This window comes from Hesperophylax consimilis, chromosome 27, assembly GCF_061612785.1.
Source record: "Hesperophylax consimilis isolate HC1 chromosome 27, BYU_Hcon_1.0, whole genome shotgun sequence".
NCBI lineage: Eukaryota > Metazoa > Arthropoda > Insecta > Trichoptera > Limnephilidae > Hesperophylax > Hesperophylax consimilis.
This window is the reverse complement of record NC_142862.1, coordinates 2,280,783-2,395,775: the sequence shown is the minus strand read 5'-3', so window position 1 is coordinate 2,395,775 and position 114,993 is coordinate 2,280,783. Positions and strand designations below refer to the sequence as shown.

Below are 114,993 nucleotides of genomic sequence, written 5' to 3'. Positions count from 1 at the left end.
CCTAATTTAAAATGTAATAAGCAGCAATCGCATTCCCGCAAATGCGCAACTATTAGTCAAAATATGAAACAAGATAAGCCAGGTATTTCAGTACTATTTTGTAAATAGATAATAGCGGCAGCTAGCTTATCTTGTCAGGGATTCCGCCAGAGAGAAACATGACGAACGTAAATATCAATCACTGCGATTAAACAATACCTAAAAACGCCAAACCGCGTACAAACACGCACTGTGGCTGGCGTTTTTACTTAATTCTATTATTTTAATAAAACATAAACACCAATCGTTTGTAATTTGTAATGCTTTTTTATCAATTAAATTTTTAAATTTAAGGCCCCGTTGTAAACGTTTAAAGATGGTTTGAAAAGGAAATATGTAAATACGAAATTTAGCGCGCTAATATTAAAAAAAAACGATAATAAAAATCACGACTCGGGTAAAAAATCTCTCCACAAATGCTTTAGTTACATTCTCAACTGTAAAAACGTGTTTTTAATAATTTTCGGAGCTTACTTTGCGATTTTTTCTATCGAGGGAATTTCATATAATTAACGTTTCGGCATAAGAAATGTATAGATATTATCTTCAATAATAACATATATTTTTTGGAACTTAAAAACTTAAAGAGTTAACGAGAAACTTGTTATAAATCGGTAGAAATTGGGTATGCGGGGGCAAGTTTTATAGTACACGAGGCTATCGTTCCTCTTACGAGGACAACTTTAGTTTGAGTTCAGCTGTAAATCTGTAAAGCTGAACATAAAAGTTATAGAACAACTCTAAATACTATATAACATAATTATTAATCATCGGTTTGTACATCTTCAGATCATTAGGTATAATACGTCAAATTTAATTCAGAAAATAAACACTAACCAGAAATGCATCACAGGTGTTTGTAATTTGCTTATTTCGCAGAAGTTATTATAATTTTATTTTAAAGTTTTTTTAGTTAAACACTAGATGGCGCTCATTAATTTTTTTCATCCATGAATAATAACAATTTCCATTAAGAATCCAATGAGGTTTTGTATCGAATTAATTGGAAGTTTATTTCAGTTTTATATCAATAGATGGCAGTAACGTTCGTTACTTTCTTTAGACAGGGTTTTAACTTCACTTGTTATGCGATATGAGGTGTCAAAGTTTGCAATTTACGTTTTCTAATAATCATAATAATAATTAATACATGTTGAACTAAAACACTTTACACAAGATTGAACCACAAATCGGAAAATGTTAAATAAATTATGAGAAATCGTCTTTACACACTTTGACACCTCTAAGTTAGAACCCTATATAAATTAGGTGACGAACTACACTGCCGCGCCTCGTAAAAAAACGATCAACTGTCAGATACAAACGAAATAGCATTTTCAAAGGGTTCAAAGTGATGTTAGAATCTTGTATAATAAATTAAAGCTTTAAAATCTTGATATAAGAACTTTGTCATATATATATAAGTATCTACGGAAATACAAAACAGATGACTCTGAAAGTTATTTTTGTTTTAGATAAGAGCAAAAGAAATCGAAGGACATTTTGGAAAAATGTTAGAACCTTGTGCAACTAAGGTAACGATGTTTCATCCATAACTACAACTACTTGCAATATTAATTTAATATAACCTTAGATGGATACCTCACATCAAACAACTCACAAATAAATTTCTCAAAACAATACACTTTTTCCTAAACATAAGAAACATATATAAAATAAAACAATTGAAAACAATATATTTTGCATTTTGCCAATCAATAATAGAATATGGAATTATTGCTTGCATAAATTCAAGCTTTGGACAAAGACACTACCAATACCATGCTATAAAAGCTTTCAACAGTGTAAAACTTGAAATTAAAATTGATGAAAATAAAAATAAATTCACACACAAAATTACAAAATGGCTTAAAGAACAAAAAAGACAATATTACCAAAGTGTCATAGCATAAAATAAAAATAATACCTACACGTAACACACAAAACCAATATAAACACACATCACTCACAAACACACAAGATTATTTATTTATTTATTTATTTTATTTATTTAGTACAGGTGATGATACAATGACACATGTAGATAAAAAATACTTTGACTGCCCAACTAGGAGGAATTCCCGTTTTAGGACAGTCAAGTTATATTTTAAATGTTTTTTTTTCTCTTTAAATGTATTATGTAGATTAGATTTTCATATTATAAAATGAAGGTCTCAGCACGGGCAAGCCATCCAGTGAGGCCAACATTACTGGAACACTTTGAAATCTAAAAAATAATGTACCAAATAAAAAAATCTCATCTATAGGTTTTGTAAAGAATTAATTCGAATTTTATTTCAATTTCGTAGACATAGAACATTGAAAGATTTTCACTTTTGAAACTTTTCAAAAAATGAAAGTCTTTCAATGCCTACTGTAAACTTTTATATAACTGAAGAACTTGGCTTTTTTTAATGTGTACTGCGATGAACCATTGAACTGATGTACGTATGCCGGAAGCCGGTAATCTAATTTTAACTTTTGGTGAAATGGATTTTTGACGACTTTTCATAACTGACAACTTCAACTTATTTACAATTTGGGAGGCGGGTTTGGGTACTTCCCCCTCGGGAACCATTTATTGGATAACTAACACCTCTGCCGTAGGTCGCCAAGTGATTCGCTACATTTAGTAACTTAGCAGGGGTGCCCGGGTTCATCGGGTGAGGTGTGTTCAGGATGCACCTACCCACCAGCTACAAATCGCTTGACCCAAGCCTCGTGCTACAGCGGGAAGGATAGATCATACGTCTGTCACTCCTGGACACACTGATCCTTAGATTCCTACCCATCCCTCATACCTTTTTCCTTCCCAGAACTTCCTCTCATTATTTTCCTTATAAAAACCCTCCACACAGCATCCCTAAAGATGACGCAGGCCCTGGAGGGAAATTATTTTCCTATATTAGCCTCCTGTGGGAGCTCAATGTAAAAAAAATATTTACCTCAATCTTACGTATGTACGCGTCTGTCTATGCGCTTAGTTCTTCTAAACAACGCAACGGATTTTTATAGGATTATCACTATCATTTAGAGAATTTCTTCCGGAAGGTTTGGAAACCTTATCACAAAATTTGTGGCGTAGTTTAGAAGAACTAAGCGCACAAACAGACAGACGCGGATAGCGACTTTATTTTGGTTCCATGATAACTCTACACAGTGACTATTCAACACACCTTTAAAAAGTGATATAAAGTCATTAAAAACGATGAAATTTTTTTTAACCTAACCTAGCCTACTTAACCCAGTTAATAAAGCTTTTGTTTTATCACTTTCCATAACTTCATATGACTTTTTAAAGATGTGATGAATTATCATTTTGATGATTTATCCGGTCACTCTTTATTTTATACTATTTAGAGACAAGCTGAAGACCCCAGTCTCGGGATTAAGGGTATACATAACGTTTGTTATAAACTACGGGTTCATAATATGGCGTTAATTAAATTATTGTATAAAAATACACTCTCTGCAAGTTTGAAATATTAAGATGGATTATTTGCTTGCGCCCCTACAAAAGCAATAGCAATATGAATAAATAGTTTTGTCCGTATAAAAACTCAATTCTTTTAAGAGAGGCATCCAAATACAATATTGAATCGGTGATTCAATCCAATATTAAAATTAACTATTTTAAAGCTTAACTTGTAAAAAGTGTATTTTATCAAAATAATGAAATAAACGCCATCTATGATCTCGTAGATTATTAACGTACGTTACGTTTAACCTTATCACAAGTATTTCTCGAAAATATGTACAGTAATTTTCCCCTTATTTTAAACGTCAAGTGTGCAAAATTTCACAAAGAAGAATCAAAATTCTGCCTTTAGGGGTGGGAAATGGGAAGTGTGAAAATTTTTATTAATCTCTGAATAAAACCGTAGATGTATAAAATGTCACGCCGCACACCCAACCGCCCGTGTGTCCGCCCGCCACAGACACTTCTATTTATACAAATAGAACATAGAATGAATAAAGATAATCATTATTATTTTTTTGGTAAACTAATGTTTAAGACAAGATTTTTTATGCATAGCACAAAGGGTAACAATTATTTTACAAGCAATAATTATTCGCCTGAAACACTCATCCACATTGAAAAATCTCCTGATAAAAGATACATGACGCCAACGGGACTCGAACCCGTGTCAAAATGTAACAAGCAGTTTTTCTTTAAAATGTTTTTGTTTTTGTTTTATTTATATAATTGTAAAAATGTGACTGAAAAGTCACTATAATAAGATTTATAATGTAAATAACCCGTTAGACAAACTGCTAAAAACAGTTTATCGTGACTTTTTTGTCTTATATTTGTAAAGTGTGTAAAATATAATAAAAAAATAAAAATAACAATAACGAACACATTTTCGTAAGACTGAGTAAATCTGGCTTCAAAGAAACAAGGCAGGGGGGCAGCTTAATTTTGTTATAGAGCTTACAGGGAAGGAACAAAGAAGTAGTCAGAACAAACAATACATATAGATATATATATTATACACAAAAAAAAATTATATCTATATGGGACGTGTGGGATTGCAGTAACCTCCCCACATTCTGGAATAAAAATATTATTATTATTTCCGATTTTATGTCCGGGTTAAATCTTCCCTATAGAAAAAACTAAACCTTTCAACACACTTTTCCACAAATGATCATCTATTCAATCCACATTATGCAACTGCATTAAATAAGCATAATAAATACAAAATAATACAAGAACAACACGTCAGATCACCAGAGATCAAATGGGAAAATAATTCACCGACTACAGATATTTTCATATCAGAGGGTTCGACTCGGTAGAACTTCTAATTGGACCTATAAATCCTACTGATCCCTCAATATAAATATTTTTTAAATCTTTCGTAACATGTATTTAAAATGACTGATTTGATCATTTTTATATATAAGACCTCTGACAGATCTAATACGCCTAAGTTTTGAATGAGAGAGTTAGGTATAATGCCAGTAGCCGAAATAATAAATAGTAATATTTTCATAGTCTGAGAATGCCAAATTCTTTTCATCTCATTCAAATTGAATATTATATTATTATATTTACAAACAAGCTTACGTGTATTCGGCGTTGCCCGGGGTTACGGAACAGGGCCGTTTTTAGCCGTGAAGAGTCCAGTATATTATTTTTTTGGAAAGGTAAAATGTTTTTTTTGTGTGTAGATTTACTCACATTAGTCTCAATTGCTCAACGATCGCGAAACACCTTGGATATATGACATCACCAACTGGAGTAATGGACGAGAGCAAAGGAAGTGGTAAATTACTTATTTTTACCATGGTATCGAAGACGAATTTAGTGGAATATGAATTATCATATTCATAAACACACGGAAATTTTCTATGGTATTCTCATTAGAAGTGGTGTGGGTGAAGGCAATAGAATATGAATTATAACATTCACAAAGATACAGGAAAAGCGCCGCAGGTGAACATTTTTGTAGATCGAAGCGCAGACCAATAAATGTTCTCGATTTTAATTTTTCGCAGAACCAGTAAGTACCCCAACCATATTTATATGCAAATTCTTTAGTATTTTCTTAAGCGTAAATATTTTAGTATTGCTTAAAACAAAACCTTTAAAACAAATTAACCGGTTAGTAGCCGAGTGAACAAACGCACGGAATTCCTACCCAAACGTGCTGCCAAAAGTCCTCCATCATTGCGTAAGCAACATTTTCTACTTACACTGTAATATGATTTTTTTTCCGACTTTTGTCCTCAATGTGTATCACTTTGGAACCTAGCCGGGGCCCCTCCGACGTTGGGGTCTAATTTGATATTTTATTTTCCGAATCCTGTGTCCTCAATCATTTTCACAACTTCGAGACGACGAAGACCGAGACGAAGCGTTATGTCTGTATCTGGCACTAAACTTGTCACATTTATTTTAAAAAATAACAGATTTTTAGGTTTGGCGCCATTTACAAATAGTTCCTTACTTTTTTTTTTCACCAATCCATCTAGGGGTTGGGGGCAGATGCGCCCACCTGCCAGCCCCATGCTCAAGTACGCCCAACAATCCATTGTTAACAGCCAATTTCCATCTCTAATGCACAGACGCAATGTGGACATGCTGTGTGTGTTCTACAGGCATTTTAATGGAGGCTGCTCTAAGAAGCTAGCAGCATTGATCCCCGTTGCAACGGTACACGTACGTGAAACTCGACGTACACGAGCGGAACACTCATCCACAGTTCATGTTCAATATTCGAAATAAATAACCAAAACGAATATATTAAACAAATTTCGTTTCTTAAAATAATAAAATAGCATTCAAAACTAACATAGTAACATTTACGCAGTATTCCTTCAAAATAGATTGCGCATTGCATATTTTCCACTACCGTTTATTTTATTTTCTAATATAATAACATAGGCATGTTATAATATTTATACAAATAGAGGCCTCACCGCTGTAAACCACCCAGTGAGGCCCACATTATAAAATAATATTTATAACGAAGTTATTATTTTAAATAAAAAATGAAAAGAGAACGGACGGTTCCAGACAGTCTCCAGACGGTCTACAGACGGTCTCCAGACGGTCTACAGACGGTCTACAGACAGTCTACAGACGGTCCACACCCGTCGCCATAATTACCGAGAATTTCTGTATTTTATAAAAAAGGCACCGTAATTGCTGCCCATTCACAAAAATAATGACTAAAGAACGGAAAAAATCAAAAATATGCGCATTTAAGTCCTCCAGAACTTAAAATAAAAGAAAAGTGCAAGAAATGTGCAAGTTATCAGTAACTCAATTGCTGAAGTATATTTTGACGCATGCCATAAAATAGTAAAACTGTCCCCATGACCTTTTTATACTTACAAAATAATAAAACTGTCCCCATGACCTTTTTATACTTACAAAATAATAAAACTGTCCCCATGACCTTTTTGTACTTAAAAAATAATAAAACTGTCCCCTTGACCTTTTTATACTTACAAAATTATAAAATGTGCCCATGACCTTTTTATGCTTACAAAATAATAAAATTGTCCCCATGACCTTTTTATACTTACAAAAAAATAAAAAATGTGCCAATGACCTTTTTATGCTTACAAAATAATAAAACTGTCCCCATGACCTTTTTATACTTACAAAATAATAAAACTCTCCCCATGACCTTTTTATACTTACAAAATAATAAAACTGTCCCCATGACCTTTTTATACTTACATGTATCTCAAATATACAGGGTGTATCGGCAAGTACCCGACAAACTTTAACCAGCTATTCCTCGGCACATTTGGAGTAAAAAATGTTATGGGCGCTTTGCAGTCCGGTAACATTTTTTTTCCATTAAAAACAAAAAATAAATAAAAAATCCACACTACGTCACTGTCATTTGCATTGTTTCTCGTGTTCAACAGCTGTTATTAGCAAGTGTGTCAAAAAGTGTCCTCGCTCTTTCGTACACACTAAATAATAATAGTTAAAAATGAGACGAATGGTGCCGTGCCATTTCGTTGTGATTGTAAAAGCGCGCCAACGTAGATACGTAGGTACGTACGTACATTATTTAACGAAACTCGAAAAAAATATTGCCAGACGGGTTTTCAAACTTTGACAAAGGATAAAACATTGGTGACATGTGGTGAAAATATGAATAATAAATTTTTTATTAAAAAAAAATGTTACCGGACAGCAAAGTGCCCATAAAATTTTTTACTCCAAATGTGCTAAGGAATAGCTGGTTAAAGTTTGTCGGGTACGTGCCGATACACCCTGTATAATTCTCTATGATATATTGGGGTAAAACCGTATTATTATTGAAAAATAAATATATAAACTAACTAACCATCACGCCGTTTCCCCGCAGAGGTAAGCAGAGAGGACGCACCGCCAAACAACTCGGTCTTGGCACACACTCCTTGCCTCATTCACATTCATACATCGTCTCATACATACTCTTCTATTTTCTGACTCTTGACATGGCCCAACTCGAGTATCTGATTCACTTGATCGTGCCATGTCTTCCTCGGGAGTCCCCGACTTCTGCTACAATACTTATTTATACAGTCAATAAGGTCATTTACGATGGGAAACTGCGGTTTTATTGCGGAAAAATGCAAATTTTACACTAATCATGTAAAAAATACGAAAAAAGCGCTTTACATTTTTTCAGGTCTTTTTTGACTTGTTTTTAATGATAAACTGATGTTTATAAGACAAGGCTTTTTAAGCACAGAACAAAGGATAACAAATTATTTAGAGAAATAATTATTCGCCTAAAAACCAAATAAAGTTGTTTGTTTACAGGTGAAAAAAATGTAATAAGCAATAATTGTTGAATGAAATACTAGTTCCTATTGAATTATTTGGCGACTTTGGAATAAGCTGACGTAGCTTAGTGTTTAAAGCAGCTGACCGGCAGTCAGAAGGCTGGGGTTTCAATTCCTATCTGCGGCAATTATTTTTACTCGGGAGATGTTTCATTTGTATGCATATTTAAGGCGAATAATTGTTGCTTATAATAATTTGTTAACTAATTATTACTCTTGCGCGGTATCAAATAAAATAAGTTAGGAGAAATCGCATGTCAGTCATCTCATATGACAAACTTTTGAAATGAATTGTATGCGATAATAATCATCATATTTGTATGATTTGTATAACGCCGTTTTTGTGCAAAATCACCTGAAAGTCGCTGTACAAATATATAATATATTTCTACGACGATCTATGTTATAACTAACTATAGACTAGTCAAACTATTATTAATGTATGTCTAACAGATTGCATTGAATTGTCGATCACTAATACAAAGTTATACGTACAATGCATTTGATTGATGAACGTGATGCTAGAATATAAATATGTTATTATTCTTATTTATTTAATTTTGTAATATTGAGTACCATACTTATCTGGTAGGTCCATAAGGAGTCCAACAGAATTCAGGTCTAAAGTAATACCCTTAAAATTAAATTTACCTGCCTGAGAGTAGCATGATTGTATTGCCTATAATACATACTAATCACACTTTTCTTATTGGATTTACATTATTCGAAGTCTGTCTTATAGCGAGGGATGAATCGCATTTAGGAGAGTGAATTCTGATCAAAATCTTGTACTGTAGCACCGCCCAGCATAAAATTTGCCTTTCTTTTCCTAAACACGCCAATTAAAGAACATAAATATATATTATTAAAATAAATACCGGAAAGTCCAATTATGTCCAATTTTCCAATGATAACCTATGCGTGCAAACCGTATCTAAGTTTCTCTAATAAGCTACAAACAGTTTTAACCTCAAGTGACAGTGATGATGTGGTATAAATTGAACTATTTTAATTATATTTATTGGTAATGCACCTATAACGGTTTATGAATTTTATTTAAGTATTTGTAAAGACAGGGAATGTGACATGTCATTACAAAAATTTCATTCAACTTCTACCGCGACTTCAAATTGTTCTTTAATAGCTCTGTCCAGGCATTGAGTTATATATACATGGAGTTTACACTTCTTGCAATATCAGTGTTGCAATATGAGTAGGAAGGTGAGGGGGGGGGGGATTGGCAGCTGTCGATGTCGCCCGAATCCTTTCGACCGCGAACAAACCGGCGACAAGTCACTTTACACGACTACTGACTGTGGTAAAACCCTACTTACAGATGAAAGGTTATACCATTGTTTTCCGTAAATTTGCAAGTACGACTTGTACAATATGAGTGCCCGGCGAGCACTTGTAACCTACTGATGCCTGTGATATGTCACATCGGACAATGATCCGATGTGCGTGCCACATACTTGGAACGCCAAAGCTGGCTCTATCAAAATACCTCTATGTGTCCAGGGCATTTTAGAGTCATTAGTATAAAGCAACGGCGCAAACCCTTGCGTGTGAATCAACCAGCTATAAAAAGAAGAACCCAAAAATACGTGCTGTCCGTTTAACCTCGGGGCCTCAATTATTCAGTCTAACTTAAATGTTCATTGATGAAAAAGTATCAGTTCGTTCAACCTCGTGTCTATTTTTCGTTTCTTTATACAGATTTTTTACCTGATTTTTTGGACAAAACATGAACTCACGTATCTTGGGTTAAATTAAAATGATTGAGATGAAAACTGAATTAGAGTAAAGCGTTTCATTTTTCAATGCCGTTTAGCGCATCGGTGCATACAACCTTGTTTACAAAATTACTACACCATCTCATTGTCATATTATATCGTCGTTATTCAATCACTGGTACTCTACCTTGCTATGTTTTGGAAAGTCATTCAATGATAAATATTTACGAAAACTAGGGACATTCTAAAGCTGCCAGTTCACGTTGGCGCCAATACCCTTTAGACCCTAGTACACGTTGGGCCAACGCATTGGGCCAACGTTGGCACCAACCCGCCATGTTGTGACCGCTGTTGGCGGGTTGGCGCCAAGATTCTTTGATGTTTGTAGGAAAAACTGATCGTTGGCTGGACAATGCATAAAAATGCAATAAAATTATGGAAATTACCTTGGTTAAAACTCAGAATTTCATAATGAAATTATTCCTAACACAAAAATCAATAAAAAAATAACATGAATCTTAATTAATTTGCAAATACATATACTTAATTGTTATTTTTTTAAAATACTTTTTCCTTTGTACTTTTTTCTTCAAATTTTAGTGCATTTAAATGCGCATATTTTTGCATTACTATTACATTATTTTTGTAAGGGTTAATGTGTGTGTCGCGTGTGTGCGTTCGAGTGCCACTACAGTAGATTCAATGCATTGCCATCGACAACGAGTCTTTTCATCGAGTTTCAGCTCGATTGGATGTCGGGAAGTGTGTTAATTTCCAATTCCAGGATTCCACTTAACTCATTCAATCACAAAAACAATAGTGAACATTCAAATAAATAATATTAATAACTAGCTGTACCCCGCAACGCGATGCTGTGGAACTGCATAAACAATTGCGCGTGTTAAGTCCAACAGATGGCGCTCTTTTTCATGCATGTTTGTCCAACAGATGGCAGTGTTTTTAAAAAATCAAGCTGTCACAGAAGACATGTACATAATATAGGTAGAACTTTCGGAGATTTAAGATTTCGAACAAATGAACATTAAATTTTTTATTAATATAAAATTATATGTATATAAAAGATTGAAATAATTACTAAACTCGCACCATCCAGTATTCTGCGATGATGTGTGAAAAGAATCATTGTAAATTTAGATAATATTAATATTAAATTAAGTTTCTTTCTGCTGAATTTAGATTCACAAGTATTGTGAAAGTTTGACGTGGTCAAGAATTTCCAGCCAGGGGGTAAAACCGTCAAGATTCTCAAAATTCCGAAGCGTCCATTACCATTACCAAATCAGGTGATTTGAGCATATAATTGTAACGGAAACGACACAACGATGAAAACGGAATTTATTTTATTCTGTAATTGGTTAAAATTATTATTTTATTTTATTTAAAATTTTGGCACTGTTATCTTTTCTTAAATTCGAGAAAAAATAAGTATTGCTGATTCATTAAAATCATGTTAAAAACGGGATTGCAGACCCTTTCCTAGTATTTTTTCTTTGGCAGTGATGTCTTTTCTTCAATTCGAGAAAGATGAGTATTGCTGATTTATTAAAATCATGTTAAAAACGGGATTGCAGACCCTTTCATAATAAACTTTTATTAGCACATTCTGACACATCGGAACACGAACAATGACGAAATGCGTAAATATTAGAATTTTTATGAACACGTGTTTCGACGTCGTGAAAACACATTCGTGTTTTACTGAAAGTTTATTTAGAAACCTGTCAATTCGTTCTTTAAAGGCCTGTAATCCCGTTTGTAACCGTATTACGAATAATTTGAAGAGATTCTTAATAAATTAACAATATTTTATAACAATATTTTTTTCCGTGTATATATATATTATGTTACGCATTTATAAAACTAAAGTACATCATGAAGAAACGCTAATTTCGTACAGAAATAACCATTTTAAATAGATCTATTTGAATTAGCTTAATTCCCGATCGAGCTGGATCTCGGCAAAAGACTCGTTGTCCATGACAATGCATTCTATCTTTTGATGGTAATCACGCACACACACGCGGAAATATAAGCATTTCCATGCAATTGGATGTAATTACAGCAGTTAATATACGATGTAAATTATATGTCAGTCCTACCCAATTGAGATTTGGCCCAGTTGTTAGCGCGGTCGACTCCAGTCCCCGAGGAAGGTGATTCAATCCTCAATCAAACCATGTTTTTCTTTCTTTTAGTTTTAAAAGACATTTTAAAAGTTTACACCAGTTAAGAGCCAATCCCTGGGGAAGAAGGTTCGATCCTCAGTCAAACAAAAAAATAATACGAATGTACTATAGCAAAAACAAATTGCATGGCATGGGACAGTTTTACAATATTTGTATTTACAGCGAGAAAAGCCATTGGTCGTAAAAGTGAAATAAAACAATAACTTTGTTTATCAACTCCAAATTCGTTTAATTTATTTATTGAAGTTAATAAAAAATATGTTGTGTGTGCTTATATAATGCATATTAGTAAGACAAAATATAAAAAAAGAAGATAATATCAGTCAAATGAAAATCATTAATTTAAAACATATCATATTAACATAGAGAAAAGCATTATGTATACGAGATGTATATATAATGCTTTATTAATGTGAAAATCCTGTTTCCGATGGTATCCATATTTACTGTCTTTATTATTATTATGTAATTTACCCATTTATTGTTATTAACTGATTATTTGAATTATTTACTTTATGTATTTATTATTATCTACTTAATTAATCTATTATCACATGCTTAATGTGTTTATTATTATCATCTTAATTTATCTATTATTATCTACTTAGTATATTTATAATCATCTAATTCATTTATCAATTATTTACTTCTTAATTTATCTATTATTATCAACATAATTTATCTATTATTATCTACTTATTTTATCTATTATTATATACTTAATATACTTATTATTTTCTACCTAATTCACCCATTATTAACTTCGTAATTTAATTATTATTATATACATAATGTATCTATTATTATATACTTAATTTTTGTAGATATTTATTTACTTATAATTATGAAGTTGATTTGTTGATATATAGTCACCCTACTATTATGGCTTTTGAGCATTGATGTCTAATATTAGTCTTTGCTTTTAAGCCAACACGGGTACTTTGTAATACTTATTTATAGTATAATGTTGTTGTGACCATCTATAAACGTACTGCTCAGCTGATATTTTAGATTGAATTACTGTAGTATTTTGATTTTTTTTTATGTTTTTTAGTTTTTATATATTTTATTAAGTTCTCGTGTATTTTTTATTTACTATAATTGTGTTGATGCACTTCTCGTCACAGAAATTCCCTAGTGAGATGAGCGACTTATGATTTGATTGTAATATATAGTTGTACTGAAAAAATAAATATTATTATGTCAAAGCGTCAACTTAACGTGATTAAGAGGAGGCTACAAGCCAATAATATGTATATTCTTGGTATCCCTTATATTGCAGGTAATAGGCATTAAAATCGCTTGACAAACGTAGTCTGGGAACGTTCGATTTCAAGCACAAAACTGGTTTTTATTTATTTTGTAAATAATTTTATAAGAAAGCAAAAAAGTTTATCAAGTGAAATTGTAACAGATAATCTTACCTACAATACTGTATTTTTTAAAAGTTGTTTCCTTTACGCGTCCATACATTTCTAACTAAAAAAATTTTTAATAGTTTATATTTATATTTTTATTTAGTAATTTATTTTTTTATTGTATTCTACACAAGCGAAACGATAGGAAAACCTTCAATTTATCTAAAGCATATTTTTCGATATTCATAATGTACACCAATTCGTTATAAAGATTAGTCAAAATAGTGATTTAGCATTAAGCTTCGCCTTAAGAGATAATGGGGAAATTTACGAGTATTTAAGAATATGACTTTTTGTTGCAATGACTTTCTTTATATCGTGTGTTTCTAAATAAATTATTCTATAGGGTAGGTAATATCTTACGTGGAACACATTCTCTTATGTTATTTAATAATAAATTCTTGATAATTGTCCAAACGGCAGTGGCGGGCGGTGCGTTTCTCGGAAGTTTATAATGACTGCGAATCCAGATCGCAAAAACCTCTTCATTGTCATTATTTCGTTGGGCCCCACAGCAAGTGTAGAAAGGCACGTGGTATCGGCGAATTTGTCGAATTAAGATGGCCGAATAATGCTGTTATACTAGATGATAATTTCTTCCCTTGTAAAATGATTTAACCAAGATGAATGACCAAATGATAGTCATCATATACCTACGTTTATATTCCGAAATTCGAACTATTGTAGACTGATGTGGGTCTTGGGTATATAGCACAATGGAACGATAAAAGATGTATCGATAATGTGTATTCTGAAATTCGAACTATTGTCGAATGACGTAAGTCTTGCATATACAATAGCTAGATAAAACGATAAAAGATATATTGTTCGAAGAACGAACAGGGGTTGGAATAGCCGACTCAAGGGCTATTCCACACAGATAACAAATAAATTAATTATATGGTTTTTGACAGGCGAATGCGGAAACACAATGCGTAACGTTACTTCACAAGCAACTTACCGGTGAAATGATGGTGAAATCTGCATCAGCCTCATCTGTCAGCACTGGAACGGAATTGTGTTTCTTTAGCACTTGTTGTTTTAAAGTAAATTGCGATAAAAATACGTCTTAGGATTATTCCGATTAGACAACCGGCGATCGAGATTTGACGGGACGAACGGTGTTTTTTTTATTTATTTATATGTAGGTACTGAGCTAAATTAACAAATTCTTTAACTTTGCAAGTTGTTTTTCTATCAACGCTTATTATACAAACTATCAAAAGCAATCGGCGTTACGGAACATGTATCGATAATGAATATTCTGAAATTCGAACTATTGTTGAATGATGTGGGTCTTAGATATATAGCACGATGGAACGATAAAAGATGCATCGATAATGTCGACAACTTGTCATCGTTTCCAAGCACGACTGTAGAATGCAGATTGCTAACATAAAACACGTTCACGTCGAATAAATTAAGAAAACATTTCGTCGTTTTGAACAGTTGTGTGTTCGTTGACGATCTGCAGTCAAGCTCGGGAACGATGACAGGCAACCTAAATTATCGATCCACCGTGCTAAATACCCTGGGCCCGATGGAGGTTTTATCGACAAGATATGCTTAATTTAGTCGACATGAACTATTGTTTGTTCGTTAGCGATATGCTGTTGTTCTCAAGACATTTTTTTACATTAACCCCACACCAGAAAAATTATTTTCCTCAGGGCTTATGTCATCTTTTGGGATGCTGTGTCAACGGGATGAGTGTGTCGAGGAGTGACGGACATACGAATATATCCCTCCCACTGTGGCGCAAGATGATGGGTCGAGAGACTAGTTGGATAGGTCAAAGGGTCTCCCGATCAGGCACCCTACGCAGCTGGTGGGAAGTCACATCTGAGCACACCTCACCCGATGAACATGTGCACCTCTGCTAAGTCACCAAACGTAGTGAACCACTCGAGGTGACCTATGGCAGAGGTGTTTGTTATCCAATAGATGGTTCCCGGGGCTGCGGTACCCGAACCCGCCTTCCAAATTATTTAAGTTGATCGGATGATGAAAAAAATTAATCTTCCATCACTTTGTAGGTTTTACGTTTGTTCAATATAAGTATGTGGAATATTCACAGTTGCCGTATGAAAAAAAAGATATGTGCATACATTTCTTCCTCTTTTGGTGCTCTCTCTTATCGGAGGTTGGCTATCATCAGGTATTCTTTACTCTGCTGGCTGCGGCCCGGAACCAAATATCTTCAAAGAATTACATGAATACCTGTAATAATAAAAACAATGTATTATTTTAATTAGCGATTGTGTTATTTATGATTAGCCTTCTTTTTTCCGGTCTGTATAGTCCGGAAAACCATGCGGAACTGCAGTCGTACCAGTCACGCAGGTTCCGAAGCCTACAAACTACACAGTTTTCCTCTTTTATTACATCCATGAATCTTCCACGGACATTTAATAGAATCTTGTATTAATTTTTAGGTCCTTATTAATGTCTCTGAAACAACTTTTTTGAAGGTGATTCCCATCGAAGTTATTGCCAGTCCACTAGTATTTATAATTATTTATTAATATGTAAATGAAATCCTCGTCACGGGAAAACACAGTGAGGATATCATTATCTCCATTTGTTAAAAAAAATGAATATAGTAAAAACATTACATTCCTAGTTTCGTTTCAGGAGACACATGCTTTACCACAGATTAATTTGAAAACAAATTAACCACTTGCAATATATTCAAGTTATTATCGTAATAATTATAGACACCAGGTAGATAAATCATCATTTGTTTCACACACATACAAACATAATTATACCAATAATAGCTAAGTACTCTAACAATGAAATTTTACAATCCGTCTGTAGGTACTAGAATCACCTTTCAATCAAAAATAATGTCAGTTAGTTAGGTGTGGTGTCGACAGGTGGACGCGTGTCGTAATAAAATATGTTTTCATTCTTATAAACAATATTACCGTAGATAATAGGTGATTTGAATTCTTGTGAATTGATTAGGATCATCGTTGAATCATTTATCAGTTTATATAATTAATTATCTAGTGATAAAAATGTTAAAATCAGCAACAAAAACAGTTTTCGCGGAGTTCCTTACAAATGTTTAGATAATTTTTAGCCATTTAATTTTAAATCAGTGATCAGTGAGTTCTATTTAAATTTTCGAAAATTGTTCTACTATTTTGTAGTTTTTTTAGTGTGGCTAGAAAAAAACATTTGTAATAGACTTTGATTTGTTCTATTTAAGTGTTTTTCTGTGCTATTTTGGATTTATTATCAATTTATCGTAAGTTATTTCAAACAATTTTATTTTTTAAATTAATAAATGTAAACGTTTAACTATTTTGAATGGTGAAAGCGGTTTATTAATTTTAAATTTCGCAAGTAAGAACTAATTTGAATAAAAATGATTGACATTTCAATGACTAGTTACTAGCATGACTAGGTAGGTAGGTACTTACCTAATCTGTTTGAGTTTTTTCATAGTTTTTTTATGCTATGCTACTTTGTAGTGTAATTCGAAAGTAATCATGTCTACGTGTTCATGCAGAAATTGCAGTGATCATTAAAAAACAGTACCTACCTTATAAGTATGTGATTAAAACTTATCTAAGTTGATTTTCCTCTTTTTACCTTTGTTGTTTAAATAACGTTTTTTTGTGTACGCCATACGAGAGTCCATATCATGGAAGGCAAATGTTTCTATTACACTCTACTACCTTGTTGAGGATTGGGGTAAGGGAAGGAATAAGAGATAAAAAACGAATGTTAAGATATTTTTATGTAAGTAACTATCATATTTAAGGTTAAACGCAACGCTCGTTGTATTCTACGTGTTCACAGATGGCGTTAATTAATTAATTTTGTTTAAATACGCTTTTGCAAGGTATTGCTTTACAATAGTAAGACAAATCATTTGTTTGCGCCCGTATATACGCAATATGAATATGAATCAATAGTTTTGTTCGTTAAAAGACTTAATTCTTTCGAGAAAGGCACACAAATACAATATTTTACCGATGATTCAATCCAATATTGTATTTGTATGCCTTTCTCGATAGAATTGAGTTTTCATATGGACAAAACTATTTATTCATATTCATATTGCGTATATGAGGGCGCAAACAAATAATTTGTCTTAATACTGTAAAGCAATACCTTGCAAAAGCGTATTTAAACAAAATTAATTAATTAACGCCATCTGTGAACACGTAGAATACAACGAGCGTTGCGTTTAACCTTAAAAGATAACCTACCTAATGGATTATAAATATTTTTCAAGACGATGCAACAAGTCGTGTAATATTTGGAATCGAGCCGCAAACAATAACGCTCCTTATGTATATGGCGATAAGGTTTAAATTCCCACTTAACGCCAGCCGCCTGTTTTGATTTCCGCAAGAAAAAAACATCGCCAAAAAGTGTTTCATTTTATTGTGCGAAATTCAGGCACAAACTATTTAAATATTTTACGATGTCTTTGTAAAGAAATTAATTTCCAACAACATTATACAATAAAACCATTAGGTACTGAAGATGGGTTCATATTTTACGTTGAAGCAATTTTTATAACACTTTATTTTTCAATTGTTTCAAAGGTCAAGATGTGTTCTACTCGCAGTATTTAATTAAATAAAATTGACCGGATAAAGTTGACATCGCGTTTGGGTCCCACCCAGGCGTAGTGTGTTCAATTCCTCGGCTGGCCAAGTCCTCCATCACAACACAAGCAACATTTTCAGCTTACTGTTGTCGTAGTAGGAGATTTTCAAATATTGTCAGGTTATTCGTAACCCGGGAATGTTTGTCTTTCTTTAAAAAAAAATAAGTTCCAAGTGACATAAATTTTCGTATCAAAAACACACGACGGCGCTTCGCCTTAACAAATTCCCTATAATACTAATAATACGTCCAACTCCAGCAAAATATTGGCAATATCAACAACTCTGGTCGCTAGAGACGCTAGTATGGCATATTTACGTTGAAATTCCTTTAAATGGCGGCAAATTGAATTCATTTAGTACTTGGTGGCGTGTTTTGTGCTTCCTAATTTGTATTTTGATCGATATTTGTAAAAATATAAAATGTGACAAAAGTAGGTTTTGTGTGTTACGGTTTACGAATGTAATAATTACGAATAACAAAAACACTCAAAGTTGTTTTTAAGGATACCAAAAAAAGGTAACAGGTTAGTTATTATTGTGGGAATTGAATTTAATTAAAAATAAATAATAAATACCCAATAATATAAATAAGTCTTCATTAAAGCTTTTACATAAATAGAATGAATGAAAATAATTATAATATTTATTTATAAAATATTGTAACATTTTTCTAAACCTTCAAAGACTTTAAGAAGAATTAATAGCAGCTTTAATATTATGTGTGCAATTTGATTATTTTCGTGTTTTGCCAGAAAACTCGATATACGCGAACCTGACGCATTTGAAGCACGGTCGCGCTGTTGATAGCTAGACCGATATTGATAATGTAATAAATTATAAATCAGGTATTTTAAATGAATTGGCATTCCTCTACATCAGACGGCTATGTATAAGAAAAATTATGAGTAAATTGACGATGTCGAACTGAAATAATAACTTTAATATGCATTGGCAGTCCGCATGTACCTTTGGACACTAACATGAGAGTTAATTAGTTGATAAAGTCTTTAGTAATAACACTCTTAACTAACAACGTTTGTTTCTCAAAGTCGGAAAGGAATTGATTGCGTCTCAGATGAATTAATTAAGACTATGGATCTTGTATACAATTTCTTTCAATTCTAAGAGCTCTGTTGGTTCATTTTCGTCAATTAATAAGCCAGTTAATTTGTTTTATGAACGACATTATCCAAAAAGTTGTGCATATTGACAGCTCATCTGATACCTACCGACCGTTGGAATCATTTCCAAACCGTGCTAGCAAATATCAATGACCGGCGATCGATGATGGATTTTGCCAATATTGTATTTATTTATTTTATATATATAAATTACAAACAATACAAAACAAAATGAACCTATGTCTGTCCAACTGGGAAGGATTCCCGTTTCAGGACAGCCAAATTGTGTATTTAGTACACAATATTCTTAGAATGGAATAGCGATGCTGTCAAAACAAATTTTGAGAACATTGTTGATTGTATTCGAAGTGACAGAATAGTTTCTTTATCCTTGAAAGAATCGCAAAGGTGTAATTTATTACCAGGGTCAATTTGGATAACATTAGTAATTGCATTCAGAACAGATGAATGGTTTCTTTCGGGACATCACAAGTCTGAGATTCTTTCCAGAGCATTTTGGAGAACATTTACAATTGTATTGTTAGAATTTCCACATTAATAATAATAATAATGTTTATTTCAGCTGGACAGAGCGGTGTGTGCAATGCTCTGCCTGCCATAAAAGTTTACATTTAAGTTAATACATAAAAAGAAAATGAATAAAAATAAATAAAAATAATAAATAAAAAATGAATACATTGATGAGCACATTAGGACTTTATGGTGGCTTGAGTGAAATTCTCCATGTCTGGTGTAGAGGCGCTCCCTGCCTTTGGGCAACGGCCTGGACAAGAGTGTTGTCCGATCTCGGGTAGCGCTGACTCGTCCCGGCTATTCTGTGGCGCATCAAAGCTATATAAGCATCATCGCATCATAAATCAGTATAAGACATAATATGAATCCTACAGTACTTTATTTTTTAGAATTGATTAATTAATTGATTAATTTGATATGGGTTTTTATCGATCTACCGTTCTAGATATATAGCCAGGTCGCTGTGGGTGTTGAAGCGGAGTTCTCGCATTGGTTAAACCGTGTATTATTTCAAAGGGCGACAAATATCAAACAGTTCAGAGCGTCAATTCTGTTCAGGGTCGGAACTGGTTTTAGCTGCTTAAAATCTGGGCCATTATACGTAGGTTTCTGAGTACTTGGCGCATGTGCAGAATTGTTAAATTTTCTGTTCATGGTCAACTACTGCCATTCATTACAACATATCTGAAAGGTTTGCAGTGCAGACGGACAGAAGAGGAACAAAGCAAAGGACTAACTATTTTTTTTAATGTAATATTATGAGTATGATAGTGATGATAATAATAATAATTTGATGATTTGTGTTGCACCGTTTTTTGTGAAAATGTAGGAAGAAACAGCGCAGCAAATCTGTTGAAATCAAGAACCAATCGTAGAAGCGACCAGTTATCATGTGACAATTGTCAACCGTGTACATTTGTTGGGCGCACGTTTGGCGTGTTTCCAACTATGCACAGTTGCCGAAGGGATCAATGATGCTACTTCATTTATTTATTTATACTGGGTTTTTACAGACGATCTCACTTACGTGAGAACAATCCAGTTATAAGAACTCAGTTAACATATAAATAGGTACAAAAATTACCAAAATCTACTCAGCCATAGGACACATTAATTTTCATATACCTAAATAAAGATTAATATATAAAACCAATTAAAATTAAAATAATAAGTGAAATACAAATATTAAAGAAAAGTAAGAAACGCAAGTAATACATAATATAATCAGTGCAACATATTATTTAACAATAGCAGATTTTTTTTTGTGAATCCATATTAATTATCGACAAAAATATCTACATCAGCACACTCAATCTTATTATACAGTCGACACATTTGGATCAGAGGGCTAAAATAGACGATATTATTTTTGAAAATATTCAGGTGTAAAATGCTATGGTGTCTTAAACAATGAGAATTGGGGACATTTATTTCAATATTGCTAAGACGTAATGGGGTTTCAAGATGGCCGTGCATAATTTTATGAAAACATATTAGGTCAGTCAATTGCCTTCTTATTTTAAGTGTATTAATCTTAAAGTATTCACGACGTGCGTCGTATGATCTAAGATGGTCATGTAGTCCACATTTGAAAGATAATAGTCTAAGCATTTTTTTTAACCGGTTCTATAATTTATTTATTTATTTCACGCCTATTAAAGCTTTTACATACATATATACAAAAAATATTTAAAACAATTGCAGAAAAATAAATATAAAGTCAAAATATCACTGAACTTGATCTACACAGCATGCAGGCACAAAACACAAAAAATCCAAAATATTTTCTGTTTCAGTTGACAAAATTATTATGTGTTAGTCAAATCAAATTAAATACCTTTATTAAAATATTCCACTACTTGATGAAAAAAACTTCAATAGGTTATGCTTATATATTGAAATTGATAATGTTTTCATACTTGCAATAATGTGGATTCCATTCATGTGAGCATCTTCATTTGCAATACCAGTAGAAAATGGACAGTATACCTACCTGACGTCTGTGCTCCGACGATTGCAAGAAAAGTTGAGAGAAATTCTCGAAAACTCGAAAGAAAAATACAATAGGATTAAAAACATTTAACAGTCCAGTATTTTCTAGTTAGTTAGTAACCTACCAAAATGTATATTTAAAAACATCAGCCGATGTTTGATAAAAAATAAACATAATCTCAATGTTATATTCCCAAAGTCAATATCTATCAAATACCCGGATTAGATCCCACCTCCACACGATAGCATAAAATGAAAAATATTGTTTATCGGTATCATAATATTATCAGTACATTTTTAATCAATCAGTCATGCATCAGACATGACATATCAGAAATATGGAACACCGAGGTCAGTGGTGCAGAACCCATGGCTTGCGAGTTGCGTCGTATTGCTCATTGCAGATTTTTAACATAATAATCAATGTTTTATTATATTAATTTTTTGTGTCAAATTGAGATAGTGACATCCTCACTAGGATCTCCCGTGCTGAAGATTTCGTTAACATATTATAGAAATTTTGTAGCATGGATAACATGAAGTAATCTTCTATCTATATAAATAAATATGTAAATGTTCGTTTGTTCAAAATCTTATTTTCTCCGAAAGTTCTTCGCCGATTGCTTTGAAATTTTGACACAACTTTGCATTCCAACACATGTGTGTTTTTATTCTATATTTATGTCACTCGCGACAGGTAAAAACATGGTTTTTTTAACAACAGCGCCATCTGTTGGACATAAAAGCAACCGCGCTATTATTCCTCTATCTGCAGAGGCAGACAGAGCCACATCAATGCGTGGCGGGGCACAGCTATTTATAAATACATATTGTAGTTTTTATAGTTGTAAATATATTAAATGGTGTTTTTTAGTGCAGTTTAGTGGCTTCGGTTTCAGTCTGTATTTTGTGTCAGTTTATTTTCTATTTCTGATCTCCCTTTGTTTTGTATCTTGCTTTTTACTTAAGATTTAAATGTTAAAACATCGTTGTGGGTTTTGAATGAGAGTGGGATTTTGTTGTAGAGTTTAGTACCAAAGTATATGAAGCTTTTTTTGTCCAATAGTAATAATATTGCATTTGTAGTTACTTGTTGGATATGTTTTTGACCCTGAGATGTAGTGTTTCTAAGGTACGTGTTGGATGTTATTTCCTGTGTTTTGTATTTATTAATGTAAAGGAGTATTGTTTTTTAATAGAGTTGTTCAATTGACCCAATTGTAAGTTTGTTGAATTAATCAATTTAAATGTTAGCACATGTTTATTATAGAAAATTTTCTGGGCATATTATGCTATTTTGTAAATTTAAAACTAGTCACAACTGCCAAATTATCCAAAAGTGTTATATGGCATGCACTAGTTTGACGTCACAGTAAAAATCGATGTAAATGAAATCCCCAGTACGGGAGATCCCAGTGAGGTTATAATTATCTCTATTTGTTACTAAAAACTAAGATGATCAAACACGTATTATTATGTAATACTTGGATTCTTTGCGGAAAAAATGAACAATGCATCTGTACGATGACGCGTTAGGTAGCGTCACGTACGTGGTAAGATAAAATGATTTTATAATCTCTCTGCCTAATGAAACTTCTTATCCCGATAGGATCGTGCTGCCCAGAACCGCTCACAGAGTAAAGCACACAAGATTCATCAGCTGGTTTGATTATCGACCCGACTTCCATCCACCTGATGTATGTATATGGAAGTCGGGCCCAAACTTCAATAATGTTAGATAAGTGGATCACAAGTCACTAATAAGAGTTAAAACATTGATCATGTTAACAATAATCACGGCACAAGCACGGCGATCATCACTTGCAATGATTACAGTATTTACGGCGTTTCATATCAGTAGTTACTTATACGTAACTTTCGATATGTAAAATGGTGCACTTTACACTTTACAGGTGATACCTCGTCAAATTCTCGCGTGGTGAGAAAGCTGAAGCCATTATTGGCAGAGTCAGGTGATTCTTCGTACATTAATGCGTGGAACAAAAGGTACTAGTTTGAATCCTGGCTCTGTAATTAGCCGGAAGCAGAACGAACCAAATAATTGACTGTTAAAAACGTTGCTCATTGCTGACTATTTACGCAAAAAGTATTTCAGTTAAGCAGATCTGAATTGTTATTTCGCTATTACGACATCATAAATATTATTTATCGAAAATGTTACAGCGTATGAATATTGTTGATCCCGTGAGCACTCATACTTTATAATGTCCCATTGTATCACCTCGCATGCTTCACCTCATTCCTATATAGTAACTCAGTCCACTTAGAATTGTTAATACAATTGTTTGCTGTTTATTCAAACTTTTAAAATTAATAATTTTTTCCGTAATTGGTTACATTTCAATTATAAGTCATAGGAAATGAACACTTCAATAAAAGATATCAGTGATTTTGGTAAAGCCTCTAATATTACCTTAATTGATATAACTAATTAATTATGAGATTAATTCGAGTGGGCGTGTTCAAATCGAATAATGGAACAATTAGGTATTAAGCTCAATAATTTCGACGATGGACAACAGTGTCTTTACCTTTGGAAAAAAATCATTCACGCGTGAATTCTTATACATCTATTTGAATAAAAAAATTTCTTTTCTGATTGAATGAACGCAAATCTTGGAAGTAGAAATTATCCCCCTTCCCGAAATCCGATCCAGCTGAAACTCAACAGATATACTTGTTGTCAATGACAGTGAATTCTATCAAATTTAAAAAAAAACTATTCTCTTCGGTCATATCTAACCTCATCATACTTCGACTAAGAACTACCAACATTATCTTCATTTTCTTAACGCATATGATTGCAATATTCTTCCCGAACTAAATGATAGAAAGTGTCTTCGATAAATATATCAATTTTTATTTAATGTGCAACATCTATTGACTCTTTCTGCAAGTCTAGAATATACATTTTATTTTTGGAATAGACTTCTACTATAAAATATTGCAAATTGATGTTTTACTCATTGAGTTATTAAGGTTAACATTTAGAAACATAGAGCTATAATTAGAGGCGCTGCTGTTTACTTATATCTCGTCAAATCTTTTTTTTTTTTTTTTGGTTTTAGGCATTTCACCCTGAAAAGAGTGCTTTGTGCCATCGTCAAATCTTGTTCCACTATTAGAACGTTTTGCGCGTAGACTGGATTGAAGGTAGAGCGTTGGAGGTCAAAAAGCGGAATCTATGTTTTCGCTTTATGTCTCATCTAAATATAACACATCAGTGTTTAGAAATGACATTTTCCTTGAAAACAAAGTAAATAAAAAAAAACTTAAACCACAATTATTTTCCAAGCGACGCAATGGATAAGTAGTATTTTTATATCAATTAATATGTTTTTAAACCACTATTAATGATACATTGAATTGCGTACATATTTTTTTTACCTAGCAATTAATAATATTGATAGTTGAATCTAATTTCGCAATCAGAATGCGAATTACTTTCAAAAGAAGAATCAGATTGATTGAAAGAATGTTTGATTGTCTTTGAATTTTGGACATTGATGATAACATTTAATCAAAGTTTATTAATGACTAGCTGATATTGAATTACCCGGCGATGCCCGGGGACTTCTATATGGTTTGAGGTAAAGTTTTGAGGTTGTGTTTCTAGTACCTGATAATTGAGTGCGTTTTAATGTATTGAAGTATATATTTGTTTCACTTTATCAAGTGACCCTGAGAAAATCCTGAGCACACCTACCAAGTCACCAAATATGGCGAGCCAAATAGCAGAGGTGTTGAGTTTTCAATAAATGGTCCCAGTGTCATAAGAATTAATTTTGAGAGACGTATTCATAACTCTTGAATCACTACTCATCAATTCATTACATAAAGAGAATCAATGTTGTGACTTGAGATAGCTTTAGTCATGCTTGGTGACTAGATCTGAAGAGCCATGTACTTCCCCACCTTCATTATTCCCATCTCTTTCCCTTCCCCACTCCCTCCAGCTTCACAACAAATCCCAATTTGGGATGCCGCAATCCGACTGTTTCCCCAGTGAGTTGGGGGAATCTTTCGCAGTATTCACTTAAAAAGTGAAATTATACCTTTAAGGCCCGGTAGTAAGCGTTTAGAGACGATTTGAGAGGGAGATATGTAAATACAAATGATAGAGGGAGCGCGCTTATATTAAAAAAACGACAATAAATAAGCGAAAATTGTGAAAATATTTAATAATAAACGACTCGTTTGAAATAGAGCAAAAATCTCTCGAAAAATTCTTTAGTTGCATTTAAAGATACACTGTGAATTTTTTCATGCCTATAACATATTAAATAACAGAACAAAACGTGTTTTTGATAATTTTCGGAGCTTACTTTGCGATTTTTTTCTATCGATGGAATTTCATATAATTGACGTTTCTGCATAACAAATGTATGGATATTATCTTAAAAAATGACATATATATATTTTTTGGAACATAAAAACTTAAAGAGTTAAAAAGTAACTTGTTATAAATCAGTAGAAATTGGGTATGCGGGGACAAGACTTTAAATTATTAAAAAAGCTCGAAGAAATTATCAAAATCAAATCTCTGCGAACGAATGCATTGCCATTGGGTTCCTACCAAGGAGTTGCGGTTGAATCCTCTGCTATTTGAATTTGCTTTTAAAATGCCACAAGTACTATTTACGTACAATATAGTTGTTGACCTTCATAGTACAATGTAGAAAGAAGACAGAAAAGAAAAATTATAAGTTAACTTGACAAAGGAAAAAAATAATACACATTAGTAAAAAGTTAGTGGAAGAAATGAAGAAGAAACAAAAGCGAATTATGTAGTGACCTCGTTAAAAAATACACTTCAAAATGTTAAATAGTATCGCTTCATTCTTCAATTGAGGCATATTGAAAACATCAGCTAACATAGCATAAGAGTTACCAATGGCGTGTAATTTATTTATAGTAGAATTGTAGCCTGAGACCGTAGTACTTATAACTGTCACAATAATGCGTACTTGGAAACATTGATCTAATGATTGAAACATTGCTATTGTGAAATAAATAAAATCTGATATAAGTAAGTCCCCAAAAAATGTAAAAATAATCAGTTTTCAATATTCTCAATTTTAATTCAGCAGCTCTGATGTATTATTTTGATAAAAAAATTCGCTCTGATCCTTAAGATAACTATTCCATATTATTGATAAAACATTAATTGAATACGAATAAAATTATACCCAGTTAATTCGAAGATAACTCTGGGTACATCAGTTTTTAAAATTATAAATAAACACTTGAGTTGGACAATAAAGGTATTTATGATTCGTTAAGTACTAGGTATATTAAAACTTATCTTGATTTCGATGATTAAAAAAAATTAAAAAAATTTTGATTTAAAACTTATCTCCTAATAAAATAATAAAATAAAGTATTAGCAAAATTGATTTCACCGAGTGAAAAAAATATAATTTCCTATATTTTGCAATAAATAGATTACAAATAGATAATTTCTAGGTGGGTATTAACTTTTTTGAAAGGGCAGGTCAATGGCCGTAACAATATTGAATTTTACTATGATACCTGACCTACTACATAATTTGTAAAGCAGATTTTAATGTGAATTATTTATATTAAAAAAGGATAGATAAGATAGAACTAAAACATTAAAAGCCGTAAAATGGCATAACTTTGATCAATTTCAATTTGGGAGGCGGGCCAAAACAACGCCCCTGCCATGGGTCACCCTAAGTGGTTTTCAACGTTTGGTGACTTAGCAGGGGTGCCCGCGTTCATGGTGGCGGGGTTTGTCTAGGTCTTGGCGGCGGATGCGTCTGCCGTTGGTCAGGGGAGTCCTTTTGACCTCTCCAGAATGGATTCATACGTCCGTCACTCCTGGACAATTTGACCCTCAGATTCCCCCCTCTTATCATTTTCCTTTCCAGAACTTCGTCTCCTTTCTTTCCCTAAAAAGACCCTCGACACAGCATTCCCAAAGATGACTTAGGTCCTGAGGGATTTTTCTTCACGGCTTCCTGATCTTTTTTTTATTTAAGATCAATTGATAAATTACGATCAATTGGTAATTTAGATCAAATGGTAATTTACGATCAAATGGTAATTTACGATCAAATTTTAATTTACGATCAAATGGTAATTTACGATCAAATGGTAATTTACGATCAAATGGTAATTTACGATCGAATGTTAATATAGATCAAATGGTAATTTACGATCAAATGGTAATTTACGATCAAATGTTAATTTTCGATTAAATGGTAATTTACGATCAAATGGTAATTTTCGATCAAATGGTAATTTACGATCAAATGGTAATTTACGATCAAATGGTAATTTACGATCGAATGTTAATATAGATCAAATGGTAATTTACGATCAAATGGTAATTTACGATCAAATGTTAATTTTCGATTAAATGGTAATCGCTTACGACCAAATGATAATTACGATATTTTTGCTTACGATCATTTGAATAAGATCAAAACGTCCGTTACTAAAATAAAACTGTTCTATCTACTTATATTATTTTTAATAACCATATTAAACAAATCTTTGTTGAATATTTGTGAAAAAGAAAAACCTATTTATATACCCATTCAATTCACTAATTCGAGTTGTTCGCCGATGGTGACGTATTTGGTGATATCATTTCTAAAATGTTCTGGGGAAAGTTTTCTCCCTGAAGTTCTGAAGCCACCTGAGATATAATATCTAGTACCTATAAATATTTGACAAACTACCATTTGACAAATGGCTCTACCGTGTGTGTCAATATTATTATTTTACGCAATAATTATTAGTCCAAACAACTATAAAAATTAAAAAATCTTGAGATTGCCGGTCAGGTGCTCTAACATTACGCTGTGGGTTCAATTCCCGTGTTCGCAAGATTTTTTCAATTCATATTGGCTTCTCAGGCTAATAATTATTGCTTAAATAGAAAAGATTCTTAATAAATTATCAATATATTTAAGTAAGTTTTTTCCGTGCAGGTAGGTGGGCAGACGCATTCGTCGTTAAGACTTGGATAAACCTCACCCCATGAACCCGGGCACTCCTGCTTAGTCCTTAAACGTAGTGTACCACTAGGGGTGACCTATGGAAGAGGTATTGGTTATCCAATAAAACTATTTATTGAATGTTAATTATCCAATAAATGGTTTATCAGGGCGGCAATACGCATAGACGGCACACGCCTCCCAAATTGTATACATCATTTCATTATATAGGATATTTCTATAGGATTCATATGTCTTATACTGATTTATAAAAGTAGAAATTCTAACTATACAATTTTAAATATTCTTCAAAATGCCCTGGAAAGAATCTCAGACTTGTGATGTCCCGAAAGAAACCATTCATCTGTTCTGAATGCAATTACTAATGTTATCCAAATTGACCTTGGTAATAAATTACATCTTTGCGATTCTTTCAAGGATAAAGAAACCATCTTGTCACTTCGAATGCAATCAACAATGTTCTCAAAATTTGTTTTGACAGCATCGCCATTCCATTGTAAGAATATTATGTAGTAATTACACAATTTGGCTGTCCTGAAACGCGAATCCTTCCCAGTTGGAGAGACAAAGGTTCGTTTTGTTTTGTATTGTTTGTAATTTATATATAAATAAAATAAAATTGAAATTCTTGTTAAATAACACAAATTAAATGAATTTAATTTAAAGAACTCGCTATTTCTCTTGGTAAAAGTCTGTTGGGCACAAAAACGGTTCTTAAAAATGACCCGTTCGTGTAATTTCCGAGTTCACCACTGTCCTTAAACTTTTGGTAATAATTAGTGCTGTCAAAATAAAACGTTTATAAGACCGTCAAACTGGTAATTGCTGAATAATAAATGTGATGTTTACTAAGAGATAAACGGGCTTAGCGGAAATTATGTTGACATAATTCTAATCTTTAGCTTTATTTATACAAATGAATGACTTTAATGTTTATAACGTACAAAACAGAGCAGGGTATTCCGAATAATACCGAACTGTTTGTCACCATCATTAGGAAATTCAAATGGATGGCGATATACGGCGTCAGACAAGTGTAAGAGAGACAAAGCGGTAGCGGGCTATTTGTTTTTTTTTTTTTTATTTGATACACAAACAGGACATTAAAGTACATTCTTGTAAAATATAAAATAAATTTATATACAAATATAAATGTCCCTAGACTAATGTGCCTGCAGCAATCACATTTGCACATTCACTATCAAAACAATATCATTATTTTTTTTATACAAAGCTTACAAATTACAGAAATTACAAGACATAATAATTTTGAAAATTAGGTAAAAAATAGAAAATATCAAACCAACAAAAATCAACAAACAATATTTGTTTTTTATTTTTTTTTATGTACAGAAATTATGTACAGTTTTTTTTATGTACAGTTTGTTGTCAAATATGATTCCTAAATCTTTGATCGATTCAACCACATATGCTATATGAAAATAGGGTTTTGTTGGTGTTCTTAGTTATAGGTATTACGTCAGTGGCGATATTGGTTTCCATTCAAATCTACTTGGGAGGCATTTCTAATGTTTATTACCTATTTAGTGGAATGCGGTTTTTGTGTCCCAATTGCTCAAAACGGTCTGGAGCCAGTGAGACTCTGGCATCCCCAATATTGGAGTATATTGTGAAGCTGACGGAAGTGGGGAGGGGAAGTGTTCACCCCTTTATTTTTACATACGGTAAAATATTTATATTTAGCTTTTATTTTCATTAATTAATGCAAATTAAACCAAATACGATCGAGCCGAAATTCGGCAGATCGACTCGTCGTCGATGACAATGTATTCTATCAACTTTTGGTGGCAATCACGTGCACACAACACGCGGACATATGCTCATTTCTCTGAAATTGGACGAGAATACAGCTGTTATACTGTAATTATATGGTTCATATAACTATTAGAGTTCTCTTATTCATATAAATGATACTGCGAGAGAGATTACTCCGTAAATTGTTTTTTAATATTAATGACGATTAAGGACACCCTTGTAGCAGTCTTGCTTGTTAGTTCCAACCGTAGCGACTGACAGCATTCTCAAGTTGCCGTCTTGATTTGCGAACTAGTCTGAAGGGCGCTGTGCAGCATTTGGAATTTGTTCCGTCAGTTGTGGCTGGATACTCGTGTGACAAGGGACGATGTTGAAGACTTGCCGACCTTGGCGGACTTAGAATATACGTAAGATGCCCTCTAAATTGAGATTGATATTTTATACTTTAGTTTCTTAGAGATTACTCTGATAATATATAAATTTGTTCAGAATTATGTAATTCTGAGCTGGCGCCCATTTAATTTATTATAGCATCATTTTATCTATTCGTATTTTCAACTGTCATGACTTGCATTTATCAACTATCGAGAATATCTATCTCGACACGCCTTGAGATTTAAACCTTTTATATTGAGTCTCTAGCTTTATTTATTAACTTCCTAGTGCAATATGTTTATTAACAGAATTTTATATAATAAAATGTTAAAGTTGTTATAAGAGTTTTATTACTGGTGCACGCAATTATTCTACCCACATGTAACATCGAGTTCCCTTTTAGGGAAGTATTAATATTGGTAAAGATATTTGCTACACCCTGAGGAAAATCATTTCCCTCATTGCCTATGTACCTTTGAGGATGCTGTGTGGAGGGAAAAAAGGAGAGGAAGTTCTGGGAAAGAAAAACGTATGAGGGTTGGGTAGGAATCTAGGGATCAGTGTTCCCAGTATTGACGGGCGAATGATCTATCCCTACTTTTTATTTTATTTTTTATTTTTTATTTATTTTTTTTTATTTTTATTGAATAAATAGTTAATACATAATATCAAAAAACAAGTCCTGCTAAGCCGATTGAATTGGCTTGTCAACAGGTGCTTAAAGTTAGTTTCAAATACATTTTTTAAAGTTATAATTTACATCTTATATCTACAGAATTAACAATTTTTTCATACAATATTTCATACATATTAAAATAAATATTTTTTTTCCGATAGCCAATTTTTCACCATATATTTAACCTTATTCATAGATTTACATTGCTTTATAGTGTCAGGTAATAAATTAAATATCTTCGGTATGTTGTATTCAAACGTTCTCTGTCCGTATTTATTATTAAATTTCGGAACTATTAACCCGTCATTGCGCGTGAATCTAGTACTGTATTTATGTTCTAATTTTTCTTTATGCTGCGGGGTAAATATATACTGAATTATGATTTTTTGCCATAGTATAGCCTTAACAGGTAAAATTTTGGCACTCTGAAACAGCAACGGTGTATTATGTCTCTGTTTAAAAATATTAGGGACGACTAGTAATTTTACAATTGCGTTTTGTACAACTTGCACTTGTTTCAGATTGGTTGTACTAGTATTTCCCCATATGGTTAATCCATATCTTATAATAGATTCTGCCATTGACATATAAATTATTTTAAGTGTTTCAATTGATAGGAAAAAATTTAATGTGTACATTCTGCCAGCAATTGATCTGAGTCTTTTACAGGTTTTTTTAATATGTTTGTCCCATTTGAAAAAGCAATCTACTGTAACACCAAGATAGACATATTCTGTAATTAATTCTAAGCTTTCACATTTACAATTAGTCGGGATATTTTTATGGATGCAATTAAAACTATGAGAAATAATATTAGGATTAAATTGAAATCTGGCATTAGGTGATCTTATATGCATAACTTTGGTTTTTTTAGCATTTATTAATAGTCCTGCATCATGTGACCATTTACAAAGTTGATTAAAGTCAATTTGCATGAGTTCAATTGCAATTTTTAGATCTTTATGTGATATGACCAATGCCGTATCATCTGCAAATACAAAATGTTTAACAAAAGAGAAAAGTTTTTTCATTATAGTTACATAAATTATATATAGTGTAGGTCCCAATATGGAACCTTGTGGAACTCCTGCAGATATATTCTTTGTTTTACTAAAAGTATTATTTATTTTGGTACATATTTTTCTATTTCTAAGATAATCTTTAAATAAATTTAACACATTTCCTCTTATTCCAATTTTTTCTAAGGTTTCTAGCAGTTTTTTAGAGTTAATTGTGTCAAAAGCTTTAGAGTTATCGATAAATAACACAATAACATGTAATTTATTATTTAATTGATTATTTATGTAATTGGAAAAATCTTGCAGTAATTTTTCAGTATTTTTTTTTCTTTGAAAGCCATATTGATTGGGATCTATGTTAGCGAATTTTTCAATGTAATTATTTAATTTATTTGATAAAAAATTTTCGAGAATTTTTTCTAACGCAGGTAGTATACTAATAGGCCTATAATTTCCCAGTTCAATGTGTTTTCCACCTTTAAATATTGGTCTAGTAATGCTACATTTAAATTCTTGTGGAATTTTTGCTTGCTTTATTATCGTATTGATTAAATGAGTAATTATTGGCCCAAGAGTTTTTATATTTCTTTTTAAATCAAACATTCTTATATTGTCAATACCTGTGCTTTTAGAGTTTTTCATTTTTTTAACAATGTTTTCAATATCAGTTATAGTAGCTCTTGGTATAAATAAACTGTGAGGCAGTTCTTCCAGTACAATATTAGTAGCTTTGTGATTGCATTTATGTAACATGTTGCTGATGCTATCCGAGAAGTAATTCACAAAATCATTTGACACAGAATCCTCAGTTCTATCTTTTAACATATATCGTGTTATTGTTTCATCACAATCGTTTTTGGGTTTACGTCCTAAAATATTATTTATCACATCCCAGGTTTTTTTTGTATCATTAAAACAGTTTTTAAATTTATTATTATAGTAGTTAGTTTTATCTTTATTTATAATTTTATTGACAAGGTTTCGTGATTTTTTGTATTCTGTTTCATATGTTTTGTTTGTTGGTGTACTTTTCCATTTTTTATATTGTTTATCCCTTTTATTTATTTGACATAATAATTCACTGCTTACCCATTCATTTATTGCATAAGGTCGTGTTTTCGGGTTTTGCACTATCGTTTTAGAACTACTCTTGTAAAATTTATTAAATAAAGATTTTATTTTTTCATATAATGAAATACAATCCTTATCCTCTATAAGTTTACTCCAGTTATAATCTCTGATATGTCTATCAATATCCTTTTGTGAGATGATTTGAATATACTTATTTGCAAAGTCTACCTGACGTTTATGACATTTTATATTAATAGCAGTGATAAAATGATCGGCAATATTATTTTCACAGACGCAAACTGTTATTTTCTTGCCTCTAAATTTGACAAATATATGGTCAATACACGTGCGAGTAATTTGTCCATTTGATACAGCTTCTCTGGTTACTACATTGATGCATTTAGTTAAATAATGGTTAGTAAGTAAGTTTTCATACGAAGTTACAATATTATCTTGTTCATCAAGCAAATTAAGATTTATATCTCCAAGTAAGATAATATTTTCCTTACTATTAATTGTCTCAAGATATGATGATAATTCCGTCAGAAATGAAGATTTACTGAAATTAGGAGGTCTATAGATAGCTATTATATTGACTTTAGTTTTGTCCTGGAGTATGAGCTGTCCTGATATATTTTCAAAATGTATTGATTTTAATGTTTTTAGTCTAAATTCAAATTTGTTTCTTATATACAATATAATACCTCCTCCTGACTTATCAGTCCTGCAGTAGTTATATGCATTATATCCAGGAATATTGTAAATACACATACTTTCATTTTGTACAGATGTTTCACATAGCATCAGAATGTCAATATGCTTCAAACAATTAATTAAATATATATGCAATACATCCCAATATTTTTGTATAGATCTAATATTTAATTGAATACAAACAAGATTATCAGACGAATTTATGTTTTGTTTTTTTATCCAATCTTCTAAATTATTTACTGTACTACTTTCTATTTCATTATCATTATCTATATAAGAAAAATTATTCTGCGCCATTTAATTCGTGATGGTAATTAATTGTTTTCTTGTTTTGTTTAACAGACATATTTTGAGTATAAATTGAAGAATTTAATGTTAAATATTTAACAAAATAAAAGTGATTGTATTTGAAGCTAATTGGTACAAGTAATTTTTGATAAAGGCTTAATAAATATAAAATAAACTGTATGTTCACATCTAGTGTTATTTCAGAATATTTTTCATATTTAAAAAAAAATTTAAAAGCTGTTTTTATAATTATGAATGTGAAATATAGTACACAGTGAAAAAATGCATGTTTAAGTAAACAAAAAAATGTTTTTGAAGGTGACGTTATGATATTACTATTAAAAAAATAATGTAATATAATAATGTTATTTTTGTTAGTTAATTTGTGATTTTTTATAATTTTTATAACGATATTTATGTAATAAAATGTAATAACACTAAATCTATTTTGAGACAGGTTTAATCTTATTTCTAGTTAATATTCTATTTTTTCTTTTGCTAAAAAGCTCATTTTTTTATACACAATACATTTCGTTTTATCGTTTGCAGAATGCCTGATGTCAATATTCCAGTTCATTTTTTTATTTTTTTTATCACAATTTTTACATTTAGGTTCTTTATCTTTGTTAGCACAATCTTTGTAGGAATGATCACCAGCACAGTGTGTACACAATGGTTTGTCCTTTTCTTTATGAAGACACCTGACAGAAGTATGTCCAAAGCCCAGGCAGTGATAGCATTGCACTAGAGGATGGGCATCCTCTACTTGTATTCTCTGGTATCCCACATAGATTTTACCGGTATATACTAGCCTTCTTCTTATTTCAGTACTAACTTCTATTATGTAATTAGATGTGTTATTATATTTGTTTTTCAAGATCTTTTTTAACGTCATCTCAATTTCTGGTTTATCTATCATCACATCCTTGATATCTTCATTCTGTTCGATTATATCTTGTATTATATCATCCTTATTATAGTCATTAGCAATGCCCTTGTGATGTTTTGGACATCCACAAAAATAAACGATAAATAATAAAATAACGTGCTCTAAAAATTTTTTGTTTAAACAACGACGGAAGATTTATTGACAGACAGGCCTTGAGTAAACAGATTCCCACGGGAAAGGAGACCGGAGCGACAGTCAGGTTTGGAACTTGAGTGCGTTGACAGCTCCATGAAATCTATACAAATGAGAAGTGTTGTGTGAAATTGCAGTGAATTAGTGGATTCAGATGGTGTTAATAGTATTGTGGAATTTTGAACTAAAGTGAAATATTATTGAACCGGTTTTGTGCGAAGTGAAAGTGGTTGGACTCAGTGAGAAAACAATTAATAATAATGACAATAATAATAATTGGATAATTTGTAGAGCGCCGTTTTGTAAAAACCCACCTCAGGGGCGCCAGGTGTTGTGCAATCGCGATTGTGTTATAAAGTTGTGTTGATTTAAACGTGATTTCGTATACAGTTCGAACTAGATTGCTTGTCTTAAAAACATGAAAATAATAAAAATAATGATCGCGTTTTCAAAACAAAGTGAACATATAAAGGCAGGAAGTGTTTAATCGGGCTAAGTTATTGATTTGGCGAGATGGCATTCTATCCACGGAGACCGAAACCCAGAGAATCAAATAGATTATTAACTGTGGGTTCGAATCCTAACAGATTAGGGAGGTACAATTTTATTTACAGGAATATTTAATTACCCTTTTATAAGCGTAGGGAGGAGGTCGAAAATTAAAGTGATTTAGCTATATAGTGTAACCAGGTAAGCTTCACGCTGAGAATGAGAGGTGCCTAACTGGGTGAGTTTTTTATATTATTTATTAAATTCCAGAGGACCCCCTTTAAAAGACGGATACAACTAAGTTTACGACACCTGCCGCCCAAATAATGTTATCATTAAAAGGAATACCCTAGACGGATTGTCAATCAGCTGTGAGTGAGAGACAGGCCAATGACTTTTCATATATAGGCCGAGAGGCGCGGAGTACAGTCAGTCAAAGGGGAAGTTTTGCTAGCGTATGCCGTCCCAAATTGAAAGCGATCGGATGCAACCAGACGGAACAAAATGAAAACTTTTCTTCTGTTATTTGACTTTCTAATTTAATACTTTTCATCTATTATTTGACTTTCTAAGTTACGAATTGGGATGCACAAAAACAAATCTAAAGTCGAAAGAGGGAGATGGTAATCTCCGAAATAAAACTACCAACCGAACAACTTTTCTCAACAGGTATCTTTCGAGAGGTAGGCAGCCTCTTTAAATTAAATGCAAAACATCAAACCAATTATCCGTTTATACCTTACCTGAGAGGATAGGTATTCAGTAGGAGTTACCCATACCTAATACACGAGGATGCTAGTAACCTCATAAAATAAATACTGGAACCAAATATTAAAATACAGACAGTCCTCATCCCAAATTTGGCATATCGAGTAGACCTTACATATATCTCACATGATAATTGGCTGAATGGGTAGGCACACAACCTATCGTTAATAAGCGGGCAAAATGTCGACAAGATCGTCGTGTGTTATATATGTATTGACCTAGAAAGGGATGTAAATCCCCGACGACGTGGGAGTTACAATGTTTTCTAGAGGTGGCTCGTAACTTAGGACCTTACGTGTCACACTTTCGCGACTAGATTCGTGATAAAGGGATGTTATGGTTTTCCCCTTCTACACTCAGTAAAGTAGTTTATCCTGGAGGTGTTTGAGATTGGGGCAATTCTGAAATTGGTGAAGAGACCTGGTTTTCTTTATTCTGGCGTGAAGGTTGCCGATTTGGAACAAGGGGAGACCCGGCCGGTTGTGATATCCAGACACGCAGATATCGATCGCCTTGCTCAAATTATCATCCATCAGTTTTGTTTGGTAAGCGGAGGAGCCAATCTTAACTTGAAAAAAATTCATTTCCTTTCCTCTCCTTCCCCTCCCAAAATATATACATGGATGGCGCCGACAACTAACACCATAAATTTATCGTATGTATATCACATATATAAAATCTAACACTTTATTAATTCACATTACCCTACGATAGGTAGAATCGAGTAGCTAGGGGGGGGTGAGCAGGCGACTTAGAAGATAAGGTTTATGAAATGGTTTTGAAAAACAGCGGTAATGGATTCAACTCACTCTATCTCAAAAGAACCAAGGGATACCACACAAAACATAAATAACTAGGTTTCTAAACCGAGAAACAAAAACCCAACACAACGTTCGGTGAAGCCTTTTTATACTGAACCGTCACGTGAAATGAGTACGTTCAAGGTCGTACGTCACGTAGACAAACTAGGATGTACACACTTGAAGGGGTGTGTAATAAAGAAAAGACGGCAGGGAGGACCTTCCTACCCCGGATATATATATAACCAAAGCCTTAAGGAAAAGTTTGAAGTAGAAAGGGCAGATCATTACACCCTTAAGTATTATGGTTGGTCTTTTCTTTTTAATTTCTGTAGCGCTGATGTCTTTGAACTCGTCTCCAATAGCTTTACTCATTTTTTCCGCATTTGACGAATCAAGAGAGACGAGCTGGAGAGGTCAAAGGGTCTCCCCAAGCCAACCTCTCCCGATCTGGCACGCTACGCAGCTGGTGGGTAGGCGCGTCCTGAACACACTTATAACCCGATGAATCCGGGCACCCCAGCTGTATCGCTCTACACTGACAGAATCAAGCACCTGTCTTTATTGTCCGACAACAGGAGTATATATATATATATATATATATATATATATATATATATATATATCACACCGCCTATTTGGCGACCAGCATGGGCAAATATGCATTTAAAGTGGCGACCACCGACATTTGGCGACCGATATACGGTCGCCACTTTGTTTTCTCAAAATTTTTACACAGTTCAATAATAGATGTCGTTACAAGCATCTCAGCGAAATTAGTCCTGGTCGCCAAATTGGGCTGGGAGTGCAAGTTTTCGAATATTTAAGTTCCGGAGTCTGTCGCGAGGCAGCTTGGCGCTAGGTGATATACACAGCCACGTATTCCGCATTTCATTCCTGGCCTTTAGTGGCGACTGGGTATGACGAATTATTAATTTCACAACAAGCCTTTAGTGGCGACCGGGTACGACGTATTCTGCATTTCATATCTAGCCTGAAGTGACGACATTTCATAACTAGACTAAAATGGCGACCGTGTTCGACGTATTCTGCGTTTTATTCCTAGCCGTTAGTGGCGACCCGAAACGACGTATTCTGCATTTCACGTTTAGCCTGAAGTGGTGACCGTGAAGGGTACAATGTTGCCGGTTCGTTTCAACTCGCGGTGGCTGGTTATTTGCGACGTTGCAGCACATGTTTTGCCAGTGGTCTCGAATGTCTTACTATTTCAAATGTATCTATTTTCAATTTAATACCGAGTATTGACGTCTGTACGTTTTAGAGTTTATTTGGCGACCAATCATTTTAGTGTCTTGTCTACATAAAGTATTGATTACTGTCGATACAATGAAAGCAACTCGTTCTAAATAGAAGTTAAAAAGCACAAATAGAAATTTAGAATGTGGGTATGGATAGCACTTCCCTGGAAACCATTTAATGACCAACATCCCTGACATAGGCCACACCAAGTGGTTGGCTACGTTTCGTGACTTAGCAGGTGTGTCCGTTTTCATGGGGTAATGTTTGCCCAGGTCTTGGTGGTGGGTGCGATGACCGTTTACAACCGGTTACCGCGGTCAGGGCCGCACGGTAATGCCGGGGCCTGACCCTCAGACTGACGACTGAGGGTGTGCTGCCTGCCCCATCAACTAGTTGGGCAACTGTTGTGCCGGTTCGTGACCGAAGCGGACCCAGCAACAGCGTTCGGGGACATTTGGGGTGACCTCTCCTGCCGGATTCTCCCGGCTCATCGCCTTGCACCGCAATGGGTGGGTTGGGTTCATACCAACCATCACTACTGTCCACTGTGATCCCTAGTTTACCACACACTCCTCATACCCTTTTCTTCCCAGACCTTCCTTTCCCTTTATAACATTGCAGAAAAATATACAAATAAGAAAACAATTAACTGGTGAACATTAAACAAACAACCATAAGGAACTCCAGTCCATTATTTTTATATGTTATTATTAGTAATGACATTCTGACTTAAATTACAGCATTTTAATTTCATGGTATCATCTTCTTTTTATTCATTTTATTAAAATCTAATTTAAAAAAAATCTAATTTCAATTTCTCTACAAAGTCTCACATGGCGTCTCCAATAATACTAAACAATAGGTACGCCTGTACCTAACAACTGTCTTCACAATGCAATCACCTTTCTGAATGCTCCTGGCTATACTTGCAAGTATCTCAGATTTAAAGTAAAATACACAATGATCATACAAACAAAAATAAACAAAACCGTTACATTGACAAGTCGGCGGAAAACAAAATTCTTATTATTAATTCATAAATAGAAATAGCATATTAGGGTTGTACTGCAATTATTTGTCATAAAGTCACAAGTAATAAACTAGTTTTTTCGATCTTTTTATTGTTTTTGTAAATCAAAATCGCATTCCAGGTTGTACTCCTAAGGGTAAGGCTCATTAACAATTTATTAGTATGTAATTTTATTTGAATAAATGTTAAAAATATAAAAATTGATTATTTTTTCGGCATGGAACGCCTTGTTGTATTTTAAATTGTTTTATATGGGAAAAATTATTTCGCAACGAGTGTTTCACATAACGAGTAAAATTCTGGAACGAATTAGTCTCGTTATGAGAGGTTCCACTGTACTTAAATAACTACCCTTTACAAAATAGTTTTATATTTATTTATTTACTTATTAATTGACGCCTTGAAGGCTTTTACATGAATACACGTTTACAAGGATACTTTTTCAGAATCACAATATTAAGTGTATATAATTTAGAACATAACACTTGTTTAATTTACATATAAATGACATGGAACGTAATATTAGTCATTCTTGTTTCTTATTTTACGTAGATGACATGAAATTATATAAATGCATTGACTCCGTAGATGACTGCAACCAGTTACAAGAAGACATTAACAAAATTGAACAATATTGCGAAAACAATCAACTATTTCCAAACATAAACAAATGTAATGTTATTACCTTTTCACGTAAAAAACATCCAATTAATTATACTTACAAATTGAACCTTGTACCCCTTCAACGGGTAGAAACAATCAGATCTCTTGGATTAATACTACATTCTAAAATTAGTTATTTAAGGATCATATTGAAAATATTTTAGAAAAAGCTTATAAAGAAATGGTCTTTATTATAAGCATAGCAAAGCCTTTCCCCGTAGCACACACCCTAATTATCAGTTTCAGTGCCGGCAACCCGGGCGTTTATTTAAGGTTGGTTCTGTACAGATGTTTTTTTTTCATTACCCTCCTCACTAGACATAGTCTGTTCTGAGGCTGGTAATTAACAATTTATATATAAACCAAACGTTTAGTAAAAAATAGTAAAATAAAAAATAATAAGAAAAAATTGGAGTAAAAAAATGAGTAATATAAAAATAGAAAAATAAGTGTAGTACTATATGTGTTGAAAAATTATGTATAAAAATATGAAATGAGTATTTCGAATTATAATTAATTGTAAAATTTTGTAATTTTCTTAGAATTTGTGTGCAGTATGGTTTGTAAAATGCATTAGATGTTTAGAATATTTCTAATATCTGTTCTTTGTTTTACCATCAACCAGTTTACAAATCTTTTGAACACCCAATTCAAATTATTTGGTAAGACGTAAGTTTTAGTTTGGGTTAGGAACATGTTGAATATGTGAGGAGCCAGGTAAGATTCATGTCTTTTAGCGAAATTCGATTTGATATACGGTACTTGTAATTGTTTGTGTGTAATTGCTCTCGTGTTTTGCTAGTGAGTTATGTGATTCGGTAATTTTTTTATGCAGTTTTTGTAGATGATCTTCTTTATGAACAGTTTATTTATGTCAAATAAGTTATTTTCAATCATTAGCTGTTCTGTCGGATGTTTATAAGGCTTTCTAAACATAATTCGAATTATTGATTTATGATTAATTTTAAGGGATTTGAGATGAGTGTCTGCTGCTACTCCCCATACTGAAATACCATACATTAGAATACTTTGACAAAGTGCAAAGTATATATTTTTTAGCTGATTTAATGACATAAAATATTGCGTTTTTTTGTATTGTTTTTGTTTTGAAGATGTATGATAGTTTCCGGATTTTTTTGTTATTGGGTTAATTTGGAAATCCCATTTTAGATTATGGTCAACAGTTAAGCCGAGATATTTGATATTATCCGCATAATCTATTTTGTCACAAGTACAGCGTGTGTTATTTGTAGAAGTATTGGTGCAGGGGTGAAGATGGAATTGTGGGCGACTATCTGGCTGACCAGCTTTTGTTTTACTAAAAGTCAAGTATTTTGTTTTAGAAATGTTGAGTGTAAGAAGATTATTCATTAGCCATTTATTTATTTCAGTCATCCCTGCTTCTGTGTTTTTGTAGACATTTTCCCATGATTGTGCTTTGAATAAAATTACAGTGTCATCTGCGTAACTGATTACTTTGTACTCTATTTTTCCAAGGTTTATCTCAGTTAGACTATTTATGTAGATGAGAAAAAGTCCCAAGACGCTGCTTTGCGGTACTCCATACCTGTTACCTACCTTGTCACTTTCGTGTTTATTGATTTTTACTATTTGTTGTCTATTTTCAATGTAGTTGATGAACCATTTAGTGGTGGACCGGTTATGCCGATATTTTTGAGTTTTTGTTGTAGTAATTTATGTGAGATGGTGTCGAAAGCTTTTGCTAGGTCTAAAAAAGCCCCTACCACCTTTGACCCGCCATCATAAGTTTTTGACTATGTAAGTAGTTAGTTCCGATAAGGCGTCTTCTGTTCCCATTTTCGCTTGAAACCCGAATTGGCTGTTTGAGATCAGTTTGTGTTTATCAAGGTATGCGAGCAATCTTTTTTTCATAGTTTTTTCCAGTAGTTTGGATAGTGAATTGTGTTATATATGTCATATGTAAGGTCACATCTTGAGTTCGCCGCAGTCATTTGGAATCGAAAATATCCAAAACAAATTTATAAAACACCTATCGTATCGCTTTAGTGATCATCGGTTTGACCCTATCGCTTTATATAAACGCAGAAAAATCTATGATGCTTTATTCTTTTACAAAATCGTGAACTGTCATGTTGATTCATCATATCTGTTTGATAAAAGATTGCATTTCGTTGCCCCAAACAAAACACCAGATCGAACGATTTATTTAGAATACCTCACTGTAAATCCAAATACACGCAAAACTTTTTAATAGGACGTATCTGTGAAAATTATAATACCTTATGAGATTTTCAACTTAAAATCAAATAAATTGCAACTCACTAAATTAATAATTAATAGCTAAAAATACTTTTACTTTTGGGAAAATTATACTATTAATTCCGTAGTTTTTTTTATTATTTTCAATTAGTACCTATAACCATACAAAAACTGTATCTATTTATAATATTATGTACTTCTTTAACATTTCATGGAATTTAATTGGTCTATAACATATTCATGTTTATTGTTATATTTCACTGTACGACTATAAGTTTCCTAAATAAATTTAAATAACAAACAAATAAAAAAATAATAAGTTGAAAATTAAAAGTAGGTACAATATAAGTGGGTACAGAGTAAAACAGAAATAATAATATAGAAGATATTGAACATGACGTGAGCAATGTAAATATTTTTTTCGGAAAATGCAAATTTAATTTTATTATGGTTCGGACGGTGATATAGCGGGTGGGACACTTCTCATTTTAAGCTGCCATATAATGTTGGAGATTTATTTCTTTCCCTACTTGAGATAGACAATAGATAAGGGTTTCAGTAGGTAGTTAAGCTTATTACCTAACACTTAAAAATAAGTCCTAAACATAAAATTTACAATGCAACATTAATTTAGAATTTCATAATATAGTTGTAAGACACCGTGTTTAAAAATATACCAGGCCAAAAATATTACTGTACTTTACAATATAAGGCTATGAAATTATTTGTGAAATAATATATGTTTTTATGCTACTTTTAAAAAAGAAATGACCAATAAATATAATTCTTATGACAAAAACTATTTGGAAAAGGAATTGTCGCATTCCGGAAAGAACAGATACCTAACTGAGTTTTGCAAATATTTTTGTATTTATTAGTGTGACAGCTGTTTCGGGGTTCAAGTACTTATAAAACTTCAGTTACGCCACACGAAGGCGACTTATTTATATGATTTTATTTACCCCTAGAGTATTCTTATTTGCATGATGTTTTGGTGTTTTATTAATATTTTCGGTAAAAACCGATTTACTTAGAAAATCATCGAGTGAAGAGTGCCTCACCATGAGTACCGTTAATTTACCCCCCCCCCCTCCTTTAATCATAGCTGGTTGGTTTTAATTTCTTTGTAATATACAATTATATTTTTACAGCATAACACCCCTTTACTACTTTGTTTAGTTGCAAATCATTGATCTTTTGCCATGTTCACCAATTCATTACTACGCGGATGACAAAACAGTTCATGGTAGATTTTTGTTTGACAAGCCCCCGAAGGGAACACAAACTCCAACGGCGAGTGTGTTTACTGATGGGGTAAGAATAACCTCATCGGATTTAATGTTTCAAAGCCCCTATCATGTCTGATTACGTCTAAAAGGGATCGAAAGGAAAATCTAGTCTCCTTCAACGGGAGCCTCTCAGAATCTGGGCTAACTGTACAGGGCCTGCAGATATTTTAATGGTACACAACTGCTGACCCCATAAAAATCTAAACCCCAAAGTTAAATTTGGCAGCCACGTCCGGTCTGGAGCCCCAAAATACCTGAAAAAAACCCTCGATTCTGTGCAGAAATGGACGTATTTCCAAAACCTATACCGTTAGAGTCGCGGCCGCTCATTATTATTATTCTAAGGGTTTTTATTACTCTAAGGGTTTTGCTGCATGCCTCGAATGTTTTGCTTCTTTAAATTTAGTTGTGTTCGATCGTTTACCAAGTGTTGACTTCTGTGCGAAGAGTGTATTTTGAGTGTACTTCTACAATAAAGTGTTTATTACTGCCGAAACAATGAAGCGGAGCAAAAGAATTGAAAAAATTATGGAACTCGTTCAAAAAAGACGTAAGTACTTGCTTATAAATATATTTCACGGCATTTTTATTTTTTTTGATTTATTGGGAAATTTTGTAAAGAAGATCTCCCAAATATTTTTTCTTCTAATGATAGCACTCCAAACTCTTTAAAAATTAGCCTTGTCCAGCTTCTTTCGTAGGATTTAGGTTCTAGTTTTTTTTTAAAAATTAAAACAAATAATTAGATGTAGGTACCTACCTGTACTTACATAATAGATTGAAAGCACCTTTCAATTCAGTGATTGGAAGATTCGTTGTAATATATCATTTAATTTACACACGTATAATTCCAAACATCTCTAACAAAATAATTACCAAACAAATTTCTACTTTATTTACATTATAGAAACAAAACAGTACCTACATTGAAGTAGTGAAAAAACAACTTACAAATTCATGAAAATTATATATTATTTGACAATCAAGGCGTAAGCGTAATGAGTAAGATTAATTATAGATACGCTCAGATGGTTAGGACATGTAGAGCGAATGAACGAAGTAAGGAGTGTATGGAGAATATATGTTGGAAATATAAAAGCAAAAGTCGCACTAATACTGTAAAAAATGCTAATTTAAGAAAAAAAAAATTTGGGTCACCAACCGGTTTCAGAAACACCGTTCCTTCTTCAGGGCAAAGTAAACATGCATCTTATATTTTGACATTTTGAAAAAAAATAATAATAGGTGAACGGATGGTATTTACACGGGTGGTATCTAGGATATTGGAATTTTTTATTTTGGAATTTGTAATTTATATTTTTACTTTGCCCTGAAGAAGGAACGATGTTTCTGAAATCGATTGGCAATAATGATTAAAAAGTGGTTAACAAAGTAATATTATTTAATATAATGATTTACCACCAAGTTACAACTACATTCAAAAATATTTATGTTATTTACTCTCGATGGGGCCATTAACTTTTCTGTTTTAATTTTAGAACCAGAAACTGCAAATAATTACGAAGATGGAAGCTTCACAACTGAAGAACACTCTTTAGTAAATGAGGTAAATATACTTACAAACCACACTTACTACCAAATAATAAATGTTAATATTTTTTTATGGTTTGATGTAAACCAAGATACGATAATATGTTATTTTCTGTAAATGTGTAAATACTTATCGCTGTTTTCTATTTTAGCCATACCAAGATTCTTCGGAGTCATACCAGCCCTCTGACGAAGAAACCAGATACTCTGAGGTATGTGCATTCATTTATAATACTTATTTCCAATCTTTTTTTATGGTCAAATACAATTGAACTATTTGACTGAATTGTCTAAAATGTAAATTCTTATTTACAGGAGTTCACTTCTGGCGGTGATGATGGGGATACGACTATTGACAACAGCGTTAATGATTTTATACCAAAATCTACACACATTTCAAAGGTTCCAGACAGCGGGATGTGTGAGACAAGAGCTAGCTCGCCAATTAATTATAATAATATTGAAAACATTTCTTCGGACACTGCTCCATGTACATCGTTCCCACAAAACGTCGACGTATTGACCAAATCAAAGAAGAAAAATGATAAAGAAATAACGAAAAAAAGAATTCGACTGCCAGACTTCTGTTTTTATTGTGAAAAGAATGTAAATAATTTTTCAAGGCATGTTTTCAGAAACCACGAGATAGAATGTGAAGTTCAAAAAATCCTATCAACACAAAAACATAGCAAGGAAAGAAAAGTTCTACTTACCGGATTGCGTAAAAAGGGAAATTTTGTACAAAATTCCCAAGAATGCACGAAACCCATGAAAAAAAAACAGCATTCCTCATCTATTGATTATTTGCCGTGCCCCAAATGCTTGGGATTCTATTCGAGGAAACAACTGTGGAAACATCGAAAAGTATGCGACAATAGTGACGATAAGTTTACCCAGGCCGAGGCTCAAAATCTTTTAATAAGAAATTTAAAAATTGATCCCAAACTAAAAGAATTGGTTTTTCCTCGTATGAGAGCAGATCGGATATCTCTCATTTCTAAAAAAGACAGCTTGATTTGCGCTTTTGGCTCGCAGTATTTAAAAATTCACCGTGAAAAACACTTCATTAACGTGGTTTCTCGGAAAATGAGAGAACTCGGAAAACTACTTCTCGAAATTAAAAAAATCGAACCGAGCATAACAGATTTGTCCCATGCATTAAAACCCCAGTGTTATGATGTGATAGTGAATGCCACAAAAAACTGTTCAAAATACGATGAAAAGGAAGAAAAATACTTGAGCCCGACTTTTGCAATGAATATTAGCACGTCTATAAAGCAATGTTGCAATTTAGCAATTATGCAAACATTAAAATTGCAAAGAGGAATTGAGACTGCTAACATTGAAGCTGATCTGAAAACTTTGATTCAAATCATTGAAGCTAATTGGAAGTTTGACGTCTCTTCTCAGGCAGCAGATGATCTGAATTTGAGGAAGTGGAATAAAATAACCATAGTTCCTCTTGCGAGTGACCTTAAGTTACTGAAAGACCATCTTTGCAAAACCGCCAAAAAAGCAACTGTTAAATTGTTTGAAATCGAATATGATGTTATGGCGTATATAGATTTGTTGGAAACAATATATTGTCGAGTTCTGCTGTTAAACCGACGTCGTCCAGGAGAACTGCAACGTCTGCTCTTGGATACTTATATGAGTGCCGAAAGTTGTCAGAACAAATACGAAGAGTTTGACAGAGTTACTTCTGTAACTGAGAAAATTCTGATCAAAACCTTCAAACGCGTCGTGATCCGTGGGAAAAGAGGAAGAGGAGTTCCTGTTTTATTTTCGTCTGATGTTCAAAATGACATTATTATTTTGAACGTGCTAAGATATAAATATGTTGAGGAAAACAATCTGTTTCTATTTGCCAAACCGAATTGTAATACTACGATTTGTGGTTACAAAGTAATTGAGAAACATGCCAAACTCTGTGGGGCTAAGAACCCAAAGGCAATTTCCTCAATCAGGCTGAGAAAACATCTGGCAACTTTAACGCAAATTTTCAATATGAGCGATAATGACATTGAACAGCTCGCTAACTTTATGGGCCATACTAGTGGAATCCACAGGAAGTCTTACCGATTGCCCGATGACATTTTTCAGACAGCTAAGATCTCAAAATTGCTCATCCTGATGGAAGATGGCAAGGCAGATGCCTACAAGGGTAAAAGTCTTGATGAGATCAATCTTAATTTAGATGATGAGGTCGTCGGCGAAAATGTAGATATTGAAGAAGTTATTGAATACGAAGCTGACGGTGAACCAGAACCGACCACATCAAATGCATCACAACCACATAAAAAAATTTTAAATCCTAATCAGACAGTCGCGAGAAAACATATAAAAAAACGTAATTTAGTGCCGTGGACTCCTGAACAAAAGAAAACTGTTTTGCAATTTTTTAGAACACACATCCAAGAACGTATTCCACCAAAAAAACACGAGTGTGAAACCTTGAAGGAGCAGTATCCAGACCTATTGTCTAATAAAGAATGGTTAAAGATAAAAGTGTTCATACAAAACGCATATTCCAAAAAATGAAGTGTTCATTAAAATTCGTGTGGCACGTACGTTTTTTTAAATATTAATTGTTTCAGATACCTACGTAAATAGGTATATACTATCATTTTTTTAATTGGCTTTTAAACGTAATAAGTACATGTTTTTGTATGCCATCTTATTCACTGTGAATTAAGGGTGAGTGATAAGTATTTCATTTTAATTATTTTAGATACCTACTAAGTAATTAGTAAGCACACATATTTAGGGATGAACCTAATTTAATTACATGCTTTATTTTTAATAAGCGATTTGTATTCGTCATGATTCGAGTAATAAGATTTTTTTATTTATTTTTGACATTACTTGCAAAATATATTTTTTTAAAAGTGTTACATGTTTTTTATAGATCATTTCTCATTCAATATGAGTGATAAGTTTTTTTTACTTATATGTTTTAAAGGTTTTTGATACCTACCTATTTTTAATCAACTTACAAGATGTTTGTTTAAAAAGGCAGTAATTTGTATGCTTATTCAGGGATGTTAATTTATTTTTAGTAAACGATTTGTGTTCATCAGGGTGCGTTCAAACTGGTGGGAATTACGGTGAGCGAGCCACGAATTATGGAAAAAAACGATGCTTGTGGTTGCTGCGTTCCTTTCCCATAATTCGTGGTTCGGCGCGCGTTCATGTTTGTAAATGTGTAAGCGTTTCAGACTTAGTTATAAATATAGTAGATGGCCTATTTCAGTATATCACTCGCCATATATTCCCAATGAGAAGATCACTAAAATGGCTACTAAAATAGGTCATCCCACTATACTTATAGCTAAGTCTGAAACGACTCTTTGCCGTCACGAGTTATGAGTTATTTGAGTTGTTTTTGATATGTACTTGCCTATTATAATATTAATATTTTTGTTATAATAAAAGTGTCACATGTATTCATAAGTCAACATCTTAATCATTATGAGTGATATGTACATATACATTTTTTAAATGTTTTAGATGTCTACCTATTTATTTTTAATGGACCTTTTTGCTTCCAGAATGCGACATTTCCTATACCAATTTATTTAGTCATAAGATATACTTTCCCGGAATTTCTGTTTTGAAAATTACATAGCATAAAACATTATATTATTCCCTCACATGTGCACAAATAAAGTACGATCTCTGAAATAAAATAATTTATCTACTAGGATTTTTTAAAGTAATGTTACCTTGTAAAATTTTATTTGAGTGTTGTGTTTGAACGCATTCACCGACAAGTTATACTAACTACCTCATTGTCCATTTGAAGTTCGGAGAGCAATAAAGCCCTCTCTTGCTTGCTGTCAGTCTTTATGACCCCTACTCGAACCTTACTAATAATATTTGCAAGGGTGCTTATTTTCAAGTGCTACAGTGCTAATTGAGGCCTAACTATCCTAACCGTTATAAAATATCCGAAATTATATTGCCTTTGCCGAAAAAAAATATGTCAATGTTGTTCATGTCACTTTCTTGAATTTGTAATGTAGTTTTAAGATCCTACGAAATTTATATTTTCTTAGAACCTCTGTTGATAATTTCCTGTCGTAATAATTATATTTTGGCGAAGTTTTATTAAAAGTGTCACATGTTAGATGTTTTCATACGTCATCTTTTTATTCTTTACGATTGAAGAGTTTTTTTATTAAATCTATTTTTTTAATTGTTTTATCTACCTATTCTTAATCAAGGTGTCAGATGTTTGTTTAAATAAGCAGTACTTGGTATGTTTATTTAATTTTTAAATTTGTTTTAAACACTCCAGAATTTTTTTGCATACAAATATGGCGTGTTTGCAAAACATCTTAGTAGTACTACTTAGTACTTATAGAACCTGAAAATATAGGATAAACGGGGAAATTTAGGTGGATTCATTGGCTTTAAATCGCAGTAAGCAGTTTATATGTTTCCATATTAATATATTGACGAATAATTTTAATAACAGTGCTTTAAGTATAAGTTGGCGGTGGAGTAAACATGAAATAACGCACACCTACTAACGTTATGTCTTAGATGGCAGCCCCCTCCTTGTTCGCCAATTTATAGATGTAGCACCGTAAATCGAATGACCAAACCGACCACAAATTGCACGAGGGTTTTTAATATGTTTTTTTAAATTGTTCTGTACACTTACCTACTATAATTATTTTTAATAGAAGATTTTATTAAAAGTGTTACTTTATTGAGTGCTACTTTATTGACTTAACGTAACACGAAAAGTGTTACATTAATTGTATTTGTATTTATTCATAGGTCAACTAATTCACCACGAGTGTCCTTTTTATATTGTTTTTGTTACCTACCTCGTGTGTATATTTAACCAAGTCAACTTTTTAATAAACGATTTGTAAAAAAAAAGTTATTTGATTGTTATCCTTTTGAATTCACCGATCAAGACGACAGATGAATCTCATAATATAATTTTGCTGATCGAAGCAGCATTTACTTTATATAGCTCAATTTAGACGGGCCAATTTTGTAGAAAAAACTCCAAGTTTGGACAAATAATGGTAAAAGGTCTAGGAATGTTTTTTTTTCATGACCAGATTTTTTCATTATTACTTCGAAGGCCTCCGTGGTCGAGGGGTAAGGCTCTCGACAAGCAATCCGAAGGACGCGGGCTCAAATTCCGGCATGTGCAAATAAATTTTATTTGATTATTTGGTGTTATTTCACAATTTAATTAAATATAATATATAGTATACTTGCGGCACGTTCCATAATGCAAGATACTCTCAGTATCGCCCTGGTGTAACACCACTATTCAGAATATTAAGCTAGCTTGGAATGGCTTTAGCCGTGTTTGGTGACCAGAACTGAATATCTTGGTACTTCCCCACCTTCCTCTTCCTCGTCTCATTCCCCTCACCTACCTTCAGTCTCACAACATTCCCCAATTGGGGATAGGCCATAGTCTCACTGACTCCAGACGGGAGCGATTGAGACTCTTGTGTGGTATTCAATTAAAAAATGTACTGATAGACGTAAAAAGTAGAAGAACAAAATAATATAACTGGAAGTGGGTGTACAAGCGTGTCTCCTGGGCTATATCATTGTGGTCCTGCCCCATGTTTGACCTTGGTTAATCTCGGTAAACCATGGTTAATCGTGAAATTCTTTTTAATTTATTTTTTTTTACTTATTTAACGCCCTGAGGGGTTTTACATGTAGGTAGTACAATTTTAACATCACAGAAAGTTTTAAAACAAAATAAAGTTAGTAATAATAAAAATAAAACTATATTAGATAAAAAATACAACAAACAAAAATTAAAATAAGACAGCAAACGGAGAGGTTATTAATTTTCTTTTGAATTAACTTAATGTTTATAAGGTAAGGTTTATGCATAGCACAAAGGATTACAAATTATTATAAGCAATTATTGTAAGGCTGCGGTTACACTTGGAAGTTTTTTTTACCGTAAGTAGCTTATTCTATTGAATAATATTGCAAAAACAATATATATATATATATTTAATTACTCTAAATAACCTTAAAACTTGGTTCGTATACCTACCTGTATTCCCTAATGTGTTTATTGTTATACATGAGAAATATTTTACGTATGCAAATTGCATGGTGTAAATATCTACTGATTAATCTATTGATCAATACATTAATTTAGTAATTGTGGAATGATTTGCCGGCCTCTGTTTTTCCTCCCTCGTGCATCATGGGTCTCTTTAATACCCATGTACAGTCTTTACTCTTTCCTATGGTATGGTGATACTATGGCATATCCTTACAACGACACCCTTCGAGGATTTTCAGGATTAGCATAACTGATGAATTAGCAAGTCACTTGCCCCAGGACTTGTTGAAATTACAACTAGCTTATGGCAGGATTATTCGTTTATTATATCTTAAAATATCACGTGACATTAATATTTTTTCATAGACAGACCATTTATTTCATCTTATGTTGTTTTTTTTTAAATGTCACACAAAAAAGTCTTTTACAAATTTAGATACGTTATTATAGGTAAGTTGTGCATAGTAGTATGACAAGTGTAAAGTACATAATAGAATAATAACTGTGTAAAAGAAGTACATATAAGATAAAATATGATACGTAAAAGATAGATATAATAATGCAATATTGTTTAAGTGGCAAGTTGACATCTGAGTAGCCGGTAGAGTCTACGAAGATTCATGTTATTTATGATGATAGAAAAATTATTATAAGCATTCCAGCTATTCTTAGAACACGTGTCCTCAGTGATTTTTATATATTATTATAAAAAAGTGTTATTACACATAATAAATAAATAAATCAATTTTTTGAGCACGAGACCACAAAAAAATTAAAGAAAAGCTAATAATCATGCGACAGATATAAATATATTAGGAAGATGGCCAACTTTATAACAGATGGATAACTTCTTTTTCAAAATAAATGCAAAAGATATTATTATTTGTCAGCATAATTCACATCGAATGACGTTATATGATAATAACAGGATATTATTGTAGTACTTATATTATGTAATCATTACATTTATTTTAATAATCTATGGCTTGTCATTGAAGTAAAATCATGTATTATTTCATAGTGCTTTCACACAAACAAAAGTATTGAAATCCGTAAGTCTAAACTTAAACTTTAGGTTGCACAGTTTACACCCGCGCTGTGCAAGCGGGTTCCTTTCAGAGAATCGGACCATCATAATATGATTAATTGCCGAAAATTAAAACAAAAATTATGTACTAAATGAAAACAAAACATTTGATTATTGACAGTAGATGTAATATGGACGATGGTCCATTTACTTAATCAATTATTTATGAAATTTCCATTAAACTAACTCAACTCTTTTTCTTGTTAGAATAGTAGAATAGAGTCATAAAATGGGTACATAATATTCGTGTTAATTACTAATGTCAGTGAACAAAATTGTTTTATCTAAAATCAGAAAAAATTGCAATCGCCCAACAAACATTTGATAGGGCGCTAGTGTCAGTTGTTGTTAGCTTCGGAGAAACAGATTCCAATAAATATAAGAGGGATCAATCAAATTAATAATAATATGACCATTCCGTGATAATTTTATCCAACGCATCTAAATAATAACTTGTTTATTTACGGTGATAAGTTTATTGTTCGCCAAACAAGTTGAGAAAATAATTAGTTTACTAATGAGGATTTTGTGTTGTTTAGATATACAGAGAGATTATCTTGCCTTTATCGCGAGACTAATTTTAAAAGGGTTCCCAGATTTTAAAATAAAATTTTGAAACATATTTATATTAGATTAGCCGGGTTTTACACACAATTTTTAGAATTCGGATGGAGGTAGTAATTTTTATTTTATTCTTATCGTCAAGTATGCAAAATTTCATCAACATCGGAATAAAACTGTAGATTTGTATAAAAAGCCAAACCAAACATCTTAATATATTATGCATGTAGATAGATATAAAGCTGATGACCCGGCCTTGCCCGGCTTTATGCAATTATTTCGAAAAGTGGCCCTGTCCCAATGTTTTTATTTTTGTCGGATGTTTTGAAAACACTTTGTCGATGGAGACCTGACTTGAGATAACCGCCGCTAACTATGAAATTTGGCAAAATTTCGCTGTTGTTTCTAAGCATAGAAAAATAATTACTTTTCTACCAACCTTACGGTTTTACTGTCAGTGAATTCAATTCATTTGGCTAATACCATTTGTTCCCACCCAGTCTTGACTGGGTGGTTTCGTCGGCTGGCTAAGTCCTCTATCACTGAATAAGCAACCATCATCTGCCGCTTATAATGACGGTAGTAGGAGATTTTTAAATAGTGATAGGTTTTTTGAAATCCGAGAATGATTATCTTTCTTTTAAGAAATAAACCATTGTCGTCCATCGTAGAAAGGCAGCTACTAAGTCAGAATACTTATTGGTGACAAACATAACGCTAGATCCAAAGCAGTTCGTTAAAATACAAGCCAAAATCGATAGTTAATTTTGACAGACGTGAAAAGAGATAATAACGTTATTTTCTCTTATTTCTAACATAAAATGTATCATAAAATCGTCCACCATTTTGAATTTTCGGAATGCTATTCTTTTAAAATTAAATTTGTAGTGAAGTATAAGCGGCACTAAGCGGAAAATTATGACATTTAAAAAAAAAGAAAGCACGTAAAGTTATACACGAACGCATTCAATTTTCGACTATTTCAACACTAAGCTAAGTGTTTGTGTAGTGGATAATAGGATAAAACCTGCAGTCGTGGGTAGGATTCTAACTCGCGACTGTTCAGGAAGCGAGCATCATCCTAGACAAGCAAATTAAATTAATGTATTACGTCGTCAAATTAACGTTTGTTTGTATGGACTCGTCTTTTAAATGACAGCGTATCGTTATATACATAGGATATACACCGTTGCCAAATCAAGACCAAATTAAAAGGATTCTGAAAGCATTGTAATATAAACGTATGGCATACGGGAATATATGGAAGTCGTTAAATGTTCGTAATGAACGGACGCCTTATTAAAAACGTAATGTACTGTGATATTCGTAAGATATATGCGGTTACCAAAAGGGCAGCAATATGAGAGGGTGTCCAAAAGACTCTAAAATGTATGTACCTTGCAAAAATATGAATACCCTTAAAACACGATTTCTGGCAAATTCTGTTACGATCACTTTATTCTATAACTATATATAAGTGAACATTCACAGCGTTTTTGTTTCTAAACCTACCATAAGTGGTGGTAGTCAAAAGGATGCGAAGTGAAAGGTCGCCACATCGGTAGCGGGATTTATATATATATATATATTATGTTACAGCCAAAGTAATAAATCCGGATATTATACATACTATCCAGCCATTATTTTTAATGTCTACACAATTTAGACAAAGTTATAATTGACACAGAATTAATCACATCAACTAGAAATTTTATATAATATCTTCGAAGACTTGGATAAAGTAATAAAACAAGTAGGTATAGGTTAAGATTATAAAATTATATTTCAATTCGCCTTTAATTTATAAAGTAATTTTAAACTAGGTTGGGTTCTTATAGCTTAGGTTAGGATAGGTTGGGTTATGATAGGTTAGGTTAGGTTGGGTTAGGTTAGGTTAGATTATGATAGGTTAGGTTAGGTTAGGTTGGGTTATTATTAGTTAGGTTAGAATAGGGTGTTTACAAGTTAGTTGGACCGTATTTATTACTTTGGCTAACTTTGACCCGATATTATGAATAATATTCGGATAAAGTGATTAATTTATCACATTGTCTAAACACTTTTGTTATTTTATGTAATGACCAGTCATTATGTATAATAGCTATTTAATCACTATGACTGTAACATATATACAAAATAAATATCGGTCCTACCTAATTGGGATTCGGCTAAGTTGTTCAATCGAGTCCCTGGGGAGTAAGGTTCAATTCTGAGTCACATCAATATTTTTTTCTTTGAAATTAACTACTAGCCGGCCCTAGAGATGACGCAAAATCGAACATTGAAGATAGATATATTTTATTTAAAAAATATATTTTTTACATGTTGATTTTTTTCGCGTTTATTTGTCAGACTGTCCTTGTTGAAAATTGTCCCGTTCAAAGACTCCGTAAACTTTGGAATGAACATCGTTTCATAGACGTTATCAGTACTTTCGCCGTATTACCGTGCGGGTACCTTCTCGTAACGCTTGATTTGATTGCAGATTGCATTGCAGAGGTAGAAGAAACTGTTTCGCAATCAAGGCTGCATTGACTCAGTAATGAGTACCTATTGCTTCCCTGTTATATTCATGTATGATAGGGACTGCAAACGAGAAATTCCTTAATATTTTTTTTATATGAAATAAGACAATTGGTTTATTTTTGTCAGTGAAACACACGTAAAACGCTTCAGCTTTACCAAAAAACGTGGTGAAAGTTTTATTGATTTGATAAACGACCGTGTATATGAAAACCTTACTAAATGAAGGGTCCTGGGTCCAAGTCCAAGATATAACCGTATCTTTTACAAATTTTTCCATTTCAAAATTTCGCTTCAGAATCGCTTATATTGTCTTCAATGATTTGACATAAAGTAGTTCAATTAAAGATATTTAAGAAATATATATTGCTGTTCCAGCTAATACATTCTAACGCAGCAACACGTTCAATGTAATTCATATAATATAGTTTGCTAGGTATTAGTGATCTACGAACCGGTGGATGCAATCTGTTAAAAAAGATCTAATAAAAGTTTGGCTAGTCTATACTTATTAATAACATAGATTACTGTAGAAATAGATTGTATTTTTGTACAGCGCCCTTGAGGTGATTTTTCACAGAAACGTCGCTGTAAAAATCATCCAAATATTATTATTATTATTATTAAAGAGGGTTGTTCGTTGAATGTCTACCTTTGTCATACATAAACAATGTTTGAATTAAGCATTTACTGGAAACATAAGAGTGTTTATTATTTACCACATTTTGTCTTAGTTTTGTAAGATAAAAACATGTCTATATGTGGTGTAACTTCATTGGTTCTATATTCTTGTTAGTCTAGTTCAAGTACGTAGGCTCTTCGGGTAAACCGCTGGAGCAGTGCTGATCTGCACGTTGACTTGATACTGTTGGGCCTCACGATAAAACATATAATAATATTTTAATCCGTACCGACATCAGACGACCTACAAGTAAACTGTGGCTTTTCTGTCAAAAAATGATCTCACACCTTATCTGGTCAGATTAGAGTTGCTACAGATACAATATGCCAACCTGTAATCACAGCAGGGCTAGGAAATGAAATTTAATGAATTATAATAATTTGTTTTTAGGATCATCTCTTCTTACGTAAGATAGAATTCCTGGACATGTTTGCATCTCTTCTTGAGTTAGATAGAATTCCTGGACATGTTTGCATCTCTTCTTGTGTTAGATAGAATTCCTGGACATGTTTGCATATCTTCTTATGTTAGATAGAATTCCTAGACATGTTTACATCGTGGGTATATTGCAGATTCCTTGACAAAACAAGGAGCATCTAACCTTATGGTTGCCCTCGTAAACCACATTCCCCTCTCTGACATTTTTTTCCATTCTCAAAGGTAGATCCCGCCATAGAGCTACATTTAAAGGTGCTACTGCTTACTAATATCTCGTAGAAACTTGTTCCACTATTAGGACGCGATAAGCGGATCAAGGAACCCGGATTCGGTAGTTTTAGTTGGAGCGTTTGGAGATTTGGCGGTAAAAACGCAGAACCTATTTTTTGGCATTTCTCATCTAAGTATAATACATCAATGGATCTCGCATATTATTGTTTGGCTGTCCCTCTCCAAACAAATATCCTCTCTTCTATCAACCATTATCTAAAATCGTCTCTTTTCCATTCAATATCTCATCTCTTCCAAGTCTGAATTCGGTTCTAATTTTCCATATAATTTTGAAATTTTCCAATGAAAACAAAATGCATATATAAATTCACCTTCCAACTCACCATAATTTGAAATGATGGCCTAGAACACCCTTGAAAGGCGAAAGCCTTTAAAAAAAAGAGATGGAAATAAACTAAAAATTAGGTTGCGACCGAAACTCGAATTCAAATTAAATATTCAAATAAAGTAATATGAATTTTAAGTGTACTGTGTGTATTTTTTATGTTTTTTTTTGTAATTTGGAAACTTAATTTTTTCTTCTTTAATCCATCTTATTTTTTGTGTTTAATGTTTTTTGTTTCGCTCTTTTTTATATCGAGTGTAAGATTGTTGGATGTTTTTATTGCATGGTTTTGTGGGGTCTGTCCAAAGCTTGTGCTTATCGACGGAGTTCTTTTTATGTTTGTATGTACGCTCGTCTAACTGGTCCATTAATGTTAGTTTGTGGTTGTTTAAATTTGGTTTATCGGGCAAAATGTATTTCATTAGTGTTTTTATGCATATTTGGCGTTCATTTATTAAGTGAAACATTTTTAAATATTGATCAGTGTCTGTCGTTCTGTGTTTTTTTAAGTATTACCTTTAAGATAGTTTTCTGTACAATTTCCGTACAACCGATAGCTGAGTTTGTTGCTCCTGCCCAAGCAATGATATCGTTTTCTATAGTGGATTGATAAAGTGCAGGAAAATATTTATTGTTTTACTGTGATTATTTGTGGTGTGTTTAATATTATGTGTCCATCGGGGCTGTGGTCAATTATGACTCCTAGATATTTATCTAGAGTAACGAATCTATCCACTGAGCTATCGAAATCCATTTAAATACTGCCTTTTTTATCTATCTCATTTTTCTTGAACATTATTGATAATATTTTTTTTTTTTTTTTTAAACTTCCGATTTAGTTGTCCGGGTTAAGTCTTCCCCAAAGGAAAAACTTAACCCTTCCACTCACTTTTCCACAAATGATCAGCTAGTCAATCAACACTATGTAAGTGCATTATATAAGTAAAATAAATACAAAACAATACAAGAACAACAACACGTCAGATCACCAGATATCAAATGGGAAAAAAAATTCACCGTCTCCAGATATTTTCATATCAGAGGGTTCGGCTCGGTAGAACTTCTAACAGGGCCTATAAATCCTACTGATCCCTCAACATAAATATTTAAAAAAATCTTTTGTTATCCTACATGTATTCAAAATGACCGACTTTTGCATTTTTATATATAAATTTTTTGATAGATCTAATACGCCTAAATTTTTAATTAGAGAGCTAGGTATAATGCCAGTAGCCGAAATAACGAATGGTAATATTTTTATAGTCTGAGAATGCCAAATTCTTTTTATTTCATTTCCTAAATCTGTGTATTTTCTTATTTTTTCACTAACAGATTTTTGAATATTACAGGAATTTGGAATAGCAACATCAATGATATAAGTTATTTTTTTAATTTTGTCATGTAAAACTATATCGGGTCTATTATGACTAATCGCTCGGTCTGTTAGTATAGTTTTATCATAATATATTTTATAAAATTCGTTTTCTAAAAATGAATTTGGTTCGTATTCATAATATGGTACTACATTACGGCAGTCAATCAAGTTATGTTTAATTACCAAATTTTGGTGAATTATTTTTAAAACTTGATTGTGCCTAAATGTATACTCGGACGGTGCTAATATAGAACATCCCGATATAATATGTTCTATAGTTTCCGGAAAAGCCAAACATTTTCTACACAAATCATCAATTTGATTTGTATCTTTGATTATATGCTTTCTATAATTTTTAGTATTAATGACTCTATCCTGAATTGCAAGCATAAATCCTTCTATTTCTGCGCTCAACTCTCCAATACTCAACCATTTGTTTGACTTAATTTTGTCAACATACGTTTGGTTGAGATAATTGAAGTGTTTTGCGTGTAAAATTTTATTTGACCAGGAATCTAATAATTCCTGGTTGGGATTTATAAAAATGTTGGCATTCTCATCGTATAAATTTAAAGGTGTAATATTTCTATCTGCCTTGCAAATTATTTTGTGCATTTCTGAGCTATGAGCTTTCCTATGGAAAAAAGTTCTTAGCATTTCTACCTGATTATGTTTCAAAAAAGTTATTTTGACTATACCTCTACCTCCTAAATTTCTAGGTAAATTAACTCGTTCTATAGCTGAATTTGGATGGTGGCAATTAAACTTCGTAAGAAAAGTTATTCTCTTATTATTAATATATTCGTAAGAAAGGTTATTCTATTATTATTATATATTCGTAAGAAAGGTTATTCTATTATTATAAATATATTCGTAAGAGGGGTTATTCGATTATTATTAATATGGTTCCATGATAAGTCATAAGAAACGATGAAATTTTTTTTTAACCTAACCTAACCTAACCTACATAATCCAGTTAATAAAGTTTTTGTTTCATCACTTAAGATGACTTTATATAAGTTTTTAAAGATGTGATGATTTATCCGGTTACCGTTTTTACGAAACCCTGAGGACAGTTCAGGCAGAACCGAAACGGGTTGGTTATATACTCATTAAAGTGGTGTCCAAACATTATTTTATTCAAATTACATACCATACCTACTATGTTAACATAATATAAAAAATAACAATAATTAAAAAAAAACATTTTGATAGACTTTAATATAAATAAACAAACAACCATTTTTTGGGGACATAAAAAAATATTTCTCTAATGGCGTATATTTTATAATTTAAAATAGCACAGACCCGTACCATTTGCTATAACTTTTTATAAAAAAAACATTATTCAGCTTAGTTAAGTATTTTGGCTGTAAATCCAAATTTAGGTGTTGTATTCAAAAGGACGCCCAGCCGTTCCTCTTAACCAGTAAAATTACAAAATTTCATTTTAATTAATGGCATCAATACAGTAAAATTACGAAATGTTATTTTAATTAATGGCATCAATACAGTAAAATTACGAAATGTTATTTTAATTAATGGCATCAATACAGTAAAATTACGAAATGTTATTTTAATTAATGACATCAATATTATATTGTTATCTTTGTTGATTGCTTAGTGATTTTTGGTACCTACTTGAAACTGGAACGATAAGATAATAAACATGACGTACTTTTAACTCAGAAATCCATTTTCTAAGCTGTCATCATGTTGAAGGTGTCTTCTCAAATCGATATTTTATTAGTGTTCAAAATCAAAGTCATTTATTTGTTTTGCGGTGAGTACACCTGTTTATTTTTTTCTTCTTGGTTATATTGTTGTACTTTACACTATCTCCACACAGGAGACTCTGAGGAAAAAAAATCGTTCAAGGCCTATTTCATCTTTGGGGATGCTGTGTGGAGGGTTTTTTATGGAAAGAAAGAAGAAGAAGTTCTAGAAATGAAAAAGGTATGATATGGTAGGAATCTGGAGCGTCAATGTGTCCAGAAGCGACGAATCTGTCCCCCCCACTGCAGCGCAAGGCGATGGGTGGACAAACGCATTTGCCGCCAAGACCTAGACAAAACTCACCCCATGACCCGGAAACCACTGCTAAGGCACCAAACGTAGCAAACCAACTGTGTTGACCTATGGCAGGGGTGTTGATTATCTTATAAATGGTTACCGGGCGGCGGTACCAAAGGGTGACCGGATAACTCATCAAAATGACAATTCAACACTATAAAAAGTGCCATAATCTTATAAAAAGTGATTTATACCTTATCTATTTAACCTTGTTTTTGTTTCCTCACTTTTCATAACTTTGTAGCACTTTTTATAGGTGTGTTGAATTGTGATTTTGATGAGTTATCATGAAACCATTGAAAAGATGCCGAGGGTTGCCAGAAAATCCATTTTAAAGTAAAATTGTTTGGGAAAGGTTTTTATTTTATTTTTAAACATAACGTTTATAGCACAGACTGTTTCACATGGGTATGAACCAGACTCTCTAGAACTTTCGATCCCCAATGTTTTCCGAGGGACTGCCACTCCTCCAGGCCCTTTTAAAGTAGATCCCAAAAGTACCTAATCTCCATTTTACGCTGACCAAACTTCATTTCTTCGTTATTATGCAAGAAGAAGTAAAATTCCTGAAAAATATAATAATATGATTAAAAAAAACATATATATATATCCGAAACATTTTTGAAAAAAAAATTGTTTCGGTAACCCCTAATCACGTCTGAATTGACTGATGACACGGAGAAAACATAATGATATAAAATTTTATTTAAAATTTATTCAAAATCTGGTAAAATTATTCGCATTCCTATTAAAAACGTGATTGCAGGCCTTTAACGAACGAATTGGCAGATTTCATACCAAACTATCAGTAAAACACGAATGTGTTATGAAGACGTCGGAACGTGTTCATAAAAATTCTAACATTTTCGCATTTCGTCATTATATTTATCAGGATAAGCGTAGCTGCTTGAATACGTGCTCCGATATATTCTGAATGTACCCATTTTTTACTAGGAAATGACATACCTACCATCACGTATTTTAATAACGGGATTTTAATTAATCAGCAAAATTATTTTTTCTCCGTGCAGAACATTTTTATGTAAGTAAATTCTATTTGATTAGTTTGTGTTATGCCACAATTCTTTCATTAAAATAAATTGCAGTTCCTATATTTATAGCACAATTCAAAGTGGAAGATACTCTCATTATCGCCCTGGTTAAAGACCATCATTCATAATTGAAACGGTGTTTGAAATGGCTTTAACCGTGTTTGGTGACCACATCTGGTACTTCCCGATACTCCCCCAACTTCCTCTTCCCCATCTCCTTTTCCTCCCCACTGCCTCCAGTTTTCTGATATACCCCAATTGGGGATGCCATAGTCTCACTGGATCCTGGCGTTTGGGAGCAGTTGGGACTCCTATGCGGTGATAACGTTAAAAAACATTGAATACTTACAAATTCCAATATATTATTTAAGGTGACCGGATAAATCATCACAAAAATAATTCATCACATCTTAAAAAAGTTATATAAAGTCATGGAAAGTGATGAAACAAAAACTTTATTAACTGGGTTAAGTAGGTTAGGTTAGGTTAGGTTTAAAAAAAATTCCATCGTTTCTAATGACTTTATTTCACTTTTTAAAAGTGTGTTGAATTGTCACTGTGTTGAGTTATCATGGAACCATTATGTAAGTATGCATAATGCGTGTTTATTACTGCATTTGATATATTTATTTATTTATTTAGAATTAACTGCACAAGTACCTATAATATGTTTTATATTAATTGTAAATTGGATATATGTTTTATATTACAATATTACTAAGAAGATAATTAGATTATATTAGTGAACGAAACAAAAGATAAAAGAATATACATTATTATAAAGGTAATGAAAGCATTGAAGAAGAAACACAAACGAAAACAAAAAACCTGTTTTGCAAGTATGCTATTTTGGCACAACCCTGTTAATTCGTGTACCTACTTGATTACGATATTGACGGATTGTTAATGAAAATCTAACACGCATAAGCTAACAAGAACATAGTCATTTTCCTCAGTCGTGCATTATATACCCGTCGGTGTGTGTGTGATGAGTGTTGGACAATGTTATATTGGATAGTGAATTATACGTATAAACAGTGAAAGTAACATCGGTGTTGTGTAATGTTTGTGTTTATTGTGATTTCTGCCGAAAATTCAACAAATTGTGATCATTTTAATTAACAAGGTAGGTACCTATAATTGGCAATTTAAAAAATTGTTTTGTGGGTAGGTATATAGTAGAAATAATATGATATATTATTAAATGACATACTTAGAAGGCTAGAGTATTTCCACCATGCAATAATAACCAAATAAGTTGAATATTTCAGAACGTATCCGAAAACTAACACCTGTTTTTGGAAGGCGATAAAATAGGCATTCAAATTTTATTAGTAGAAATAAACAACAATTTTTGTGTTAAAATATTCAATTCAAACATTAAAGTTTTAAAAATGACTCACCTCACATTTTTCTAACTAAAATTATTGATAATGAGTAATAAATTTGACGCACTTCGTGATTGAGGGGTTAGGCTCACGACTAGCAAGCCGGAGGTCGCGGGTTCGAATCCCGGCATTCGCAAGTAAATTTTATTTGAATAATTTGTGTTTTTTTTTATCTTTTTATTCATTTAAAATAAGATATAGTATACTTGCGGCACGTTCCAGAGTGGAAGATACTCTCAGTATCACCCTTGTGTAAAATCAACATTCAGAAGTGAAACGTTGCTTGAAATGGCTTTAGCTGTGTTTGTTTTTCAACACATTTTATTAGACAAATGTTTTATTAACGTCAATGTTACCTCATTGTTTTACAGTTTCATGTAAAAATAAAAAGTTAAAAAGTCTCGTGAGTTTTTTAAAATTGCGGCCGGAACCTTTAATAATAAATAAAGTAACACACAGCAGTACTAGAATTCTAATATCTTTGCTACTAGATAATATTTGTTCTACCTTTAGCATAATAAAATTGTTATTCAGTTTGGTCGAATATTTTGACGTCAAATCCAAATTTGAGTTTCTATGAAAAATTCTGTACGAAAATCGGTAACAAAATAGAATATTTCCTTTTTATCGCCCCAAATCCGTATGAAAATATGACCCACGTGGAAACTGGACGAAAAAAAGCATTGTGTAAAACGCCCATTACTCTCAAATGAGAAACTTTCGCTTTTTGTAATTTTGCTATCGCGGGATTAGATAGCAACAATCAAATAAATTGATTTGTAAAATCTTCACCATTGTTCTGAAACGGTGGGCTTTATAACAGAAAGAAAGAGTTATAATATTTAAAAAAAATATGGAAATTAAATAACAATTTTATTCAAATTTTATTTTTATTTCCTTATTTGATTTTTTTTCAATATCATTATACCGGTAACCAGACACACACCTTCAAAATGTGATATAGAGTCATGAAAAGCGATGAAACAAATATGTGATAGTATACAGTCATGAAAAGTGATGAAATAAAAATGTGATATACAGTCATGAAAAGCGGTGAAACAAATATGTGATATACATTCATGAAAAGCGATGAAACAAATATGTGATATTATACAGTCATGAAAAGTGATGAAACAAAAACTAGGTTTATAGGTTCGTTATTTTCCTCACTTTTAAAGACTATATATCACTTTTCACTGTGTTCAGATATCGTGTAATCCATGGTACCTAGAGTGACTAGGTACTTAAGGTACCTACTTACAAATCTGTTGATTTCAGACGAAATTTTGGTTTTGATTTATTAAATAAGAAGAAATTAGAAACATACTTTTTTGGTAAATAATTTGATTTATGTTTAACATTCGTTCGTGGAAAAACAGAATTGATTTACCGTCTTACTAATTAGATTCTTACACGTTCGTTCAACGTTGGTGCGATAAATCTGGCCTCGAGCCTGGTTTAAGAACATTTTAACCAAACAAACGCCATGGTAACAAATCATGTTTTTCACTGTTCAGACCTTATACGCCGCTTAATATCTAAACAAGGTTTTTTAGTATCTAAGGCTGTAAGTATATAATTATTTTTATATACACTTTATAAGCATTCAGAGGTAGGCAGAGGGAAGAGATATGTAAAGTAGTTACTTTAAAGAAAAATGTGGATGCAATTTTTTTTTTGTGAATGGCAACTTTACCGGCGTGAAAAGATGTATTCAGGAGCAAAGATGGCGCAGAATAATTTGGTTTTGGTGCGGGCGGGCCACAGACATAGGAATTAATAGACGAGAAGATAATGGCGAGGGGTAAAATCAAATGTTGAAGAACGAAGGGGGTGAAGCTGACTGTGATTCGTCAATAAATCAATCTGACAGTAAATAGGCATCTCGCATTATAATATCACCATTTACTTCTTAAAAGTAAAATCTGCTTTTGAATGAATAGACATTTTTACATGGGAGCGCAAATTACTCGCCACGTTATGAACAAATTTGCGAAGTCCAAATTCGGCAAAAAAATTCGGTTCTATTTTCAGAGTCGAATATTTCGTTTAAGTATTTAGTTAAGACACTTTTATAAATGTTCATAATTTACTTCCCATCAACCAACCAGCTTTGTGTTTCGCGTCCAGACGTTTATCGATGTGATAGTATATTATGTTTCTACAACTGATCCATATTATACGATGTGAATATGCTTAAAATAAAGTAAAATAATGCTTATATATGGAATGTAATACGACAATTGGGTTTATTCTCTTTTTCACATCTATTTTTACAAGTTTTCATAGCACAAGTCAACATTTTGCCGTGTTATTTCGTAAAATGAACCGATGATGCCTCGACCATAGTTCGCATAAGAATGATGACGTCACGTTTTCAAATTTCACTTGAGGCCATACGCGAGCACAGCCGGCTCCAATGGAACCGGTATGGGGAGTGGGGATAATACGCTTTTAATCACTTAGGGCAGGTCTACTAATATTCATATGTCTATGGGGCGGGCGCATTTTTTTGGCAAGATTGAAGCCAGTTTTCGCCATGCATTTCAACAAAGTTTAAAAGGGGTGTGTTATTTCTACGTAGTAATGTAATTACAGGGTATTTCTATTTTTGAAACCGACAATTCATGGTGGAATTCCATAATAATAAAACAAATATGAAACTTTTTTCCACATTAATTTTACTGACTAGTCTGAAGATGGCTTTAACTAGCTGAAACAGGTTACGATCAATAAAGTTAAATTGGAAAAATGTTTCATATTTGTTTTATTATAATATATTGTAATTAGAGGAGTTTTTTTCGTCGTTTACCCGTTGACGGCGTGATCTCCTGCGTTTGTGAGACTACCAAAATGATAAAAAAATGATAATTGATACAATAACATGAACATAAAACTACCTACACTGGTTTAGCGATCAGGACATATAAAATGCTTCATTTAGTTCTTAGAATACAGTCACACAAATTAAACAAATGAAGTAATCTTACTCATGAGAATGAGGGATTTCCCGAGTTAAGGTTATATATCCGTATTTTGTATAAACGTCATTTATGTACTGATGTATTACTAGAAAAAATACGCAACATATCACGGGATATCAGAATTGAAGGATTTTTGAGCTGAAAATATTCATAAAATAAGTATTTGCCTCAAGATCAAAAGCTCTTTTAAAATACTGGACATGTTATATTCATATTAATCGAACAAAAATACTGGACGTTTTATATTCATACCAATCGTTCAAAAATACTGGACATGTTATATTCTTATTAATCGAACAAAAAATGCTGTACGTGTTATATTCATACTAATCGAACAAAAAATAATTGACATGTTATATTCATACCAATCGAACAAAAATACTGGACATGTTATAATCATACTAATCGAAAAAAAATGCTGGACGTGTTATATTCATACTAATCGAACAAAAATACTGGACATGTTATATTCATATTAATCGAACAAAAAATACTTGATATGTTATATTCATACTAATCGAACAAAAAAATAATTCTATCTAAGTTCCCAAAAATTTTTGAATTTTTTTAAAGATAATTTCTATACGTTTAAGGGTACATGCAAGGGTAATTAATGAAATGGTAATGACAGAAAATAATCACAAAGCATGCTCGAAAAATTGATTGTACGCTTAATTATTATAGTTTTTTAATATTAGGGCGCTTCCTATAATGTTCGTATTTAAATATCTCACTTTCAAATCATCTTCTTCCTCTTTATGAACGCTTACTACAGATCCTTAAAGTATGTCCATTGGACCTGTTTAAGTGGATCACGCGCGTTGTCTCAGGACTGCGATTCTGGAGTTAAACGATCAATCGTTTTCGTATGCGCCGTCTTCGAGTGAAAAACTACTAGTCGTCGCGACTAACTTTTTCGAATGTTTCAATTTTACGTATTCTTGAGCGTCGAACGGTCGAAGTTGGTAGAAGAGATGATTATATTGGCACCCCTGTGAATATTGTCTATGTTCCTGATGTTTTTGGGATTTCTATGGTGTGACTGTCAAACAGACAACAATTATTCGTTATTCAAAACAGAAATGGCTGCGGGACATATTACAAATTGCCAAAAGCAACTCTTAATTGAGCTTGTAAGCTCCGATAAAGACTTAGTAAGTGGGAAATTTTCACCCACTTTTACATTGGCGGAATCCGCGCGGTAAAACAAAAATTGATAGCTAGACTAGATTTTGACAGCCAATTCCATAGAAACGCCAACAACCTACCACTCGCTGCCCTGTTTCTACTGGTTATACCCAGTAGTTGTTGTGTGGAATGACTTTTGACGTTTGGCGTCGAAGTATGTACCTTCGACCAATTTCGGGAATAGCAACGACGACCAACGTACGTACTTTCGACGGCGATTACGAGCGCCCTCGATTCAGGAATAGATCCCCAGTAACGTATCTTCACTCTATTGATTCATGTGTCAAGCATTTAAATAAAATAAACAATTTTCAAATAAAGAATCATTAATTTGAAAAATACTTTTGGTACCTACTTTATCGCTTGCCTGATTTTCTTTTTTGAAAATTATTTTACATTGATGTACGTATATTGTAAAATAAATATTTATAAGTGACAATTCAGAGCTAGTTGGTTTGAAAACTCACCTTATTTTCAAGTCGATAATAATTGTTCAGTCACGAAGTTGCCGATAAGGAACTCAAATGGAAAATATTGAAGCCTTTTAAGAACATATTTAAACACGGTGTCCGGACACTCGTAGTACAAGCGGGAAATCGGTGAATCTACAACATATGAAGAGTCGAATTTGTGATATTACTTTTTTGATTTGATCTGTAGTTTTCGAGTAAATCAATTCCCAAGTTATTGATTTTTATTTTTTAATAACGTCCGCAAAAAAAATAAAAGCCAATTTTTGGCATTTTTTATTCTTGCGCAAATCAATAGAGGCGGATTTAAACCTTATCGCTATCTACACAAGGGATTTTATTGTTAGCGCCTTGATTCAAAATGTTACACGACGTAGCGCATTGCTTTAAGCCCCCGAATACCCAATTTCTACCGATTTATAACAAGTTTCTCGTTAACTCTTTAAGTTTTTTTAAAAATAATATCTATACATTTGTTGTGCTAAAACGTTAATTATATGAAATTCCCATCAAAGAACAAAATCACAAAGTAAGCTCTGAAAATTATGAAAGACACGTTTTGTTCAGTTATTTAATATATTATAGGCATGAAAAATTCTCAGTGTATCTTTAAATGCAACTAAAGCATTTGTCGACAAATTTTTGATCTATTTCAAACGAGTCGTGTTTTATTAAATATTTTCATTTTCGCTTAATTTTTTTATTTTAACGACAATTTAAAAACTGTACATACAAAAAACGATATTAAATATATGTATAGTAAATTGTATTACTTAGTCCTTCTCACTAGGGTGACCTGTGCTGTCATTCAAATTACTTATTTGCTTTATATCAGGGGGAAGGATGTTGTGGAGTTTCGTCGCAACATAAATATAATTTCTTTGTCTGAATGTGGTTTTATGACCTGGAATATTTTTTATATTATTGTGATTTGACCTAGTTTGATGAATACGCGGTATTTGAGAGGATTCAGTATTTTTGAATAGTGTCAATAGTATATTCTTAGCATAAATTTGTTGCACATCAAAACTATTGAAAATTTCAATCGAAGGCGTTCTTATGGGTACTTTCAGTATGGTCTTTAATGATGCTTTTTGAATTGTGTTCAGGTTATGTATATACTTAGATACAGCAGATCATCATTCAAAAATTCCATATTCAATACGAGAATGACATAAAGCGTTATAAATGTTTTACCACATTTCTTAGATTTTTAAAGAAATATATATAAGTTTTTCCGTGATTCCTTTGATATTATTGAATTATTATCTTTTTGTAATATTAGTGCGCTCACTCTAACATTCGTTTTTACATATCTCCCTTTCAAACCATCTTTGAACAAGAGACTACAGGGCCTTAACATAAAATCCTTATTTGCGAAAAACATATTATTTTTTTACTGAATACCATTTTAAGAGGAAGCTACAAGCCAAAAATGTGTATATTCTTGGTATACCTTATATTGTAGGTAACAGGCATTACAATCGCTTGACAAACGGAGTCTAGAAACGTTCGATTTCAAACAAAATCTGGTTTTTATTTATTTTGTAAATTACTTTTTAAGAAAGCAAAAAAGTTAATCAAGTGAAACTGTCACAGATAATCTTAACTGTAATAATGTATTTTTTTAAAGTTTTTTCCTTTACGCGTTCAAACATTTATATTGAAAAAATATATTTTTTAGTTGTTTACATTAATATTTTTTTATTGAGTAAGTTATTTACTATTTTTATTATGTTCAAGCAAAACGATTTTTTTTATTTTTATATTTTATATTTATATTTTTTATTGAGTAATTTATTTTTTTATTTGTATTCTACGCAAGCGAAACCATAGGAAAACCGTCAATTTATCTAAAAAATATTTTTTAGTATTCAAAATGTACACCAATTCGTTGTAAAGATTAATCAAAATAGTGATTTAAGTTTCGCCTTAACTCTTCTCAGGCCAAGAAGTCAATCAAAACGTCTGTAACCAAGTGGGTCTTCCGACGACCCCATGCATTGTTCTCTCTTATGTGCTTTTAAACTATAGAAATCCCAATTATTCACTCAATTATTAATGGCAACTTACGTATTTGCGCAGAAATACGTAAAATACTAAAATGATACGTCAAGTATTGAAGCTAATATAAGGAGGATAGTAATTTTGGGTACTATATACTCCCCCACTTGGCTGCGGGATGGTTAATATAATCTGTAAAGACCATCATTTTGTCATGCTGTGGCTTATAAGTATCGGAAAATGTAATTAATCAGAAGCAAAAGATAGGACAATCAGTGATAATGAACTTGTATAACATTGCAGGTGATTAATTGCAGTTATTTTTTCCGCTGAACCACTCACCTTTGTATCTGAAGAGATAACGCGCCTAATAACAAATTGTTTTTAAAGATTATTTCAGCTGGGATTCTCGGAAATGTGAACCTGGTCTAATCAGTCTAATCACTAGTAACTCTGTCACAGGGCCGAACCTAAAACGTTAAGGCGAAGTTATTAAAAATTGTGTGTTTTGGATTGAAAATTTGATCCCTCAAAAATATTTAGATGTTTTGATATATATTTTTTTTTCCATTGACAACCCTGAAATTCTCGCCAAAATAAAATTTTACGTACCGACTAGAAATACGAGGCAAAGTGCTACATTTTTCTGTGACAATTTTAAAACCAACTATGAAGTTCATACACCTATAAATAGACTACATCATTATGGCAATAAATTTGGGAATATTGTAGACATGTTTAAAGATCCCGTATTAGTTATAAAACGAAATCTTTTGAATCATTTTACTGAGATGTATGAATTCACAACTCCGTAGTGAATACACTTTTGTTTCAATATTTATATGTTCCTTAATACATATTTAGCTTTCCGTAATCCACACTATTAATTTGAATTTACCTTAATTTAATCAAAAATCATAATTTATTGTAAACTATGTAACACAACAGTATTACTTGTTAACTACTTTTGTAAAAGCCCATTAGGGCGTGAATAAATAAATAAATAAATAAATTACATACTGCAAGTTCAACACATCTTGGCTTTTGAAATATTCGAGCATTTTTTTATTATCAGCTCAGAAAATATAAAGAATCAGGCCCACAAAAACTGCTTTAAAGAAAGAAAATCTCCTACTTAAGATTGACTACCCCTTTTCGATTGTGGTTTTAATGTATTAAATTCTTTAGAAAATGATCGTAAAACATTTTTGTGCCTGAACTTCGCAAAATATACACTTTTCATCGATGTTGTTTTTTGCATATATCAAAACATACGGCTGATTTTTAGTGGAAACAATTCAAAAATTTAAACAAATAAAATAGGCATTTCAAATATCGAATGATTAATTAATAATAACAAAATAATTTTTTGATTACAGATACCCACTTTAACAGTTTTCTGAACAATCAGTTCCAATTTAGAAAATTAAACTTAATTCAAGGTAAATTTGAGGGCATTAAACGTGAAAAATATAACCAGTAATAACTAAAATTTCACGTAATGTAACTGAAATTAGTACTTTTGATGATGATGAGCCCATTAAAGAATTAGATTTTTTACGATTTTAGAACATTGGAAATTTTGTGTCAGTTAATGGTAATTATAAAAAAATTATCTTGCATGGCACAATGGCTTTTTAATCATACGTTTATTTTGATTTTTGGGTCAAAATTTGTCAAATATATTTACATATATATCTACGATACCACTATCGGTGACATTATATAATAGGTTAATTATTAGTATCTTAAGGCGAAGCTTAATGCTAAATCACTATTTTGATTAATCTTTATGACGAATTGGTTTACATTATGAAAACCAAAAAAAATGCTTTAGAATAATTGAAGGTTTTCCTATCGTTTCGCTTGAGTAGAATACCTACAAATAAAAACATAATTTTCTCAGTATAAAATATAAATGTAAACTAACAAAAAAAATTTTTTCATTAGAAATGTATGAACGCGTAAAGGAAACAACTTTAAAAAATACAATTTTATAGCTAAGATTATCTGTGACAGTTTCACTTGATTAATTTTTTTGCTTTCTTATAAAATTATTTACAAAATAAATAAAAACCAGTTTTGTGCGAATCGAACGTTTTTAGACTCTTTAAGCGATTTTAATGCCTATTTGTTTTTTTTATTGTAATATAAGGAATACATAAATATTTAACGATATTATATTAGATCATCATCGGTTATGTATACCTTATCAGAAAAGAGGAGTTCTTGTGTCTGATAAGGGAGCCACGATTCTTACGTAGGTTTTATGTTGTAATAATATTTTTGTATAGAATATAGATTTTTCAATGTAATGTTAAATTTAAGTTTTTTTTTATTTTTTATTTCATTTATTTGTTCCGATTGGTTGACAATACAGCGCAGCTCAGAAGGGAGATTATTGTAGTTTCTTATGGCTTGGTAAATATAATTGTTTTGCATTTGAGTTGTTTGATAGATTGATTATTTTATTAGTTTGTAAAATTCTTGTTATTCTTTGTTTTTTTTATTTTCTTTTTTTTTTACATTGAAAGCTTGCTTAAATATGTCATTGACATTTGGTATTGGAAACAATTTAAATAGTGACTCTGTTGAGAAGGTAGGTTTTTTTTGTACTACTTTTATGATTATTCTTTGTGAAACTTTTACAGATTTTAGATTGTTTTTATATGATGATTCTCCACCACTATCAAATCATATGTACCACTATTTACTCATAAAAAACATACATATCCAACTTACTTCTCATCAGAACTAATAGCCTCACTACAACAACAAAAAAATACTTCATAAAAAATTCAAAAAAACTCTGAAGAAAATCGACTATACAAATTTCAGTGAAAGTAGGAAAAAATGCAAAGATCTCTCTAAAATCTGTTATAAAACATATATAAATTCTATCGAGAACACAGCCTTAAACTCGAACAATCTCTGGAAATTTATTAAAAAAATAAACAACGACAGCACAGACTATCCTCCAGAAATGCACATGGACGACAAATACGCCAACAATACGCAAGAAATTGTAAATCTTTTTTCTGACTTCTTTAAAAATGTTTATGATGATGAAACACTAGAAGAAAATATTCCTTCATACACATTCAAAAAAACCACACATTTAACAGACTGCTACATCACCGAAGAATCTTGCAAAAAAAATTAAATTCCTTAGACATAAACAAGTCTGCAGGCCCGGACACCATCCCGCCAATTTTCCTAAAACAGTGCTCCTCCGTATTGTCTAAACCACTAACCATTTTATTTAACCACCTACTATCCTCTGGATATTTTCCCGTCTACTGGAAATCCAGCTATATTATTCCAATATTTAAAAAAGGTGACGAGACTGACATTTCAAACTATCGACCAATATGCATACAATCTGTATTACCCAAAATCTTTGAATCTTTAGTTTTGGAAGAAATATATCCTACACTAACAAAATTAATAAATGACAAACAACATGGCTTCATTAGAGGTAGATCAACTACAACAAATTTACTACTGTTTCAAAACTATATATTGGAGTCTTTTTCTAATAATAAACAAGTTGACTGTATATATACTGATTTTTCGAAAGCCTTTGATAAAGTGTCTCACAAAGTACTGATCCAAAAACTTCATGCTATAGAAATCAGAGCAAATATGTTAAGCTGGTTAAGTAGCTACATATCTGGTAGAACTTTACTTGTTAAAATAAAATCTTTTTTATCTAAACCATTTTTGGCCACTAGTGGCGTACCGCAAGGTAGTCATCTTGGCCCAATTTTATTTATTGTTTTTATAAATGACATAGTCAACTGCTTTGAAAATGTCAATGTACTGCTATTCGCCGACGATATTAAATTATATAAAGAAATAACCTCATTAAACGACTGTCAAGTTCTTCAATCTAATATAGACATGCTAAATAAGTGGTGTTCACAAAACAATTTATATGTTAGAAGCCTGATAGAACATAACTCCATAGTTTGGTCGCCCTTCTACAATGTACATATTCATAATGTTGAAAGAATTCAAAGAAAATTTCTACGCTTCGTCAATTTTAAACATAACATCCCTTTAGAACACATAAATTACCAGTCATTATTGAATCATTTAAATATTCCGACATTAGAAAACAGAAGAAAAATAAACGACCTAACCTTTTTATTAAAATTATTGAACTCTAAATTCGATTGTTGTGAACTCCTGCATTTAATAAATCTACACATACCTACACGAACAACTAGGCAAATATCAACATTTTACATACATACATCTCATTCCAACTATAGTTTTCACTCTCCAATACAACGTTTACACAGTCTTGGTAACAAATACTTAAATAATATAAATGTATTTGACAATAATTTGAACTTGGCCAACTTTAAACGGAGTATGTGCGAACTATTTTTACATACTTTGTAAACTATTGTTATCAACTAATTTTATACCTTCTTATTAACATTATCGTTGATTTGGAGGATTTTGGCAAATTTTATATTTTTTGTCGCACTTATTTGCACTCTATCATACCTAATTTTTTAAACTCTTATATTTTATGTAACCTATATTTTGCTAAATCTGACATTTTTATATGTAATCTATATTTTTTTTATATAAAATGTATAACTTAAAAAATAAAGATGTACATTATTATATGTAAAAGCCCTATGGGCGTTTAAATGAAATAAAAAATAAAAAATAAATGATCCTCCCCAGCCTATGGTTCCGTAGATAAGCAAAGAGTGGACAAGGGCATAGTACACATTTTTTATTGTTTTCACATTTAAATTATGTTAGGAAGCTTTGTAGATGCACGCACAGATGGCAGTGCATAAAGCTTGCGGGGAAGTCCGCAAGATGGGATCTCAGACAATCTCACTGGCTCAGATTCCAATTAGCAAGCTTCTAGTTAGGTCGACTAACGAGTCACCAATGTAATACGCGTAGTATTAATAAATCGCTGATTAATATCAAAGAACCTATTACTTATAAAACTCCTTCCAAGACGAGTTGGAGACTGTTTGTGCGTACACAACAAAATATTTCTTAACCTAACAAATATATATATATACATTTCCTGATTCTCTTTACAAGGTCCTGCAAAAAGATATACCAAGAATATACACATTTTTGGCTTGTAGCTTCCTCTTAAAAACGTTGTACAGTACTGTACTGTGACTAGTACTGTACTGTGATGTAATGTACAACGTTTAAAATAGAACTGCTTGTCTTGTTCGTGCATGTTTTGTTTTACCATATTTACAAGGATAAAATATATAAGGAAAAAATGAAATGGTAATATATTTTTGGGAACGGGTTTCCAAGAAATATCTCCAATAACAACTTAATTGTTAGTAACCGTAATGATCTATGATGGAATTTAACATGAAATAAATATAAAAAATGTGAACGATTTTGGAGAACTTCCCAAATTATTTCCTCGAATTCTCTCTGGTCAGACTGGCTCAAGTATCAGGCCTCTATAGAAGTCCGAGTAAATCTGGTTTTCAAGAAACTGGGCGTCTTGTATTGGGCTAGTGGGTTCTTCAGTAGTAACCAGCTAACCCTATACAAATCTCAAGCCCCACAATACTTGATAAATCTACTTGATTCTATGCAAACATCCTTCCTTAACCCGCCTTACAACGCTACTCAACCAGGCGGAGACATAGCTCTCTTTAAACTACAAAGAGGAGCGCTCTTGTGTGACGTCACATAATAAAAATCTTATCCGCAAAGCAAATGCGTGTAAACCTGGAAACCACAAAAAACACATTAGGCCAAATCTCAAGCCTCAAAAAAACGATAAATTGTAATACTATTCTACTAAATAAATAACCCTTATTTCTTTTTGAAAAATCATTAAAACAAATATATTGGGTTCCTCTACAATCCCCCAAACCACCCCACACTTTGGAAAGTGAAAAATCTATCCATATATAACTAGTAATACCTTTTTAAGCTGTCATACCCTTAAATTAAATATACCATTCCTTAGGGAAAATCTAATTATTTCAAATTTTCCAATGATGTCCTAAATCCTGTATCTTAATTTCGCTAATAAACAGTTAGTTAATGTTAATTAAGTGTTAATCTCAAGTGACCTACCAGCTACTGTATATTATCTCCATATATAGTTAGTAGATCAATGTAAAATTGTATTATATATTTGTATAGCGCCCTTGAGGTAATTTTGCACAAAAACGTCGCTAAGTTCTATCAATAGTAGATCTCGCGTCCAGAAAACTTTTATTCATAAATCAAAACACTTTTCTCTTATTTACTAAATCAAAACCAACAAAATTCATCTTAATTTTTTATTTTATAAATTTAAAAAATTACGATAATGGTGATTTTCTCAACTACCATACTAGGCTCATGCCCGTATTATGGTGGTCGTACATGACTTATTTGAGAATAACACAATAATAATAAATAAATAATAATGGAAAAGGAAATTGTTATGATACAACAGTAATTTAAAAAAATTCAAATTATTATAGAAACAAGCATGCAAAATTATACCTTTTTTTTGCGCATATTTAAAAAAAAATTAAAATGAGGAATTATACAACTTTTCCAAAAAACGTTACCATCTCACGGACAATTCTTATATATGGTTACATTATGGTTATTATAATTGAAAAAACGAATAAGATAGAGTCCAAATAAACGTAGTTATAAACAAATTTATAAACGACCGAGTTAAAACAGAACTTCACTATGCTCAGTCAAAAACGCTTGTAATGTAATAGATTTTGTGTTGTTTGTCCCAGAAAATGAGCGACCCACTTCCCCTGACATGGAGCGTTGAATGATCCGGAAGTGGAAGTACAAACCTCCCGCCACACTCTCTCCAAGCACTTCCGGCGCAAGGCCGAGATATTCCATAATGGTGGACAACGCAGGTTACACCGTAGGTGACAGTGTAAGTTATAATCCTTCTTTACTCTTTAAATGGTTGAAAGCCGATGTTAGCCACACAGGAATGCTGAAATTCATCCCCAATCGATGGCGTCAGTACCTAGTTGAATCTCAGATCACAGATGGGTCATAAATAGGATTGCCATAATGACTTGAGTTTCGTTTGGACGGGGAGTGATGCGAAAAACGAATGGGAATAAATGTGAAAAAAAAAACAATGATAGACATAGGACACGCAGTCAGATGATTAAGAACGGGCAGCAATTTTGGTAAGAAATAATTATAAGCAACAATTAGTCGCCCGAAATACTAAAACAAATTGAAATTATCTCCCGAGTAAAAATAAATGCCGCCAACGGGAATTGAACCCGTGCCTACTGATGTCCGGTCAGGTGCTTTGTATCCACTGATCTATGTCGGCTTATTTCCAACCCGCCAAATGATTCAATATGTACTAGTACCTCAATCAACAATTACTGTGTATTATATTTTTTCCACCTGTAAACCAACTTTATTTTTGTAGGAAAGGCTTTGTTAGTGCTAAATTTCTCACTAGATGGCGTCGAGAGATATGATATCTTCATTTATTGGTGAAATATTTTTGACTTGTCAAATATTATTATTTTTTAATGATAAACTAATGTTTACAAGACATGGTTTTATGCATAGCATAAAGGGTAACAAATAATTATAAGCAAAAATTATTTTGTTATCCTTTATGCTATCCATAAAACCTTGTCTTATAAACATTATGATTAGTTTATCATTAAAAAATAGCAATTTTGGTAGTATATCCAACACGGCCGCAGAAAATTTTCATTGGTAGACAGCGTTGCAGCATAGCGTTGTTTTTTTTTTAATGGGGACATTACATGTGGTTTCTGGACATTTCATGTTTTGTCGGGATATAATCGGAATGGAAAGCCTAGCCATGAAACATTAAGTAAGAAACCACGCTCAAAATGGTTGCAAATCGGATAATTTCACGAACCTAAAACCCAGGACAGACCATGAATGTATGGATAACATTGAAGCCAAATCTAGGGTGAGTGAAAATGCCTGGCAGCCTTCTCGTATGAAAAACTTTTGAAATGATTTGTATGCTAAGTGAAAAAATGTTTTTTTTAAAGTGCACTAATGTCCGCTTATCATTTTTATGCCTGGGGTAATATTTAAATTTTAAGGTTTTCAAACATTCAATACATTCCGACATTGTATAGGGTAGCATCCATGTTGCCCCTCGAAAAAGAAACAACACAACAATGACGTGTTGTTGACCATATTTTGAACTTTTCCATCATGTTATGCGAACAGCAAATTATCGCAACGGATGAGGTTTGACATTTAAATATCATTTTTGTGGTTAGTTTCTGGAATGTACAACATATTATATCATAACAAATTATTATAAGCAATAATTAGTCGCCTGAAATATCAATACAAATTGAAAATATCTCCCGAATATAAACAATTGCCGCCGACGGGAATTGAACCCGTACCTTCTGATGTCCGGTCAGGTGCTCTGGACCACTGAGCTACGTCAGTTTATTTCCAACACGCCAAATAATTCAATATACTTCAATCAACAATTACTACTTATTATATTTTTCACTCTTTGCTCTACAAATAGTATAATTATAAAGGAAAATAAAAACAGGAAAATTTAAGACAGCGGCAGATAACAGACGACCTCCGTGGTAGAGGGATTCAAAGCATTTATTTAATTTGTTTTATTTCACATTTTTTTAAATTAAAAAATAATTATATAGTGTACACTTGCGGCACGTTCAAGCCTGGAAGATACTCTCAGTATCGCCCTGGTACACCATTCAGAATTGGAACGTTATTTGAAATGGCTTTAGCCGTGTTTGGTGTCCAGATCTGAATAGTCAGGTACTTCTTTACCGTCATCTTCACCATCTCATTTCCCTACCCACAACCAACAGCCTGACAAAATACCAAATTGGGGAAGCCGCAGTCCTGTCACTGGCTCAAAACGGTTGTGAGCAGTTGGGACTCTTGTACGGTATTCACATAAAAAAGATAAGAGCACTTTGTGGTGTATAAAACATACTTGCTTGAAGATTTAATCAATGCAGCGGTAAGGAAATAGATTATTTCGTACATAATTATTTGGTTTATTTTAATTTTAAATTTCGAAATATATGTCAAAAGTATTAGATTTTTGGTGATTTTAAATGTATCTTTGTCAAAAATTTTAATTATTAAAACTCTCAGAAGACTTTTCGAAATTGATAATATTATTTTTAAGATTGTTCTTTTTATTTTACGTAACAGCAAACGGATAAACTGAATACAAAACAATATTAGTAAAACATGTAACATAAAATAATATAGAAACTAGAACAGTGGAACATATAAGACAAATCACTATAACTATATTACAAACGCTACTATAATTTGTAGGATTCAACAAATTGTTGTTATAGATTACGCTTGATTCTATAAATAGGGTCAGTAAATATATCAATAGTACCCCAAACTACTATAACTTGATGATATTATAGACTGCCCTGATTTACACCATAAACCAACAAAAACTTCTTGATCCAAAATTCTTTTCAATTGCAACAACGATATCAGGACTGAGTCATTCGCTTGAACCTAGATTGCATGCAGTTGGCAATACTTTCGCAGAAGTACTCCAAAAAAGTTTAAGGCGATGCACCACGTCGTGTAATATTTTGAATCGAGCCGCCATCAATAACGCTCCTTACGTAAATGGCGATAAGGCTTAAATTCCCGCTTAACACAATCCAGCTGTTTTGATTTAGACAAGAAAAAAACATGTTCAAAAAGTGCTTTTTATTTTATTTTGTGGATGTTCAGGCATAAATATTTAAATGTTTTCCGATCATTTTATAAATAACTTAATTTGCCACATTATACAATAAAACCATAACCAAAAATGGGTTCGTTAGTAGGAAATTTTGAACTTTAAAGCAGTTTTCAGAGGCCTTATACATTATTTTTTCTGGGCTTATAAAAATATTTCTCTAAAAAATACTCGAATTTTTCAAAGTTCAAGATGTATTCTGCTCGCATTATTTAATTAAAGCATCTGAAACATTTCTAGGCGACCAAATTTTCAAACCAAAAACACATGATTTTGCATTACTACGTAGTGCATCGCCTTAAAGCAGTTTTCACATACAACAAAACTTTGGTAATGGCAGAATTAAAACAGATGTATTTACATTTCTCTCTGTCTGACAATATCTAAAAAACGGTTCCATGCTAACTCAATACAGTGACTATTCAACACACTTTTAAAAAGTGATTATAGTTTTTGTTTCATCACTTTCCATGACTTTATATAACTTTTTAAAGATGTGATGAATTATCATTTTGATGATTTATCTGATCACTCTATCTGGTGCGCACAATGTTTTAAGTAAAAACAATTGCGTGTTTTGAAAAGGATTTATCTGGGTTATTACTTTATTTATAGATATTTCGTGGTGTTAATTATATTTTGTTGTGTGGATGATCAGGTAGCTCCAATTACGCCTCGTTATAAATAATTATGTTTATTAGAGTGAATATAAAGATAACGGAACGTCCTTACAAGTTAGTAGGTGAGAGAAAGCATAAATAAACCACTCACTAGATCGATAATTTCTGGCTTTTTGTATGAAAAAAATTGGTCCTAAAAAAACCACAGATATGCCAATATATAGACAGTAAAATTCTCATTCGGAGCCTACTTATTATACTATACACCAATGAAAAACTATGAAAGTTTATTCCATAGACTTTCAGAGTTTTTCATTTGTGGATATAGCTAGGCAATCATATGACGTCACTATATTTCTGTTCAAATTTTCGATCGGAGTTATATCTCCCTGAGAGAGAGTGAACTACCCTCGCTACTACAATAATGTATGCTATTGGTAACTCTGGCAATACTGATAGTATTATCCTACACATGGGAAATTTACATTACTTGCAACAATTTCATCTAGTGTGGAACCAGAAGACATAGCCACACATCCAATGACAACCGTGGTGAACTTTATAAAAGGGACCGGGTTATTGTTTAAGGAATGAGGTAAAATGGGAGATAACACAATAAGCCTATCGCCTAAGTGCTCACGGGAACTATATTTAAACCGTCGCCGCTCTATATACAAATAAAATATTTCATCTAGAATGAATCAACGCGGGTATTCACATTAATTTTGTTGATTTACATATTATTTTGTAAGCTTAATTGTATCTACATTGCACACAAATGGTTTGAAAAAGCTCGCTCTCACTGTTTGTGAGTGATAGCGACAAGTATGCAGATATCCCCGATGATCAAAGTCGCCCCGTATTACGGTATCTAATATTATTTTGTTTCTTTTCAGGAACTGTCAAACAATGTTGAACTTCGAAGAATTACATTCGAGGGAAATGGGTCTCTTCAGGTAACACTTAAATATAATTAATAATTTTATTTTAGAGATCTTGTGAAAAGTTCTTTGTGCCATAGTATATGATAAGATAATCAATCTGCCCAATCTGACCTATCTGCCCAATCTGCCGTATCTGCCCAATCTGCCCTATCTGCCCAATCTGCCCAAACTGCCATATCTGCCCTATCTGCCCATTCTGCTCTATCTGCCCAATCTGCCCTATCTGCCCAATCTGCCCAATCTGCCATATCTGCTCTATCTGCCCAATCTGGCCTATCTGCCCAATCTGCCCTATCTGCCCAATCTGCCCAATCTGCCCTATCTGCCCTATCTGCCCAATCTGCCCAATCTGCCCTATCTGCCCGATCTGCCCAATCTACCCAATCTGCCCAAACTGAACGGTGTTAAGGGACGTAATTGACTTATTTTTTATCTATTTATTCAAACGCCATATAATGGCTTTTACAATACAGTGATAATCGAAATACAGGCATACAGTGGTAAACAGGATAATAATATCAATAAATTAAAGAACTATTAGTGTGTTTACAAAAACATTATTGCAAGTGATGCAGGTATTAATATAAGTGCAGTAAGACAATGCATAATTCAAAAGAAATATATACCAGTGAAACGATAGTTGAACTACGTTATACTAGGTTTGTATAAGACATGTCATAAGTCGAAGGTGTCTATGATAATAGTCAGTAGTGAGTTATTGTTACCCACAAAATTAATTTTACTTGGAATAGCTGAGTAGGCATCGCAACTTGGCATTAACAATTCAGGACTGTCAGCGATTCAATTATACTTATAAATAAGAAATAATAATTTTTAATAAAATAATACATTTGTTAGTTAACACTTTAAGATATCAAGGAGCCATGCAGAAGAATATTCTCATTCCTGACATTGATTATTAAAAGTGGGTGTGTCAAGCCTACGCAAGACAGAAGTGAAACTTCTAGTATTCCTCTCTCTCTATTTTCATTTCATCATCTCTATTTTCTCTCTTAGGTTAGTTTGAAAATTAGAGGTTAAATAATTCAACGACGAAGCATGGATTTGCTTTTTCTAATATTTTCTTATAGTTGAATGACGTTCGATTAATGTATAGTTCCAAAAATTTTCAATTTATTCACAAGTATACAATATTACATAAATAACAATATTACAATTAAAAATTACAAAGAAATTACAATGACAATGATGTGTTCATCACCTCTATCTCGTCACTACTCATTTTTAACACTGAAATTCTGTACCAAACCGTATGAACCACAATCAATTACGTATTTCACTCGTATTACACTCACGACGCAGTATACTAACCAAGCAGCTGATGCTTGGCGTGGCGCAGTTCGCTGGTGTCTGAGAGAGAGGAAAGAAGAGAAGAGAGAGAACGTTCGTGAGCGGCTCCCCCACCTCAACAAGCGCATATGGTGAGAGAGGGACAGTGAACGGTGAGCGGTGGTGGGGGTACCCGCATTTTCGTGTCGATCCTGACTCGGTTTTACTCCGTCCCCGAAAATCCATTACGCGCCTAAAGAAGTTTCACGTCAGCGATTCAATTATACTTATAAATAAGAAATAATAATTTTTAATAAAATAATACATTTGTTAGTTAACACTTTAAGATATCAAGGAGCCATGCAGAAGAATATTCTCATTCCTGACATTGATTATTGTGTTTGAGGTATGTTATTATAGCCTTCTTGTAACTATATTCCGTGCAGTTGAACACATCTACAATTTCTGAGAAAACATTGCCAACTGCATGTAATCTAGGTATAAGCGAGTATCTAAATGACTCAGTCCTGATATTTTTGTTTTGATTTTAAAATGTACCTAAACGTAATTTTGGACATGATAAAATACATTTGAATAAAATAATCAGTAGGAATTGGACGTTGATTGGGTGTGAGGGGTTGAGGGGGTGAAAAATAACGACACTTGGAAGAACATAAGTCACCGGAGACCAAAATTTTGTTTGCTTTTTTTACTACAAATAATGTCAGGAATCACTGGTTAAAGTAAGTCAACTACGTTCCTTAACACCCTGTGTATCAAGTTCTTAGATTCAAGAAATTGTATCTTATTTAAAGCAAAGCAAAGGAAAGCAGAATTTAACAAGTTTCAACATTGCAGTGATTTGTTTATGGGGTATTACGCCGTGTTGAGCTACCTCCTTCTTTAGCCAACGTTTCGGACGGCATTACAGGGATGATTTGTAAAGAGTATGGCACATCTGCCTTGATGATAGACATTATAATGGTGTATAGTGTCCATCATCAAGCTTATTAATTTTGACTACAGTGCTATTCCACACGCTTAATTATAAAACAAATGCAGCATCTAATTCGCCAATTAACCGAGCTCTTCATACTCTAAATAATATTTGTCTCAACTCTAACATTGACATTTTTTCGGATTCACTGCCCAAATTCAAACGTGGCATCATGTCAATAATTTAAACTGTTCAATGCGCATACATACAGACACACACACATACATTACATACATACACCTATATACTACACACGTCACCTGGTAATTAAGGAATAAACATACCACTTAGCAGACATTACAAGGAAACATATCATAGGTAACCAACATGAAATATCTTATTCCTGTATATAGTTTCATCTCTGTAAATCGTGTACTGCTTGTTTTTATAATATAATAAAAAAAATAAAAAAAAATAACGTTGACTAAATAACACGGCATAATACCACTAAAATCACTGTTCACCGAGAAAAATGTATGATAAATAATCTTTTCATATTATTCGTATTCCTGTTAAAAATTGGATAGTAGGCCATTAACGTATGAATTGACAGGTATCCTGATACATTTAAAGTAAAATATCAATTTTTTGTCACGCTGTGCGAACACGTGTCCATAAAATTCCTACCAATTTGCATTTCGTCATTATATATTATTAAAATAAACGCAGGTGTATGAACACGTGCTCCGAGATTATTGCGAGTCTATTATTATCAGGAATCGGCTTGAAGTACCGTTTTTAACAGGATTGCCAATAATTTAAGGAGATTTTCAATAAATCAGCATTATTTATTTATCTCTGTGTAAAAATACTTTTGACCGAGAAAATCTCAAATTATGTCTGGCGTTGAAACTCTTTTAAGAAATGTATGAATTAGAGATGCCATATTTTTACACCTACAAATTTATGTTCTCTTCAGCTCATTAGAAAAAAAAAGAATAAATAAAGTATCTAGGAATCGTAACTGACCATAACCTTAGATGGATACCTAACATCAAACAAATAACAAAACAATCCACATTTTCCTAAACATAAGAAACATATATAAAATAAAACAATTGAAAACAATATATTTTGCACTTTGCCAATCAATAATAGAATATGGAATTATTGCTTGGGGAAGAGCAACAAACTCGGCTATCAATGACATTACGCACAGAAAACGATCTTAAAGGTAATACTAAAAAAACATAGACTGACTGATACAGACCAAATATTCAACAGCTGTGACGTACTAGATATACGCCAATTATACGTTAAAACAGTACTAAACTACATTTTTTACCAAAAAACAAATTTCAACATACACACAATATCACTAACAGACCAGTTAGACAAGCGTACAAAGATAACATAAAAACTCCGACGGTAAATACAAGCTTTGGACAAAGATACTATCAATATCATTCTATATAAGCTTTCTACATATAAAACAGTCTAATACTTGAAAATAAAATCGAGGAAAACAAAAATAAATTCAGACACAAAATTACAAAATGGTTTAAACAACAAAAGAGACAATATTACCAAAATTTCATAACATAAAATAATAAAACATACACGTAACACACAAAACCAATATAAAACACACATCACTCACAAACAACATATAATATAAATATACCGATTTTTTTACTGTATTTCATTTTATTTCAATTTTATTTAACTTTAATTTGAAATCTATATTTTTAGTTTAAATTTATCTTAATCTTATGTTTTTTTTCTTCACCAACATTGCATATATTCTCTTTAAATGTAATATGAATATTTTTTTGTATTATAAAATGGAGGCCTCAGCACGGGTTAACCACCCAGTGAGGCCATCATTACCAAATTGTACTAAGAAATGTAAAAGATTGTACCAAAATAATAATATTATTGGCATTAAGTGGTAGATATTATATATTCATTATATTAAATTGTTAAAATATATCATGTTTAATATATTTGTCTTCATCCAGAAAGACGGAAAGCTCGACAATGAGGAAGAGGAGAAAGAGGAAGAACTGGGAGCCTTCGGTAAGATGATGACCGGAATAGGCACCAGCACTTCCGGCTTCATGACCCGCCATCGGAAGCTGTCGCGTTATATCGCCCTCGCGGTATTGAATCTCGCTGTCTTCGGATACTTCTTCTGGGCGCTGAACTGTTGGTACACTTTCGGTGAGAATTACATTTTATTATTTACAAGCCAACACGGATATACTTGTTATCGCGACAAAGATAGGTTCTCCCGCGGCTGCTTTTGTGCGTTCGGGAAATACAGAGTTTTCTAATAAGAGGTGTTATTTTGATATTCAATCATAAAAGATCAATGATTTCGTTGCTTGTGTGGCACATAACGCCGTTTTGTTGAAAGTAAACGTTGTCCAGATTAATACCATCCAACTCCGGCCATAAAAAATCATTTATCGTCCCTCGATAGGGCAAACCATTCACCGTAACTGTTGCTCCAGCCTCATTTTCGAAAAACTAGTACTAAAAAGTCCAATGACTACGCCGGACCATAAACCGCACCAAACAATCACACGTTGAGAATAAAGAGGCTTTTCAACAATAAATCTTGGGTTTTCCGAGCCCCAGATGCGACAATTTTGCTTTTTGACGAAGCCACCGAGGTGGAAATGGGCCTCATCACTCAAGATGATTTGCCTTTGATTCACTTGAGTGAATTTTAATATTTTCAATGCGTTGTTGAAGCGTATATCTCTCCATTTTTATTAATGGCGTAGTTTCTACTTGTCAAATATTAAAAAATGACAGCTTCAATAGTAACATCTACCGAAATAGCGAGCTATTCAAAATAACACCTCTTACTGGAAAACCCTGTAGTTTTGTTGCAAGTAATTATTCAAATTGCGATATCTTCTAAGATATTTATTTAAATTATATGTTGTTAATAGCAATTTTAATAAACATTAAATGGTCAACATAACTAATATACTTAATTGGATGAAAATTAATTCTTTATTGGTCAAAATAGCATCGCAAATAACACACAATATATGTAAAAGATATAAATGATTACTGTGGGTTATTCTTAGGAGATAGACATTTTAGACATGTAACACAAAGGACGTTTCTGTAGACCTTTTTTTAAGATAAACAATTCTGTAAAATGTGTATACATTATATTGTTGTATCTTCCAAGGTTTAGCCAGCGTTAGCAATGAGTTTTCTATACTTTCTATAAAAATATTATGCATCTATTATTTATATAAAATTTCGGAAGAAGTTCTCTAAACGATGTAAAAACCGTATTAAAATCTGTTGCGTTGTTTAAGAGAACTAAGGGCACAAACAGACACACACGATAAGCAACTTTATTTTATAATATTTAGAGATTTTTAATTTTCACTATATTTATTAATAATAGTTAAATATATGATTAAATAATGAAATGGCAATAGAAAGACCAGACCCGAGGATCTGGGTTCGAGTTTTTAGTTTGGGAGGCTGATATGGAAAGGAACCATTTATTGGATAATCAACACCTCTGCCATATGTCACCCCAAGTGGTTCACTACTTTTGGTGATTTATAAGTAGTGGTACCCGGGTTCATGGGATGAGGTTTGTCTGGTTCTTGGCCCACCTTCTGCCTGGTAGACCGGATCGGGAGACACAGGTTAAGGAAGACCTTTCGGCCTCACCAACAGGACTATATCGACCCATCGCCCCGCACTGCAGCAGGAGAAATGGATTCAAATGTCCGTTAAGCCGGGAATACACATGCCTGTAGCTGGCACACTTGCATGCAAGCTCCTTGCACATGCCAGCTACTATCATGTGTATACGCGAACTTGTATGCCTGTACCTGCCTTGCAAGTAGATTGCACAACATTTGATTTACTGGCATGCAAGTTGAGGGAGGGGACGAGGGGGGCTATGAAACCGGCATGTGTGAACGTCGCGACAGGTACGGGCATGCCAGTAGCTTTTCTCTCATTAAATTAGCAACACATTGTACTGCCAATTGCAATACGATGATATTTAATTCACTTCGAATGTTTTCCATTGCCAAAAAGCTTGAGACTACTCAGTCTCAGAGTGATTTGAGACACGTACTGTCTAGTGACTGGCATGTGTATACGTCTTGCAAATACAGGCATGCAAGGACGCAACTTGCATGCAAGTTTAACTTGCATGTGTATTCTCATTGCGCCAGTAACTTGTACATGCCATTAACATGCATGCAAGCTACTGTTCCATTTTACAGGCATGTGTATCGCCGCCTTTACTCCTGTACACACTGAACTCCAGATTCCTACCCACTCATTATACCTGTTTCCTTCTCAGAACTTCATATCCTGTATTTCCTTGAAAATACCATTTGAACACCATCCCCAAAGATGACATAAGCCATGGGGGAAATCATTTTATCAATGTGTGGAGCTAGTGTAAAAAGAACGCCCTTATTTATTTGTTTATTAATTTTATTTTATTAATTTGTACATTTAAGGTTACAAATTACTAAATCAGTGTTACATACTTCATCCCTCTATATAGTACGCTATTCTGAGTATTCGCCTTGTCCTTTTTGGTAGCCTGATTTCATTTCACGCCTTGTTTTATGTTTGCGTATGTCCTTGTTGTACACAATTTTATTTGAAAAATATTTGAGTAACGGGTTTTTTACTATTTAATGTATAAATATCATCGTGTTCAAGGTCAACATCTGTTTCACCGTTAGCCAAATTAGTTCCTTTAACATTTTATTTACTTTTGAATATCTATTTCGTCTAAGTATTGTTCTCATTGCCCTATTTTGGAGAATTTGAAATTTATTTGTTACACAGGAAAAGGATAGTTGAGCTGTACTTAAACTGTGGAGCAATAATGGAGTTATAAATGGTGATTGCGGGTTTTCCGTAAAGTGTTTGGCGAATTTTTCCCAAAAAAGATATCTTTTTTCCAATTTTCTTTTGGGTATATTCAGCATGTTTGCTAAAGTTGAGTTTGGAATCTATAATAACTTCTAAGTATTTTATATCGGTAACATTTTCAATAATTTCACCATCAAATTTATTTTTAATTACTACCGTTACCTTTTTATTTCCTGTAGTCTGTTTCATGTTTAGTAAATATTTTTTTACACTTTATTAGTAGTTTTTGACCCCCGAAGTTTCGCGGTAACAGTTTACAATTTTGTGCGTAGATATATACATTAAACGACTATTTTTCTCCTTGTTTCAGACAGGTCAAAAGAATGGCAATTTTGTGATGGATTCGGAATGCTCCTTATTCTATACTCCATCGTCTATTTCTTCTTGATATACTTTCTCCTAGTCAAACGGTTCTTCGGAAAGGCTATTAGCCGGACTATCCTAAAACCCATCTATAAAATGTACACCGTTCTCTGGAAGTTTTGGTAAGATATCTTTATTTTTTTATTCACTTACTTGGGATTATATTTATTGATGCATGTGAATATTCCGATAGTGAAGTCATTGAGAAAAGTCCTTGAAAAACAACCTATTGTCTTAATTACATGCAGGTAAGTCAATCATTAAAGAGACCCTTTCTTGTGTAGTGGTGTTCTAAATGGATCAAACATAATTCAGTTTTGTCAGAAAGCTGAAAATAAATAGAAAATAATTCAAAAAAGATTTTAAAAATTCAACAAACAATAACAAAATCAAAAAACCTGGTTAAAGCGTTGTTTCAAAGAATTTGAAAAAATCTTCAAATTTCAAAAATTTTGATTCAATTCTGTTGTATTTTCAGATTTTGAAGCAACTAGCCAATAATGGTATAATAAAAGAATTTGAATTGAACCTTCACAGAACTTGAAAGTTGATTGATTGTTCGAATTTTGTGAAACAATTCGTCCTTAATAATTCTATTTTTATCAATAAACGTATTTAAAAATACGTATATATATTTTTTGGTTTGACTGAGAATTGAAGCTCTATCAACTGAGCTAAATCGCATTTGTGTAAGGCCGGCATTTATTTCGTATTTAAACTGCTGTATTGTCATCCAATTTCAGAAAAAATGCGTATATGTCCATATCAGCGTGTGTACGAGTGATTTTCACCATAAAATAGCAGATTGATTGAATGCATTGTCACCAACAAGGAGTCTATCTGTCGAGTTTCAGCTCGATCGGATGTCGGCAAGAGAGTTAATTTCCACTTCATTCATACATTCATTCAGCAGTGAAATTAAAATTTTTTGTAACTTTATAATTTATTTAAATATATAAATGCATTACCTGGTAATATGGTACACTTAGCAAAAATGACGAAAATTAGCGTCGGCACACGACGGAGGTATCAATTCACGGGAGCCCGACTTTCCAACGTTAAAGACATGATAATTGCTACATTTAGGTTTATAGATGCCATAAAGACCTCGTTTATCTTTACTGTCAAATAAAAATTTATTGTTCTTCTAAAATTCTGACCAGATTTTGAATTGATGTTTTTGTCAGATAAAATTTTACGATTGAAATTATATTATTTTTGGGTGTACCTTTTGCTATAGTAATATTATGTTACACAATCGCAACTACACTGCCGTTATTCTTATGTTATGCCTTCTTTAGAAAATTTCACATTATTTTTCGGCTAAATTCCCCTTTTTCACGAGGTTCACTATATATATATATTTTTTTTAAATTTAGTTCTGCAAGTATTTCTGGTTTTTGTTATTGTAAGAGCTGTTTCGGCTTTTGAGGCCATTTTCAAACTGTGGTTTTAGCCACCTTTAGACGACTTATTTATATGATTCTATTTTACCCCATCCCAATTTAAAATGATTTATTACCAGTTAAACCGATTTACTGATAAAATAATTGTGACAATAGATTTCATATTCTGTGGGGGTATTTTGAAGTCTGTTTTTCCTCACATTAATGTTATCTTAATTGTTTAATAATGATGTAGCAGTTATTTTGATTTTTATTAAATTTAAAAAAAAATGGAGGTCTAAGAATTAAATACAAAAACAATAAATAAAAAGGGTGGTATTTTGCAACAAAAGTGGTGTTACGTAAGCTTTTAGGCTATTTTGTAAAAAAATGGCGGAACGCCGTTCATTTGTTATTTCTAACTAACTAACCATCACGCAGTTTCCACGCAGGGGTAGGCTGAGAGGACGGACCGCCAAACAACTCAGTCGTGGCACACACTACTTGCCTTATTCACGTTCATACATCGTCTCATACATACTCTTCTATTATTCTGATTCTTGACATGGCACGGACTCGAGTATCTGATTCACTTGATAGTGCTATATCTTCCTCAGTATTATTTTCAAATACATCTAATAGAATTTCACTTTTTTAGAAAGAATGCAAATCTTGGAAGCGGAAATTAACCCACCTCCTGATATACGATCAAGCTGAAACTCAGCAGATCGACTCGTTGTCGATGACAATGCATTCTATCGAAATGGCTTTGACCTGAAGTTAGCTGCGTTCCATTTCATGGTTATTCAAAGATTTAAAAACCCTACATAACGAAATGTTTAGATTGTATAATATTATTTTTATTAGAAAATTGGGATTTTCACTTTATTTTTGTGAAAATTGCAAAATTCGTGTTTTTCGTGTTATCGCAAACGCGAATACAATATTTACCAAGTAGCTTAACCTCTCTATAAATAAAAGACGGAGCTATCAGCTGTATTCCAATCTACCTTACACTTACTTACACAATACAGCAATATACAAAAATCATTATTATATACTTAAAATAAAACACAATAAATTCAGGTGAAGTATATTCTAATTTTGCTTAATTTTCAGGTTTGTAAGGATAGGTCTCTACGTCATTGTCATCGTCGCACTTGTATTGTTCCTTGTCTTTGATACCGAAGGAACCAGAGAACGCCTCATCTCTCTCCTCGGGTTCTTCGTCCTTTTGCTACTCGGTTTCATCTTCTCCGCCAGACCCAGCAGGATAGTCTGGCGCCCCGTCATGTGGGGCATCTTCCTACAGTTCGTGCTGGGTCTGTTGACCATCAGGTGGACCACGGGAAGAGAGATCTTTGTGTGCATTGGCGATAAGGTAATACACTATTTGGATGGGGTGTCTGGCATACAGTATAATAGGATGGGGTAGAATTTATTAAACTCCTATCTAATCTCTTTACATTGCATAAAAATAATATGGTTATTTAAAAATTTTAAAGTTAGAAAATTAAATACTCTTTAATATACCACTCAACATTACAGTCCAAATAATATATTTTTTAAAAAGCCGTACTGTTCAGAAGCACAACAAATCTCATATAAAAATAAACCATTCAGAAACACAACAATTCTCATATAAAAATAAACCATTCAGAAACACGACAAATCTCAGATAAAAATAAACCATTCAGAAACACAACAAATCTCAGAAAAATAAACCATTCAAAAACACAACAAATCTCAAAAAAATAAACCATTCAGAAACACAACAAATCTCAGATAAAAATAAACCATTCAGAACTAAAACAAATCTCAGATAAAAATTAACCATTCAGAAACATAACAACTCTCAGATAAAAATAAACCATTCAGAAACACGAAAAATCTCAAGCTACTGTATAAACTTTTAAATTATTTTCCTTTTTTATATGTGAAATCGCACAAGAGTCCCAATGCTCCCAACCGTTTGGAGCTAGTGAGGCTATGGCATCCCCAAATTGGCGTATGTTGTGAGGGAAGGAAATAGAGGAAGGGGGAAAATATCTGGCTGTTCAGATCTGGTCGCCAAAAATGCCCAAAAGTTATTTCGAGCAATGTTTCAATTCTAAATGGTGGTCTTACACCAGGGCGATACTGAGAGTATCTTCAACTCTGGAAAATTTAACCCCAACATATTCATTGATATCGTTCCAGTTACTTACTAAATCTTGTGAACTGTTTCTAAGAGTTTAATAGTTTGCCGGCAACCCGGTCATTTATTGTACTGAAAAAAAGTTTTTTGAAAATGTTGGTTGTTGGAAAAGGTTGGTTGGCTCACTAGACAACGTCTGTTCCGAGACGGATAGTAAATAAATAATATAGAAGAGATTTGAAGGAGAAATATTACATAGAATTTATACAGAACAAATTTGATATAATGTAGTTCAAAATAATATAATCATCATAACACCTATAATATAAGAACGTATACTCGTAAAGACATATTCCGTAAAATGTTCATAGTCAGATCATGCACATAAGAAAATATATAAGAATCAGAAATATATATGTATGAGATATCTCCTTTAAGGATGGTTGAATAATATATCTTTTCATAAATAGTATAAAAACATAAAAATGATTATTATAAATGGTTTTAAGTTGAAAAGTATATAATATAAAAATAAAAATAAATTTAATGTACAGTCAAAAAATTCGTACAGATCATTGAGTAAAAATGAAATGCATGAAATAATGTCATAATCTTAAAACTAGAAAATAGTAAAAATTGGATAAACAATCATTAATAAATAAAGTACATTAGGGTCAGAACTAACTTAAATATTAACTAACTAGATTGTAGAATAAAAATATCTTAGCACAAATTGGATAAAAAACATTAAATTGATTGTTAGAAATGGTTTTAAGTTAAAAATATATAATATAAAAATAGAAAATAAAATCAATGTGAAGTGAAATAACAGTTAAAAAACAAATTTTCCACATTTATTTATAGGTGAGCGCCTTCTTGAAGTTTGCCGACGAGGGAAGTAAGTTCGTCTTCAGTGACTACTTAGTCAACGATATCGGAGTTTTCGCTTTCCGGGTAAGAACATGCCATAATAAATTATTTCATTTTAAGTCCAAAAATCAATTTTAAGAGCAACATCTCCAAAATAATTGTTAGAAAATCTTATGCTGCTATTTCTTCCGAAACGATCTACTAAAATGTCTGTTGTATCACATTTAGATAAGACATGAATCAAAAAAATAGGTTCCAATTTTTGACCCTTAACTCTCCCAATACTCTAATTAAAACTACCGATTCCAGGTTTACACGCATTGCTTATCGCGTTCCAATAGTGGAATAAGTTTTGCACTAGTACGCAGAAGCGCCTCTAATCATAGCTTTATGATGTGCATCAAATAGTGATGTAAATAATAATAAAAAACAATGATTTTTCTCATCAAGGTTCTCCCCGTTATCTTCTTCTTCAGCCTCATGATCGAGGTAATGTTTTACTTTGGAGCCATGCAGTGGATCTGCCTGAAGCTGGGCTGGTGGCTACAAATCTCCATGTCCACCACCGTATGCGAAAGTGTCATCTGTGCGGCAAACACGTTTTTGGGAATGGTAAGTCAATTACTTACGACCTGACACCGTTTTACACGGCACTATCCCTAACACGAATTACTTTTTAGTACTTGCATAAGTGATAATTCATTTTAAAACGTTTGAATTAGTCATAAATAAAAGTGGCCATAGATTTGTGCCTTGTTTCTCTTTCAGTAATTTGTATAAATTTGGTACGGTATAGAGTTTATTTTTATTTTTTATTAACACTTGTATTTTTTAACTATTTTTTTAGAGAGCCCAATTTTGCATTTTTTATACAATCATTATCTTTCATTTTATTAATAACTTTTATTTAACTATTGATCGAATCTTCTTCTCGTTTCAGTCTGAATCACCTCTCCTGATCAAACCTTACTTTGCAGACCTGACTAAATCTGAGATACATGCCATCATGGCTTCAGGATTTGCTACAGTATCAGGTGAGTGCTCTTCTTCATAAATTTCTAAATTCGTAATAAATAAAAATAAAAATTTATTATCTTCCTTATTAAGCAAATATAGATTCATTCAATTCATTGACAAATTATTAAAATTTAGTATTAAGAATAATATTAATAATTATAAATATGTTATGTAGTAGTGTTTTTTTTTAAATAATTTTAAATATATCACATTGTGTTTTTAAAGCAGTTCAGTGATTTTAGTTTCATATTTGATGTCAGTATATTTTCTATTCCTGATCTCCCTACGTTTTATATCAAGTTTTTTAGTTACAAATAATTTACATTTTTATATCTAGTATAAACCTTTTAACAATTTATTTCTATGACATTAAGGACACTTTACACTACATCTTAAATGTAATCTTTATAGTTTTTAGGCATAACCCACGAAAAGCAGCAAGGCTTTTAGCTTCTATGCTGTAGTAGTTGCTTGTTGAATATTTTTTTAACCCTGATATCTAGTGTTTTAATATACCTGTTAGTTATTTCTTGTGTTTTATATTTAAGAACCTAAAGGCGTATTTTTTTAGAATAGAGTTTTTTAATGTACATGATGCTGAATAATTCATCAGTGCTAGTTCTTACAATGCTACTTCTTACCAATGCTACTAAGAATTCAAAAATTAGTTCTGAAAAGAAAAATGAGACAATGAAAGATAGCGGTGGTTGAATGAATAGGTGCTATCAGTGAGATTAGAAATTGGTAAATATTTTTCGTTTAGTTTAATTAGTTGAATATTTTTGATTGACTTTGACCACTTTATAAATAGAAATCCTCACAATCTTCTAATGATAATTTAAAAAATCTTTTGTTTAATTATTTTATGAAAATTTGGTAATACTGATTAATAATACTGACCAATCTCACATTGATATTTTATCAAATTATTCATCGGCCACCTTGAATAAACATAATAGTATATTTTTTTGCAAAGGTCATTATTTTAGATGAAGATAATATCAAATTACCAAAGCAGATATTTTTTAAGATAGTAATTGAATTGATACCTATAATTCGAAAACAACGATACTCCTCATTAAGGTAGTAATTTGGTTCATCAAAATATGGATAAAAACGCGTACCTAATCAAACGAAGAGGAAGCTACAAGCCAAAAATCTGCATATTCTTAGTATGCCTTATATCATAGGTAATAAACATTAAAATCACTTGACAAACGGAGTCTAGAAACGTTCGATTTCAAGCAAAAAACTGTTTTTTATTTATTTTGTAAATAATTTTATAAGAAAGAAAAAATGTTAATCAAGTGAAACTGTCACAGATAATCTTAGCTATAAAACTGTATTTTTTAAAAGTTGTTTCCTTTATGCGTTCACACATTTCTATTGAAATAATATTTTTTTTAGTAGTTTGCATTTATATAAGTATAATGAGTATTTTTTTTATTTATCTGTATTCTACTCAAGCGAAGCGATAGGAAAACCTTCAATTTATCTAAAGCATATTTTTTGGTATTCATAATGTACACCAATTTGTTATAAATATTAATCAAAATAGTGATTTGGCATTAAGCTTCGCATATGTAATGTTATTCAATTATTTTCAATAAGTTACTCTCATAAACGTGTTTTAAATTTTAAACAACTCATAAACAGCCGCTTACGAAACATAAATGGTTATTTATCAGCTGTGTAAAATTGAAAATACGTTTATTAGTAAGACTGTGAGACTCTTAGAGATCTTAAAGGTGCTTGGTTCTTCCAATCACCCCAATTTTTTTCTTTTTAATGTTAAACCGCACAAGAGTCCCAACTGCTCCCAACCGTCTGGAGCCAGTGAGACATTCGCATTCCCAATTGGGGTACTTGTGAGGGTGAAGTAAATAGTGGTCTTACACCAGGGTGATACTCAAAGTATCTTCCGCTCTGGGACGCGCCACAAATATACTATGTATTATTTGAAATGAGTAAATTGTGAAATAACTCGAATTTATCGTATAAAATTCACTTGCGCACGCCACAATTTGTTTTTTTTTTACATTAACTCCACACAGGAGGCCCTGAAGAAAATAATTTCCCTCAGGGCCTATGTCATCTTTGGGGATGCTGTGTGGAGGGACTTTTTGTGGAGAGGAAGTAGTGAACATGGGTCTTGAAGAGTCCCAAGTTGTAGGAGGGAGGAAACACAGAGGCCGGCAGTTCGTTCCACAGCCGAGCTGTTGAACCTAAGAACGAATCGTAGAAGCGACCCGTTCTCATGTGACAAATGTCAACCGTGTACAAATGTTGGGCGCGCATTTGGCGTGTATCCCGACTACGCACCGGTGCCAAGGGATCAATGACGCTAGTTCCTCAGAGCATCTTCCATTGTAATACCGATAGCACAAGGACAGCATACCTACCTGACGCATGTGCTCTAAAGATTGCAGTCCGTTTGTTAAGATTGGGGAATCTATCAAACGGACCGCCCGCTTCTGCACAGAGTCAAGGGTTTTTTTCAGGTATTTAGGGGCTCCGGACCAGAGATGGCTGCCAAATTCGACAGTAGGGCGCACTTGCGATTTGTATAGGGTCAGCAGTTGTGTACTATTAAAGTATCTGCGGGCCCTGTACAGTACGCCCAGCTTCTGAGAGGCCAACTTTACTCTGGCTTCGATGGAGCCCCCGTACCTGAGCTGGTCACTTATAGTTACACCAAGCATCAATGGAAGGCCTGTTCGGAAGATTGCTTCCGTTGAAGGAGACTAGATTATCATTTGGATCCCTTTTAGACGTAATCAGACAGGATTGGGTCTTTGAAACATTAAATTCGACGAGATTATTTTTACCCTAGGAGGAAATACTCTCGAGATAACCGTCCATTCTCTGCTTCAAAGCCCTCCAAGCCGTTGGAGTTTGTGTGCCCTTTGGGGGCTTGTCAAACAAAAAGCTATCATGGCTTGCTAGTCGAGAGCCTTACCCCTCGACCCCGGAGGCCGCAAGGCCACCGCATTTAGCGCAAACCATGTTTTTATTCCTTTTTAAAGAAAGTACGATAAAAATACGCTCTGATTTTTAATTTGCGTAAAACGTTAGATGTTTATTTGACTTTTACACAATGAGGTTCTATTTCCTCGCGGAAAACTGTTCCATCTTTTTAGAAGAGTGAAAGTATCTGAAATCAAAACATTATTAACTAGAACAGTGTTCCCTTAACTCATTCGATTCAGTCATTCTCATAACTTTGTGATTTTTCAGGATCAACACTGGCAGCCTACATATCGTTTGGCGTTCAACCCGCTCACCTTATCACGGCCAGTGTAATGTCTGCTCCTGCGGCTCTCTGTTACTCGAAACTCTTCTTCCCAGAAACTGATAAATCGAGGACTGCAGTTAGCACCATAAAAACTGTCACAAGGTATGTGTTATAACACGAAATGAAATGAAATACCGATAAATTGACAATTTCGAATTGAAATAATAACTTTATTTACATTGGCAGTCAGCAGTACCTTTTGGCACTAAAAGGGGAATTAATTAGTGCATGACATCGTTACTATTTAGTTATTCTAAAAACTTTTGTTTTTCCAAGTTGGAACGGAATCAATTGCTTGTGTCTTAGATGAATTAATTACGTCTATGGATCGTGAATACGATTTCTTTCAACTCTAAGAGCTTAGTTAGTTCGCATCCATTCATCAGTAAGCCAGTTATTTTGCATAACGAACTACAATATCCATATAGTTATGCATATTGACAGATTATCTGACATCTTGGAGGCCACACTAAAAGCAGCGGCTTTTGTCTACTAACTGTCCGAAGCATATTTTGACCGTGCTTGCAAATATCGCTAACTGAACATAGATGAGGAATTCATCAATATCGTATTGATAAAAGGTTTTATCGATCTACCGTGCTAGATACGTAGGTTATATGATCGTCCAGAATTAATCGTCGGACTTCGAACAAGCAAGCTTTGATAGACACACAACTGTTACACGACCGGAGACCGTTTAGACGGTGTTGTCTCTAACCACACGGGTGCATAATAAACAAAACATCATTTGAAGGAAGAGTCTCCTTGTATCCAGCCCTAAAATTATTACAATAATTGTAATGTCTTTTATCCTTGTACAGTGGCCCTTTGCATTGGTTTACTTTGAAATTGATGGCAGGAAAATAATCAAGATACTGTAATGAACAAAATGTATTACTTCGGATGACAGATGACAATCACAATAGACCGGACTACCATCAGCCATGTTCATTAGAATAATTTCACACAGTTTCAATACAGTTTTCACGGCATTATCAATAACATATTTAGATATGTATACAAATATATATGTAGTTGAGCAAAAATTCGTGCAGAAAAGTGTCCGTAAATACCTTGTATGATCAATTTCTTAGTAGGTAGAGACCTAATCGTAAACTGATCTGTCAATGGAGCTGTCAAACAGTAAGTACTGTTTATTACTCTCCTGGGAGTCATGAAACAACAGTATGACAGCATTCTTGGTCAAGTAGAATGCGCTATAAAATAATTCTAATTACCTACGTACTCGTCAATGTCTTCAATGCTGATTATAATCGCTCTCTGATGGAATCTGCCATGTCATTCACTTTGTTTCTTATCTGTATGCCTTTGTTTCGAAATAACTATTCAGATCTGATACTTATCTCATAACTACATTGCATTGTTCTAAATGTTATTGATTTCTTTCAAATATCCTGCTGTTTATTGTTAAATTGTTATGTACGAGGATCATAATCAATTGATAATTTGGCCCTGATGTTTGCGATTTGTATCCTATATCTACAGTATAAGAGTTTTACATTCACCCAACAGGTCAGAGAGAATAACTTTGTTCTCTCGTCTGCCCTAAACGCCCGTGATCCCAACATAAGCTTGAATGCATCCTACCGAAGCAGGACTCTTCATCCTTCACTTCAGCGGGGGTTAATTCAATTACATGGTTAATTTGCACAGTATAAAATGTTTATTAATGAGATCATAGACATTATTGATTGATTATCTTCGGCGAACATCGCTTTAGACGATAATTCAAACTACACACGGTAATTTTGTCGAACTGCGCAACCTGTCAAAGTCGTACAGACTACAGAAACACTTTCCAAGGTTTAGATTTAGACATATGTCAAAATCCTAGTTCTGCCATTTGTGCAAACATCATAAACAACCGTGTAGTGTTCCCTTTTTGCCGTTGTATATAGGAATACCAATCACTGAAGACACACCTAAATTTCCATATTCCTTTCCAAAGAACCAACTTAACCTTCTACCAACTTCTTGTGCGTATGTGTCAACTATATAGCATCCACTGTGGTGACAAGATTCCTGACATATTTAGCGATGGACCCATCGATATAAAATTACAATAGATTAGTTTCATACTTAATTTAAATCTAAAATTAACACCTCAAGAGTAATTTCAAATACAACTTCCCATAATATATAAATTCGAGTTACCTACAATATAAAACATAGCACAGAAATATCGCTCAATTATCAAGCCTGAAAGATCGCATTACACGGTATAGAGATAAACTTAATAATTCAACTTTATTTAAGCTTGTTTTACAAGCTTCTAAAAGTAGCGATACAAGCCAAGATATTTTGTGGCCTAAGTGTTGTCGTAAATTATTGCGTGACATTGTTGTTTTACTAGAAAGAAACGAATTTTTTTCCAATTGTTACTTTAATCAATACGCTGCGCTGCCGCGAAGTTATTTATGAGGTATATATTTTTTATAATATTAATTTTATTGATTAAATTGTTAATGAGAAAGTCCGCGAAAGCCCCTACCGAAAATATTGCTAACTGCCTCAAATTTGTGTTTAAAAACTGATCTTCTGTGGAACGAACTTGCTGGAAGACGGATTTTGCTCCGTGCAGACCAATAAAAGGTTAACATCATTGCTTTTTCCAATATTTCGACTGCGAGTAAGTTGTAGGTGGTTTTTTTAGGTACATTAAACAGATAAAATATATAATGCTCCATTTTCAAACACATTTTCAGATTGATTGCTGTTTTTTGCTGGGTCTTCACACCAATCTTGAATCTTCTTCTTTCTTTTCCAGCGAACACTCTTCAGTGCTAGATGCAGCGGCCACTGGAGCAGGAAACGCCATACCACTTGTGCTTGGTATTGCAGCCAATCTGGTGGCCTTCGTGGCGGTAGTGGCATTCCTAAACGGTATCCTCGGGTGGCTCGGGTGGCTCGTTGGACTGGACTACCTCAGCTTCGAGTGGATATTTGGAAAGGTGTTCATACCACTGAGTTGGATCATGGGTAAATCAATATTTTTGGTCTATTTTCAAATAATAATATGTCACTTTTTAAACCTACACAAGAAGAACCCTCCACAAATAGAACAGGTGAAATAATAGGGTTTGGTAAATGACAAAATTTCTGCATTTTTTTAAACTTCGGTCATACATCTTGGCAGTATAAACGAAGATTTGCAGAATCCACAGAAAAAATTATTGAAAAATTGGGGGAATTTAAAAAAAATCCATATTTTCAAACTAGGTCGTAAAAGGTATCTTTTACTACGTTTTCATTAGTGTTGAGTTGAATAAGATCACTTCTAAGTCGATAGTGTTAATATTTGGTGAGATAAGACAGTGAAGAAACATGAAAATAACACAATTATTTGGGAGGCTGATTTGGGTACTACCGCCCCGGGAACCATTTGTTGGATATCCAATACCTCTGTCAAAGGTCACTCTAAGTGGTTCGCTACGTTTGGCGATTTAGCAGGGGTTCCCGGGTTCATCGGGTGAGGTGTTCAGGATGCGCCTTCCCACCAGCTGCGTGGCGTGCCAGATCGGTAGATGCTGGTTTGGGGAGACCCTTTGACCTCTCCAACTGGTCTCCATCCGTACGCCCAGAAACATAAGTCCGTCACAATTGGACTCACTGATCCCTAGATTCCTGCCCAACCCTCATACCTTTTACCTTCCCTGAACTTCCTTTCCTTTCTTTCATTAAAAAGACTCTCTATAAAGCATACCCAAAGATGATGTAGGCCCTGAGGGAAATAAATATCGCTCTGTGTAAAAGTTCAGTAAAAATTATTTTTCAAACAAAAAAAGATTTTATTGCGTAGAAATGACAGTAGTCCAATTATTATGAGTATTGTTTTATTATTTACATAAAACCAATTTAACACAATTTAAATTAATATCTGCCCACATGTGTGCTCACTCGCACTAGCACTCGCACTCGCACTCGCACTCGCACTCGCACTCGCACTCGCACTCGCACTCGCACTCGCACTCGCACTCGCACTCGCACTCGCACTCGCACTCGCACTCGCACTCGCACTCGCACTCGCACTCGCACTCGCACTCGCACTCGCACTCGCACTCGCACTCGCACTCGCACTCGCACTCGCACTCGCACTCGCACTCGCACTCGCACTTGCACTCCCACTCGTACTCACAATGCACAAAATTCGTGCGTATTTGATTATTTGCCTATACATTCATCTTGGCAGTATAAATGAAGATCTACAGAGTCAGCCAAAAACAAAGTGATGGAACACCCCTCTAGTGGGTTATATATTATACCCTCGTTATTTTCACGTTTCTTTACAAAAAAAAAGGATTTTTTTAACAAACTTTGGAATATCTATGCTTAAGGCGATGCACTACGTGGTGTCATATTTAAAATTGAGCCGCTATCAATAACAACCCTTACCTAGATGGCGATAAGGTTTAAATTCCCGCTTAACACCATCCGCCTGTTTTGATTTATGCAAAAAAAAAACACTGCCAAAAAGTGCCTTTTATTTTATTTTGTGAATGTTCAGGCATAAATATTTAATTTTTTTTCGATCATTTTATAAATAACTTAATTTGCCACACTATACAATAAAATGATAACCGAAAATGGGTTCATAAGTACGAGATTTTGAACTTTAAAGCAGTTTTCATAGGCCTTATACATTATTTTTTTCTGGGCTTATAAAAAGACTTATCTAAAAATACTCGATTTTTTCAAAGGCCAAGATGTTTTCTACTCGCAGTATTTAATTAAAGCATCTGAAACATTTGTAGGCAACCAAATTTTCCAAACCAAAAACACATGATTTTTCATTACTACGTATGGCATCGCCTTAAAACGCATATTGTTATTTGCAGGAGTGCCATGGGAGGAATGTGAAATAGTTGGAAGTCTCATCGGCCTCAAAACTGTGGTCAATGAATTCGTGGCTTACCAGAGGATGGGAGAGTACAAGAAACAGGGCCTTCTGTCGGTAAGTTCTTATAAAAATATTAATTAAACTAACGTACGCGTGGGACTATTTTCATCAAACTAACGTACGCGTGGGACTATTTTCATTTAACTAACGTACGCCTGGGACTATTTTCAGGCTGAGACAGTAGCAGTTGGTTAAAAAAGACATCATTATTTCTAATACATAAACCATTTCAAAACAAAAAATAAAAATGCCAGATATCGATATATACATAAATATTATGAAGTAAACTAGAAGACAATGTTAGTAATAATACGATAGCGCACGGAGAATGAATGAGTATTACTAGTACCTTCAAATTATTGATTATCCGGTTAAAAACGGGCTTTCAGGACATTTCCTAATAAACTTTTGGTAAATTCCTAATAAATCGGAACACATGTTTGTGCACCTGCATTTGCCTAGATAATATATAATGACTATATTCGAAAATATTATGATTTTCATGAACACGTGTTCCGACATCATGATAATAATATATTCATCAATTACTAAAAGTATATCAGTAAACCTATTAATTCATTTATCTTCAAATTATTTGTAATCCCGTTTTTAGCCGGATTACAAATAATTTGAAGATATTCTTAATAAATCAGCATTGCTCCTCGAAAAAAGCTTACTGATAAAAAATATTACTAAATTATTAAGAATCTCTTCAAATTATTCGTATTCCGGTTAAAAACGGGACTGAAGACCTTTAACAAATGAATTGACAGGTTTCCCAATAAACTATTAGTAAAACTCAAATGTGTTATGGTGATGCCGGAACACGTGTTCATATAAATTATGGAATCAATCTGGACAAACGCAGGTGCATGAACATGTGTTCCGGTATATTATGAACTAGCTGACATGTACTCGATTTTTCTCTATTATGCATGTATTATGTACATATATGTGTATATAAACCTTCCGGGATGCATTCTCTAAATGACAGTGAAATCATCCGTTGCGTAGTTTAGAAGAACTAAGCGCAAAAACAGACAGACGCGGATAGCGACTTTTTCAAAATTTTCATTTTATTGTCATAAATGCTGAAAAAAATTATGTAAAAATATCTTCACAAAACCGAAAATTTGACACAAGCTATCTCATGTTTAGACCCAATTATTCTGTAAGATTGCGTTGCTTCATCAACTGTTTTGTTTTTACACTCCAATGTATTTGTGTGCCCCATCTAAATTATAAATATTTAATTTTTTATGCTTTAACCCGTACAATTGTTAAAAAAAGAAATTGTTTAGTATATTGAAAGACCATTCAAATATCAATATTTTTATCCAAATATCTACATATAAAACTTGATTTGTTGATGAGATAAAGTTAAATATTTAAAATCCGTCTCATTATTACCCTTTCTGACCCTATGAAGGTAGGTGATGGAAGGATCAGAAGAAATATGCCATTTCGTGAAGAAATATAGACAGCGGTTAGAGAACTAGAACTTTGTTCGTATCACATTAATGTTTGACTTTTCCAGAGCCGAGGTGAAGCCATCGCCACGTACGCCCTTTGCGGCTTCACCAACCCCAGTTCTGTGGGTATCTTGGTTGGAGCGCTCAGCGCCATGGCCCCGAGCAGGAAGAGGGACATCACCTCCGTGGCAGGCAGGGCCTTTGTGTCGGGCTGCGCGGTCTGCTTCATGACTGCATGCGTGGCTGGTTAGTATAGCTTTAACCTAATCTTACCAAACCTCACCTAACTGGCAGGAGCCTTAAGCACTATGGTATAATGAGTACTATGGCTTCGAGCAGGAAGAGGGACATCACCTCCGTGGCAGGCAGGACCTTCGTGTCGAGCTGCGCAGTAGGTTCCATTACCGCCTGCGTGGTTGGTTAGTATAGCTATAACCTAACTTTACCAAACCTAACCTAACTGTCAGGAGCCCTAAGCACTATGGCTTCGAGCAGGAAGAGGTTGCTTCTTGTCCATAAATTTATAAATTATTTTATGGCACCATCGTTCTACATCTATGTGGAGTAATTTTTCGCACTTTGCACTTTTTAATTTAAGTGAAATAGTAAGACTACACTGCTAGTAATTTTTGCACATTGAAAAAATATATTTTTTAAATTAGGAACATAATGTTATCACTGCACTAAACTTTTACCCTTTTCACAAAATATCAGTTTTTTAGTTTCCAGCACCACCGCTAGATTAAAGGCATTACAAAAAATGCCTTTATCGATGCCGCCATATTTGGAGTAGAATATCAACTAACACATCTTTATTGGAAAAACTTTTACTTATTATCTTCAATTAATTTACCTACATTTATGAATATAATAATAAACTATTCATTTTTGTAGTTCTGTCAATTGATAATGGTTTTTTTTGCGTATTTCCTACGACTTACTAATATGCTGGAGGGTTTGAATTATGTATTTTTTGTCATTTAATTGAATATTACTTAAAATAAACTACATTGAGCCTCGCAGTGTGTGCCACTGCTCGTTAGTAGGTAGCTATAACCTGCACTTTTCACATACAATTTTTATGCCAGTTGAATTTTAACTTTATGTTTGGCTTTTTAGCCCACGCATTCCCAATTTCTACCGATTTATAACAAATTTCGCCATAACTCTTTGAGTTTAAAAAAACATATGATTTTTTTAAGATAATATCTATGCATTTTTTATGCCAAAACGTTAATTATTTGAAATTCCCTCGATAGAAAATATCGTTGCATGGGGGGGAGCTTACAAATCATCACTTTTACCGCTGGAAATCACTCAAAGGCTGTTAATAAAAAATTTTAATAAAAAAAACATCAGACTACCCAACCTCACAACTTTTCCAAGATTTTCAAGTCCCATCATTAAAAAATACATATACAAAAAATACGCTGCTTCAAATCCACAAAGATCTCTATAAGAAGTCACACCATGCCATGGTTCGTGTCGAGAGCAATAGGCAAAATACAATGGGTCGCTTATGGACTCCATTAATGCATACCAGTTTTGCACAAAACTATTACACGTACACTGGAGTGGTGTGGTTTAATAAACTAACGACAGAGATGAGATTAGAACCGGAGTATAATAAATTTAAAAATAAAATAAACTTCACTATCTTAAATGATTTAACGAATTAGAATGACGATGATATCTCACTATATTATTTTATAAATGATTGTATAAAAAAACTAAAATCTCTTCACTTTATATGTTTTTATGATTCTTTTTTTCTTCTATTTACATTATGTATGTTAAGTTTTATTTTTTTCCCTTTACATACGAGTTTTAGACTCTTGTAAAGGTAAACATGTTAATTTTTATTGAAATATGTTCTTACTATGTAAATTTAAATAATTATACTGTATTTTATAAAATAAATAAAAAATAAAAAAATCGCAAAGTAAGCTCCGAAAATTATTAAAAAACACGTTTTGATCTGTTATTTAATATGTTATAGGCACGAAAAAAATCACAGTGTATTTTTAAATGCAACTAAAGTTTTTTTTTTTTTTTTTTTTTCTTTTTAAAAAGAAAGACAAACATTCCCAGGTTACGAATAACCCAACAATGTTTGAAAATCTCCTACTACCACCACAGAAAGCCGAAAATGTTGCTTGTGTTGTGATGGAGGACTTAGCCAGCCGAGGAATCGAACACGCGACGCTCGGGTGAGACCCAAGCGCTATGCCCACTCAACCACTGACCGGTCAAATTTTATCGGTTTATCGACACATTTTCGTTCTATTTCGAACGAGTCGTTTTTTATTCAATATTTTCACTAAGTGTTATCGTTTTTTATCTTTGAACGGTTACTACTGGGTCTTAACACTAAAAAATGTGAGAAACGTCCTACAATAAATTATGCACTGTCGGCATTGATGTATTATACTAGATTAGCTCTGTCTAGCTAAATTAATTTTTAAAATGACCCCACATAGCGTACGTCACAAATATGGAGATGAACTTAACAACCCAACTCTGTTTAAACTCCTTGTACAAGCGTTCAAACTCGTAATCAAAACCACGGAGAATTTGTTGTCAGAGGTTTTGTAATATGGACATAAAGCCAAAAAGAAACTAACACTTACAGCAAATTTTATGTGCTGAATAAGGGCTGAATCAGGAAAGAATTGATAAATAACACAAAAATGATTTTAATTTAATTTATATTTTGTTTTGGAATTCTATACAGGTCCTACAAAAGCAAAAACGTTCACATTTTTATTATTGTCAAGAGGTTTTTTTTTAATTTAACATAGTATTTAGATAGAATGGTATATAATTATTGAAGAAAACAATCACTTTGTGATTTGAAATCATTTAATTTAATTTGGTTTTATGCCCGGTCGGGCTTTTGCATGCATTTTAAAACAGAAGATATCTAGTAAGCTGTCGAAAATTATACAAAATAATTAAAACTGATGAATATAAAATAATATTAGTAAAACTTTTAACAGTAACATAAAATTATAGAGACTAGAACAACACTATCATTTAATAATTATACTACTATCATTCAATTAAAAGTTATTTTGTCTTCGACCACTTTGTTAGAATTAAGACATTGTGTCAACTAGTTTTGGTCAGCTAGTTTCTCAACCTTCTTCAAGATAGCATTATTGAAAACTAACCTAAGTACTAAAACTAACCTAACGACTTTACATTAAACATAATGTAAGATTAACATAAATAGAGAGATAAATCATCAAATATTGCGGGTTCACAAGCGAGCTGAACCACGACTTATGGGAAAGGAACGAAGCAACCTAATTGAATAAGCAACAATGATGAGGACAGAGCTTCAGAGAGCGTATGGGTAAGGCCTAGCGCGCACCACGATTATATTTTTTGCGACACGATTTTAAAATCGTGCTACAATAAATCGCAAAAATAATACTGCGCGCATCGCGATTTAAAATTGCGATAATTGTTCATTCTCAACATGGATTTCGAACAAATTGCTTGTATTGTTTTGCTTCTTCGGAAGAGGAGGAATAAAAGAAAACATAAATACTGGACTCATCCTTTTACAACAGAAAGATATGTTAAAGGTTTCTTTTATCTGAAATACAATGATCTTCGACAGTATCCAAAAAATTTCTTTGGCTATTATAGAATGACGATTCAGACATTTGACAAACTATTAAGAATTGTTGGACCTCAAATTTCATACAATAATACTAGATGGCGGAATGCAATCTCAGCTGAAGAAAGGTTGTCAGGTAGCGATTTTAAATCGCAGTGCGCGCGTGTCCATATAACTTCAAATGCTATAATTTTATTTTGCGACAATCGCGTCGCGCGCTGTCGCGGAAAAATGTGACAAATCACAATTTTAAAATCGCAACTATTTATTTGTCGTATATGCGCGCACATACTTACTAACTCATACGTTGCATTTCTGCGACAAAATTATCGTGATACAGAAAATCGTGGTGCGCGCAAGGCCTAAGGGGTAAGGGGGGTGGAGATTACATGATTACAATATATACTTATTTATTTATTTACGCCCGTTAAATAGGATTTTACGTATTATTTATTATTTTTAAGTCTTTTATAATTACCGGAAAAACAGGCAAAACTTTTGCAGTCTACACGTCGGAGGCCGCTTGCAGTTAGATAAATATGTTTGAAAATTCTTAGAGCAAACGCGGTTTCCTGCTGATGGTACCCAGTTATTTTCACACAATTGAATTCGGATTGTTTCTAACCATTTCTCCATTTTTTCCGGTTTGTAGGGAAACCAAAGCGAAAATACCCATAAAATAAATGAATTCATTAAATGACGCAAATTTATTTCTATCAATTCTTCTACAAAAAATCGAAAAGGCGAAGTACATATTACCCGAAAGGCAATAACGACTTAATACAACCCTGATTGGCAAAATGCACGGACCAAATATATCACACACTTGAGTTGCCGCGCGTGTCAACGCTAGACGACTAATACATCAATAATTATCACGCATTTGTTGCGTGATATTTGTATGCTTACGTGATAATAATTAACAGGAATCACCCAATTGGTGGATTCCTTGTGGGTGTGTTATTCATGTGACGTCAGGAATTTTACCAGCAAAAATAGCTGACAAGCAAAATAGCTTAACTCTAGACCAACAAAAGGTAAAACGCAATGCACAGTGCCCATTTCGCATTGCGACACAATGCGTGCGCCTTTTCATAAATGTGCACGTGAACCAAACCAAAATTGTGTTGGGGTCATTTTTCAATGGTTATGCCGTGTCTAGTCTTATTTAGTCTATGACTGTCGGGCTTCGTGGCTCCCCACAAATGTTTAATAAAAAATAAAGAGATATATTCTTCGTAGTGGCAATAATTATAAATGTGTTTTTTTGCAGGTCTCCTAATCCAACCCGGGGCCTTCGGATCTCCACCTGTAAACTCCACATTATTTTTATGAGAGTCATAAAGCGTCATTTTCGAATTAATACGAATATAGTAAGTTTTTTGTGCCAAACTCTTTTGTGTAAGGAAACCCAAATATTATGGTGTTATTTAAAATATTTATCAAGTTTCCAAACAAAATCGTAATTATTTTACATAAATGGAAAATACAACAGAAAATTCAGGAAAAGATGCTGTATTTCATGACTACGGAACCAACGCGACTGGTTCGAGTGCAGTTTGACTGGATTGTTTTAGGCTGTAGGGTGAAGGTAGCCCTGATAAAAGCCTACCACCGATAAGAAAGAACATCAGCAAAAAATAAATCAGAAATATTTCACAAATAGGGAAAAATTTTAAAACTATGGTTTTATACGTAAGTAAGAAATAGTATAATAAATACTATGAATTTTTAAGAATACTGTACTATTTAAATGAAACGAACACTTTTAAGTTTATACCACTAATTTGTTTAAATTTATTCAACTGGTTTCGCTTATCTTAGTTTTCATCAGAGTAAAACTTTAACAATAACCAAAAATACGCAGTATAATATACTATAAATATATACGGTGTCCGAAAAATTGTAAAAAGCAGGAATCTAGTGAATCTTCCTGCTCACCTTTAGAGAACCCAAAATATTTTTTTTCGATTTGAAAATTTCGATTTTTTTCAATCGTTTGTCAAATTAATTGTTCAGAAAAAAAATTATAGCCGGCTCTACGCTTTAACAAATTATAAAATACATTAAACAAGGAAATTATACTAACCCTAACAAAACATAAAAATTTAAAAAAAACCTATTTTTCAATTTTTATGATTTAATTGAAAACAAAAGCACAAATCAACTCGGAAAATGTGATGTAGATTCACCCGTTTTCTGATTTTAATACGAGTTTCCGGACACTGTGTATGGGTAAAAAGAGAGTCAGAATGAAAAATAGAACAATGGAATTGTGAGGCAGAGTTAAGCTTACATAAATATAACATTGGACAAAGTGAATGAAATAGACAACAATGCAAAATGTGTTGAACTGCACGGAATATAGTTATAAGAAGGCCATAATAACATACCAACAATAATAATAATAATAATAATATATGTTTGCATTATACTTTTCTTCTGCGTGGGTTCTATATAATTTTAATAGCAAATATTCTTGTAAAAAGTAGTTAACAATAATATTCAATGCCCAGAGTTGCTAAACAAGATTCCATTCAATGTACCTGCACGTTCAACACGCTCTTGTGTCCTGTTCAGGGTTGATCAATGCAAAACGAACTCTAAGCAGAATTGCCTGAACAGACTATGCAATAATTACAATAGCGTATTATCTAAGGTTGATATTTTCAGTTGCAAACTTACCAAATACAAGAGGTCCATAAAATAATATTTCTCTGAATAATGTTTATGTCTCTATTGTTTATAGAATATTTCTCTGAATAATGTTTATGTCTCTATTATGATTTGATTTATATCTACAACATCTCTCCATGGCTATAAATGTATTGTTTTGTAAATTTTTCATTTTATATAATCTTTTGTTTTGTATAATTTTTTTAACTCATATTCCTTTCTCACAAATTTTAATTATGCTGTCTCAGTTAAAGTCACAAGGAGGAAATCCTTAAATGGTTTTATTTTACTAAATAACACTTATGTACAACTGATTAAATGTAAACTGTCGATTTCCCAAAAATGAATAAATAATTTACTTCATGATTATTGTCCCACTAATTAATTATGTATATCATACGTTTGTATGAGGCGTGTAATATAAATAAATTGAACATACAAAAGAAAGCATATAAATAAATTGAATAACGCCAAGGGAAGAATGGATTGAGAGATAGTTAGATTTTTTCACGATTTAAATGGAATTATACCTAATATAAATGGACTAAGGAACAAATTACATTGATTTGTCGCAAAAAATAGTGATGAAAACAAAGCGTTTGTTTCATTTAATAATATTTTATCAAACTACAAAGTGAATGCTTTCAATAAAAATAGATTACAGTAATACCTAAGTTATGTGCCTAGTTCGTAATGTATGTACAAATCCTATGTAATTATTTATATTTAATTAAAAAGAGTACTTAAGCCAAAGAAAGTGGAATGACTTTTATTAAAAATCACATCGAGACAATACCCTAAAATAAAGCCAGAATGTTAACGACGTAAGTGATGCAGCCGTGCACAAAAATATGCTACGCACGGCCCGGTGTTTTGGTCAGATTTGCGGTTGAATTTGCTCTATCAAATCTCTAAAATAAAATAGGAATCTTAACGACATAACGACTTAACACTTATTAAGTGATGAAGTCGTGTAAAAACAATATTCAGCGCGCGGCCAGGCGTAATGGACGGACCTAAGGGCGACTTTGCCCTAGCAGGCCTAAAAAATCGCTCTTTCCGTTGGGGTTTATTTTAATTATTTCTGATGAACGTATTACTAAAATCTCAAATGTTTCTAGAGGGATTTGTCGGGAAGTTACTAATAAATTGTTTAGAAAAATAAAATGTGGTGCTTACTGCCAATTTTATAGTTGAAAAACGTTTTATAAAATTTTTCAACATATATTTTAATGGACCCTTCCTATTATTATTAATCTTAAAAAAAACTTACATCAGTAGGGATCCTTCTAGAAACATTTGAGATTTTAGTAACATGTTCATCGGAAATAATTAAAATGTGAACGTCGAGCAAACCCCCGTTATTTCAGTCTTATGTTGCCTTTGAATGATGGTTTTTCTACAGAACGCGAGCGATACAATAGTATCACCGTATCATATTCTTCACCGATACAAGGATTAACCTCTTAAGGACCACTATTATGTGCCAGAATTCGGAATTCATACTAAAGAAATTTTTTAATTATTTTTCACACTATGCACCACAACATCAATATTCAGTCAAATTTTGGGTTTATATAATGGCTTTTATATGAGGATATATATTTTGAGTAAATAAAATTCATTGATAAAAAAAAGTTGTTTTTTTTTTGCATTTTTAATTTTTAAATGATTACTGAAGGGGTTAAAGATATATATGTACTTAGGTACTAAAAAATATTATTTATTTGATTAATCCGCCAAAACCACAGAGTAAGGAATATACCTTCCCACAAGAACGAGGGGAACAAGCCAAGTGGCGTAGAGCAGGGGAAATGGTGTGGGCGTCGTTCTTTCAGTGATTTGTCAATAAAGGAATCAGACAGTATACAGGCACCTCACATTGTAGTATCACCATTTAGTACGCGAAAATAAAATCGTTTTCTGAATTACTAGATATTTTTACAATAGCGCGCAAATTGCTTTGGTGTAAACAAAAGTTGGGGCTTGTATTCAAAGTGTAATATTTTTACAGATGTGTTTTATTTTACCTACTGCACTCAATTTAAGCGTCGCTATGACAGGCAATTCAATTAAAAAGAAACATTCAGAACCTGCGTAGAAAAGTCCCACAATGGACTGCGCTGTAAACCGTTGCCTTACTTTAGCAAACTTTACTTTTCTGTGCAGGGTTTAGTTATTTTAATGTGTAGTATTCGGCGTTCAATGAACGACTGATGTCGTACATTATTCAAAGCATTCTCGAACCTCAACGGTGTCATAAATATGGTCACGTGGTTTGTCTCCAGCTCTTCCAAATGAAACTCGGATTTCTTGATGGAGCAAGTCTATCTCTTCTGACGTCAGTGGCCAAAACGTAATAATCTATTTGTTTGATAAAGAGTTTTATGTTACAATGAACAGTTTATTTTGTTAGTTAACAATGAACATTTATTTTTTTAGTTAACAATGAACATTTATTTTGTTAGTTTACAATAAACATTTATTTTTTTTAGTTAACAATGAACATTTATTTTTTTAGTTAACAATGAACATTTATTTTATTAATTAACAATGAACATTTATTTTTTTAGTTAACAATGAACTTTTATTTTGTTAATTAACAATGAACATTTATTTTGTTAGTTAACTAAGAGTTCTGTGAACATCCCCTCTAAAAAAGCATGTTTCTAAATTTATCTTATTTGATAAATAAAAACCAAAACTAGATACTTAAATACTAAATTATAAACCTTATAATATTCTGTGCAAGGGCGGATCCAGCTTTGGCGCCAGGGGGGGGTCACGTAGTCGTGGTCAAGTTTTTTTTTTTTTTTTTAAAGAAAGACAAACATTCCCGGGTTACGAATAACCCAACAATAACTCCTACCACCACCACAGAAAGCCGAAAATGCTTGCTTGTGTTGTGATGGAGGACTTAGGTCCGGTCAGTTACAGTTACAAGAAGTTATAATTTAATTTTGATAATAATATATACAAGTAAAAAGTAGGTATTGTTGGATATGGTAACACTGGGTATGTCACTTTTGCTCCGCAAGCCCGGGCGGCGTAGCTTTAGCCTTCATTTTAATTGATTCTGAAGAATTTGTTACAAATATTAAAAATGTGTCCACTTCCGAAGTTATTAATTCATCATCTAGAAATATAAAATCTGGTACTTACCGCTAAGTCCGCTAACTTTATAGTTATACACGGGTTATAAAGTTTTACAATCGTTGAACGTAAAATATATTAATTGTAAGGTATTGTTTTATTAATCTAAAATATAAATAACTTGCATCCCTCGTGCGGCATAATTTTATTTTTTTTAAATTCAATTATAATTTCGCCGAAATAAATTAAAATGTTAGCCTTGGGCAAAACCTCGATGAACGAGGTTGTGTCTCGCCTTAAGAATTGCTTTAGGAAGTATAGGAAGGCTGGTAATTCGCGCGGGCGCGTTAGACCTGTCCAGACCTGTCAAAAAACTTCCGAAAGAATAAGTTCTGTAACTTACTAAAATTACGTTAAGTGACTTTTGGTGTCGTTTACATTGAGAATTTGGCCAAACTCGCCTTCAAGAGCGATTTACAGGAAAAAAACTTACGAGTCTAACCCCAGCCTTAGAACATTAACAAATAACATTTGAGTTTAAACACACATACACTGGCATAATGAAGAAACTGATTAGATTACTTACCATTTCTTGTAAGGAATTGAATTTGCAGCAACAATTTTTAAGAACACTATTACTTATATTGGAACTTATTTTTTTTAACTTAGTAAACAAATAAAAGTAAACACTTTATTAATAAAGTTTAGTCGTTCCGATTGAGGTTAGGTTTTTCTAGACGCTAGACGTTAGTCGAAACAAAGCGCGCGCAAGCGTCACACGTGGTTACACGAAATGTGTCATAATAATATGAAAGGTGGCGGCCGAAGCGCGCGTCGGTGGCGGTGCGCGGTGACGCGATAACATTCGAATTTTCAATGCGTTCGTTCCCGAATAATGCGTTTGCCGTCAAACAAAGTATTATATTAAATTAATTAATTATTGAAAGTACTTAAATAAAATTTATATTGTGACAAAAAATATATAAAAACATTATGTTTAACAATTTTAATTAGTGGTCCACTTAGGTCCTGGATGGGCCCAGG

The 114,993-nt window shown here is 32.8% G+C and overlaps 1 protein-coding gene across 2 annotated transcripts; it reads left to right on the top strand.

Annotated features, from left to right (window-relative positions):
• The first annotated feature begins 16,814 nt into the window (after positions 1-16,814).
• On the top strand, positions 16,815-111,601 carry CNT2 (Concentrative nucleoside transporter 2). 2 transcript variants are annotated; one of them, XM_089648414.1, is made up of 14 exons: positions 16,815-16,957; positions 77,356-77,507; positions 81,877-81,936; positions 86,173-86,374; positions 89,406-89,580; positions 91,963-92,224; positions 93,845-93,934; positions 94,301-94,462; positions 94,791-94,884; positions 98,105-98,264; positions 100,951-101,162; positions 103,019-103,134; positions 104,618-104,798; positions 109,454-111,601. In XM_089648414.1, exons 2-14 carry the CDS (start codon positions 77,394-77,396, stop codon positions 109,513-109,515), a joined length of 1,890 nt encoding a protein of 629 aa, XP_089504540.1. In that variant the 5' UTR covers positions 16,815-16,957; positions 77,356-77,393; the 3' UTR covers positions 109,516-111,601. The 2 variants fall into 2 exon arrangements, with proteins under 2 accessions (XP_089504540.1, XP_089504539.1); XM_089648413.1 differs by lacking the exon at positions 16,815-16,957 and adding an exon at positions 63,549-63,683.
• Positions 111,602-114,993: the final 3,392 nt, after the last annotated feature.

Coding starts and splice junctions, on each gene's coding strand:
- CNT2 (XM_089648414.1), top strand. CDS start 77,394: ATGATCCGGAAGTGGAAGTACAAACCTCCCGCCACACTCTCTCCAAGC. Junction 94,463..94,790: donor CAAACACGTTTTTGGGAATG/GTAAGTCAATTA, acceptor TTCTCGTTTCAG/TCTGAATCACCTCTCCTGAT. Junction 101,163..103,018: donor ACCACTGAGTTGGATCATGG/GTAAATCAATAT, acceptor TGTTATTTGCAG/GAGTGCCATGGGAGGAATGT.